Source organism: Candoia aspera, chromosome 2, assembly GCF_035149785.1.
Source record: "Candoia aspera isolate rCanAsp1 chromosome 2, rCanAsp1.hap2, whole genome shotgun sequence".
In the NCBI taxonomy this organism is placed as follows: domain Eukaryota; kingdom Metazoa; phylum Chordata; class Lepidosauria; order Squamata; family Boidae; genus Candoia; species Candoia aspera.
In genome coordinates this window covers 5,890,039-6,010,292 of record NC_086154.1, presented here as the reverse complement: position 1 = coordinate 6,010,292, position 120,254 = coordinate 5,890,039, and the positions used below count along the sequence as shown (strand labels likewise).

General features: G+C 44.4%; 7 protein-coding genes across 10 annotated transcripts; all 7 read left to right on the top strand.

Annotated features, from left to right (window-relative positions):
- Positions 1-10,365: 10,365 nt before the first annotated feature.
- On the top strand, positions 10,366-23,088 carry LOC134489771 (uncharacterized). Its single transcript, XM_063292635.1, has 5 exons — positions 10,366-10,902; positions 10,986-11,459; positions 11,782-11,922; positions 12,752-12,878; positions 22,912-23,088. Exons 1-5 carry the CDS (start codon positions 10,366-10,368, stop codon positions 23,013-23,015), a joined length of 1,383 nt encoding a protein of 460 aa, XP_063148705.1. The 3' UTR covers positions 23,016-23,088.
- LOC134491947 (zinc finger protein 883-like) lies at positions 14,246-18,578 on the top strand. Of its 2 annotated transcripts, none has more exons than XR_010067379.1 (2): positions 14,246-14,429; positions 16,369-16,399. XR_010067379.1 is itself a non-coding variant. In XM_063296038.1 (2 exons), exon 2 carries the CDS (start codon positions 16,620-16,622, stop codon positions 18,516-18,518), a length of 1,899 nt encoding a protein of 632 aa, XP_063152108.1. In that variant the 5' UTR covers positions 14,246-14,429; positions 16,567-16,619; the 3' UTR covers positions 18,519-18,578. The 2 variants fall into 2 exon arrangements, 1 of the variants encoding a protein (XP_063152108.1); XM_063296038.1 differs by lacking the exon at positions 16,369-16,399 and adding an exon at positions 16,567-18,578.
- On the top strand, positions 23,028-32,952 carry LOC134489770 (zinc finger protein 883-like). The gene is made up of 3 exons (XM_063292634.1): positions 23,028-23,426; positions 24,774-24,900; positions 30,425-32,952. The coding sequence occupies exons 1-3, from the start codon at positions 23,028-23,030 to the stop codon at positions 32,122-32,124; spliced, it is 2,226 nt and encodes a 741-aa protein (XP_063148704.1). The 3' UTR covers positions 32,125-32,952.
- A 3,114-nt stretch (positions 32,953-36,066) lies between these two features.
- LOC134489769 (zinc finger protein 263-like) lies at positions 36,067-36,934 on the top strand. The gene is made up of 2 exons (XM_063292633.1): positions 36,067-36,477; positions 36,800-36,934. The coding sequence occupies exons 1-2, from the start codon at positions 36,067-36,069 to the stop codon at positions 36,932-36,934; spliced, it is 546 nt and encodes a 181-aa protein (XP_063148703.1).
- A 158-nt stretch (positions 36,935-37,092) lies between these two features.
- On the top strand, positions 37,093-46,530 carry LOC134491949 (zinc finger protein 883-like). The gene is made up of 3 exons (XM_063296041.1): positions 37,093-37,169; positions 38,204-38,330; positions 42,727-46,530. The coding sequence occupies exons 1-3, from the start codon at positions 37,101-37,103 to the stop codon at positions 44,424-44,426; spliced, it is 1,896 nt and encodes a 631-aa protein (XP_063152111.1). The 5' UTR covers positions 37,093-37,100; the 3' UTR covers positions 44,427-46,530.
- A 3,183-nt stretch (positions 46,531-49,713) lies between these two features.
- On the top strand, positions 49,714-82,044 carry LOC134492030 (zinc finger protein 493-like). The gene is given in 7 exon segments (XM_063296153.1): positions 49,714-50,022; positions 50,345-50,471; positions 50,630-50,703; positions 61,237-61,363; positions 64,522-65,797; positions 76,712-76,715; positions 79,853-82,044. Coding segments are annotated over 7 exon segments (3,462 nt in total). The 5' UTR covers positions 49,714-49,917; the 3' UTR covers positions 81,602-82,044.
- A 5,651-nt stretch (positions 82,045-87,695) lies between these two features.
- LOC134491932 (zinc finger protein 420-like) lies at positions 87,696-113,684 on the top strand. 3 transcript variants are annotated; one of them, XM_063296018.1, is made up of 4 exons: positions 87,696-87,760; positions 90,360-90,492; positions 94,804-96,789; positions 111,801-113,684. In XM_063296018.1, exons 1-4 carry the CDS (start codon positions 87,710-87,712, stop codon positions 113,441-113,443), a joined length of 3,813 nt encoding a protein of 1,270 aa, XP_063152088.1. In that variant the 5' UTR covers positions 87,696-87,709; the 3' UTR covers positions 113,444-113,684. The 3 variants fall into 3 exon arrangements, with proteins under 3 accessions (XP_063152088.1, XP_063152086.1, XP_063152087.1); XM_063296017.1 differs by lacking the exons at positions 87,696-87,760; positions 90,360-90,492; positions 94,804-96,789 and adding exons at positions 104,430-104,542; positions 104,692-104,759; positions 107,858-107,984 and having other exon boundaries at positions 111,243-113,684; XM_063296016.1 differs by lacking the exon at positions 111,801-113,684 and having other exon boundaries at positions 90,360-90,486; positions 94,804-100,208.
- The last annotated feature ends 6,570 nt before the right edge of the window (positions 113,685-120,254 follow it).

Here is a 120,254-nt window from a genome sequence, read left to right as displayed (position 1 = left end):
ATGGAAAGAGCCCAAAGAGGAATGCTGTTAAATAGCATGGAGTTGCAATGATGGTGTCAGGAATGTTCAGGCTGAAAATGAGCTAAGTTTCACAAGGAATAATATTCAGAAAAAGGACTAATAAAAGAAAACAACCCATCAGAATACCCAGTGCTCTGTGGATTTGGCCAAAAGAAGGAAAAACAGGACTACATTTTTATTTTTCCTCAGTCTTCTTCACCAAGGAAGTATGAGTCCCTCCCTACATTCTGAGACCCAACCTCAAGTATTTCCCCAACTTAAGACTTCCAGTGAGGATTTAGTCATCTTCGGAGGAGTGGAAATGGCACCACAGCATAGATTGGAGCCCAGAAGCTAGCTCTGGACACCAAACTTCCTCTGGATAAAGGAGGGAGCGTGAAATAACCCATTTGATCTCTGGACAACTGCTCCCTGTAAGTTACCTGCAAAAACGGAAGCATTTGCAGTTGGCTTGCAAGTTGAGTGGCTGGGAGGTGTGGGATTCTATCTACGTTCATGGCTGTGGTGCAGCCAATATGGACAGAGGAACCCGCCAATCCTCATTTCTTAATCATATTTGGATATAATAATTCTTCAGCCTAACAGATATATTCTTTTACAACAGATAAGTATTTCTCTTGGTGATTTTCATTTTTGGGGGGGATTTTGGTGGGGAATTGAATTACAAGGAGTTTAAACAATTGGTATTGGGAATTTATGCCCCAAATGAGGATAAAGGAACTTTTTATAAACAACTTAGGGAGTGACTAACAAGTGTTCCTTATGAAAACTGGTGTTTAATGGGAGATTGGAATGGAGTGATTTCTCCACAATTAGATAGAACTTCAGAGAAAGAATATTTAAATTAATCAAGGTAAATCACTAAAAGCTTTTTTTGATTTGATGGATAACTTAGGTCTAGTAGATACATGGAGAGAGAAAAATATTTATTTTCCAGAAAGACATAGATCTTTTCAAAAATAGATACGATTTGGACCTCAAAAAATTTGGCTACCAAGATCTCTAAAGTTGAGATTCTACCAAAGACTTTTTCTGATCATAATTCTGTGAGTTTGGTTTTTAAAAGGTAACCTATCTCTTCAAATGGAGATTAAATGAAATGTTATTACAGAAGGAGCTGATAGTGGAGGGTTACAAAAAGAAATTAACAGATTTTTTTTAAAACAAAGGCATGGATTTAAGAATGGGTTATGATACAAGTAAAGCTTTCATCAGAGATTATTTCATACAACATAATACTGAACTTAAAAAGAAGACTCGAGAAAATCAGGCTATTTTTGATGAGATGAAAATATGAAGAACTAGAGAAATCAGAAAACATTTCACATCAAATCAAACTTTCACAGCAACAATTATCTATTTTAAGAGTAATAGAAATGGAAATAAAGATGAACTATACAAGAGAAAGAAAAACTGATTTTGAAACTTCAAGAGGGAGATAACTGTATTAATGGGTGATGGGGCTATACAAAAAACGTTTTATCAGTATTATTTTAACTTGTACATGATATTTCTTTGGACAAAATAAAATACTCAGAAAGCAAAACAAAACTTACCAAGGCTCACAGAGAAGCAAAGACAGATTATGAATGGACCCATTACAATGAGGGAAGTTTCTGAAGCTATAAAAAAGATTAAACCAGGAAAAATACCAAGACCAGATGGATTACCAGGTTCTTATTACAAATGTTTTGAGGATGAACTTCTACAACTCCTCCAAAATACAATTAATTCTATATTACAGGGAAGAAAGATGCCAGAGACTTGAAAAGAGCCTAATATAGCATTAATACCTAAAGAGGAACAAGTCCTCTTAACAAGACATTATAGACTAGTATCATTATAGAATAATGACTACAAGTTGTTCGCAATGATTTTAGCAGACAGAATGAAAATAATTCGGCAAGAATTTAGTCCTGAAGATCAGTGTGGATTTTTACCCAAAAGACAGTTAAAAGACAATGTCAGAACAGTGTTGAACATAATAGAATGCTTGGAACAGCATAATGAAAAACAAGCTGCATTAATTTTATTAGATGCAGAGAAAGCTTTTGACAATTTAAATTTGCCTTTTATATTTGAAGTTCTGGAAGATAAGAATTTTGGAGAGAATTTTATAAAATGGGTAAAATTGATTTACACCTCACAAAGCACAAATTATTGTTAATGGAGGTCTAACAAAACCCTGTGTGATAGAAAAAGGAACAAGACAAGGTTGCCCATTATCCCCTCTTCTGCTTATTCTGGTTCTTAAAGTTTTGAATAGAGATAGAAGGCAAGATGAGAGGATAACAGGTGTAAAAATTAAAGAAGAATCTTACAAGTTGAGAGTTTTTGCAGATGATTTGGTGCTGGTTTTGGAAGATCCTTTAAAGGGGATTGAATTATTAATGAGAAAACTAAAAGAATTTGTTGCATTAGCTAGCTTTAAGATTAATAAAGAGAAGACAAAGATTTTAGCAAAAAATACGAAGGTGCAAAATCAAAGAACTGATGAACAAAATGGGTTTCAAGATTGAGAAAAAGGTAAAACATTTGGGTGTTAATTTGACAAATACGAATTATATATAGATGGAAAACAAGAACAGAAAGTGACAAAGGGCATCCTTGTCTTGTTCCTTTTTGTATATGACATGATTCAATTAACTCATTCACAATCATGCTTGCCTTTTGAGGTGTATAAATTGACTTAATTCCTTGGATAAGATGTTCTCCAAAGTCCATAATTTCCAGGACTTTAAACATAAAACTACAGTTCAGATTATTGAAGGCTTTTTCTGTATCTAAGAAGATAAGAGCCACCTGACATTCATTGTGATATTTTTGTTTTTGTTTATTCGTTCATTTACTTCCAACTCTTCATGACTTCATGGACGAGCTATTCTATAATGTCCAAAACAACTCTTAACATTGTCTTTTAACTGTCTTTTAGCTAAAAATCCACATTGATGATGATGAGTAAGTTGTAGAATTTTCTTCATTCTTTCAGCCAGTACTGAAGCAAATATTTTATACTCATCATTCAGCAATGAAATTGGTCTATAATTCTTAATTAAGGAAGGATCTTGACCTTCCTTTGGTAAGAGTGCAATATTAGCTTCTCTCCATGAATCTGGCATTGCAGAACCTAACAAAATAGAATTTTCACTTTTATAGTTATTTCTATTTTCTCGCTGTTCTATATTTTCTATTTTGTTTAGTCGCTTCCAACTCTTCGTGACTTCATGGACCAGCCCACGCCAGAGCTTCCTGTCGGTCGTCGACACCCCCAGCTCCCCCAGGGACAAGTCCGTCACCTCTAGAATATCATCCATCCATCTTGCCTTTGGTCGGCCCCTCTTCCTTTTGCCTTCCACTCTCCCTAGCATCAGCATCTTCTCCAGGGTGTCCTGTCTTCTCATTATGTGGCCAAAGTATTTCAGTTTTGCCTTTAATATCATTCCCTCAAGTGAGCAGTCTGGCTTTATTTCCTGGAGGATGGACTGGTTTGATCTTCTTGCAGTCCAAGGCACTCTCAGAATTTTCCTCCAACACCACAGTACAAAAGCATCGATCTTCCTTCTCTCAGCCTTCCTTATGGTCCAGCTCTCGCAGCCATATGTTACTACGGGGAACACCATTGCTTTAACTATGCGGGCCTTTGTTGTCAGTGTGATGTCTCTGCTCTTAACTATTTTATCGAGATTTGTCATTGCTCTTCTCCCAAGGATTAAGCGTCTTCTGATTTCCTGACTGCAGTCAGCATCTGCAGTAATCTTTGCACCTAGGAATACAAAGTCTTTCACTGCTTCTACATTTTCTCCCTCTATTTGCCAGTTATCAATCAAGCTGGTTGCCATAATCTTGCTTTTTTTGAGGTTTAGCTGCAAGCCAGCTTTCGCACTTCCTTCTTTCACCTTCATCATAAGGCTCCTCAGTTCCTCTTCACTTTCAGTCATCAAAGTGGTATCATCTGCATATCTGAGATTGTTAATGTTTCTTCCAGAGATTTTAACTCCAGCCTTGGATTCCTCAAGGCCAGCTTGTCGCATGATGTGTTCTGCATACAAGTTGAATAGGTAGGGTGAGAGTATACAGCCCTGCCGTACTCCTTTCCCAATCTTAAACCAGTCCGTTGTTCCATGGTCTGTTCTTACTGTTGCTACTTGGTCGTTATACAGATTCTTCAGGAGGCATACAAGATGACTTGGTGTCCCCATACCACTAAGAACTTGCCACAATTTGTTATGGTCCACACAGTCAAAGGCTTTAGAATAGTCAATAAAACGGAAATAGATGTTTTTCTGAAACTCCCTGGCTTTTTCCATTATCCAGCGGATATTGGCAATTTGGTCTCTAGTTCCTCTGCCTTTTCTAAAGCCAGCTTGTACATCTGGCTATTCTCGCTCCATGAACTGCTGAAGTCTACCTTGACGGATCTTGAGCATTACCTTACTGGCATGTGAAATGAGTGCCACTGTTTGATAGTTTGAACATTCTTTAGTGTTTCCCTTTTTTGGTATGGGGATATAAGTTGATTTTTTCCAATCTGATGGCCATTCTTGTGTTTTCCAAATTTGCTGGCATATAGCATGCATTACCTTGACAGCATCATCTTGTAAGATTTTGAACAGTTCAGCTGGGATGCCATCTCCTGCTGCCTTCTTATTAGCAATGCTTCTTAAGGCCCACTCAACCTCACTCTTCAGGATGTCTGACTCTAGCTCACTGACCACACCGTCAAAGCTATCCCCGATATTGTTATCCTTCCTATACAGGTCTTCTGTATATTCTTGCCACCTTTTCTTGATCTCTTCTTCTATTGTTAGGTCCTTGCCATCTTTGTTTTTGATCATACCCATTTTGGCCTGGAATTTACCTCCGATGTTTCTAATTTTCTGGAAGAGGTCTCTTGTCCTTCCTATTCTATTGTCTTCTTCCACTTCCGCGCATTGCTTGTTTAAAAATAATTCCTTATCTCTTCTGGCTAACCTCTGGAATTTTGCATTTAATTGGGCATATCTCCCCCTATCACTGTTGCCTTTTGCTTTCCTTCTTTCTTGGGCTACTTCTAGTGTCTCAGCAGACAGCCATTTTGCCTTCTTGCTTTTCTCTTTCTTTGGGATGTATTTTGTTGTCGCCTCCTGAACAATGCTGCCAACTTCTGTCCAGAGTTCTTCCGGGACCTTATCTACTAAGTCCAGTCCCTTAAATCTATTCTTCACCTCCACTGCATATTCCTTAGGAATATTAGTGAGCTCATATCTAGCTGATCTGTGGGTCTTCCCTAATCTCTTTAGTCTGATCCTAAATTGTGCAAGAAGAAGTTCGTGATCTGAACTACAGTCAGCTCCAGGTCTTGTTTTTACTGACTGTAGAGATGTCCGCCACCTTTGGCTGCAAAGGATGTAGTCAATCTGATTTCGGTGTTGTCCATCTGGTGAAGTCCATGTATAAAGCCGTCTCTTAGGTTGTTGGAAGAGAGTGTTTGTTATGCAGAGTGAATTGTCTTGGCAAAATTCTATCAACCTATGTCCTGCTTCGTTTTGTTCTCCCAGGCAATACTTACCTGTAATTCCAGGTGTCATTTGACTGCCCACCTTAGCAATCCAGTCTCCCGTGATGAAAATAACATCTCTTTTAGGCGTGTTGTCCAGTAGGTGCTGCAGATCCTCATAGAACTGCTCTACTTCAGCTTCTTCAGCATTTGTGGTTGGGGTGTATATTTGGATCACTGTGATGTTAGATGGCTTGCCCTGAATTCGAATTGAGATCATTCTGTCATTTTTTGGATTGTATCCAAGCACTGCTTTACCCACTTGACTATTAATTATGAAGGCTACTCCATTTCTTCTGTGGTCCTCTTGTCCACAGTAGTAGATCTGGTGGTCATTTGATGTGAAGTGGCCCATTCCAGTCCATTTCAGTTCACTGACGCCCAAAATGTCTATCTTTAATCTGGACATCTCACCAATAACCACATCCAATTTGCCCTGGCTCATAGATCTTAACGTTCCAGGTTCCAATGGTGTGTTGATCCTTAGAACATCGGATTCGCCGTTCACCACCAGCACCGTCGGCTGCTTGCCATCCTTTCGGCTTTGAGCTAGCTGCGTCATCACGTCTGGGGCTAGTTGAACTCATCCTCTGTTCCTCCCCAGTAGCATTTTGACCATCTTCCGACCTGGGGGTCTCATCTTCCGATGGTATACCAACATATCTCTGGTTGTACTGATCCATTTAGTTTTCACGGCAAGAATACTGGGGCGGGTTGCCATTACCTTCCCCAGGGATCGCATTTAGTCTGACCTCTCTGTCATGACCTTCCCGTCTTGGGTGGCCCTTCACGGTTTAGCTCATGGCATCATTGAGGTGCTCAAGCTCCAGCACCACGACAAGGTAACAATCCTTTGCTGAAGATTTTGTATTTTAGCTACTGTGTATTTTGAAAATTAATAAAGTTTTTTTTTAAAAAAGACAAATATAAATTGGATGTTATTTCAAAATAATTACATTAAGACATGGAATGAAGTTTAAAAAACATGTTAAGATGGAAAAAAATTACAGTTGTCATTTCTGGGCACAATTTCTGTGATTAAGGTTAATGTTTTGCCTAGAATGTTATTTTTGTTTCAGAAAATACCTGTTTTGACAACTGATGTACCAATTAAACAAGGGCAGAAAGACATATCTAAATTTGTGTGGCAGGGGGAAAAAAACAATTAAATATAAGATGTTACAAGATGCTGAAGGAAGAGGAGGTTTGGATTTACTTGGTTTGAAATTATACTTTGCCGTTATTTAATTTGGATGAAAGAGTGGGTGATGCTGAGAAATAGAAGATTATTGGAGATAGAAAGACACAATTTGAGATTTGGATGGCATGGTTATTTATGGTATGATAAAGCTAAAGTTAATGTAGATTATAAAAATAATTTGTCAGACGTGCCATATTGAGAATATGAAATAGATACAAATCCAGGTTGTGTCCGAAAAAACCGTTCATCACAAGAAGCTTACTATAAAAGAGAAATGATACCTAAACATACATGGTTAACTTACAGTGACATATTAGAATTTTCCCAGGGAAAATTCAAAATAAAATCAAGAGAAAACTTGACATTAGAAGGATACATGCGTCAATAAAGTAGATAAAAGGACTTTTGGTTTTGAATATTGTGAAACTGAGTTTGGAACAGAATTATGTACAAATGATGAACAAGATATTGCTAAAATGTAAAACTTTTATTGAAATTTGAAACAGAAGAACAAGTGAAAGAAGGTATGATAAAATGGGCTAACAATTTTGGTTATAACACTACAAAGGGAACAATGGCCAAATATGTGGATGAAAGGACTGAAATTTACATTGTTGTAATCTAAAAGAGTATAAAGGTATTTTGCATTTATGCTGGAATTGGGAACAAGAGGGGACTTTTTATCATGCTTGGTGGACATGTAAAAAAGCTAAAAAAGATTGGATTCAAATACATAGATTAATTCAGAAGATTTTAAAGATTAATATACAACTGAAGCCAGAGATACTTCTTTTGGGACTGATGGACAAAAGTTGGAAAAAAACTCATGGAACTTTGTTCTTATATATGACAGCAGCAAGACTTTTATATGCACAACGGTGGAAAGATTCAACATTACCCACAATGGAAGAGTGGATGGTAAGGTTAAGGATGGAGCTTGCTGAGATGGCTAAGTTAACAGCCTTGATTAGAGAAAAGACATTGATGAAGTTTAATGCTGATTGGAAATCCCTTTTGGACTTTTGGTGAGAAACAGAAAAAAAAATGATATATGGGTTTGATGATTAACAAAAATAGGAGGTGATAGGAAAAATGAAAGTTACGTTGTAACCTAGAATAAGTGTTTAATCTAAATTTATAACTGTTGTAAAAGGAAATCAAAAGTCATTTCTCTATATTTCTTTTTTCTCTTTTTTTCCTGCACTTTTGGCTTCATTCCTTCCTATCTTAATTATTAGTGTGTTAGTTTTTATCTTTCTTGCTTAAAAATTTAATAACATTATTAAAAAAAAAGTATTTAGAATAGAATAGAATAGAATAGCTTAGCTTAGCTTAGCTTAGCTTTATTGGCCAAGTATGATTAGACATACAAGGAATTTGACTTCGGTGCAAGAGCTCTCTATATTTACATAACATCAAAAATAAAAAATAGTAAAGTAATAATGCTATTTACTGAAACTATACAATCAAGAAAGAAAAAAAATTGAAGGAAAATAATACTACGGCTATTAACTAACAGACGCTCATATTTAAAGGGAGAATTAAGGAACAATATACTGCATCTGTTGTCTAACATACGTTCACATTTAACAGAGCATTACCGGTCACATCTTAGCAGTCATGTCTTACCATACATTGTCAATCATTATATCAGGCTACATTAATTCGGAGTTCAACAGAGCAATGGCACGAGGAAAAAAAAACTTTCGATGTCTAGATATTTTGACATACAGTGCTCTGTAATGCCGTCGTGATGGTAGAAGTTGATGTCCAGGATGCGAAGGGTCTGCAGATTATCTTCTCCACCCTCCTTTTGACTGTTGCAGTATACAGGTCTTCTATAGAAGGCAGGTGGATTGCAATAATTCTTTCTGCAGACTTAACTATCCGCTGAAGTCTATATTTGTCCTGCTTGGTTGCGGTACCAAACCAGACAGTTATAGAAGAACAGATAACAATTTCCCAATTTAAGAGATTCAACCTGGGATTGTTGTATTGGAGGCCAATGAGGTTTATCAGAGAGCTCAAGTTAAGTCCTATGAAAACAGATTGAAGCTGGTGGAAATGTTTAGCCTTGTAAAAAAAAGTCAGCCAAGAGGGGCTAATATCCCTGTGGAAGCATTTGATGAGGCGTCCTATAGAAGAAAGGAAAGGCTTGTCCCTCAGTACAGAATAAGCGTGACAGAATCCACGCCACGTTACAAAAATGTTATGATAAAAGTGGTGAAACTGAAAATAGTAAGTACCTCAGCCAGCTCCTGCCCCCACCTTAATAAAAACAGGAACACAATTCCTCTTCTCCAAAAGCCTATCTTTAGCCAACTCCATAAAAGGTTTGTTTGTTTGTTTGTTCATTTTATATAGCTGCCCATCTCAGAACAGTGACTCTGGGCAGTGAACAATAAAAAAAAACCTACTAAAAGTTAAATATAACTACAAATACAGCCGAGAGATCTTAAAAGGTTTGCTACAGCCTTGCCCCTTAATTTAAGCAGAATATTTCAGATTTTTTTTTCTTTCCTATGGAGCATGCTGTTACTGGCGCTGTATCTTTTGTCAGTCAAAGATAAATTTCCCTCCTTTTCCCGCAACTCCGGATAGAGGTGAGTTGCTTCAGCTTAGTGTTGCGTTCCCTTCATTTTTCACAGATGTATAAAGGGGGCACATGGAAAGTGAATAGAATAGAATGAAACCACATTTTTGGAAACTTGAAACCACAAAGTGAAAAGGGAATGCACTGAACTAAGCGAAGTGAATTGGACCAGGGTGAGCCACTTCAAACTCAATGAAACTCTATTCAGAGCGTGAGACCATCCAAAGCTAGGCGGTGGCCCTGTTAGGAAGGATCCTGCTGAATCCACGCTCATCCACCACTCATTGAACGGCGGGGTTCCTTTGCCTGCCTTTCCCATCCAGTCAAAGCCACACTGCCGCCATCTCAGACGAGTGGCTGCTGCCCAGTTGTGGTTTGACGTTCCTCGCTCTGGCTTTGGGGGTCCCTCTCCTCCCCGATGTTCTGTGTTCCCTCATGCTCAGAGAGACGTGCTGGTCATCGCTTTCGTTCCTCAGAGGTGTTCTTCCCCCTTCAGACCAGGGCGCATCGGCTGTGGGCGGAAGGAGAGCTGCCATATTTAGCGGGCGGGAAAATAACCATGATTAGAAAGGTCCTGGGGCCTTGGGAGCTGCGAAGCCATCGGCACTTTCAAGATGGAGGCTGCTTCCCTGGACAAGGCAGCAGCGCCTCTTGGCGCAAGCAGGACCCTCCTGGCTGAGGGACCAGCGGAAGAGTCCCCACAACTCCTTATTTGGGGAAAAGGCTTTAGTTCTTCTGTGGGAGTAGAGGGAAGCTGTGGGGAGAGGCTGGAAAAGAGCGGAATTTCACGTCTCCCCTCAGCCTGACATCATCTTGTGTAGATTTCCTTACCTGGGATGCTTTTGAGTCCATGTATACGGACTAACACATTCTACACGCTATTAGTGAGTTGCAGCAATGCTGCGGAGATGCCATAGCCAATTTCTAGTCGAGGCGTTCTCTGTGAAGCTGAAAGTGTATTTGATTTTGGAAGTGGAAGTCCGGGGAAAAGCTTGTCTCTGGGGCAATGGCCACATGCAACCCCCGTCTCTGCTGGGAGAGCTGAAGGGACGGGCGGCTGCAGACACCCCTCGGGTAGCCCCGGGATCCCGCGGGGGAAGGCCGAGGAGGCTCCGGTTCGGTCGGCATCCCCACGTGAGGCAGGGTTTGGAGCCGGCCTTGGATCCCGCGGCTGCCGAAAGGCGCCTTCTGTGGCGGAATCCCGGCAGAATCGACCCAGTGGATCTGCGCACGTTGCGGCCCCGGCAGCTTCGTCCCTTCAGAGCGGGACGGAGCATGCGCAGAACAGCGTTGCCGGCAGTAGCCTCCTGCGGGAAAGGGGCGGAGGGAGGCGGCTGCCGGGACCAGGAGGGGAGGGGGCCGTGGGGGGGCCTCTCTAGGAAGAAGCGCTCTCTCGCCCGCCGCCCCCCGAGGCCCCCCGAGGCGGAGGGGGCGGGGCCGGGGGGGCGGGAGCGGAGAGCCGCGGGCGCGTTGCTGCTGCGCTTCCCGGAGCGAGGCCGGGAGGAGCGCGACCCCGCCTGCCCGGGAGGCCCCCTTTCCCGGGAAAGCCGGGCAGGGAGCCTGGAGGGTCCGCTCGTCCGCAGCGGCGCGGCTGGGCGTCCCGGTGAGATTTCGGGAGAGGCTGCTCGCCAAAGGCGGCCGGGAAGGAGAGGCGCCCAGCAGACGCCGCCGGGGAGGCCCGGCCCGGCCCGGCCCGCGAGATGGCCTCGCCGCGGCCCGGAGCGGGGGGAGCCGCAGGACGAGCCGCCCCCGCCGCCGCCGCGCCCGCGGAGGGAGCGGCGCTCTGGCCGGCAGCCGGGCGGGGGGGCCTCCCCGAGGAGCCCCTGGGCGGGGGGGCGCAGCGCTTCCGCCGGCTCCGCTACCGGGAGTGCCAGGGGCCGCGGGGCGTCTGCAGCCGCCTGCAGCAGCTGTGCCGGGAGTGGCTGAAGCCCGAGCGGCGCAGCAAGGCCCAGGTGGTGGACCTGGTGATCCTGGAGCAGTTCCTGGCCGTGCTGCCGGCGGAGATGGCGAGCTGGGTGCGGGAGTGCGGCGCGGAGAGCTGTTCCCAGGCGGTGGCCCTGGCCGAGGGCTTCCTGCTGAGCCAGGCGGAGGCGGAGCGAGGGCAGCGGGTGAGTGCGGGGATGGGGCCCCTGGAGGAGGGTCGCCCCTCCTTCGTTGACCCCTCGCCCGCCTCAAAAGCAGCCTCTAGCAATGGGGGAGCCTTCTGTTTCCCTCCCTTTTCAGCCACAGAGTTCTGTCAGCCCGTCCGGATTATTCCACAGGAGGACGGGGAATCCCAAGGGTATCTGCACCTCCGCTTGCCCCATCTTGGGGGGTTGGAAGGGGGTTGGATTTAAGATGGCCCAGCTTTGGAGGCAGAGGAGAATCCCCTCCTTCCAATGTTCGGTTGTTTTAACTTCTGTTCTTCTTTGGTCCTGGCTGTTATTGCAGATGCAGGAGCCGCTGAGGAAGGAGGTTGTGGTGCCTCCTGAAGGCAGGGAAGCTCTCCCTGGTCCCTCTTTGGAGCAGCTGTGGGGAAGGATCTCTGAGGAGGATCCAGCTCCTCTTTGTGATGGAGCAGCAACAGCTCAGGTAGGGAAGCTTGAGGAGAAGCAGCGTCTGGTTTTGTTGTGAGATTCAACACAACAACCTCTTGTTAAGGAGGTGAAGTGTGAGATCAGGACTCAGCAGCTTGGCCCTGCTTTGGAGGCAGTTGTTTGAGTGTGACATACAGAAGAGTCATACTGGGAAGTCGAATTCGTTCACGGAAACAGTTGAGTATTTAAGTTTCTTGTGGCTGCAGTAGGTTATCTACTTTATTTTGACTGGTTGTTTTGTTTTAAGTAATCAAAGAAGTGAAATTATAGCCAAATGAATAGCATTGCCATTATATTCTAATCAGCTTAAAAGTTACCCATGTCAGATATTGTTTTACTGCTTCAAAATGGCAGGTTCTGTAAAAAAAGGAAAGGAAAGGAAAGGAAGAAAGAAAAAAGAAAAACCTTTTTGGAAGGATTTAAAAGGGAAACCGTAGTTTTCATACAAAATGAGATCAGACAAAGTTGCTTAGATCTTTTAAGTCTTTCTCCAAGGTGAATTGTGCCAGGAAGAAATTCCTACCAGGCAGGTGGGACCGGGTGCTCCCCTGAGAACATCTAGGGCTCCATTTTGAATGAAGGAAAGTCTCTCAAAGATGGCTGCATTGTTAAACTCCAGCATGGATGCTCCAGTTCCAAGTTTGTGCACTTGTGAACATTTTCAAGCCTTAGTGAATCTTTGGAGAGGCAGCTGTAAAACCCAGTAGAATGTCATGTCAGAAAAGGAGTATTTTCTCTCTTGCAAAACTCACTTTTTGGATGTTGGAAATCTGGGAGAGAACTCTCTTGGACCTCTGTTGAGGAGCATTTCCTTTGACTTTCAGGGCTCGGTGTCCTTTGAGGAGGTGGCTGTGTATTTCACGGAGGAGGAGTGGGCGCTGCTGGATCCCAGCCAGAGAGCCTTACACGGGGAAGTCATGCTGGAGAATTCTAGGAATGTGGCCACTCTGGGTAAGGTCCCGCTTTGCTCTGGGCTGAGTTAATTGTGGAAAGTCTTTGTTATCCTAGCGGTGAGAAAGCACCTTCTAGCTAGAAGAAGGAAAGTCTGTTTTTGTTTTGTTTTTATTCTAACACTGAAGTAAGTAAGTTGTTAGATGCTTCACAGGGTCCTTTCTCAGCTGAGCTTTTATTCCCTGATCTGATTCTAGAGCAGATAAGCGAAACAGCTTTAGGCGAGGAAGATGCTGCCCTGTATCTCTCTGACGCCTGTTCCTTACAACCACCCAATTTCCTAGTTTGCGAAATAACCAGTGGCAGGTCTCCTACCGGCTGTTTGGTCAAAGGGCCCTCCTTCGGCTCTGGGTGAATCATGTGTTAACTCCCTGTAGGGCTGAGAACAAGTGGCATTTTTTTTTCCCCTGAGTGATTTAGCCCAAGATGGTTCTGTAGGCTACTGTTAAAGAAGATGCTGTCTGGAAACCTGGGATGATTTCAAGAACCTAAGTAGCACTGAATCCAGTTAGTACTTTAAAAAGTCACACAGCCACTGCACAAGCAAAGCAGTTCCATATTTTAACATTCCTGCGGCGATACCATACACATCGGCAGTTTAGCTGCTTCTCAGAATTCTCACAGCATTTACAGCTTCGTTTGATGAATATATATTTGTTTCAATTCCTCTCTCTGACATGTTCCTATCATTCTTCTACCAATCATGAAAATACTTCTTCCAGAATTCCCCCATTTCAATTTTGTTCCCCAAAATTTCATCTGTTTTCTTCTTAATTAGGCTCCCACTGCTGGGGCTAGCGAGCCAGTTTGGTCTAGCGGTTAAGGTGCTGGGCTAGAAACCAGGAGCCTGTGAGTTCTAGTCCCGCGGTAGGCATGAAAGCCGGCTGGGTGCCCCTGGGCCAGTCTCTCTCTCTCAGCCCAACTCGGTGCAGTGTAGACCAGCCTCCTCGTGGTGCACCCCGAGCAACGGGACTTGTCACGGCTAAATAGCGCACACATCTGGCTGCTGGACCTCATAAGGATTTCCCAGCAAGAAAAAAAGCAGCATGAATACCAAACTGCTATGCCATACGATTAAAAAAAACTGCTGGGGCTAGTTGCTGCCTTTTATAATTGGCTGAAATTCTGCAAAGTGGCAAGAATTTGCAAAAAGGCAGAGGAATTAGCGGGGTATGGATTGACCAAAAAGAGTTAATGAATCAATTTGAAGCGAGCAGAGATCGCATCAATACGTAATTCCAGAACATGCTCCTAGATTGTTATATGGATCGTAAATAAAAAAAGAATCACTAACAACAAGGAGGGACACCATGGAGGCAATAAGAAGAGATGAATGTATAAGGCAGATAAGCAGGATGGAAAAGAAATGTCCCCGGGAGGTGACTGCATTACATTCTCAAATTGAGACTTCATGGGTCAAAAATAATGGAACCCGGCCAGTGAATATATATAAACAAGTACAAAAGGAGAAAAAGGAGCTTAATATTTTAGAGACCAAGAAGATAACATCTCAACTTCGATTTTTAAAGCAATAATACTATGAATTGGACAGTAAGTACTCAAAACAGTTGGCAAACGAGCCAATTGCTCATTGACCAGTTGCTTCTCTTTTGTCTCCTGAATGTCTCTCTTAACTCTTCGAGGTAGACCAGACTAGGAGATGAAAGTCACCCAGGCTAATACAGGTTTTATAGTATAGTAACAGAATCTTTGGAATCTGAATGTACTTCTCCGCCCTGTCCCTTCCTTTATCTTCCTGAGAACTAGGGAGGATCTTGTCTGAGAGGTTTTCTCATGTTGCAGTTCTGCCCCCGACTCAGGTATATTTTATCTGATCGTTGTCTTGGGAGCAGCTCTTCCTCTTGTCTTTCAAGGTGGTTCCTTCTGCCCATTCCATCACCTCCCCCATCCGCCTTAGTCCCCCCTCCTATGTTCCCAGAGAAATCTGAGTCTGGGCTATGGGAATGAAGTGCAGATGAGCTGCTCCAATTTGCATGGGCTCCCTTGTGCTGCATTCCCAGGAGGCCAAAGGAAGGTGGGATATGGGCGAAGAGAGGCGGTAAAGTCATTTCACCTTACCATTCCTTCCTGCCTCAACCCTTCCAGCCTGCCATCTATTATCACACAATGTTGGGATAGTTCTTCCAAATTTTGAGGTGTGCTCTGCCTCAGCAGCTCATCTCTCAGTAGTTCAGCAAGCCCTTCTCTCACAAGTCAATCAGGGTCAGGTCATTCCATCCCACATCTCTTCCAAGTAATTTAAAATCCAAAATATGTATGTTTTTTATGCCCCCTTATTCCTGATGAGTCAATCTTTGTACGATCAAAGAGGGGAGTTTTTTTCTCAACCATCATATTCTCAGAGATTTATGTTTGAGGGTGATGTTTTCCTTAGGAGAGATAGACTAGCAGTTATAAGCTGTCCTTTTCGCTGTCTTTTGAAATGCCATGATGAATTTAGCATTCGCCGTAATAAAGGTCAAGGCATCAATTGGCATCAGTTCATACATTTTGTTCCTGATGTCCCCTTCCTCCTGATGATTCAGTCTTCAGGCAATCAAAGGGCAGTTTTATCACAAGGAAAAAAACAAATCTCTTATAAAAATATGTGGGGAATTTTTAAAAGCTTTTTTTTATCCCGCCTTTATTATTTTAATAAATAACTCAAGGCAGGGAACATACCTAACACTCCTTCCTCCTCCTATTTTCCCCACAACAACCCTGTGAGGTGAGTCGGGCTGAGAGAGAGAGTGACTGGCTCAAAGTCACCCAGCCGGCTTTCATGCCTATGACAGGACTAGAACTCTTAGTCTCCTGGTTTCTAGTCTGGTGCCTTACTGTCAGGGTCAGTCTCGCTTCGCAATAAGACACAGACTCACTTAATGGGTATTAAGGATTTCTGGTTTATTGGAATGGTGGCTGACAGAACGAAAAACGGGAACGGGGTGTGTGGTGTGGAGGTGCCCATTTTATACCCTCTTGCAGGGCCCCGGGCTCCTCCACCCTCTATTGTCCCAATCCCTCTTGATGGGATCCTTGATTGTTGCATGGGCGTTTTCCCGGTGTCTTCTCTTGTCCTCTCGATTCTGGTGTGTCCTCCAGGGCACCAGGTGCGGCTTATCTCTGCTCATCCGATGTCCTTCTTTTCAGATGTATATGGGTCCATGGGTGTGGGTGCTTTGGGTGCTTGTTTTAATCCCTGGTTTAATTATCTTCTTCCTCTATTCCTTGATGATCATGATCTACGTTGTGAGGCTCTTTGTGCCTTGCAACGAGGTCATGACACTTACCCACTAGACCAGACTGGTCTAAAGGAATGTAATATCTGAGGCAGAACCATAAATAAAGTGAATACTTGGTTTCTTCTAGGCATGCGAAGAGGAAACCAGCAAAATCTTGGATATAAAGAAGTAACGGGTGCACCATTTTTCTGTGATGAACATAATGACTAACTTCTTTTTTCTTTCTTTTTTCCCTTCCTTCAAATTAGCTTATTGGCAAGAGCATGAGAACTACAAGGAAAAAAAAAATTCCTCATGAAATTAAAGTGGGGAATACTCCAAAAGAACATGATGTCTCAGGCAGAACCATACATAAAATGAAAGCTATTTTCTTCTAGGCATACAAAAGAGAAACCAGGAAAAATCTTGGTTTTTACTTTTCTTTCTTTTTTCTTTCTTCAAACCAGGTTATGAGCAGGAACATGAGAACTACAAGGAGCCCAGCATAGCACTGTTACGGATGATCAAGGCTGAAGAAGGGATGCTTGGAAATCAAGGGGCACTTCAAAAGACTAAGAAAAGCTGCATAACGAGTGGAGAGAAGAAATCTCCTTCTGGTCACAAGGAAGTCCTTGAACTCCCAACCCAGCAAGTGCAGCAACAAGAAGGAAGTGGAGACTATTTTGGATGTGGCAAAACAGACAGAGAGAAACCTGATTTCAGTAAACTCTGTACAATTCAGACTAGAGAGGAAGAATATGAATATCAAGAGGATGGGGAAAGTATCAGTCCTGTCTCCTCTTTTGTTTTACATCACCAGTTGTATATCAGAGAGACACCATACACATTTATAAATTGTGGGGAAAATTTCAGTTTGAGAAGTCATCTTATTTCCCATAAAGAAGAGAAACCATATGAGTGTGGAAAGGGATTTAGTAAGAAAAAATTGCTTATTTTATCCCAAAAAAATCCTCCAAGGGAGAAACCCTATAAATGTCTGCACTGTGAAAAGACCTTCACTCAGAAAGGTAAACTTACCTTACATGAAAGGATCCATACAGGGGAGAAAATCTATAAATGTCTGGAGTGTGGAAAGACTTTCACTGAGAGACGTAAACTAATCATACATGAAAGGATCCATACAGGGGAGAAACCATATGCATGCCTGCTGTGTGGAAGAAGATTTAATCAGAGTGGTCAACTTACAAGACATCAACGAACCCACACAGGGGAGAAACCATATACATGCTTGCAGTGTGGAAAGAAGTTCAGTGGACGTTCAAACCTTATGATACATGTAAGAAGACACACAGAAGAGAAACCATATATATGTACAGAGTGCGGAAAGAGCTTCCGTGACAACAGTGTCCTTGTTTGCCATAAAAGGATCCACACAGGAGAAAAACCATACAAATGCCTGGAGTGCGGAAAGAACTTCAGTCAAAACAGTAGCCTTTTGCGACATAAAAGAATTCACACAGGAGAGAAACCGTATCAATGCCTGGAGTGTGGAAAAAACTTCCGTCAGAAAAGTAGCCTTTTGCAACATAAAAGAATGCACACAGGGGAGAAACCATATACATGCCCGGAATGTGGAAAGAGCTTCAATCAGAGCAGTCATTTTATTTGCCATAAAAGAATCCATACAGGAGAGAAGCCATATAAATGCACAGAGTGTGGAAAGAGCTTCAGTCACAATGGTAGCCTTTTGCAGCATAAAAGAATTCACACAGGAGAGAATCCATACAAATGCACAGAGTGTGGAAAAAGCTTCAGTAAGAACTATAAACTTTTGCAACATAAAAGAATTCACACAGGGGAGAAACCATATAAGTGCAAGGAATGTGGAAAGAGTTTCAATTGCAGCAGTTATTTTATTTGCCATAAAAGGATTCATACAGGGGAGAAACCATATAAATGCCTGGTCTGTGGAAAGGGTTTTAATAAAAGCAGTCATCTTACATCTCATAAAAGAAAGCACACGGGAGAGAAGCCATATAAATGCACAGAGTGTGGAAAGAGGTTTTCTTACAACTTTGTCCTGAGATACCATCAACGAACCCATACTGGGGAGAAACCATATACATGCCTGATGTGTGGAAAAAAGTTCAGTGGACATTCAAACCTTAGAATCCATGTAAGAATCCACACGGGGGAGAAACCGCATAAATGTATGGAGTGTGGGAAGAGCTTCCGTAAGGACAGTAACTTTATTTGCCATAAAAGGATCCACACAGGAGAAAAACCATACAAATGCACCGAGTGTGGAAAGAGCTTCACTCAGAATGCTAATCTTATCAAACATAGAAGAATTCACACGGGAGAGAGACCATACAAATGCACAGAGTGTGGGAAAAGCTTCAGCCAGAAAAATCACCTTTCGCAACATGAAAGAATCCATAGAAGAGAGAAACCATAACTTGAGAGCTTTCATCACAAGTGTTTTCTTCTCAAAAAGGGACCCACATGAGAAAAACAATAGAAATATGTGGACTGGAGTAACGTTCAGTTGGAAGAGTAGCCTTATCAGACCTAAAGGAGTCCATACGGGAGAACCATAAAAACAAGAAGTATGGAAATGGATTCAAAAAGGGGAACTGCCCTTATTTCCCACAAGAGGACTTATTTTGGGAGGAATGTATGGATTGCGGAGAAACTTTCAATATACTTTATTTAAGAAAAAATTTACAGGAGAAAACTCACATAAGGATAAATATATGTGAGTTCGAATAAGCTACATGGACTTTAAATGTGCAGTGTGTAGAAAGAGCGGATCCATTCAGGAGAAAAAATGTATCAAGGAATGAAGCCAAAAATCCATTTTAACAGGATCATCTTACATCCCAGAAAGGTTCCACTCAGGAGAGGAACTGTGTAAATGAGTGGAATATGGAAAGGGTAGTGATGGCTGAAACTTCTTCAATGTGGCCCTCTTTTTATTTCTTGAAAATGAATCATGATTGCCAAATCATGTCTCTCATTTGTTCACCTGTTATAAGGGAAGAGGTCCAACCAGGTAACTGCACCTGTAGGGAAATGGAGACAGGGAATTAGGTGTCCTTCCTACCACCACCCTTTCACTATAAACCAGTTTCCCCCTTCCACACCATCCCTCTGGGCTAAGCTAGGGTCCTCTTCTGGTTCTCTCTGGAATTCCATTTATGGGGTACTCTTGGCCATCTCCTCTAGCACTTCCAGGGTCCCCCTCCTCCTCCTTTCTGCTCTATTTCTGTTCCTGGGATTCTGCAGCCGTTTGGGAGACTGCTGGACTTGCTTGGCCACCTTCCCCCTTGGAACCTTCTCTTTGTTTCTGGAGCCCATCTGCAGGGGTGCTAAGTGCCCCTTCTCTGGCATGCCCAGGGCCACATGCCTTTCTGAGGTCTCCCTCCCCTTTTTCCTGGGGCTCCACAGCTTCCTGGATGACCTCTGGGCTTCTCTGGACCCTTTCCGCCTCCCCCGTGATACTCATGCTGGGCAGGGGTAAATCTGATTCTGCCTCTTCTGCCCCTCCTGGGGTCAGCTGGGTATTTACCAGTTCTGATGTCTGCACCAGGTGGACTTCTCTCCCCATCTTTTCCACTGGCTGCTTTCTGAGGATGGCTCTAGGCTTTTGCATAATTTGGGAAGCCCCCTTCCTCTTTTCCATCTCCACTGTCTTAGGGTCTTTCTCTCCATCTCTTCTCAGCTAGGTCCTCCTGAAGTAGCATAGCAACTGTACAGTTATGCATGACAGCAACCCCTGCCCCCATTCTCCCCATTGAATGGGTTTCTTGATCTGTCAGCTTCACTGTATGTCCCTGGGCCAGCTGATGCCTTTTGACCAGCAAGGAGTAGAATTTGAATGTGATGCATATAAAACAGGGGAAGGGCTTTGATTGTGCCATTGATTGTGGTTAATATTTTGATCTCCTGTAGATGTTCCTGATTAATACACTGGAGCTCAGCTTGACTTCCTCCATTTGGTTCTCAGCAGTATTACTGAACCGGCTTGATGGTTTTTATTATTTCTTTTCTTCCAGCCTGCAATGCTGAATGTCCAGGTGATACAAGCCCTGGTGGCCCAGCTTAGCTTCTGAAATCATTCTGGGTTGGTAACTGCTGTCACTTGTTGAGGCATAATTTTATTGTAAACCGCCCAGAGTCCCCCGTTTCAGGGGTGGGGGGGAGATGGGCAGTGATAGAGATTTGAATAATAAATAAGAGGTCTTAAACGTACACTCGAACACATTTTCTATGAGAAAAGGAAAAGTACTGGTAAAATGTGTTGGAGTTTCTGGAGGAGGAGAAAAGATTGAAAGACTCTCAAAGAGTAATGCTGTCAAATAGCATGGAGTTGCAGTGATGGTGTTCGAAATGTTCAGGGAATGTGAAAAGAATGAACCTAGGTAACTTGAACCCACAGTAAAGTAAAGAGGGAGCGCACTGAACTAAGTGAACAGGAAGGGCCACGTCAAGTGATTATGAGAAACTATTCGAGCGTGAGACCATCCAAAGCTAGGCGGTGGCCGTTAGGAAGGATCCTGCTGAATCCACGCTCATCCACCACTCATTGAACAGCGGGGTTCCTTTGCCTGCCTTTCCCATCCAGTCAAAGCCACACTGCCGCCATCTCAGACGAGTGGCTGCTGCCCAGTTGTGGTTTGACGTTCCTCGCTCTGGCTTTGGGGGTCCCTCTCCTCCCCGATGTTCTGTGTTCCCTCATGCTCAGAGAGACGTGCTGGTCATCGCTTTCGTTCCTCAGAGGTGTTCTTCCCCCTTCAGACCAGGGCGCATCGGCTGTGGGCGGAAGGAGAGCTGCCATATTTAGCGGGCGGGAAAATAACCATGATTAGAAAGGTCCTGGGGCCTTGGGAGCTGCGAAGCCATTGGCACTTTCAAGATGGAGGCTGCTTCCCTGGACAAGGCAGCAGCGCCTCTTGGCGCAAGCAGGACCCTCCTGGCTGAGGGACCAGCGGAAGAGTCCCCACAACTCCTTATTTGGGGAAAAGGCTTTAGTTCTTCTGTGGGAGTAGAGGGAAGCTGTGGGGAGAGGCTGGAAAAGAGCGGAATTTCACGTCTCCCCTCAGCCTGACATCATCTTGTGTAGATTTCCTTACCTGGGATGCTTTTGAGTCCATGTATACGGACTAACACATTCTACACGCTATTAGTGAGTTGCAGCAATGCTGCGGAGATGCCATAGCCAATTTCTAATCGAGGCGTTCTCTGTGAAGCTGAAAATGTATTTGATTTTGGAAGTGGAAGTCCGGGGAAAAGCTTGTCTCTGGGGCAATGGCCACATGCAACCCCCGTCTCTGCTGGGAGAGCTGAAGGGACGGGCGGCTGCAGACACCCCTCGGGTAGCCCCGGGATCCCGCGGGGGAAGGCCGAGGAGGCTCCGGTTCGGTCGGCATCCCCACGTGAGGCAGGGTTTGGAGCCGGCCTTGGATCCCGCGGCAGTCTGGAGTGCTTCTGGCAGGGCCATACGAAGACGCTCAGCCTGTGGAGCAGGGAACTCTGCTCCGGGGAAGCCGCGCATCTCCGCCGGGGCCTCCCAAGGCCGGAAGGGCCCCGCAGGTCTCTCAGTCTAGTCCCCGCGCGGGACAGGAACGCTCCGTCCGCCTGTCCAGCCTTGGATTCAGGACCCCCGCCGGGGGCCCCGCAGCAAAATAACTCTGGCGGTCAGGAAAACGCTCACTCGAGTCCCGCGTCTCACAACTTCCCACTTTCTCGGAAACAGAAAGACTGAAACAAAAAGGGAGGCGCGGAGGGGGAAGGGACACCGAGGCGGACCTGCGCCGGTCTGTCCTGGGACGCCTGGGAGCAGCAGCACCCTTGACCCACCCCCGGGAGGCTCGACAGCCCGGCCGTAGCTCCCACCCACCCCGGATCCCCTCCCAAGGCTGCTAGGAATCCTCTTCTCTTCAAATCCCTTGAAAGAGCTCCAGGATCCACCCAGCAGCTCGTTGCACACACTGCGGTCCCGGCAGCTTCCGCCCTACAGAGCGGGACGGAGCATGCGCAGAACAGCGTTGCCGGCAGTAGCCTCCTGCGGGAAAGGGGCGGAGGGAGGCGGCTGCCGAGACCAGGAGGAGAGGGGCCCGGGGGCCGCGTGGCCTCTCTAGGAAGAAGCGCTCTCTCGCCCGCCGCCCGAGGCCCCCCGAGGCGGAGGGGGCGGGGGAGGGGCCAGGGAGGGGCGGGAGCGGAGAGCCGCTGGTGAGTTGCCGCTGCGCTTCCCGGAGCTAGGCCGGGAGGAGCGCGACCCCGCCTGCCCGGGAGGCCCCCTTTCCCGGGAAAGCCGGGGAGGAGGAGGTGAGTGGGGGCGACCCAAGACGGGAAGAAAGTTCAAGTTTCCCAGGAGAGACCCTCCCTGGTTTCCTGGACTGTAAAGGCTGCGGTGGGGAGGGGAGCGGGGAATGTGTTTTCAGACTTGCAAGATTGATATCAGCCTGGAAACCAGGGAGGATCCCTTCTGGGACGCTTGTCCGGCCCAGATTCCTGCTGTGGGCTAAGCTGCCTTTCATCCACCCGTCCCTTCCCTTGGCTGTGCCTCTTCTCCATGTCCATGTACTATTACAGGTTGTCCACTGAGTGTGGAGTCTGGAGGTATGGAAGGCGAGGTACCGCTTGGTGGTTTGCATTTGGGTTGGTGGCCCTGGGCGGTGTGGCGAGCGAGCGGCCCTGTCATGGGAACTGATCAGGGGTTGCATCTCAGAGGCCTTTCCGTTGGTGTGGGATCGCTCAGCCTTTGCTTCAGCCTGTTCTTCCAGCGGGACTTAGAGGGGGAGCTGAAAGCCAATTCCTTTGCATGTTGAGTATCTGCTTGTCCACAGCGAAGTGGCTCAGCACCCTGGTGAGATTTCTGGAGAGGCTGTTCACCAAATGCAGCCAAGAAGGAAAGGAGCTGAATAGACGTTGTGGGGAAAGCTTGTCCTAACCAGCCCACGAAATGGACCTGCCATGGTCTGGAGAGGGTGGAGCAGCAGAAGGCCCCCCTGCCACTGAGCCTGAGGAGGGAGGGGAGTTCTGGCTCAGAGCCGGGCGGGAGACCCTCTCCGAGGAGCCCCTCAACTCAGAGGTTCAGCGCTTCCGCTGGTTACGTTACCAGGAGTGCCAGGGGCCGCGGGGGGTCTGCAGCAGCCTGCAGCAGCTTTGCCATGAGTGGCTGAAGCCCGAGCGGCACAGCAAGGCCCAGGTGGTGGACCTGGTGATCCTGGAGCAGTTCCTGGCCGTGCTGCCGGCGGAGATGGCGAGCTGGGTGCGGGAGTGCGGCGCGGAGAGCTGTTCCCAGGCGGTGGCCCTGGCCGAGGGCTTCCTGCTGAGCCAGGCGGAGGAGAGACGGCAGCGGGTAAGTGTGGGGATGGGACCCCGGGAGTATCCTGTGAGGAGGAACGTCCTTGTTTTATTAACCACCTTGCCTGCCTCAAGTGCAGTTTCTAACAATAGAAAAAATGTTGGTTTCCCTCCAATTTCAGTCACAGAGTTCTGTTTGCCCATCCAGATTATTCCACAGGAGGAAGGGAAATCCCAAGGGTATCTGCACCTGCGTCTTTGGATATAAGGTGGTCTAGCTTTGGAGGCAGAGAAAAATCCCCTCATTCCAACGTTCATTTGTTTTAACTTTTGTTCTTCTTGATCCTGGCTGTTATTTCAGATGCAGGATCCGTTGAGGAAGGTAATCTTAGTACCTCCTGAAGGCAGGGAAGGTCTCCCTGGTCCCTCTTTGGAGCAGTTTTTGGGAAGGACCTCTGAGGAGGATCCAACTCCTCTTTGTGATGGAGCAGCAACAGCTCAGGTAGGGAAGCTTCATCAGAAGCAGCGTCTGGTTTTGTTGTGAGATTCAACACAACAACCTCTTGTTAAGGAGGTGAAGTGTGAGATCAGGACTCAGCAGCTTGGTCCTGCTTTCAAGATGGTTGTTTAACTGCAACAAACATGTGATGGCTTGTGGGAATGATCTTGGGAGACAGGAGGAAGAGCCAAGGCCAGGGGAATGTTCGGATAAGAGGCAGCTTAGCCTGCCGAAGGAATGTTTCCACGGTAAACATGCCAGAAGGGACCCTCCCTAGTTTGTTGGACTGTAAAGGCCCCAGAGAAGAAATGTACCGTCAGACCTGTAAGATTCTGTTAATGTAACTTTACGGTAAAGTAGAATTAGTTCATCTGGGCGTGCTTCCTGTCTGGACTACCTTGCAAGGCTGACATCAATCATATGACAGGTATGGATATACTACATCAAAATGGCAGGTTTTGCAAAAAAAAGAAAAAAAACACTGGAAAGCTTTTTTTTTTTTTTTAAATGAAAGTTTTCAGACAAAAGATCAGACAAAGTTGCTTAGTTCTTTTAAATCTTTCTCCAAGGTGAATTGTGCCAGGAAGAAATTCCAACCAGGCAGGTGGGACAGGATGCCACTCCTCCCCTGAGCTCCTCTTTGGCTCCATTTTGGACCATGAAATGCATTCCAAGATGGCTGCATTGTTAAACTCCAACATGGATGCTGCAATTCCATCTTTGTGCACTTGTGAACGTTTTCCAGCCTTAGTGAATCTTTGGAGAGGCAGCTGTAAAACCCAGTAGAATGTCATGTCAGAAAAGGAGTATTTTCTCTCTTGCAAAACTCACTTTTTGGATGTTGGAAATCTGGGAGAGAACTCTCTTGGGCTTCTGTTGAGGAGCATTTCCTTTGACTTTCAGGGCTCGGTGTCCTTTGAAGAGGTGGCTGTGTATTTCACGGAGGAGGAGTGGGCGCTGCTGGATCCCAGCCAGAGAGCCTTACACGGGGAAGTCATGCTGGAGAATTCCAGGAATGTGGCCACTCTGGGTAAGGTCCCGCTTTGCTCTGGGTTGAGTTAATTGTGGAAAGTCTTTGTTATCCTAGCCGTGAGAAAGCATCTTCTAGCTAGAAGAAGGAAAGTCTGTTTTTGTTTTGTTTTTATTCTAACACCAAGTAAGTAAGTTGTTAGATGCTTCACAGGATCCTTTCTCAGCTGACCTTTTATTCTCTAATCTGATTCAAGAGCAGATAAGCGGAACAGCTTTAGGCGAGGAAGATGCTGCCCTGTATCTCTCTGATGCCTGTTCCTTACAACCACCCAGTTTCCTGGTTTGCCGAATAACCAGTGGCAGGTCTCCTACCGGCTGTTTGGTCAAAGGGCCCTCCTTTGGCTCTGGGTGAATCATGTGTTAACTCCCTGTAGGGCTGAGAGCAAGTGGCATTTTTTTCTCTCCAAAAGCCAACTCCTGTGTGATAAACCTTACACAACAAAGTTGAATTTAGGCACATAGTTGCTTCTTACTGAAATGGAACAGTTGTTGCTATTGTACAAGCCTCCCTGCTGCGTAGCCACCTCCCTGCCTGAGCTTCTTGACTCCGTGACCAGATTGGCGGTGGAGTTCCCCAGGCTTATGGTCTTGGAGGACTAACTTGCCTTCTCCGGGTGCAGGGTCAGAGGCAACCGGGGAGTTCATGGCCGCCACCACGACAGCCATGGGCCCATCCCAGGTCATCCAAGGCCTGACGCATAACAGTGGTCATATGCCTGACCTCCTTTCTGTCTGAGCAGTGGCAAGGTGATCTGGTTTCAGCAGAGATTTCAGTTTCTTCCCTGTCATGGTCAGACCATTCTTTGGTAACCCCTCAGTTCTCTGGCCTTACCCCCGCCGCAGGGAGGCTGGACCTCTTTGATCAGTCCGCCCCAGGCAAGTGATGGACCCAAAGGGGTTCCAGAAGGAGCTTGGGGTTCTTGTTGCCTGTTGCTTGGTCTCACCGAGGTCCTGGTGGCCACTTTGAAGGAGAGAGTGGTTGGTGTTTTTGACCAATTGTCCCTTAGTGGCCTCTCCTCTCCCAGGGATTCCAGACTTATGATTCCAGGTTCATGGAGGAGCTAAAGGAGATGAAACGGGAGAAGGGACACCTGGAGTGTCACTGGAGGGAGACAAGGAGCGAACCTGATCGAACACAAGTTAGAGCTGCTCTTAAGGCACATCTGACACCTCTGCTCCATGAACTGTATTGGCTACCAATATGCTTCCAGGTGCAATCCAAGGTTCTGGTGGTTACCTTTAAAGCCCTTTGTGGCTTTGGACCAGGCTGCTTACAGTCCATCTCTCCCTAATGGTTTCTACCTGTCCCAGATCCAGCACAAGGGGTCAGCTCCAGGTCCTGTTGGCTAAGGAGTGTCAGCTGGTGGGATCAGGAAGAAGGCCTTTTATTCCATGGCACCCGCCCTGTGGAATTTCATTCCACCTGAGATTAGGTCAGCCCTGACCCTTGGTTTGTGCCTTGGCCAGCAGCCCTGGAATTGTGATGTGTCTTGGCCTGTTGATGGTTATTTTATGATGTTCGGCTGCTGTGTGTTTTTATTTTATCTTACGTGTTTTATTTGATTTTACTTTATTTTAGCTGCCTAGAGTCACGTATGTGAGATGAGCAGCTTTATAAATCAAATAAAGAAAACAACATATTTAAATGAAGCATTATTTTCACTGCATCTCCAACAACGTAAATGCAAATGAGATCATTTTTAATATAGTATTTCTTGTTTTAAAGGATGTAGTCTAAAAATTTATTGAATTTTAAAAATTTTTTAAATGTCTCTTTTTTTCTTAAGTAAAACATGCAAACAGAAAAAAAGAAAGAAAAATAGATACGTATACATTCTTAAGGGATTTTGAAAAAAAAATTAAAAAGCAAAATAAATATTTAAAAATCTATGTATATTAAAAGGGCATTGTGGTTGCCCCTTCTTTTTCCCACTGCTATTAATAAATTTATAGTTAACTTTGGGCACTATTCCTCATTTTTGCTTGGAACATTTTAATTATATTATTTTTATTTTTAAAAAGTTTCGCTCTTTCTTCAAAAAACATATTCTGAGTGTCTTAGCTTGCCTTGCTATATGATATATTTTATATACTGGAATCACTTCTGCTTGAATTTGATTAGACTTCTGCTGTGAAGTATGCAGTCAGTGTTTTTCCATTGATGCTTATTCTTCCCTTATTTTTATTTATTTATTTATTTATCAAATTTGTCACTGCCCATCTCCTCCCACCAGAGGGACTCTGGGCAGTTTATAACAAAATACTGAGTAAAACAATAAATATATAAAATACATTATAAAATTATATATTATTAATAATATAAATAAAAATAAAGTCCAGATGGCTATATCTCATTCAATCTTCACGTGGAAGGGCTGCTTCAAGGCACTAGCCAACCCCAGGCATGACTCCCCTCCTCCCTGCCCCAGGCCAGCTGGCAGAGCCAGGTCTTCAAGTTTCTCCAAAAGGCCAGGAGCGATGGGGCCAATCTCACCTCCGGGAGCAAGATGTTCCAAAGGGCGGGCGCTGCTGCAGAGAAGGCCCGCCTCCTGGACCCCGCCAGATGGAGTTCTCTTACTGACGGGGTCCTCAGCATGCCCTCTCTGCAAGATCGGGTGGGGCGGGTAGATGTAACGGGGAAGAGGCGGTCCCTGAGGTAGCCTGGCCCCATGCCATGTAGGGCTTTAAAGGTGATAACCAACACCTTGAATTGGACCCGGAAGCAAACTGGTACCCAGTGCAGCTCGCGTAGCAAAGGCGTTATATGCGCCCTTCTAGGGGCGCCACAAATAGCCCGCGCGGCTGCATTTTGGACCAGCTGAAGCTTCCAGATACTCTTCAAGGGTAGCCCCATGTAGAGCGCATTGCAGCAGTCAATATGGGAGATAACAAGGGCATGAGTGACCGTTCGAAGGGCTTCCCGATCCAGGAAGGGGCATAACTGGCACACAACACAAAGCTGCGCAAAGGCCCTCCTGGCCACAGCTTCCACCTGCTCTTCGAGCAGGAGCCGTGAGTCCAAGGGGACCCCCAAGTTACGCACCGAGTCTGTCTGGGGCAGTGCAACCCCATCCAGAACCAGAGATGTTAATGTTCCGGATATAGAAGAACCATTAACCCACAGCCACTCGATCTTACCAAGGTTCAGCTGAAGTCTGTTGTTCCCCCCCCACAGCCTCCAGGCACTTGGAGAGGGCAGTCACAGCATCACTTACTTCACCTGGGATGGAGATATACAGTTAGGGGAGGAGAGAGAACCAAGCCCTACGGCACCCCACAATGGAGGGGTCGAGGGTTGGATCTCTCTGTTAGTAGATTGCTAGGAAAGCCTTTGGCCCAGGAGAGATCAGAAAAGTCACACACCAGGCATTTCTATAAAAATAATTTTATTTACAGAAAACAAACATATTTAAAGGCTCTCAGTGAGAGCTGCTTAACTCTCTACATGCCTGCACAGAAGGGAAACTGAAACTAAAACAAGTCCAGGCAAGTTCTTCTCCCCAGGTGCAAAAATTAACATCCGAAAAGAGGACAATTAAATTCAACCTCTTAACCGGGCCAAAATGATTAGTTACCATAGTAACCTTAATCTGTAGTAGAAAACTTATTAACACTCTTCCCCGCATCACCAACAACTGGGACCAGCCCTGGAGGAAGGGGATGAACCAGTGGAAAACCACGCCGCCCACCCCCAACTCCTTGAGCCGGCCCAAAAGGATACCATGGTCGATGGTATGAAAAGCTGCTGAGAGATCAAGAAGAGCAAGGATGGATGCACTACACCCATCCCGCTCCCACCAGAGATCATCCATAAGTGCGACCAATGCTGTTTCCGTCCCATATCCGGGCCTGAATCCTGAGTGAAAGGCGTCTAGATAATCCGTTTCATCCAGAACCCTCTAGAACTGTAATGCCACCACTTTCTCAACCACTTTCCCCAAAAAGGGGAGGTGGGAGACTGGACGAAAATTATCCAGCACGGTAGGGTCCAGCGATGGTTTCTTGAGGAGGGGCTGTACCAACGCCTCCTTAAAGACAAAAGGAAACAACCCCTCCCTCAAGGATGCATTAACCATCACCTGGGCCCATCCACATGTCACCTCCCGAGCAGCTTTCACCATCCAGGAGGGACATGGGTCTAGCTGGCACGTGGTGGCGTTTACTGTTTGGAGGATCCTGTCCACTTCCTCGAGTCCAACAGGATCAAACTGTTCCCAGATAACTAGGTAAGTCCACTCCCTTGCTATCTCCACAGACCATGCCTCACGCTTGGAGTCTAGCATAGAGCGGATCCAAGCGATTTTATCTTGCAGATGCTCTGAAAACTCCTGCATGGCCCTGTAGGTGGGTCACTAGGCTCACCGTCCCCAAAATGGATTGAGTGATTTTAAACAGGGCTGTCAGGCAGCATTCTGCAGACGCGATAAGGGCGGAGAAGTATTGGCGCTTTGCCCCTCTTATCGCCACCAGGTAGGCCTTAATAGCAGCTCTAACTAGTGTTCGGTCGGATTCGGTCTTTGACTTCCTCCAGTGGTGCTCTAGACGTCTCTTAATTGCCTCTTCAGAACCCTCAGCCCCTCCGTGAACCACGGGGAGTTTCGGGTTCAGTGGGGTAAGAGAGGTCGCACAAGCGCGATCCTGTCCAAAGCCCTGGCTGCTTCCTTATTCCAGGCAGCAGCCAGTGCCTCCGCTGGAGCATGCAGCAGATCCTCGGGTATAACCCCTAGCTCCCTCTGAAACCCTACTGGGTCCATCAGTCGCTGGGGGCAGACAAATCGAATGGGTCCAGCCTCCCTGCAGAGTGGGGCGGCATAGGAGAATCTCAGGGCCACCAGGGTGTGGTCTGACCATGACAATGGGGACAGCTGTAACTCTCCCCTCAGATCATGTTGCCACTGCTCTGACAAGAAAACCAAATCTGGGATGAGACCACTGTCTCGAGTTGGGTCCTGAATAATCTGGGACAGGCCCATGGCTGCCATGGTAGCTTATAGTCCCCCAATCTTCTATTGGCAACATATATCTTAATAAGTTATCGTACCTTTTATTATGTTCTCTGGGATCATATCTAACTAAAATATTGGTGGCTTTAATTCAAATTTTATTTTCACAATTTTATGATACAGTTTTTTCTTCATCCTGTCTCCATACCATATTTAAGTAGCAATTTGTAAATATGTCGTAATAAATTATCTTTATTTTGTATAAGTATTTCAAATTCTGTCATCTTTCTCAGAGTCCCTCCTTCTTCCTTAAGGTCATTTCCTACTTTTCTATTTTGTTGTTGATTCCCCCTTGCTACTGATGATTCAGTCTTTGGACAAAAAAAGAGCAGTTTTTTCAAAAGGAAAAAAAAAAAGAAATTCCTCATGAAATTAAAGTGGGGAATACTCCAAAAGGACATGATGTCTCAGGCAGAACCATACATAAAATGAAAGCTTAGTTTCTTCTAGGCATACAAAAGAGAAACCAGGAAAAATTTTGGTTTTTACTTTTCTTTCTTTTTTCTTTCTTCAAACCAGGATATCAGCAGGAACATGAGAACTACAAGGAGCCCAGCATAGCACTGTTACAGATGATCAAGGCTGAAGAAGGGATGCTTGGAAATCAAGGGGCACTTCAAAAGACTAAGAAAAGCTGCATAACGAGTGGAGAGAAGAAATCTCCTTCTGGTCACAAGGAAGTCCTTGAACTCCCAACCCAGCAAGTGCAGCAACAAGAAGAAAGTGGAGACTATTTTGGATGTGGCAAAACAGACAGAGAGAAATCTCTTTTCAGTAAATACTCTACAGCCCAGACTGAAGGGGAACAATATGAACATCAAGAGCATGGGAACAGTATCAATCCTACCTCCTCTCTTGTTTTATATCACCCATCATATATCGGAGAGACACCATATGCATTTATAAATAGTGGAGAAAACTTCACTTTGAGCAGTCATCTTATTTCCCATGGACAGGAGAAACCATATGAGCGTGGAAAGGGACTCAGTAAGAAGCAGTTGCTTATTTTACCCCCCCAAAATCCCCCAATGGAAAAACGATATAAGTGTCTGGAGTGTGGAAAGACCTTCACTCACAAATGTAAACTTACTGTACACGAACGGACCCACACAGGGGAGAAACCGTACATGTGCCTGGTGTGCGGAAGAAGGTTCAGTCAGACTGGACACCTTACGAGACATCAACGAACCCACACAGGGGAGAAACCATATACGTGCCTGCACTGTGGAAGGAAGTTCAGTGGAAGTTCAAACCTTGTGAAGCATGTAAGGAGCCACACGGGGGAGAAACCATATAAATGTACAGAGTGTGGAAAGAGCTTCAATCAGAGCAGTCATTTTATTCGCCATAAAAGGATCCACACAGGAGAAAAACCGTATCAGTGCCTGGAGTGTGGAAAGAGCTTTGGGCGGAACAGTAGCCTTTTGCAACATAAAAGAATTCACACAGGGGAGAAACCGTATCAATGCCTGATATGTGGAAAGAGTTTCAATGGGTCCTCAGATCTTATGTATCATAAAAGGATTCATACAGGGGAGAGACCATATAAATGTCTGGAGTGTGGAAAGCGATTCAGTAGGAGAAGTCTTCTTACTTCTCATAAAAGAAAGCACACAGGACAGAAACCATATATGTGCCTGGTGTGTGGAAGGAAATTCAGCCAGAGTGGTCATCTTACAAGACACAAAAGAACTCATACTGGGGAGAAACCATATACGTGCCTGAAGTGTGGAAGGAAGTTCAGTAGAAGATCGAGCCTTGTGATGCATTTAAGAATCCACACGGGGGAGAACCCATATAAATGTACGGAGTGTGGAAAGTGCTTCCGTCAGAGAACTACTTTTATTTACCATAGAAGGATCCACACAGGAGAAAAACCATACAAATGCCTGGAGTGTGGGAAGAACTTCAGACGGAACTGTCACCTTATGAAACATAAAAGAATTCACACAGGGGAGAAACCGTATCAATGCCCAGAGTATGGAAAGAACTTCAGTGTACGCTCGGATCTTACATATCATAGAAGGATTCATTCAGGGGAGAAACCATATAAGTGCTTGGAATGTGGAAAGAGCTTCAATTGCAGCAGTTACTTTATTTGCCATAAAAGGATCCACACAGGAGAAAAACCATACAAATGCACAGAGTGCGGACGGATCTTCAGCCAGAAAAATCACCTTTCGCAACATAAAAGAATCCACACAAGAGAAACACCATAGCTGGGGAGTTTTTGTCACAAGTGTTTTCTTCACATTAAGAGACCCACGTGAAAAACACCAGAAATATGTGGACTGTGGAGTAACATTCAGTTGGAAGAGGAATCTTATCAGACCTAAATGAATCCACATGGGAGAACCATAGAAGTGCTTGTAGTGTGGAAATGGGTTCAAGAGCGGCACTGCCCTTATTTCCCATAGGAGGTCCTATGAATGCGGAGAAACTTTCAATGCCAGCACTGGCCATTTTTTCCCAAGAAAGCACATAAATATGGGAGTTGGATGAGCTTCGTGGACGCTAAACTTGGCGGAGTGTAGAAAGAACTGATCCATTCAGGGGAAACAGTCTATTAAGAAACAGAGTGAAGAAACCATTTTAAGAAGACATGTCTTAAATACCAGAAAAGTTCCACTCAGGAGAGAAACCATATAAATGAGTGGAATGTGGAAAGGGTTTTTTTTTCCTCAAGTCTTCACCAAGGGAGTATGAGTTCCTCCCCACAATGTTAGACCAACCTTGAGTATTTTTCCCAATGTAAGAGATTCAATCTGGGACTGTTGTATTGGAGTCCAACAAGGGTTGTAAGGGAGCTCAAGTTAAGTCCCATGAAAACAGACTGAAGCAGGTGGGAATGTCTAGCTTCGTAAAAAAGTCAACCAAGGTGGATATAATATTCCTGTTGAAGCATTTGTTGAGGTGTCCCATAGGAGAAAGGAAAGGCTTGTCCCAGATTGTTCTGAAGTGCAGAATAAGCATGGCAGAATCCGGTTTAATGTTACAAAAATGTGGATAGTGGTGAAACTGTAAAACCATCTGTCGATCCCCCCTTTAATAAACACAGCAATACACTTCCTCCTCTCTAAAAGTCCGCTTTTTATGCAACTTTTTAAAAGGTTTGCTACAGTGCTTACCCTTTAGTCTAAGAATAAAATATTTGAGGTTTTTTCTTTCTAAGGAGCATACTAATTTCTCATGCTATATCTTTTGTTGCTAAAACTGTAGATGAATTTCCCTCTTATATTGTACAGTATGTCTAGATAGAAGTCAGTTGCTTCAAATTAGCGTTGTGTTTTATTATTTGAAGACATTTCAAGGTGGAACATGGAATGCGAAAAGATTGAACCTTAGAAACTTGAACCCAGAAAGTGAAGAGGGAGGGCACTGAACTAAGTGAACGGAATTGGACCAGGAAGGGCCGCTTCAGATCCAATCATGATGTGAAATAGTATTCAGAGCATGGAACCTTCTAAGGAAATGCAGCAGCCACGTTAGGAAGGATCCTGCTGACTCTGATTGTCCACAACTCATTAAACGACGGGGTTGGTTTGCCATCTCTTCCCATCCGGTCAAGGCCACGCTGTCACCACCTCAGATCGGTGGCTGCTGCCCAGTTGTAGTTTGACATTTCTTGGTCTGGCTGTGGGGGTTCCTCTGCTCCCTGACACTTGTAATCCTGGAGCATTGGGAACTGCGACGCCATCGGCACTTACAAGATGGAGCTGCTTCCCTGGACAAGGCAGCAGCATCTCTTGGCACAAGCAGGACCTTCCTGACCGAGGGACCAAAAGAAGAGCCCCCACAACTCCTTATTTGGGAAAAAAGCTTTAGTTCTTCTGTGGGAGTAGAGGGAAGCTGCTCAAGGGAGGCTGGAAAAAAGTGGGATTTCACATGTCCCCTCAGCCTGACATCTTCTCTTGTAGATTTCCCTATTGGAGATGCTTTTTGAGCAGTTCCGTGTATTTTTCTCTTTTGCCACTGAATTTTGGTTGTGTAACTACTCAAAAAATAAAACTTAAGTCTTCATTTATTTTCCATTACAATTACATATTCAAGAAGAAAAAAAATAGAGAAAAGGAAAATAACGTTCATACAAATACAGCTATGAAATAATGTAGAACACGTAGGGGAAAAGAGAAAATCCCAGTATTAATGATAAAATACAGGTGGACAGCTAAGAAGTCTTGAATAACCTGCAGATCCAGTATTGTATGGCTAATATATTCCCTATATGGCTAACACATTCTACATGCTATTAGTGAGTTGCAGCAATGCTGTGGAGATGTGATTAGAAAGGTCCTGGGGCCTTGGGAGCTGCGATGCCATCGGCATTTTCAAGATGGAGGCTGCTTCCCTGGACAAGGCAGCAGCGTCTCTTGGCGCTGAGGGACCAGTGGAAGAGTCCCCACAACTCCTTATTTGGGGAAAAAGCTTTAGTTCTTCTGTGGGAGTAGAGGGAAGCTGTGGGGAGAGGCTGGAAAAGAGCGGAATTTCACGTCTCCCCTCAGCCTGACATCATCTTGTGTAGATTTCCTTACCTGGGATGCTTTTGAGTCCATGACACTGAATTAAGCAGTTCCTTGTATTTATTGCTTCTGCCACTGAATTTTTGAGACCTAAGTACTCCAGTTAAAAAATGAAAGTTCAGTTTCATTTATTTCTCCATTACAATTGCATATTCAAAGAAAAAAGGAAAATGTTGATATGAATACAGCTATAAAATAATGTAGAATATATAGGGGAAAAGAGGAGAAAATCCCAATATCAGTGATAAAATACAGGTGGACAGCTAAGAAGTCTTGAATAACCTGCAGATCCAGTACCGTATGGCTAATATATTCCCTATATGGCTAATACATTCTACACGCTAGTAGTGAGTTGCAGCAATGCTGCGGAGATGCCATAGCCAATTTCTAGTCGAGGTGTTCTCTGTGAAGCTGAAAATGTATTTGATTATCACAACGGTGTTCCTACATGGAAGTCCTGGGAAACGCTTGAATCTGGGGCAGTGACCTCGTGCACCCCCCGTCTCTGCTGGGAGAGCTGAAGGGACGGGCGGCTGCAGACACCCCTCGGGTAGCCCCGGGATCCCGCGGGGGAAGGCCGAGGAGGCTCCGGTTCGGTCGGCATCCCCACGTGAGGCAGGGTTTGGAGCCGGCCTTGGATCCCGCGGCAGTCTGGAGCGCTTCTGGCAGGGCCATACGAAGACGCTCAGCCTGTGGAGCAGGGAACTCTGCTCCGGGGAAGCCGCGCATCTCCGCCGGGGCCTCCCAAGGCCGGAAGGGCCCCGCAGGTCTCTCAGTCCAGTCCCCGCGCGGGGCAGGAACGCTCCGTCCGCCTGTCCAGCCTCGGATTCAGGACGCCCGCCGGGGGCCCCGCAGCAAAATAACTCTGGCGGTCAGGAAAACGCTCACTCGAGTCCCGCGTCTCACAACTTCCCACTTTCTCGGAAACAGAAAGACTGAAACAAAAAGGGAGGCGCGGAGGGGGAAGGGACACCGAGGCGGACCTGCGCCGGTCTGTCCTGGGACGCCTGGGAGCAGCAGCACCCTTGACCCACCCCCGGGAGGCTCGACAGCCCGGCCGTAGCTCCCACCCACCCCGGATCCCCTCCCAAGGCTGCTAGGAATCCTCTTCTCTTCAAATCCATTGAAGGAGCTCCAGGATCCGCCCAGCAGCTTGTTGCACACACTGCGGTCCCGGCAGCTTCCGCCCTACAGAGCGGGACGGAGCATGCGCAGAACAGCGTTGCCGGCAGTAGCCTCCTGCGGGAAAGGGGCGGAGGGAGGCGGCTGCCGAGACCAGGAGGAGAGGGGCCCGGGGGCCGCGTGGCCTCTCTAGGAAGAAGCGCTCTCTCGCCCGCCGCCCGAGGCCCCCCGAGGCGGAGGGGGCGGGGCCGCGGGCGCGTTGCTGCTGCGCTTCCCGGAGCGAGGCCGGGAGAAGCGCGACCCCGCCTGCCCGGGAGGCCCCCTTTCCCGGGAAAGCCGGGCAGGGAGCCTGGAGGGTCCGCTCGTCCGCAGCGGCGCGGCTCGGCGTCCCGGTGAGATTTCGGGAGAGGCTGCTCGCCAAAGGCGGCCGGGAAGGAGAGGCGCCCAGCAGACGCCGCCGGGGAGGCTCGGCTCGGCTCGGCCCGGCCCGGCCCGGCCCAGCCCAGCCCAGCCCGCGAGATGGCCTCGCCGCGGCCCGGAGCGGGGGGAGCCGCAGGACGAGCCCCCGCCCCCGCCGCCGCCGCGCCCGCGGAGGGAGCGGCGCTCTGGCGGGCAGCCGGGCGGGGGGGCCTCCCCGAGGAGCCCCTGGGCGGGGGGGCGCAGCGCTTCCGCCGGCTCCGCTACCGGGAGTGCCAGGGGCCGCGGGGCGTCTGCAGCCGCCTGCAGCAGCTGTGCCGGGAGTGGCTGAAGCCCGAGCGGCGCAGCAAGGCCCAGGTGGTGGACCTGGTGATCCTGGAGCAGTTCCTGGCCGTGCTGCCGGCGGAGATGGCGAGCTGGGTGCGGGAGTGCGGCGCGGAGAGCTGTTCGCAGGCGGTGGCCCTGGCCGAGGGCTTCCTGCTGAGCCAGGCGGAGGCGGAGCGAGGGCAGCGGGTGAGTGCGGGGCCGGGGCCCCTGGAGGAGGGCCGTCCGTCCTTCGTTGACCCCTCGCCCGCCTCAAAAGCAGCCTCTAGCAATGGGGGAGCCTTCTGTTTCCCTCCCTTTTCAGCCACATATTTCTGTCTGCCCGTCCGGATTATTCCACAGGAGGACGGGGAATCCCAAGGGTATCTGCACCTCCGCTTGCCCCATCTTGGGGGGTTGGAAGGGGGTTGGATTTAAGATGGCCCAGCTTTGGAGGCAGAGGAGAATCCCCTCCTTCCAATGTTCAGTTGTTTTAACTTCTGTTCTTCTTTGGTCCTGGCTGTTATTGCAGATGCAGGAGCCGCTGAGGAAGGAGGTTGTGGTGCCTCCTGAAGGCAGGGAAGCTCTCCCTGGTCCCTCTTTGGAGCAGCTGTGGGGAGGAGGATCTGAGGAGGATCCAGCTGGGGTCCCGCTGCCACGTAAGTGAAGGTTGGTTCTGAGGCAGTGAAGCCTGAGGTGCTTTCATTCCTGAGCTGCTTCTACACAGAATTCTGGGCTGGCATTAATTGACCGGGCTTCCCCCTAGCTGACTCACCGAGCTTCCAAATTTTGTTTGTCCATCTGCTTTTATCTCAATCACAGGAAAGCAAAGGATGTTGATGGAAATCGCTGAGGCATCTCTTTGTGGTGGAACGTCAACAGCTGCTGTTCCTCCAGCTCTGGTAGGGAATGTTCGTCAGAGCAGGAAACATTTTGGGTGGGCACGTTCGTTTTTGTCATGAGGTTCAATCCAGAGCTCGTTAAGGAGGTCAAGTGTCGGGATGCAAATTTAGCTTGGTTCTGTTTTCGAGATGGTTGTTTAAGCACAGCCTACAGAAGAGTCAGCCCTCCGAGGTAGATCAAACTTGAAACCAATGACATGGAAGCTAATACTACTTTCATTATTTGATTACTGTAACAGCGTCTTGGTAGTCTGAGTCCACTTCCCCCCTCCCTCCCTCCCTCCCTCCCTCCCTTTATGTTCATGAGAACTAGGAAATGTCATGCCTGAGACACTTTCTCAAATTACATTTCTGCCCCGGACTCAGATTTCTTTTATATGACTGTTGTCGTGGTAATGGTTCTTCCTCCTGGTGCTCAAGGTCATTTGTTTGTCTCATGGCAGTCATACTGAGATACTGATTTCATTTATGGAAACAGCTGAGTTTTTAAGTTTCTTGTGCCTGCGATAGGTTGCAGTAATTTATTTAAAATAAATCCTGTGCTAGCTGAAGCATGTGCAAAACTAGGAATTAGCTATCAAGAAATGAAAGAAAGGAGCTGTTTTCAATGTATTAAGTTTTATTGAAACATTAGTAGGACAACTCGCAACCAGTTAAAAAAAATCAGAGCAGGTAAATTATGGCAATAAGAATAGCATTAGCATTTAAACCTATGTCCAAGCAGATCCAGTTAAAAGTTACCTATGTGAGGTATGGATTTATTACATCAAAATGGCAGCTTGTGCAAAAAATGAAAGTTTTCATACAAAAGGAGATGTGATAAAGTGGCTTATGTTTTCAAAGTTTTTCCCTGAGATGAATTGCGGTAAGAAGAAATTCTAACCAAGCATCTTGGGTCTTTGGAGAGGCAGCTATAAAACCTGGTAGTACCTCATGTCAGAAAAGGAGCATTTTCTTTCTTGCAAAACTCACTTTTAAGATGTTGGAAATCTGGGAGAGAACTTCCATTGAGGAGCATTTCCTTTGACTTTCAGGGCTCGGTGTCCTTTGAGGAGGTGGCTGTGTATTTCACAAAGGAGGAATGGGCACTGCTGGATCCCAGCCAGAGAGCCTTACATGGGGAAGTCATGCTGGAGAATTCTAGGAATGTGGCCACTCTGGGTAAGGGCCCGCTTTGCTCTGGGTTGAGTTAATTGTGGAAAGTTATTGAGTGCTCAGAAAGCACATTCTACCTAGACAAAGGACATTCTGGGACTTTTTGTTTTTTTTTCCTAAGACCAAAGTAAATAAATGGAGAAGTTGGTAGATGCTTCACAGGATCCTTTCTCATTTGAACCTTTGAGGAAGTTCTTTAGCGAAGATGACAGCTTCTCTCTGGTCTGATTCAAGAGGAGATAACCTGAACAGCTTTAGGTGAGGAAGATACTGGTATGTCTCTGATGTCTGTTCCTTGCAACCGTCCTATTTCCTAGGTTGCCTAATAACCAGTGGCAATTCCACTTAGTGGCTGTTTGGACAAAGGGTCCTCATTTGGCTCTGAGTAAATCATGTGTAACCGCCCTGTGGAGATGAGAACAAGTGCCATTTTTTCCCTGAGCAAAATAGTAGTACAGGTAGTCTTCACTTAAGGACCATTCATTCAGTGACCGTTCGAAATTACAACAGCACTGAAAAAATGGACTTATGACCTCTGCCTGAAATTATGATGTTGCAGCACCCCCACAGTCACGTGATCAAAATTCAGGAGCTTGGCAGCCTGCCTGCATTTACAAATGTGGGGGCCCTTCAGCTCCCCCCACAGCTATCTCCCCATTTTGGAACGCTGCACCCTGCCTTGCAGGGCAGCAAGCCCAGCCATGTGGTGCAAGGCAACCCATCCTTGTCCCAGCCGTGTGGCAGGAGGCCACCATAGCAAACTCCAGCCTCCCCAGCCTGTATTCCTTCACTCAGCTGCCTCCTCTCCCAGTTCCCCACACTGACCTTTTGCCTTTTTCACCCGGCCACCGTGGGCGAAGCAGAACGCCTGGCTGCCTTTGCTGAGTCCTTTTCAGACCCAGCTTCTCTGGCAAACGTTTCTTCCACATGGCTTCCTTCAGAACGCTGTGTTTGGAAGCTTACGCTACCTTCTCAGTACCTTTGGAGAGCTCTTTGGAAAGCTCCGAGCTCTCCAAGGCTCTGAGAAGATAGCTATGGTGGCCTCCCACTGCTTGGCTGGGATGGGATGGGTGGCCTTGCACCGTGTGCCTGGGCTTGCCACCCCGGAAGGCAGGGTGCAGGGCTCCCAAAAGGGCAGAGATGGAGGGAGATAGGCCAGGGGGAGTTGAAGGCAGTGTTTGCGGCTGGGAAGAGCCAAGCCTGGAATGGTTTGGATTGGGATGGTTGCTCAGGCTAACAATGGGTAAAATTCACTTAACAATGGCAAGGGGAACTGCTAGGATTGCTGTTGCTAAGCGATGCCATCTCGCTTTAGAACCACATGGCTTAGCGAAGGAAAATCCCGGCTCTTATTACCGTCATTAAGTGAAGACTACCTGTATAGGCTATTGTGGATTCAGTCTGAACAAGGAGCCCAACACTGAAGAGAAGAGCCAAGCTTTATTGCAAGGATTGTTGAGTGCCCATTTGCTTTACAAGTAAGAGGGACTGTGAATAATAGTAAAGTGAAGATATTTCTAGAAGTTGAGGGCCACAAGATGGGAAATCCTAGGGATCTGATTGGCCAGTTTGGGAAAGCTAGGCAGGTCCTTGTCAGTGTACCTGGGGTTACAGGTGGTCCTTGTTTACTGACCGCAGTTGGGATCAGCTACTCGGTTATTAAGTGAAGTGGTCACTAAGTGAAACACTATGTAACCACAACTGTGCTTATGATTTTACTTCTGTTTTCCTTTGCTTTACAACATTAGAAGGATACGGCCCCAAAAAGCTAGGTGAGCCAAAACAGCAGGGAAGGTTTCTGGAACTGGACTTAGCAGGAAGCTGGATAAAAGAGCAAATATCACAGCTGTTTTTCCCTACATCCCATCCTTTGATGTTCTTACCCTGGCACTGGGATAATTACAGGTAGTCCTTGCTTAACAACCACAATTGAGACCAGAATTTTAGTTGCTAAGTGAAGTGGTCATTAAGCAAATCTGACCCAATTTTACAACCTTTTTGTGGTGGTCATTAAGTGAACCATGTGGTCGTTAAGCAAATCATGCCAGTCCCCATTGTTACCACGGGATGCTGCAATGGTCTTAAACATGAACCGGTTGCCCAAATCATGATCATGTGACTGTGGGGATGCTGTGACAGTTGTTAAGTGTGAGCATCAGTCATAAGTTGTTTTTTTTCCAGCACCATCCTAAGTCTGAACCATCACTAAATGAATGGTCATTAAGTGAGGACTACCTGTAGCAAGAAGAGAATTATTGTTTGTATTTACATTCATTGGAAAGGAAGGGATTACAAGAGAATAAGCAGGCACACAATGAGGAATACACATTGAAGGAATGCTGGCTGTTTGCCTAGAGGAGGCGAAAAAGCCTTGACCATAAAATTGATTAGGGTCTTGTCAGTGTTAGGCAGCAGCTGCAAGCCAGCCTCTAATCATTAAAATTAAGGTCACAGAGCTGAGCTTGTTGACTTGAGGTTAGCACTTTTTCAAGATGTGCTGCCCTGTGGAAAAAAGCAAGTCAGGTAGAGGAAGCTTGTTTAGGCAATGTCTCCACTCAGACGGGAGGTGTTGGGGGGGGGGGGCAGAAAAAAAATGTGGTGACTGACTAGTGGTGAATATGTGACTGGAGAAACTGAGATGCTGCGAAGATCGTAAATGCAGGCATTGGTCACAAAGCTACTTTTTCATCACCCTCATAACTCTGAATGGTCGCTGTCTGAGGCAGTTGCTAAACGAGGATTACCTGTAGTTCTGTAAAGGTCATCAATGCGGGCATTGGTCACAAAGCTACTTTTTCATCACCACCATAACTGTTTCTGCTTGATTGTTTGTCTGGTGTTTATCCCTGCTTATCTGGGTGTTGGCTGCTGGAGAGAATGTGTTCTGGGTTTTTTGTTTCCTTCTTAGCTTTTTGTTGTCTCTCTTGAATGGTGTGTAAATATGGTTTATTTCTATGTGTCTGTTGATGGCTGAATAACAATCAAGCAGAACAAGCAGTACTCCAATCAAGGAAGTACCAAAGAGAAAACCTCACTCCCACCAACACTGGCACGGCAAGCTACAGTATAGAAAAAGGGAGCAAACCCCACACTCACTAGCACTGATGATGTTACCTAGTTGGGTAATGAAACATCTGCAAGCAAACAACCAAGCTCAGAGAGCACCAAGGACTCCACAGGTCAACCCTGAGCTACAGATATTCTCTTCCATGGAAAAAAATCTTATTCTTGGTTTACCCTCTAATACTGTTGTTGTCCCTCCCTTGATCCTTACCAGCATTTGGGTGGGAATATGCATCAGCTTTTCCCCAAGTGCCTGAAGCCTTTTGGTAGCCAACAAGATTTGCAGGGGTCCTTTCCACTTTGACTGGAGGAGGTTCTTTTCATCTGAAGACTTGAGGTAGATCTGGTCCCAAGTCTTGAGGTGGCTGCAAAGTTGGTCTGGAGCTGGTGTCAAGTTATGGACTGTTGTAATTTTTATGACTTTTGCTAAAACCTATGGTTGCAAATAAATGTATATACAAGTACTAACAAAATTGCTCCTTTTAGTATCCTGAATGTCTCTCAATGCAGCGCATGTAGTTGATGAGATGCAGGCAAGAATAAGTTGGCTTCCAGGTAGTCTCTGTCTCTCTTAGAAAAGAGCGGGCATGCCTGGATTGAAACTCAGTTTTGGTTCTTCTTGTGGCATAGTGGCAGAATGGTGGCAAACACTGAAGAGGATTGCCCTTCTCAGTAGCAGGGAATGCAGCACATGAGGGGTGAGGAACTAAGGCTGGTAACCAACTTTATTCTGAGTCTTACTTAAATGCATTTTATCACAGGATCATCACGTCAGAAGGGACCTTGAAGTTCTTCTAATCCACCCCTGTCCAGTTCTTATCCTTGCCAGGAAAAATCAATTTCAATTTGTACTTTGGCCATCATAGTCTCAGAGATTTCTTTATGTTTGAGGGTGACATTCACTTTAGGAGAGATAAGCTAGCGATTATAAGGTATCCTTTTCCCTGTCATTTGAAATGCCCTGATGAATTTAGGCCGGGTGTATCACTGTATGATGTAGGGCGTTCCCAAAACTGCATTTGCTATAATAAACATGAAGGCATTGATTGAAGAGCTCCGCAATTCCTTCATACATTTTGTTCTTGATGCCCCTTGCTCCTGATTATTCAGTCTTCAAATAACAAAGGAGTAGTTTTTTTACCATAAAAAAACAAACCTCAAAAATAAGTGGGGAATAGACAAAAAGAAAATCACCTCAGGGGCAGTACCATAAATAAAATGGAAGCTTCGTTTCTTTTAGGCATACAAAGAGGAACCCAGCAAAATCTTGGATATGCAAAAATAACAGATACAGCATTTTCTGTGATTAATTAACTTTTTTTCTTTTTTTTCAAACCAGGTTATGAGCAGGAACATGAGAACTACAAGGAGCCCAGCATAGCACTATTACGGATGATCAAGGCTGAAGAAGGGATGCTTGGAAATCAAGGGGCACTTCAAAAGACTAAGAAAAGCTGCATAACGAGTGGAGAGAAGAAATCTCCTTCTGGTCACAAGGAAGTCCTTGAACTCCCAACCCAGCAAGTGCAGCAACTAGAAGAAAGTGGAGACTATTTTGGATGTGGCAAAACAGACAGAGAGAAATCTGTTTTCAGTAAATACTCTACAGCCCAGACTGAAGGGGAACAATATGAACATCAAGAGCATGGGCACAGTATCAATCCTACCTCCTCTCTTGTTTTATATCACCCATCGTATATCGGAGAGACACCATATGCATTTATAAATGGTGGGGAAAACTTCACTTTGAGCAGTCATCTTATTTCCCATGGACAGGAGAAACCATATGAGCGTGGAAAGGGACTCAGTAAGAAGCAGTTGCTTATTTTACCCCCCCAAAATCCCCCAATAGAAAAACGATATAAGTGTCTGGAGTGTGGAAAGACCTTCACTCACAAATGTAAACTTACTGTACACGAACGGACCCACACAGGGGAGAAACCATACATGTGCCTGGTGTGCGGAAGAAGGTTCAGTCAGACTGGACACCTTACGAGACATCAACGAACCCACACAGGGGAGAAACCATATACGTGCCTGCACTGTGGAAGGAAGTTCAGTGGAAGTTCAAACCTTGTGAAGCATGTAAGGAGCCACACGGGGGAGAAACCATATAAATGTACAGAGTGTGGAAAGAGCTTCAGTCGGAAGACTACCTTTATTTACCATAAAAGGATCCACACAGGAGAAAAACCATATCAGTGCCTGGAGTGTGGAAAGAGCTTTGGGCGGAACAGTAGCCTTTTGCAACATAAAAGAATTCACACAGGGGAGAAACCGTATCAATGCCTGATATGTGGAAAGAGTTTCAATGGGTCCTCAGATCTTATGTATCATAAAAGGATTCATACAGGGGAGAGACCATATAAATGTCTAGAGTGTGGAAAGCGATTCAGTAGGAGAAGTCGTCTAACTTCTCATAAAAGAAAGCACACAGGACAGAAACCATATATGTGCCTGGTGTGTGGAAGGAAATTCAGCCAGAGTGGTCATCTTACAAGACACAAAAGAACTCATACTGGGGAGAAACCATATACGTGCCTGAAGTGTGGAAGGAAGTTCAGTGGTAGATCAAGCCTTGTGATGCATTTAAGAATCCACACGGGGGAGAAACCATATAAATGTATGGAGTGTGGAAAGTGCTTCCGTCAGAGAACTACTTTTATTTGCCATAGAAGGATCCACACAGGAGAAAAACCATACAAATGCCTGGAGTGTGGGAAGAACTTCAGACGGAACTGTCACCTTATGAAACATAAAAGAATTCACACAGGGGAGAAACCGTATCAATGCCCAGAGTGTGGAAAGAACTTCAGTGTACGCTCGGATCTTACATATCATAGAAGGATTCATTCAGGGGAGAAACCATATAAGTGTTTGGAATGTGGAAAGAGCTTCAATTGCAGCAGTTACTTTATTTGCCATAAAAGGATCCACACAGGAGAAAAACCATACAAATGCACAGAGTGCGGACGGATCTTCAGCCAGAAAAATCACCTTTCGCAACATAAAAGAATCCACACAAGAGAAACACCATAGCTGGGGAGTTTTTGTCACAAGTGTTTTCTTCACATTAAGAGACCCACATGAAAAACACCAGAAATATGTGGACTGTGGAGTAACATTCAGTTGGAAGAGGAATCTTATCAGACCTAAATGAATCCACATGGGAGAACCATAAAAATGCTTGTAGTGTGAAAATGGGTTCAAGAGCGGCACTGCCTTTATTTCCCATAGGAGGTCCTATGAATGCGGAGAAACTTTCAATGCCAGCACTGGCCATTTTTTCCCAAGAAAGCACATAAATATGGGAGTTGGATGAGCTTCGTGGACGCTAAACTTGGTGGAGTGTAGAAAGAACTGATCCATTCAGGGGAAACAGTATATTAAGAAACAGAGTGAAGAAACCATTTTAAGAAGACATGTCTTAAATACCAGAAAAGTTCCACTCAGGAGAGAAACCATATAAATGAGTGGAATGTGGAAAGGGTTTTTTTTTCCTCAAGTCTTCACCAAGGGAGTATGAGTTCCTCCCCACAATGTTAGACCAACCTTGAGTATTTTTCCCAATGTAAGAGATTCAATCTGGGACTGTTGTATTGGAGTCCAACAAGGGTTGTAAGGGAGCTCAAGTTAAGTCCCATGAAAACAGACTGAAGCAGGTGGGAATGTTTAGAAGTCAACCAAGGTGGATATAATATTCCTGCTGAAGCATTTGTTGAGGTGTCCCATAGGAGAAAGGAAAGGCTTGTCCCAGATTGTCCTGAAGTGCAGAATAAGCATGGCAGAATCCGGTTTAATGTTACAAAAATGTTGTTACGATAGTGGTGAAAGTGTCAAACGCTCAATAAGAACTTTGTCACCTTGCTCCTTTGTCAACTTTACTCTTTATCTTAGTTTTGGAAGTCCTGAATAGAAACATTAGACAAGATGATCAAATAACAGGTTTGAAGATAAGGAAGTCTTCAAACTGAGGGCCTTTGCGGATGATTTAGTTTTAATATTACAAGACCCTTTGAATATTGTTGAACATTTGATGAAGAAATTAAAGGAATTTGGGTCATTAGCTGGACTTAAAGTAAATAAAGAAAAAACAAAGATGTTGACCAGGAATATGACTACACACAGTCAAGAAATGTTGATGGGTAATAATGGTTTTAAAATGGAAAAAAAGGTCAGATATTTGAGGGGGACATCAAATACGAATTGTATGTTTCAGAATAACTATGTTAAATTGTGGAGTGATGTTAAGGACAAATTATGGGAAAAATTACAACTGTCGATTTGTTGGATATCTGTGATTAAGATGAATGTTTTATCTATACTGTTGTTTTTGTTCCAGACAATACCAATTTTGAGAACAGATTTACTGTTTAAACAATGGCAGAAAGATATATCTAAGTTCATTTGGCAAGCGAAGAAACCAAGACTCAAGTATAGATTGTTACAAGATGCCAAAGAACGAGGAGGTCTAGGTTTGCCTGATTTGAAATTCTATTTTGTTGCCTGCTGTTTGCTATGGATGAAGGATTGGGTGACTTTGAAGGACAAGAAATTATTGGAATTAGAAGGACATGATTTCTAATATGGGTGGCACGCCTACTTGTGGCATGATAAAGTTAAAGTTAATAAAGATTTTAAAAATCATTCTGTTAGGTGTGCCACACTGAGGGTTTGGAATAAATAGAAACCAATATTGTCTCCTAATGTATTTATATGGTTGTCCCCTCAATAAGCCTTTTTTTTAGGAGAGAGATGGCAGGCAAACCAAGCTGGTTGAGATATGAAGATTTGTTGAATTTTGATACCTAAACTTAAAACAAAGGAACGACTAGATTTGGAAGGTCATATTTGTCACTGGTTTAATTTCGCACCTTTGTCAGAACGGTTTAATTTGGATAAGGTATATAATTTTGCTAATGAAAAAACACAGTTTGAAATGGAACTTTGTACAAACTATGAGCATCTTATTAAGAAAATGTATAAAATGTTGCAATTGAATTTAGAAGATGAATATGTTAAACATTGCATGATTAAATGGGCTAAGAATTTGCGGGTTAAACCGCTGAGCTGCCGATCGGAAGGTCGGCGGTTTGAAACCGCGCGGCGGGGTGAGCTCCCGTTGCTAGTCCCAGCTCCTGCTCACCTAGCAGTTCGAAAACATGCAAATGTGAGTAGATCAATAGGTACCGCTTCGGCAGGCAGGTAACGGCGTTCCGTGTCGTCATGCTGGCCACATGACCCGGAAGTGTCTACGGACAACGCCGGCTCTAACGGCTTAGAAACGGAGATGAGCACCGCCCCCTAGAGTCGGACACGACTGGACTTTACGTCAAGGGAAACCTTTACCTTTACCTATGCTTGAACAATGGGAGAATATGTGGAACAAAGGTATGAAATTTACTTTGAATTATAATTTGAAAGAGAATATTTACAAAATGATGTACCATTGGTTGTAAACTCCCAATAAGCTGTCCAAAATGTATAATGGGTTATCGAATGTTCGTTGGAAATGTTTACAGGGTGAAGGAACTTTCTATCATTTATGGTGGACTTGTGGAAAAGCTAAGAATTCTGGAATCAAATATGTATTTTTATTCAAAAGATTCTCAAAGTGGACTTACAACTGAAACTGGAGCGGTTTCTCTTGGGTTTGATGGACCGACAGTTTGAGAAGCAACATGGAACTCTGTTCTTATATATGGTAACAGCAGCAGGACTCTTATATGCTCAAAGATGGAAGGATGCACAAATTCCCCCAATGGAGGATTGGATGATTAAGTTAATGGAACTGGTGCAATTGGCTAAACTGACAGCATTGATAAGAGAAAATACTGTAACTGGATGTGTTTCTATTTGGAAGCCGCTTTTGGACTATTTGCTTGTAACACAAAAAAACGAACTTTTGATTTTGGGTTTTGATGATTACAAATCATCCAATTTTGATTTTAGAGAAATAATGTTACTAAATGTTTCAATTAATGGCAAGAGATTAACTTTTATTTACTTTTATATCTGTGTTGGAGAAGGTCATAAGCCACCTGTCTTACATGTTTTTCTGTCTATTCTTGCACTTTTAGTTTCTCTTGTTTCTTTTTTAGACTTGTATTCCATCTGTTCTATATTTTGTGTTTTAATTATATCTTGAAAATTAATAAAGCTCTATAAAAAAACGTAAGAGCCTCTGCAACCCCCCTTTAATAAACACAGCAATACACTTCCTCCTCTCTAAAAGTCCACTTTTTATGCAACTTTTTAAAAGGTTTGCTAGTGCTTACCCTTTAGTTTAAGCATAAAATATTTGAGGTTTTTTCTTTCTAAGGAGCATACTAATTTCTCATGCTATATCTTTTGTTGCTAAAACTCTAGATGAATTTCCCTCTTATATTGTACAGTATGTCTAGATAGAAGTCAGTTGCTTCAAATTAGCGTTTCATTTGAAGACATTTCAAGGTGGAACATGGAATGCGAAAAGATTGAACCTTAGAAACTTGAACCCAGAAAGTGAAGAGGGAGGGCACTGAACTAAGTGAACGGAATTGGACCAGGAAGGGCCGCTTCAGATCCGATCATGATGTGAAATACTATTCAGAGCATGGAACCATCTAAGGAAATGCAGCGGCCACGTTAGGAAGGATCCTGCTGACTCTGATTGTCCACAACTCATTAAACGACGGGGTTGGTTTGCCATCTCTTCCCATCCGGTCAAGGCCACGCTGTCACCACCTCAGATCGGTGGCTGCTGCCCAGTTGTAGTTTGACATTTCTTGGTCTGGCTGTGGGGGTTCCTCTGCTCCCTGACACCTGTAATCCTGGAGCATTGGGAACTGCGACGCCATCGGCACTTACAAGGTGGAGCTGCTTCCCTGGACAAGGCAGCAGCATCTCTTGGCACAAGCAGGACCTTCCTGACCGAGGGACCAAAAGAAGAGTCCCCACAACTCCTTATTTGGGGAAAAAGCTTTAGTTCTTCTGTGGGAGTAGAGGGAAGCTGCTCAAGGGAGGCTGGAAAAAAGTGGGATTTCACATCTCCCCTCAGCCTGACATCATCTTTTGTAGATTTCCCTATTGGAGATGCTTTTTGAGCAGTTCCATGTATTTCTCTCTTTTGCCACTGAATTTTGGTTGTGTAACTACTCAAAAAATGAAGACTTTTCATTTATTTTCCATTACAATTACATATTCAAGAAGAAAAATAGAGAAAAGGAAAATAACGTTCATACAAATACAGCTATGAAATAATGTAGAACACGTCGGGGAAAAGAGAAAATCTCAATATTAATGATAAAATACAGGTGGACAGCTAAAAAGTCTGGAATAACCTGCAGATCCAGTACCGTATGGCTAATATATTCCCTATATGGCTAACACATTCTACACGCTAGTAGTGAGTTGCAATAATGCTGCGGAGATGCCATAGCCAATTTCTAGTCGAGGCGTTCTCTGTGAAGCTGAAAATGTATTTGATTTTGGAAGTAGAAGTCCGGGGAAAAGCTTGTCTCTGGGGCAATGGCCACATGCAACCCCCGTCTCTGCTGGGAGAGCTGAAGGGACGGGCGGCTGCAGACACCCCTCGGGTAGCCCCGGGATCCCGCGGGGGAAGGCCGAGGAGGCTCCGGTTCGGTCGGCATCCCCACGTGAGGCAGGGTTTGGAGCCGGCCTTGGATCCCGCGGCTGCCGAAAGGCGCCTTCTGTGGCGGAATCACGGCAGAATCGACCCAGTGGATCTGCGCACGTTGCGATCCCAGCAGCTTCGTCCCTTCAGAGCGGGACGGAGCATGCGCAGAACAGCTTTGCCGGCAGTAGCCTCCTGCGGGAAAGGGGCGGAGGGAGGCTGCTGCCGGGACCAGGAGGGGAGGGGGCCGTGGGGGGGCCTCTCTAGGAAGAAGCGCTCTCTCGCCCGCCGCCCGAGGCCCCCCGAGGCGGAGGGGGCGGGGCCAGGGGGCGGGAGCGGAGAGCCGCGGGCGCGTTGCTGCTGCGCTTCCCGGACCGAGGCCGGGAGGAGCGCGACCCCGCCTGCCCGGGAGGCCCCCTTTCCCGGGAAAGCCGGGCAGGGAGCCTGGAGGGTCCGCTCGTCCGCAGCGGCGCGGCTCGGCGTCCCGGTGAGATTTCGGGAGAGGCTGCTCGCCAAAGGCGGGCGGGAAGGAGAGGCGCCCAGCAGACGCCGCCGGGGAGGCTCGGCTCGGCTCGGCCCGGCCCGGCTCGGCCCGGCCCGGCCCGCGAGATGGCCTCGCCGCGGCCCGGAGCGGGGGGAGCCGCAGGACGAGCCCCCGCCGCCGCCGCCGCCGCGCCCGCGGAGGGAGCGGCGCTCTGGCCGGCAGCCGGGCGGGGGGGCCTCCCCGAGGAGCCCCTGGGCGGGGGGGCGCAGCGCTTCCGCCGGCTCCGCTACCGGGAGTGCCAGGGGCCGCGGGGCGTCTGCAGCCGCCTGCAGCAGCTGTGCCGGGAGTGGCTGAAGCCCGAGCGGCGCAGCAAGGCCCAGGTGGTGGACCTGGTGATCCTGGAGCAGTTCCTGGCCGTGCTGCCGGCGGAGATGGCGAGCTGGGTGCGGGAGTGCGGCGCGGAGAGCTGTTCGCAGGCGGTGGCCCTGGCCGAGGGCTTCCTGCTGAGCCAGGCGGAGGCGGAGCGAGGGCAGCGGGTGAGTGCGGGGCCGGGGCCCCTGGAGGAGGGCCGTCCCTCCTTCGTTGACCCCTCGCCCGCCTCGAAAGCAGCTTCTAGCAATGGGGGAGCCTTCTGTTTCCCTCCCTTTTCAGCCACAGAGTTCTGTCTGCCCGTCCGGACTATTCCACAGGAGGAAGGGGAATCCCAAGGGTATCTGCACCTCCACTTGCCCCATCTTGGGGGGTTGGAAGGGGGTTGGATTTAAGATGGCCCAGCTTTGGAGGCAGAGGAGAATCCCCTCCTTCCAATGTTCGGTTGTTTTAACTTCTGTTCTTCTTTGGTCCTGGCTGTTATTGCAGATGCAGGAGCCGCTGAGGAAGGAGGTTGTGGTGCCTCCTGAAGGCAGGGAAGCTCTCCCTGGTCCCTCTTTGGAGCAGCTGTGGGGAAGGATCTCTGAGGAGGATCCAGCTGGGGTCCCGCTGCCACGTAAGTGAAGGTTGGTTCTGAGGCAGTGAAGCCTGAGGTGCTTTCATTCCTGTGCTGCTTCTACACAGAATTCTGGGCTGGCATTAATTGACCGGGCTTCCCTTAGCTGACTCAGCCAGCTTGCATACATTTTCTCCCTTTCTTTCCTTTTATCTCAGCCACAGGCAATGGAAGGCTGTTGATGGCAATTGCTGAAATACCTCCTCTTTGTGGTGGAGCAGCAACAGCTCAGGTAGGGGAGCTTCATTAGAGAAGGGAACAATTTGGGGTATTTAAGTTTCTTCTGCCTGCAGTAGATTACAGTACTTAATTTAAAATATTAAAATACCTAGAAGTGAATTAAAACTCGTCTTTCCAATTATATTGAATGTTACAGGACTGAGTTGAAGCAGTTAAAACAATGAAATATATAACAGTAGAAATACTCTTAGCATTAAATGTATAAGGAAACACATCAGATTAGAAATTACTAATGTAAAATACTTCAGCAAAGGATCGTTACCTTGTCGTGGTGCTGGAGCTTGAGCACCTCAATGATGCCATGAGCTAAACCGTGAAGGGCCACCCAAGACGGGAAGGTCATGACAGAGAGGTCAGACTAAATGCGATCCCTGGGGAAGGTAATGGCAACCCACCTCAGTATTCTTGCCGTGAAAACTAAATGGATCAGTACAACCAGAGATATGTCGGTATACCATCGGAAGATGAGACCCCCAGGTCGGAAGATGGTCAAAATGCTATTGGGGAGGAACAGAGGATGGGTTCAACTAGCCCCAGACATGATGACGCAGCTAGCTCAAAGCCGGAAGGACGGCTAGCGGCCGACGGTGGTGAGCGGCGAATCCGATGTTCTAAGGATCAACACACCATTAGAACCTGGAATGTAAGATCTATGAGCCAGGGCAAATTGGATGTGGTTATTGGTGAGATGTCAAGATTAAAGATAGACATTCTGGGCGTCAGTGGACTGGAATGGGCCACTTCACATCAAATGACCACCAGATCTACTACTGTGGACAAGAGGACCACAGAAGAAATGGAGTAGCCTTCATAATTAATAGTCAAGTGGGTAAAGCAGTGCTTGGATACAATCCAAAAAATGATAGAATGATCTCAATTCGAATTCAGGGCAAGCCATCTAACATCACAGTGATCGAAATATACGCCCCAACCACAAATGCTGAAGAAGCTGAAGTAGAGCAGTTCTATGAGGATCTGCAGCACCTACTGGACAGCACGCCTAAAAGAGATGTTATTTTCATCACGGGAGACTGGAATGCTAAGGTGGGCAGTCAAATGACACCTGGAATTACAGGTAAGCATGGCCTGGGAGAACAAAACGAAGCAGGACATAGGCTGATAGAATTTTGCCAAGACAACTCACTCTGCATAACAAACACTCTCTTCCAACAACCTAAGAGACGGCTTTATACATGGACTTCACCGGATGGACAACACCGAAATCAGATTGACTACATCCTTTGCAGCCAAAGGTGGCAGTCATCTATACAGTCGGTAAAAACAAGACCTGGAGCTGACTGTAGTACTGATCATGAACTTCTTCTTGCACAATTTAGGATCAGACTAAAGAGATTAGGGAAGACCCACAGATCAGCTAGATATGAGCTCACTAATATTCCTAAGGAATATGCAGTGGAGGTGAAGAATAGATTTAAGGGACTGGATTTAGTAGATAGGGTCCCAGAAGAACTCTGGACAGAAGTTCGCAACATTGTTCAGGAGGAGGCAACAAAATACATCCCAAAGAAAGAAAAAACCAAGAAGGCAAAATGGCTGTCTGCTGAGACACTAGAAGTAGCCCAAGAAAGAAGGAAAGCAAAAGGCAACAGCGATAGGGGGAGATATGCCCAACTAAATGCAAAATTCCAGAGGTTAGCCAGAAGAGATAAGGAATTATTTTTAAACAAGCAATGCATGGAAGTGGAAGAAGACAATAGAATACGAAGGACAAGAGGCCTCTTCCAGAAAATTAGAAACATTGGAGGTAAATTCCAGGCAAAAATGGGTATGATCAAAAACAAAGATGGCAAGGACCTAACAGAAGAAGAAGAGATCAAGAAAAGGTGGCAAGAATATACAGAACACCTGTATAGGAAGGGTAACAATATCAGGGATAGCTTTGATGGTGTGGTCAGTGAGCTAGAGCGAAATATCATGAAGAGTGAGGTTGAATAGGCCTTAAGAAGCATTGCTAATTACAAGGCAGAAGGAGATGACGGCATGTATTTCTAGGTGCAAAGATTACTGCAGACGCTGACTGCAGTCAGGAAATCAGATGATGTTTAAAATAGTTAAGAGCAGAGACATCACGCTGACAACAAAGGTTGCATTGCTAATAACAAGGCAGCAGGAGACGACGGCATCCCAGCTGAACTGTTCAAAATCTTGCAAGATGATGCTGTCAAGGCAATGCATGCTATATGCCAGCAAATTTGGAAAACACAAGAATGGCCATCAGATTGGAAAAAATCAACTTATATCCCCAAACCAAAAAAGGGAAACACTAAAGAAGGTTCCAACTATCGAACAGTGGCACTCATTTCACATGCCAATAAGGTAATGCTCAAGATCCTGCAAGGTAGACTTCAGCAATTCATGGAGCGAGAATTGCCAGATGTACAAGCTGGGTTTAGAAAAGGCAGAGGAACTAGGGACCAAATTGCCAATATCCGATGGACAATGGAAAAAACCAGGGAGTTTCAGAAAAACATCGATTTCTGTTTTATTGACTATTCTAAAGCCTTTGACTGTGTGGACCATAACAAATTGTGGCAAGTTCTTAGTGGTATGGGAATACCAAGTCATCTTGTATGCCTCCTGAAGAATCTGTATAACAACCAAGTAGCAACAGTAAGAACAGACCACGGAACAACGGACTGGTTTAAGATTGGGAAAGGAGTACGGCAGGGCTGTATACTCTCACCCTACCTATTCAACTTGTATGAAGAACACATCATGCGACAAGCTGGGCTTGAGGAATCCAAGGCTGGAGTTAAAATCTCTGGAAGAAACATTAACAATCTCAGATATGCAGATGATACCACTTTGATGGCTGAAAGCAAAGAGGGACTGAGGAGCCTTATGATGAAGGTGAAAGAAGGAAGTGCAAAAGCTGGCTTGCAGCTAAACCTGAAAAAAACCAAGATTATGGCAACCAGCTTGATTGATAACTGGCAAATAGAGGGAGAAAATGTAGAAGCAGTGAAAGACTTTGTATTCCTAGGTGCAAAGATTACTGCCGATGCTGACTGCAGTCAGGAAATCAGAAGACGCTTAATCCTTGGGAGAAGAGCAATGACAAATCTTGATAAAATAGTTAAGAGCAGAGACATCACACTGATAACAAAGGTCCACATAGTTAAAGCAATGGTGTTCCCTGTAGTAACATATGGCTGCGAGAGCTGGACCATAAGGAAGGCTGAGAGAAGGAAGATAGATGCTTTTGAACTGTGGTGTTAAGAGGAAAATTCTGAGAGTGCCTTGGACTGCAAGAAGATCAAACCAGTCCATACTGCAGGAAATAAAGTCAGACTTCACTTGAGGGAATGATATTAAAGGCAAAACTGAAATACTTTGGCCACATAATGAGAAGACAGGACACCCTGGAGAAGATGCTGATGCTGTGGAGAGTGGAAGGCAAAAGGAAGAGGGGCCAACCAAGTGCAAGGTGGATGGATGATATTCTAGAGGTGATGGATTCGTCCCTGGGGGAGCTGGGGGTGTTGACGACCGACAGGAAGCTCTGGCGTGGGCTGGTCCATGAAGTCACGAAGAGTCGGAAGCGACTAAACGAATAAACAACAACAACAAATGTAAAATATGGGTTTACTACATAAAAATGGCTGCTGCAAAAAACAAATTGGGGAAAGAGTCAAAAAAAGAAATGAAAACTTTCAGACAGAAAGGGATCTGACACATCTTTCTCCAAGATGAATTGTTCCGGGACAAAATTGCAACCAGACAGGTCTGAGTCATATCCTCACCAGACAGGTTAGGTGAGGTTTTACATATACTGTGGCTGACAAATTTGTACCCCAAGCACTTTTTTCCACACATGGCTTGTCTGAAAGTGGAGGGAACATCGTACTACGCAGGTGGACAGCGTGCTACTGCTTCCCTAAGTACTTCTGCAGCACCATTTTGGACCAGGGAAAGGCTCTCCAAGGTGGCTGCATTGTTAAACTCTAACCTGGATGTTCAAATTCCACCTTTGTGTGCTTGTCAACATTTGCCAGCCATAGTGAGTCTTTGGAGAGGCAGGTATAAAATCTGGTACAGGTAATCCTCAGGTTATGATGGCAATTGGGAGCGAAATTCCTGTTGCTAAGCAATGGAGTTGTAAAGTGTGATGTCATGTAACCACTTCACTTAGCGACAGCAGTCCCGGCAATCCTGCTTGCCAGCATAACCTAGAGACCAAGCTGGTCATGAAAAGGATCTTACATGTCATGAGTACTGATGGCAAGCAGGAGGGGGCCTCTATCCAGGGGGGGGAAACGCATGCGTAGTACTGAGGAGTTAAGCAGCCATTCAAAGAGACACAGATCAGGCCCGCCTTAACTTTTGGGGTTTATCTGTCTGGGTTTTTCCCACGCTTCTTCAGTTTGTTAGGATTTTCTGTCTAATGTAGCAGTAATAAATTACTAGTGACCTATTCCTTGTCTCAGCATGGTTCCTGGCTGTTAGGACATCAATCCTAACAAACTGACTACTCCCATTGAAAGAGGGAGGAACAAAAAAAAAAAGGAAGAGACATTTGGGAAAATGTCTTCGGAAAACCATGAAATTCGGCAGGCCATCCAACAACTGGCAGCAGCATTGCAACAACATCAACAACAAGTAGATCTCCAGATCAACACATTACAAGCAGCCATGCTACAGCAGTTACAACAACCAGCTCCGATTAACCCACAACTGGTGCCAGCAGCAGCAGCAGCAGCTCCGCCAGTAGTCTTGAGATCCCAGGGCAGTCTACCAGAGAGGTTTGGAGGAGAAGCAGGACAGTTGAGAACCTTTCTCACACAGTGCACAATGTTTTTCGACAGCAGACCGGCAGAGTTTCCCACAGACAGAACCAGAGTCACCTTCATTTTAAGTCTGCTAAAGGGCCTAGCAGCCAAATGGGCTATTCCCATGGTGGAGAACAACGACCCAATTCTCAACAACTACCAGAATTTTCTGGCAGGGTCCCGAGCACACTTTGACGACCCGATCAGAGAGGTCACTGCCAGCCGGGAAATTTGGAAGCTCAAGCAAGGCAACAAGAGAGTGGAAATCTACATTGCTGATTTCAAGCTGTTAGCAGGAGATCTGGACTGGAATGAGAGTGCCTTGAAAGACCAATTCAAACAGCGGCTGGATGAAGAAATTAAAAATGAATTAGTGCGCCAGGGAACACCAGCTACCCTAGAAGGTTTATATCAACCGTCTGTGGTTGTAGACGCCAGGCTAGAAGAGCTCAGACAGATGCAGCCAGGGAGAAACGGGCCTCGGAGCGCTTCCAGGATTTCCAGCTTTCTCCGCAGCATCTCCTTACTCAGGACCAGAGGAGCCGATGCAGATCGGGGTGAGCAGGAGGCTTATTTCCGAGGCTGAGAGACAGAGAAGGAGAGAGAGAGCCCTCTGTTTTTACTGCGGAGTCCAGGGGCACTTGGTGAGAGAAGCCAAGCAAATTCCGTAAGAGCCCCAGGGCAAGCAGCAGAACCAAGAGCCACCTCCACTTCAACTTCCAACCAGGGAAACTCCGTCAGTCTCCCTCCACAGAGCTCAGCAGGGAGACCATCAATCAATTAAGAAGGGCTCATTCCGAGGATTCCAGGCAATCCTTTTACTACTTACCAGTAATAATGCATGTAAACCCAGAGCACAAGGTCAAGCTAGAGGCCCTCGTGGATTCCGGAGCTTCCACCAATTTTATTGATGTACAGACTGTACAAGTCCTCAACATCCCGACCATAGAATTGCCACGTTCCATAGAAGTTGAGACCATTGACGGCCAGCCCCTCAAGGCAGGGCCAATTAGAAGGTTCACAGAACCTTTGGAACTAACAACGGGAGACCACACTGAGTGGATCCAACTTTATGTTACTGCATCACTTAATGTGCCTGTAGTCCTGGGCACACCTTGGCTGAAGATCCACAACCCGTTGTTGAACTGGACTACGGGAGCAATCTCCTTCCCAGCTAAGGAATGCCAACACCACAAGATTCAAGCCACTCTCCTCTCTCCAGCAACCAATGCAGCCACGGAAGCAGGGGGGGGTCCAGTTGCCAGCCAAGTATGCAGATTTCGCAGACGCTTTCAGCGAACAAGAGGCCACAGCACTACCCCATCATAGGGACTGTGATTGCACCATTGAGTTGATACCAGGAGCCAAGATTCCAGCAAGGAAACAATATCCCATGTCCCCCAAATAACTAGCCACCTTAAAGGATTACTTGGATTCTAATCCCCAAAAGGGGTTCATCCGACCATCTACTTCCCCAGCGACTGCTCCTACCTTCTTCGTACCAAAGAAGCCTGACCCATTGGCACCGGCAAACCAGGAGACACCCATGAGAGTGGTACATGATTTCAGTTCCCTCAATAAACTCACGATAAAAGAAAATTATCCCCTCCCGCTAATATCTGATCTGCTGGATCGCTTACAGAAAGCACACATTTTTACTAGGTTGGACCTCAGGAATGCATACAATCTGATCCGGATGAAAGAGGGGCATGAATATCTGACTGCCTTCGATACCAGGTTTGGTAAATTTGAGTACCTTGTTTTGCCCTTTGGCTTGTCTAATGCAGGAGCCATATTTTCCCGATTTATGAATCAAATTTTCTCTGATTTACTAGATAAGTATCTGGTCATTTATCTAGATGACATATTAATATTCTCTTGAGGATGCTACAACTCACGTAACCCATGTACGTAATGTCTTACAAAGACAGAGAGAACAAGCTGTTCGCCAAGCTAGAGAAGCGTGCTTTCGATTTAACTGAATTACATTTCCTGGGCTATAAAATATCAACAGAAGGCATATCCATGGATCCTTCTAAGGTCCAGGCAATTCTCTCTCGGCAACCCCCCCGAAATGTGAAAGAGGTACAAAGATTTCTACGGTTTTGCAATTTTTACAGGAGATTCATAAATTTAGTGACAGGGCTAAACCCCTCACACAGCTTTTGAAGAAAGGGTCAAAATTCATTTGGGGGGAGAGAGAGCAAGCAGCCTTCCAAGAATTTAAGCAACTCTTTGCATCCCAGCCGCTTTTAAAGCACCCTGATCCCACGAAGCAATTCATAATGCATTCAGATGCTTCCAATATTGCCATTGGTGCTGTTTTATTGCAATATACAAACAAAACCAAGAATACATTGTTCCCTTGTGCATTTTTCTCCCGCATGTTCTCACCAGCAGAGAGAAACTATGATGTTTTTAACAAGGAGTTGCTAGTAATTAAAGCAGCATTTCAAGAGTGGAGGCACTGGCTAGAAGGTGCAACCTTTCCTGTGAAAGTTTGCACCGATCACAAGAATTTACAGCTTCTACAAAACAGCAGATCCCTCACCCCACGCCAAATCAGATGGAGCCAGTTTTTCTCCCGTTTCAATTTTGTTATTTCTTATGTTCCCGGGGCGCAGAACTGTTTGGCAGATGCCCTGTCTCGATCCATTCAGGCAACCCCCGCTACTCACCAGGAGGTACAGGCAACTATATTACAACCTCACAACTTTGATCAGTCTATGAGGGGGAACCAGACAGAGATTTTAGCAGCAGGCAGACAAGCAGAGGACCTATTTACAAGAGTCAGAGCTCAGCAGCAACAGGACCCGTATGCCAGGGCCAGGATGGATGACCTCCAGAGGGTCCCGCAAGATACTGCCTCCCCCTTTAATGTGGAGGCAGGAATCCTCTGGCATAGCGGGCGATTATACTTTCCCCCCTCCTTTAGGGAAGGAGTACTGAGACTTTGCCATGACCATCAAACGGCAGGCCACGGAGGTGTTTTCAAAACTCTCCATAGAGCTCTGAGAGACTACTGGTGGCCTAAGATGACTGCAGACATAAAGGGCTACATGGCTTCTTGTCATACCTGTAGACGAGCCAAGCCTCTCCCAGGGAAGCCCACAGGACTCTTGAAACCCCTACCCACCCCTAGTAGGCCTTGGGATACAATCTCCATGGATTTCATCACTGATTTACCCCCGGTCCAGGGGCTGACTTCCATACTAGTGGTGGTGGACCTTTTCACAAAAATGGCACATTTTATTCCGTGCAAGGGCCTCCCATCTGCGCAAGCCACAGCGCAGTTGTTCATGGACCATGTTTTTAGGTATAGAGGCATGGTAAATCACTTGGTGAGTGACAGAGGCCCTCAGTTCACTTCCAGGTTCTGGAGGGTGCTTTTCCAGTCATTAGGGGTCCAGATCCACCTATCATCATCACATCATCCAGCTAGCAACGGGCAAGCTGAGAAAATTAACCAATGGTTACAGCAGTATCTCAGGTGTTACACCACTTATCAGCAAGACAATTGGCCAGCCTTGCTCCCCATGGCAGAATTTGCTTATAACAACTCTGTGCAATCCTCTACCAAGGTGTCTCCTTTCCAAGCACTCTACGGGGTTAACCCTCGGGTGTTGCCCACCTCCTCCCAGCAGGGAACTGTTCCAGCCGCGGCTGATTTTCTTAAAGAGCAACAAGCCACACAGTTGTTAAAGGAGCAGCTGAACAGGGCAAAGAGTGCTTACAAGAGAGCTGCAGATGCTCAGAGACAAGAGGGGCCAGTGATTGTGGTAGGAGACAAAGTGTGGCTCTCTACCAAGTTTTTGGCTTCTACCAGACCCTCCAAGAAGTTGGACTCTAAGTTTGTGGGCCCTTTCACTGTGGTACAGCAGATAAATCCAATGGCTTATCGCTTAAAGCTGCCGGCATCCATGAAAATCCATCCAGTCTTTCACAGAGCCTTGCTAGCCAAAGACCCTCCCCCAAGTACCTTACGATCGCAACTGCCCCCCCCTCCAGTAATTGTGGAGGGGGAGGAGGAATATGAAGTTGAGGAAATTCTGGACTCTAGGAGGAGGGGAAGGGGCATCCAATATTTCATACACTGGAAAGGGTACCCTGAGGAAGAGCGCACGGAGAATGCCAGAGATGTGCATGCACCAGCGCTGGTTCATCGATTCCATCAGCTTTTCCCTCACAAACCCAAGCCTCGCACTCTAGCAGAGATTCCTCACTTGACTGAGCAAGCAGAGGAATCCCAAGCAGAGGAGTTCTTAAGTTGGCAACCTCCACCTCCGCCTGAGGCTCTGAGGCCAGAGACAGAGGAGGAGGGAGAGCTGCAGCCCTCCACCTTGGGCATGCATTTCCCAAGGGGGAGGGGGGATGACTCTTCTAATTATCTAGCTATTTTGCAGCAGCCACCTGGGCCAGAAGCGTTATCTGACCTGGAGAGCAGCACTGATTCGTCCTTGGAGGAGTTTTCCTTTGAAGAATTTCCCTCTATCCAGGGGGGAAAACGCATGCGTAGTACTGAGGAGTTAAGCAGCCATTCAAAGAGACACAGATCGGACCCGCCTTAACCTATGGGGTTTATCTGTCTGGGTTTTTCCCACGCTTCTTCAGTTTGTTAGGATTTTCTGTCTAATGTAGCAGTAATAAAGTACTAGAGATCTATTCCTTGTCTCAGCGTGGTTCCTGGCTGTTAGGACATTACGTGACCGAAATCCTAGGCAAGCATGCTGGCGAGTGAGAGCTGTGGGTGGCTGAGGGCCACGGGTGGGCTGGCAGGGAACACGCAGGGGGTGGGCAGGCAGGCACTGTCGAGTGTGGGTGGGCTGGTGGGTGTCGGGGGCAGGTGCTACAGAGAATGGGCAGGCCAGCATGAGCTGCTACAGAGCGCAGACCAGCATGGGGGTGCTGCAGAGTCATAGCAAGCTTCCTCGGGAGAAAAAGCAGTGGAAGCGACTTGCAATCTTCCCTGCTGGCTTCTTCATTGACTTTATTTCTGGGAAGCCAGCAGGGAAGGTCACAAATGGCATTCACATGGCTGTGGCTCACTGTGACATTGTAATTACAAGCTGGACACCCGAGCACCCAGATCGTGATTGTGTGACCGCGGGGACAGTGCAATGGCCAGAGGTCTGAGGACTGGTCATACAGGTAGTCCTCACTTAATTCGTTTAGTGATGGTTTGGACTTAACGGTGCTGAAAAAACGACCTACAAGCAGCCCTCTCATGACCATCGCAGCGCCCACGCAGTCACGTGATCACAATTTGGGCACTTGGCAACTGGTTCGCATTTATGGCCATCACAGCATCCCATGGTTATGCGATTGCCATTTTTTACCTTTCTGGCAAGCAAAATCAATGGGAAACCGCATGATTCATTTAATAACCATGTAGCTCACTTAATGCCCATGGTGATTCGCTTAATGACCACTGCAAAAGGTAGGATTCGCTTAATGACAGCTTCACTTAGTTACTGAAACTCTGGTTCCTATTGTGGGTGTTAAGTGAGGACTACCTGCAAGTCCCCCTCCTTCAGCGCTATTGTAACTCTGAACAGTCACTGAATGAGTGGTTGTAACCTGAGGATTACCTGTAGTTTATCATATCGGAAAAGGAGCATTTTCTCTTTTGCAAAACTCTGCATTTAAGACCTGGGAGAGAGCTTCTTGGGACTTCTGTTGAGAAATGTACCTTTGACTTTTATAAATGTTTTATAAATGTTTCCTTTGACTCTTAGGGCTTGGTATCCTTTGAGGAGGTGGCTGTGTATTTCACAGAGGAGGAGTGGACATTGCTGGACCCCAGCCAGAGAGCCTTACACAGGGAAGTCATGCTGGAGAATTCTAGGAATGTGGCCACTCTGGGTAAGGACCTGCTTTGCTCTGGGTTTGGTTAATTGTGGAAAGCTTTCTGTTGTCCTATGCACTCAGAAAGCACTTTTTCTCTAGAGGAAGGACATTCTTTCTCATTTTGTTTTGGTTTGTTTTTATATCATCCTGAATAAATAAATGAAACACAGCAAAGTATTACATAGAATATAAGGATAGAATAGAGTGGGAAGGAGGAAAACCAGGGCTGAGCACAGCATTCCACTATAGTTGACCTAATAAAGCATTTAATTGATCCTCTGTGAACTTTATTTTTTATTTTATATCCCACCTTTATTATTTTTATAAATAACTCAAGGCAGCAAACATATCTAATACTCCTTCTTCCTCTTATTTTCCCCACAACAACAACCCTGTGGGGTGAGTTGGGCTGAGAGAGGGTGACTGGCCCAAGGTCACCCAGCCTCCTTTCATGCCTAAGGCAGGACTAGAACTCTCAGTCTCCTGGTTTCTAGCCCAGAGCCTTAACCACTAGAAAGTCTCTGAGGGTTGTGGGGGAGGGTGTAGTTGGTGGAAATAATGGTAGGGTGGAGAAAGGAGCTATAAGGGAGAAAAAAGGATAGTTAATCATAAAATAAAGCCTCCCCTTATTTTTATTTGAAGAATGTTTAATGATACGATAGTCTGGAATTTACTGTTGATATTTTATTTTTATGTTAATTGGTATTATTGGTAAGCAAGACTGGAGCAGCAAAAATATATGACAAAGGGTGAATAATGTAGGACGGTTTTATATAAATGTTAGGGGTTCAGGGATGTGATAAAAAGAGCTAGAATACAGCTGGTTTTTGAGATGTTTAAACATGAAAGTTAGACTCAAGGAGAAATATTTTGGTAGATCATTTTGGGGAGGGTCTAATAAGTAGTAACTGTTCTATTTTAAGCTAATACAAACCTTATGGTAGAAAAAAATCTGATTTTAAAAGAAGACTTATTTTCCTGGAAGAGAAGTTTGATAATAAAATAATAACATTAGCTGATGTATATGTTCTAAATCAGAATCAAATTAGATTGATTCAAAAATTTCATTACTTTTTCATAAATCTGGCTAAGTGATTGGAAAAGGAGGAAAAAAGTGTGTAATATTTTATAGAGACCAAGAAGTTACCTCCCAAAGTTTATTGTAAAGCAAAAATAACTGAAAAGAATATGCTTTAAACAGTGAAGGAAAGAAGATATATTAAGGAAAAGAAGATAATATAGGTCACTTACAGAAGTATTTGTAAAAACTATATTTAATTATTTAAATAATTATACACCTCTGCAAACCCAACAGAAAAAATTAAATATTTCAATAAATTGAATCTTCCTCTGATTTGCAGCAGGTCTTATATGCACTTTTTTCATCCACAGCCTCATTCACATCATCATTCCATCAGTTATACCTCCTCCTGCTTCCCATTAGCATAACTCCTCACTCTTTTGTTATATCAATTCCTTTCAATCTGTTCTGAAGGAGCGGTTTCCGTATCCTCTACCTCCACTTTCTAAAAGGAATTGTATATAAGAGCCATATAAAGTGTAAAAAGCTAAATATATACATCAGAGACACAGAAGGCCTAAACTACATAAAAAGCGAGAATCTTAAAAAGGAATAGGAATATCAGAAGGGTATAGGGCAGCATCTGTATATATTGTATGTGAAAAAGTATATATTTAATAAGGCAAATCAGATGCATATTGAGCCTAGTTTATATTGTTGTGTCCCAAGCACAGACAGAATCACAATCTTGACACATTTGCAGCACCGCTGCACAGAATCTGATAATGCTAAATTTTATGGCAGGGTTAATATCTGAGAGCAACAGGGAGGTGAAAAATTGTCCTGTGCGTCCTACATATTTACATAGCAATATTAGGAAGAGACTGATGCAAATGTTTCTATAGTCCGAGCATTGGAGGAGCATGGGCTCTGTTGTTTCTCTATGTCCAGAGTCGGAGGGGCACTGCCGCTCCAAGTAGGGAGTCTTCCTTTATTGACCCTCAAGGACTGCTGAGGGGAAGGCATGCCATTTAGTGCCAGAGTGAAGGCCCTTCTGTGCTTAGGGACATCCTTCTGTGCCATGGGGGAGGAAGACGACTTGATGGATTCACTAGCAAGAAAGTTTGGGGCCCTGCGTAGGTCAGTTTGGTGTTCTATATCTGTTATGTGCTGTTTGAAAAGCATTTTGCTCTGATCATGAGCCACGTTATATAGAAGACCTGGGGAGCAGCCCAAGGATGACATTTTTAGTGGCCACTGCACGCTTCTACACAGATTGGAAGTCGTCATTCGTCATTAATCGGGCATGGCCGTGGGGAAAGAAAGATAATCTGACCAATGGTTGAATATGGGCCACCAGATTCTAGCTTCTACTTTCATGAAACCTGTCTCCAATCGCAAGGTGGCATTAGAGAGACAATTGAGGATTTGAAGAGATGATCTTAGAAATTTGGATTATGTGAAATTGGAGAAGGGACCCAGATGGGCAGTACTGAGGAGTACAAGGCAGTGATTGATGGCAAATTGGCCTTTTCTAAAGCAAGAGTTCTACAGATGCTCTGCAAGCAGTTTTTGTTCCAGCCAGTGCTGGAATTTCCATTGTAGATGCCTTGCATAGACTTGCTACTTGCGTTAAGGATGGTAATAGGTCTATAATTAGCAGGGTCACACTTTTTTCTCCTTTGCAATAACAATTGCAAGCCCACAGTCCTTGGGTGTCACTGGTGTTCATGTTGGCAGGTCTTCTATACCTTGACTAGGTAGACTATATAGCGTAAGGCATTCCTGAAATTGTATTTGGTATAATAAATGTGAAGGCATCGGTTGATGTCCACAATTCCTTCATATATTTTGTTCTAAATCCCCTCTTCCTCCTGATTATCCAGTCTTCAGGCAATCAAAGAGCAGTGTTTTATCACAAGGAAAAACAAAAATACCCCATAAGATTAAGTGGAGAATAATCCAAAAGTCGTTTGAATTTAGGCTAGGTTCATAATTATACATTGTAGGCATTCCTGAAACTATATCTGCTATAATAAATGTACAAAGAGGAATCCAACAAAATCTTGAATATGCAGAAATATTGGATGTAGCATTTTTTTGTAATGAACATCGTGATTAACTTTTTTCTCTTTTTTTTTCTTCAAATCAGGTTATGAGCAGGAGCATGAGAGTTACAAGGAGCCCAGCATAGTGCTATTACAAATTATGAAGCCTGAAGAAGGGATGTTTGGAAATCGGGGGGAATCACAAAGGCGTAAGAAAAGGTGCATAACAAATGGAGGGGTGAGATCTCCGTCTGGATCCAGTGAAGTCCATGACCTCCCAAACCAGCAAGTTCACCAAGGAGAAGAAAAGGGAAAATACTGCAGATGTGGCAAAACAGACAAAGAGACATCTGATTTCAGTAAACATTCTACAACTCAGAGTAAAGAGGAACAATATCAATATCAAGAACATGGCCAAAGTATCAGTCATATCTCTTCTCCTGCTTTACATCACCAATTGTACATCAAAGAGACACCACATGCATTTATAAATTGTGGGGAAAATTTCAGTTTGAGCGGTCATCTTATTTCCCATAAAGAGGAGAAACTGTATGAGTGTGGAAATGGTTTCAGTAAGAAGCAATTGCTTATTTTACCCCAAAAAGTTCTCCCAAGCAAGAAGCCATATAAATGTCTGCAGTGTGAAAAGACTTTCACTCAAAGAGGTAACCTTCTCATACATGAAAGGATCCACACAGGGGAGAAACCATATGTATGCTTGGTGTGTGGAAGAAGATTCACTAGGAGTGGTCACCTTACAAGACATAAAAGAATTCACACAGGGGAGAAACCCTATAAGTGCACTGAATGTGGAAAGACTTTTAGTCTGAGAGATAGTGTTATGAGACATAAACGCTTACATGCAAGAGAGAAACCATATAAATGCATGGAACGTGGAAAGAGCTTCACTTACAGCAGTCAACTTGCTTGCCATAAAAGCATTCATACAGGGGAGAAACCATATAAATGTCTGGAGTGTGGAAAGAGTTTCAATAAAAGTAGTTGCCTTACATACCATAAAAGAGTGCACACAGGAGAGAAACCATATAAATGCACAGAATGTGAAAAGAGCTTTAGTCAGAACAGTCACCTTACAAAACATAAACGAATCCACACAGGAGAAAAACCTTATAACTGCCTGGAGTGTGGTAAGAGTTTTACTTACAGCAGCCAACTTATTTACCATAGAAGGATTCATACAGGGGACAAACCATATAAATGTATGGAGTGTGGAAAAAGTTTTAGTGCAAGCTCACATCTTACATATCACAAAAGAGTGCACACAGGAGAGAAACCATATAAATGCACGGAGTGCGGAAAGAGCTTCAGTCAGAACAGTAACCTGATGAAACATAGACGAATCCATGCAGGAAAGAAACCGTCATAACTCATACAGGACCCACGTGGAAAAAACAAATATGTTGACTGTAGGAAGACGTATAGTCAAGAGTTTTATCCTTATGAAATGTAAAGCAATCTATGAAGTAGAATCATAAAAATGCCTGGGGTATGGAAATGTTTCAAACAGAGCACTGCCCTAACTTTTCATAAATGGATCTGTTATAGGAGATAACTCTATAAATACTTGGGGAGTATGCAGAAAGTTCAAATTCCCACACTTATTCATGAAAGAAAACACAAGAAAAAAAATGACAAAAGTACGTGAAAGGTGAATCATCTTCCTAGCATTTTCCCGCTATTGTGGGGTCTGCTTTTCAAATCCTGAAATGCCACTTTGCCCAATCCGCATTCTCAGGGCACAGACCCTCAATTTGCATGTCCTTATTGATGGTGTCTTGCCATCTCTGTTTTGGTCACCCATGTGGCTGCCAGCCATCAATTTTACGATGGTAAACTATTTTGGCGACAGTGGAAGGTTCTGCTCTAAGGACATGTCCATACCAATGAAATTGACTTACTTTCATCATCTCTGACACGCCTAGTTGTTGGATGGCATCATTTGTGGCATGATCGAGCAGGGATATGCCCGATATCCAACGGAGCACACACATTTCCATAACATGGAGGCAGCTCTCTATACCCTTTGTTGCTGCCCAACACTCGGTTCTATACAGTGCCACAGGGCGAGTGATCGACTTACAGATCTTAGATTTGAGACAGGTTGGTATTTGTCACAAAGCACACCGGTGAGTTCTTACCAGCATAACCAGGCCACATTCACCCTCGCTCGAACATCACCACTGATGCTGTCACCTTGGAGATGGGAGCCAAGGTACCAAAAGATATCCACTTTTAAGATTTCTCAATTTATTTGAAGCATCCCATGGGTGGTTCCAGTCTCTAGGTACTCAGTTTTCTTTATGTTCAGGTGGAGTCCAAAATGGCTGAGGCGGTCATTCCATGCCTGTACTTGCCACTGCAGCTCATTCCTAGTAGTAGAAGCCAGCTTGACTTCATCAGCGTAGAGTATGGTCCAGGGTGCATTTCGCTGCAGGTCTTGTGTAATGGTATCCATGACTAATATAAATAGGAGTGGTGACAGCATGGAGCCTTGTTGTACTCCAACCATCACCATAAAACTGTCAGGCCAGCTGAGCATCGCACATGGCTACTAGTGTTCTTGTATAGCATTTTGACCCAGTCGATGACTAATTTAGGCACCCCGTGATCATGAAGGGTATACCAAATCGGTGTGGAACATGGTCAAAAGCCTTTTCCAAGCCCAGGAATGCCATATGCAATGGTTGGGTCTTCTCTTGGTGTTTATAAGCTGGCGAGCTACAAAAATGGCATAGGTAGTCCCACATCCTTTGACGAAGCCACATTGATTGACAGTGAGTTGGGCAATGTTGCAAATGCGCTGGTCCAATTTTTTTCCCAAGATCTTCATAGTAGGGGACAAGAGGCAAATTGGGTGGTAATTGGCACAGTCAGCTGGGTCACCATGTTTTTAAATATGGGGAGGGGACTGTTACACTTGACCAATCAGTTGGTACACAGCCATTACTCGTTATGGCATTAAAGAACTTGGTCAGCCAATGTATCCCTGTATCACAGAATTCCTGCAATTTCCAGAAATCTGCAGGTAGATCATCAAGTCCTGGGGCCTTCATGTTTTTCATACTATCTACTGCATTAATGACTTCCGTAGTAATAATGGGCAAAATTGGTCCATAGGTTGGTGTGCCCACCGGAATCGGTGGGTGTGGGAATTCAGTATTGGATATCTTGTTAAAATGATCATGCCAAAGATTGCAGAATTTCCTGCTTGCCCTGAAGTCTTCTGCAATCCTTGTCCTTTATGCACATATAGTGCTCAATGTCTTGGGCAGCCTTCTTTTGTGCTTTGGCCAGGCAGTAGATGTCCTTCTCCCCTTCTCATTTCCAGACGATCGTATAGGTCTTGGTAGTGTTCCGTCTTGGCTTTGTCAACAGCCCTCTAAGTTTCTCCTTTGGCAGCCACATAATACTAATTTTTCTCAGTCTTATCTGTCTGCCATTTCTTAAAAGTTCTCTTATTCTCTTGCGCTTGTTTGGTCCACAGCCACGCTTGCTTGTCAATATGTCAGCGGCCTGGTTGCATGACGCTGAGGATTTCTCTGGCGATGGTGGCAACAGAGTCACAGAATGCCGTCCATGTGGTGTCACTCGAGGTGGTATTAATAGGTGGAAATCTGATTTTCCTGATCATTGCTTCTTTAAGGTTCTGTAACTTCCACCATTTGATCTTCTCAAATGAAAGGTGAATGAAGAGGGATATAACAGCACTGTTGAAGTAGGTGATCAGATCAAATAATAGATGTCGCACAGAAAAAGGGAAATATTTGACCTCTGTTGACCTAGAGGGGCAGAGTTGGGTTGAAAGGAAGGTGGTAAATATCATGAATAACTACCTTAGCTGACTCACTCTTAAAGTAGGAATAACTTCCTCCTCCCCAAATGTCCACTTTTCTGCAGCTCTCTAAAAAGTTGGCTAGAATGCTTTTTCCCTTGATTCAAGAAGAATAAAATATTTGGGTATTTTATGCTTAGGAGCACACTACTTTCTTGTACTATATTTGTTGCTAGAACTGGGGATGAATTTCATTCTCTTTTTTTATCCTGCATCTCCAGATAGAGGTGAGTTGCTTCAAATTAGTGTTGTGTTTTCTTCATTTTTCAAAGACATTTAAAGGTGGAATATGAAATGAAGAATGAATCTAGGAAACTTGAAACCACAAAGTGAACAGGGAGCACTGTGGTTTATTTTGGACTTGCTCCCTCAGATGAACCTCTTTTATTCTTAATTTCTCCACCATTGTCCACTTTCTGGGGTAATTTTTTCTGGAGTCTGACTCCTTTGTCTTTCCACTTAAAGACTTTTTTTTAGCAACATTTGTGTTCTTTCTCTTTCAATGGCTTTATTTTTGTTTGCCATCATTTGCCATTCAGTCAAAGCCATGCTGTCAGCTGATGTGATATACTGTGTTGAGGTTTTGTTTTATGCCTGTTTTATATTCTATTGTATATTCCTTGTGAGCCATCAAGAGACCTGTGATTGTAGCATGATATAAGTTTGATTAAAAAATAAAAGGTCTTTATTTATTTATTTATTTATTTATTTATTATTTATCAAATTTTATCACCACCCATCTCCCCCCACAAGGAGGGACTCTTGGCAGTGTTAGAATAGAGACTGAGTCAGAGGATGAATGGGACAGCTGGGAAAAACAACTAAGTCAAGCCGAGGAAAAAACTGAAGAAGACTTACAATTAAAGAAAAGCCTTGAGTGGGAAGAAGCAGAACAGCTGAAGGAGCCAGGAAGTGAATCGGGTTTGCCACCACCCATCAGTGCTCGAGAGCAGCGTGCGGCAAGGAGGGCTGAGCAATGAGAAGCCTGATTGGCTCCTACGCAAAAATGGCGGGAAAGCCGAAGATATAAAGAGTGCCAGAAGCCAAAGCCAGTTGTCAGAGACAACCGTTCCTCTCTTCAGCCTCACGATTTCTCCTCAGCGTGTTCAGAGCTGTCTTTGAATTCAGAAAGCAGCCTTGATAACCCCGATCTTCCTGTAGAGCCTGTCATTCTTCCGCCTGCCTCTCCATTTGTCTTGGCTCCTAATTCCGCATTTCCTTAAGGACTTAATTACCTCAGCAGTCACTGCCGTTTCTCTGCCTTAGAACACTTTGTGCAGTGGGGCTTCACCTGTCAGCCTCTGACATCATCATTCAATTGTCAGCTCCTGAATTCAGCCCTGTTGTAATTATATCTATACCTTTTGCCCCAGCATCGTATACTTACCTTTGATTCCTTCGAAAAGCCACTGTCACCGCCTCACCTTAGTCTATCTCAGTTCTCCAGTTCTACCATCGATTCATCTTGTTAAATACTCAGATCACCAGATTCCTCTACCTCAGCTTCTGTGTTAAATCTACTCCCTCGGAACCACCCTGTTTAACGCCTCAGAGTCAACGGCTTCTACAATCTTCAACCAATTGGTAAAATAGTACAGTGCAAACAATCCATTTACTCCTCAATTGTATTCTGTCTGTTGCCTATGACTTTCTTTGTTTATACCTTGATTTTAAGGATCAATTTTCCTCAGAGTTAATTACCTTGTACGTAGAATCCATTCTTTTCCTATTCAGAATTCCATAGTGAATTCAGTTTCAAAAATTTAAATAATAAATTTCTGTTAATTATTATTAGACCTTCCACTGAGATAAAATTAGCTTAATAAAGAATTGTTATTAATTAATTCAGAGTCTATTGACTAAACAGGACAGGCAGTTAGATACACATAATTTTAGTCTGCAATGTGGAAAGCGAAGAGGGACAGGCTCTCCCCCATTGCTCTCATGCTGCTAAGCAAGATAGAATGTCCTGTTGGATTTCTGTCTTGCTCGGCTTTCAACTCAGCTGCCCTTTAGAAAAAATGGGCTACCTGGAGAAGTGTTTCGTTGGTGTTGTTTGGGGGCAGGCAGGAAGTCAGCTTTTATGCATGTGCACATGGGAAGACAAAAGACTTGCGTTGGAGAGGGAAGGATAGCTAGTTGCCTCCTGCATGGATCACTTTCAGACCCCAGTGACAATGATGTATAACCAGGGAGGGGAAGAACAGCATCAAGGCAGAGCAGATGGGATGGCTGAACCCAATTGTGAAAACCCCACTCTAAACGCCACCCTTCAGAGATTACGTTGACCCTGACCCTGTTGGCCTTTTGCAAGGCTGCAAAGACCTGGTTATGGGCCTGGGCCCCCAAGTGTATTAAGGGCCCCATTTCTTGGCTATATTAACATATATGGCAATAGTTTTATGTGGCAACGATATATATTTATTTTGTATCGTTTTATGTTTTTATGATTGTATGCTGCCCAGAGTCACTTGTTGAGATGGGTGGCTATAGAAATCAAATAAATAAATACATAAAATAAAGGAGTAGGAAAAAGCTAAGAGCTGCATTCTGTATGTTTTTAACTCTATTGTCTGATGAGCACTACCTCCTATAGAGACCTAATTCTTGTTTATATAAATTGGCATCTTTTTATATCATTGTGGCTCCCACCTTTCTGGCAGATCAGTATTCTCTTGTGATCTGCCTAGAACTTAATATCTTTTCATGAAATTTTGTTTATTGAAAATCCTTTTTAAATGGCTGTTTTAAGCAACTCTTTATCTACAATAGAATGGGCTGCATCAATAGAGGTATAATGTCAAGATCACAGGAAGTGTTAGTACCACTATGCTGCACTGGTCCACTCACACCTGGAATATTGTCTCCAGTTCTAGTTGCCACAATACAGGAGCTGAAAAGTGTGCAGAAAAGAATGACGAAGATGATAAAGCTAAATCATATGAGGAGTGATTAAGGGAGCTTGCTACATTTTGCCTAAAGAAAAGAAGGCTAAGGCTAAAGATAGCAGTCTTCCAGTACATGAAGTAATGTCAAGAAAGAGAGTGTGGTTATATTATCCAGAGCACCAGAAGGCAAGACAAGAATCTGGGTGGCAGCTTTATAGTGAGAGATCCAAACTTGAAATAAGAAGGAATTTCCTAACTCAGAGAACTATTAAGCAATGGAACAGCCTGCCTCTTGAAGTGCTCCGTTACTGGAAACGTTCAGGGATTGGAAAAGAGAAGATTGGACAACTGTTGTCTGAAATGGTCTGAGGACTCTTGCACTGGGCAGTGGGTTGGACTAGAGGACCTTCCAACCTTATGGTTCTATGCCTGTTTCAAATCACCCCACAGCATTTCAATGCGATTTAGATCTGGGCTTTGACTTGGCCATTCCAGAACTCTCCGTTTCTCTTTTTTTTTTTTCCCAGCCATTCCTTGGTGGATTTGCTGGAATGTTCAGGGTCATTGTTACAAGGTCCACTTTTGGTTGAGTTCCAGTCTTTTGACAGATGATCTTACATTATGCTCAAGCACCCACTGGTACAATGAAGATTTCTTAGTGGATTCTATGATGGTGAGATGTTACACAGATGGTATATAATTCCATCTAGGATTACCAATATGGATAAAGCATATAACCACAAATTTTGGAAATATGGTAACAAAGAAGGTATATTTTATCACATGTAGTGGTCATGCAAAAATAAAAATTCAAAAGTATTGGAAATACATTTTAAAAATCCAAAAAATTGGAAAAAATTTGAACTAAAAACAGAAATATTTCCATTAATTCCAGAAAATGTAAATGACTAATACAATTTACTAAGATATATGATGACTGCATGAAGAACAAACCTAGCACAGCACTGAAAAAGAGATACCTTGCCTATAACATCAGGCTGGGTGACTAAAAGTGGAGAACATGCTGCAATGGCAAAACTGACAGTATATATCCACAATAGAAAGTTAACTAGGAATGGCTCCCTTATATACAATACTAGAAAATGCGTGACCTGTTAGGTCATCATTTCAGAGAGATTTCCGTACCTAAACAGAGAAACAGAATGACCATGAGCTGGCAAAAAAGCAGTGGTAGCAAGAATGACTTCTGACTTCCTGCCAACTTCCCCATTGAGTTTCCTTGTGGGAAGCTGGCAGAGCGCCTCGGATATCTTCCTTCCCTACTTCCCCCTTCTTTTCCTCCCTCCCTTCTACACCTTTTGCACACCCCCTCACTCCCTCCTCCACCCAGCAGCAGCCAATTACCTGCCTGCTAGCCTTGCAACTTCCTGCTGGCTTTGATTGAGTTTAAACTTCCTGGTGGCTTCCCCATTGACTTGTGGGAAGCTGTCAGGGAGCATTGGAAATGATCACATGACTGCAGCTGACTGCAGCAGTGCGGCTGCACTGAAGCAGCAGCAGTGTGGCTGCACTGAAGCAGCCACAACTTCCCCAAATAACACTCCCACTGGAGTAATGGGTCTTGGCATTCTGTAAGTTAGCCTATTTGAAGTACCTTGGTTCAAAAATTGTTGCCCTCTGATGCACTCTTTCACCTAATTGAAGGTTACAAACAATCAAACAGACATGAGAGTTTTAGTAGTATATAGATATCACAAAGCAAGGCAGATGCAAATTTCAAATATCTAAAGAGTGGTTAGTAATTGGGGAATGGAATGGGAGGAGAGGATGTCAATTACCATTGAAAGGTAATTTACTTTTCATTATGTTTTTTAAACATTTAAATGTAGCAATCTTTTATTCTAGCTTGCTGTTTTATTTTTTCTGTATTTCTGTATTTGTTTTTTTCTACTTTCTTTGTGTTTCAATATTTTAACAAAAATATGAATTATATAAAAAAATGTATAGCAGGATTCCCTTCAGAAGTCTAAAATGCTTGGAAAAGCTTAATGAAAAAGAGGAAGGGGATTGCCAGCAACAAGGTGGAGGGATTCAGTTATGACAGCAATAAATGCTCCACTAAAAGATTGCCCATACACACGTGTTACCGGCTACAGGTTTCACTCTCCCACACCATAGCTTCCATCGCCCTCCCTGGATCCCCTCCCAAGACTGCTTGGAATCCTCTCCTCTTCAAACCCTTTGAAAGAGCTCCAGAATCCACCCAGGAACTGCACACATTCAGGTCCCCGCAGCTTCCTCCCTTCAGAGCGGGACAGACGGAGCATGCCCGGGACAGCTTTGCCGGCGGCCCTGCAGTCGTAAATTTTGCAGAGGGATTCTGTTGTCTCTGCCTCAACTTGGATAAAGGCCAGCTTTGTTTTGCCTTAAACACCAAACTTACATGATTCTATTGGTTTGGCAGAGCATCTCAGATAAGCCTAGTTTCACTTTGTTAACCCAACCTAGCCGTGGGGGTTTATTGAACATAGTTTGTGTCTTTAACAGATCTAAGACTGAATTCCCAATTCTGGCAAGCTAGAATGAAACAATGCACATTTTAGTTCATAAATTGTTGCTTAGGGTAATTGTCATCTACTCCATAAGCCATCATTTAAAAAAATAGCAGCTTAGTGGAGAGTATGAACTTAGTCACATCTCCTTCCCAGCCATCTTTAATTACAATGTTTCACAGGGTTAGTGATGACACTGATTAGCTAGTGTTAGACAACACAGTATGGTCTGATGTTTTAACAAACTATGTAAGAATTAGATAATTCTATTACATTCTCAGGAGCCAAAGAAACCATGAAAAAAATCACACATAGAAACTGGAATATAGTAGGAGAAAGCAGAGGCGGCTCTAAACGAGCTGCCACAATCATTTCCACAGCTCCCAGTGGTCAGTAGCAGTTCTTAAACATTGGGGTGGGATTTCATAGGATAATCATACAAAGATTAATGACCCAAACCATGGTTCTTGCTCACAGTCAGGATATACAGGACATCATAACCCATTTAACACACATAAAACTCTGTGGTAGCTGATCACTGTTTGTGCTAGAGATAAAAATAGTTTACCACTAATTATCCTAGAATCAGCCTTTTCCACCTCACAACGATGGAATTTAAGTGGACTTCGAGACAAACTGTTAACCTTAAATGATAGTCACTAATACAATAACTTTCAGCCAATTTCCTCGTATTCAGGATGTGATCATAAGACACTTTCTGCTGCCCCAAGAAAGCTGCGTCGGGGAACAGCATCATAAAATCCTAGGGTTGGAAGGGGCCATGGAGGCCTCCTAGTCCAATCCCTGCCCAGGACAGGAATTCTCAGTCCTCCGAGAAAAATCCGGCCTTGATTTCAAAACCTCTACCGAGGGAACCCAACGATTTCAGGCAACACGCTCTTTCACTGACATTGACGGCCAGGAAAATCCTCAATATTTTCCCATGTCGCACACCTTTCCATTTTCTCGAAAAGAAAAAGATGGAAACAAGAGAGACGAGGGTGTGTGTGTGTGTGTGTGTGTGTGTGTGTGGCATAACTAGAAGGACCTGCAACCGTCCTAGAACGCATGGGAGCAGCAGCACTACTGGGACCCGTCCCCAGGACGTGCGACAGCCCGACCATAGCTCCCACCCCGCTCCCTGGATCCCCTCCCAAGACTGCTTGGAATCCTCTCCTCCAGAATCCACCCAGGAGCTGCACTCACACAGGTCCCGGCAGCTTCCTCCCTTCAGAGCGAGACGGACGGAGCCCGGGACAGCTTTGCCAGCAGTTGCTTGTGGCGGAGGGAGGCGGCTGCCGGGACCAGGAGGGGAGGGGGCCGTGGGGGGGGCCTCTCTAGGAAGAAGCGCTCTCTCGCCCGCCGCCCGAGGCCCCCCGAGGCGGAGGGGGCGGGGCCAGGGGGGCGGGAGCGGAGAGCCGCGGGCGCGTTGCTGCTGCGCTTCCCGGAGCGAGGCCGGGAGAAGCGCGACCCCGCCTGCCCGGGAGGAGTCCTTTCCCGGGAAAGCCGGGCAGGGAGCCTGAAGGGTCCGCTCGTCCGCAGCGACGCGGCTCGGCGTCCCGGTGAGATTTCGGGAGAGGCTGCTCGCCAAAGGCGGCCGGGAAGGAGAGGCGCCCAGCAGACGCCGCCGGGGAGGCTCGGCTCGGCTCGGCCCGCGAGATGGCCTCGCCGCGGCCCGGAGCGGGGGGAGCCGCAGGACGAGCCCCCGCCGCCGCCGCCGCCGCGCCCGCGGAGGGAACGGCGCTCTGGCCGGCAGCCGGGCGGGGGGGCCTCCCCGAGGAGCCCCTGGGCGGGGGGGCGCAGCGCTTCCGCCGGCTCCGCTACCGGGAGTGCCAGGGGCCGCGGGGCGTCTGCAGCCGCCTGCAGCAGCTGTGCCGGGAGTGGCTGAAGCCCGAGCGGCGCAGCAAGGCCCAGGTGGTGGACCTGGTGATCCTGGAGCAGTTCCTGGCCGTGCTGCCGGCGGAGATGGCGAGCTGGGTGCGGGAGTGCGGCGCGGAGAGCTGTTCGCAGGCGGTGGCCCTGGCCGAGGGCTTCCTGCTGAGCCAGGCGGAGGCGGAGCGAGGGCAGCGGGTGAGTGCGGGGCCGGGGCCCCTGGAGGAGGGCCGTCCGTCCTTCGTTGACCCCTCGCCCGCCTCGAAAGCAGCTTCTAGCAATAGGGGAGCCTTCTGTTTCCCTCCCTTTTCAGCCACATATTTCTGTCAGCCCGTCCGGATTATTCCACAGGAGGAAGGGGAATCCCAAGGGTATCTGCACCTCCACCCGTGGGTATAAGATGGTCCAGCTTTGGAGGCAGAGGAGAATCCCCTCCTTCCAATGTTCGGTTGTTTTAACTTCTGTTCTTCTTTGGTCCTGGCTGTTATTGCAGATGCAGGAGCCACTGAGGAAGGAGGTTGTGGTGCCTCCTGAAGGCAGGGAAGCTCTCCCTGGTCCCTCTTTGGAGCAGCTGTGGGGAAGGATCTCTGAGGAGGATCCAGCTGGGGTCCCGCTGCCACGTAAGTGAAGGTTGGTTCTGAGGCAGTGAAGCCTGAGGTGCTTTCATTCCTGTGCTGCTTCTACACAGAATTCTGGGCTGGCATTAATTGACCGGGCTTCCCTTAGCTGACTCAGCCAGCTTGCAGACATTTTCTCCCTTTCTTTCCTTTTATCTCAGCCACAGGCAATGGAAGGCTGTTGATGGCAATTGCTGAAATACCTCCTCTTTGTGGTGGAGCTGCAACAGCTCAGGTAGGGGAGCTTCACCGGGGCAGGAGAACGTTTGGGGGCCCAGTTTTGTCACGAGATTTAATGCAGAGCCCATTAAGGAGGTCAAGTCTCGATCAGGGTTCGGCTTAGTCCTGCTTTCAAGATGGTTGTTTAAACAGAAACTACCGAAAACCAATTTGGAAAAATCAAATTCATTGATGTAAACTGTTGTTAAATTCCTTGTTGTTAAATTCCTTGTTACAGGACCTTATTTTAAAATAAATCCCTCACTGTCTGAGGGATGTGCAAGAAGAGGTGTTAGAAGTTCAAGATGAATTGTGCCAGGAAGACATTCCAGCTATGTAGTTGAGTCATTTCCCCACCAGGCCTAAGGTGCGCCCATGTGCGTACGCATGGTACTCATCAAACCCCCAGACGTAGCAAAAAGCCAAGTGCATACAAAACTAAGTAACCCCAAACTCATAACTGTAAATGTGACATCATGACACTCGGGGGTTGTGAGAAGTCTTGCACAAGCTTGCCACCTGGGATTACCTGCAGCAGCGAGGCTCGCTCAGCATGGACGTGGTGTGGATCGGGCAGTTGCTCCTGGGGGAGGTGTCTTTTGCCCAGACCAGAGGCAGGTCCATGATTATAGTTAACTGTATTTTTAAAAAATCTATTTTGAAGTTATTAATAATTGAAGTTTTAGTAAGATCAGAATACATTCAGGGAAGAAGAAAAGTATGAGGGAAAAAGTGGAGTTGAGCTATCTAGATGCTTTCTGTATATGTCCTAACAGTGAGAATCACGCTGAGACGAGGAGTAGGTCTCTAGTGTTTATTACTGCTACATAAACAGAATCCTAACAAACTGAATAAGCGTGGGAAAAACCCAGACATATAAACCCCAAAAGCTAAGGCGGGCCTGATCTGTGTCTCTTTGAATGGCTGCTTAATTCCTCAGTACTACGCATGCGTTTTCCACCCTGGATGGGAGCCCCTTCCTGCTCGCCATCATTACTCATGACAGTATAACTGCCGTTAGTTCAGGTGACTCAGTTGTTATGTGAAGTGGTCACTAAGTGAAAATGACCGTGACTGTGCTTACAATTCTACTTCAGCTTTCCTTTGCTTTACCGCATTAGAAGAATATGAGCCCAAACAGCTGGGTGAGCCCAAATGGTGGGAAAGATTTTTGGAACTTGGCTCATGAGGAAGCCAGGTAAAAGGGCAAATCTTATAGCCCTTTTCCCCCCACTCCCCCACCCTTTGGAATGCTCACCCTGGCACTGGGATAATTAGGAAGAAGGGAATTAATGTTTGTATTCACATTCATTGGAGACGAAGGGATTACAAGAGAGTAAGTAGGCACTCAGTGGGTAATACACACTGAAAGGAATGCACCAGCTGTTTGCATAGCATGCTGGTGGGTGCCAGAGGCTTAGGAGGCAAGCTAAAGCCTTTACTGTGAAGCTGATTAGGGTCTTGTCAGTGTCAGGCAGCAGCACTAGTGTTTCAGTCAACAATTAAGGTCAGGGAGGCAGACAAAACAGCTCAGAAAGAGATAACTTCTTTAGGCAATCTCTCTGCACTGTTGTGGGGGGGGGAAGGGTCAGGCACAGGACAACGCATACTCACTGACTTTAATGGCGAACGCATGACTCACAGAGACCTGCAAAGGTCACAGATTCAAGCATTGGTCACACAGTTACGTTTTCATCTCGGTCGTAACTGAATTGTTGCTGTCCAAGGTGTCGTTAAATGAGAATTACTTGTATTACAGTATTCAAGTTTCTGTACTTTAAGAAATATATGTAATGCTTTTTTTTCTTAATTTTTTTTTCTTTCGTTACAATATCAGTACAATATAATATCAAATTAAAAGAACAATTTTAAATCTATGCAAAATATCAGTTGCAATTATCAGTTATCAGTGAGTCGCAAGTTTATATAATTTGATCTGTAAGCATGTATATGTGGGGCTAGCTTGGTGTTGTGGTTAAGGCGTCAGGCTAGAAACTGGGAGACCATGAGTCAGCTGGGTGGCTTTGGACCAGGCGCTATCTCTCCCAGCTCTCGGAAGAAGGCGAGGGAAACCACCTCTAAAATTGTTGCCAAGGAAACTGCAGGGGGCAGTTGCCCGGAATCGAAAACAACTTGAAGCCACAACTTTTAAATGAGTATGTGAGATGCTGTTACACTTTCTAGTTCCTAAACTTTAACTAATAAATATGTAAACATTTTAACATGTCGCTAACGCGTGTGTTTTCAATTTGTTCATATACTCGTATTGTGGTGGATGAATTTGTACTTGAGTTGGGAAGAGCTGCCCCAAGCAATTTTTTCCACACGTGGCTTGTCTGAAAGTAGAGGGAACATTGTGCTAGGCAGGTGGACAGGGTGCTACTGCTCCTTTGAGCACTTTTGCTGCACCATTTTGGACCAAGGGAAGGGTCCCCAAGGTGGCTGCATTGCTGTACCCTAAGCTGGATGTAAGAATTCCATCTTTGTGCACTTCTCTACAACATCTCAACCATAGCGACTCTTTGGAGAGGCAACTACAAAACCTGGTACCGTTTCATGTCAGAAAAGGAGGTTTCTTTCAGTTGCAAAGCTCTGGTTTTAGGATCTATGAAATATGGGAGAGAACTTGCAAGTCCTTCCTGGGACTTCCATTGAGGAACGTTTCCTTTGACTTTCAGGGCTCGGTGTCCTTTGAGGAGGTGGCTGTGTATTTCACGGAGGAGGAGTGGGCGCTGCTGGGCCCCAGCCAGAGAGCCTTACATGGGGACGTGATGATGGAGAATTTTATGAACGTGGCCACTCTGGGTAAGGGTCTGCTTTGCTCCAGGTTGAATTAATTGTGGAAAGCCTTTTGTTTTCCAAGTGCTGAGAAAGCACCTTCTATCATCTCAGAGGCAGAACCATAAATAAAAAAGGAAGCTTGATTTCTTCTAGGCATACAAAGAGGAACCCAGCAAAATCTTGGATATGCAAAAATAATGGATGCAGCATTTCTCTGTGATGAACCTAATTATTAACTTCTTTTTTTCCCTTCAGTTTATGGGCAGGAGCATGAGAATTACAAAGATCCCAACGTAGTGCTATTACAAATGCTCAAGTCTGAAAAGGGGATGCTTGGAAATCAAGGGGCGCTTCAAAAGAGTAGGAAAAGCTGCATGAGGAACAGAGAGAAGAAATCTCCTGGTCACAGTGAAGTCCATGACCTCCCAGCCCAGCAAGTTCACCAACAAGAAGAAAAGGGAAAATATCTTGGATGTGGCACAACAGACAAAGAGACATCTGATTTCAGTAAACATTCTACAACTCAGACTAAAGAGGAACCATATGAACATCAAGAACATGGGCAATGTCTCAGTCAAACCTCCTTTCTTACTTTATATCACCAGTTGTACATCAAAGAGACACCACATACATTTATAAATTGTGGGGAAAATTTCAGTTTGAGTAGTCATCTTATTTCCCATAAAGAAGAGAAACTGTATGAGTGTTGGAAGGGTTTCAGTAAGAGACATTTGCTTATTTTGCCCCCAAAAGTTTCCCCAAGAGAGAAACCCTATAAATGTACAGAATGTGGAAAGAGCTTCAATCAAGACAGTTACCTGAGGAAACATAAGAGAATTCACACAGGGGAGAAACCATATACATGTTTTAAATGTGGAAGGAAGTTCAGGGGAAGTGGTAGCTTTATTACGCATGTAAGAATTCACACAGGGGAGAAACCATATAAATGTTTGGAGTGCGGAAAGAGTTTCAGACAGAACAGTGTCCTTATTTGCCATAAAAGGATTCACACAGGAGAGAAACCATATGAGTGCACAGAGTGTGGAAAGCACTTCAGTCAGAACAGTAACTTTATCAAACATAAAAGAATTCACAGAGGGGAGAAACCTTGTAAGTGCACAGAGTGTGGAAGGAGGTTCAGTCAGAAAAGTCTACTTGTGCAACATAAAAGAACACACACAGGGGAGAAACCCTATACTGAATGTGGAAAGTTTATAACACATAAAAGGGTGCACACTGGAGAGAAACCTTATAAATGCTTGGAGTGTGGAAAGAGCTTCACTTGCAGCAGATACCTTACATACCATAAACGGATTCATACAGGGGAGAAACCATATAAATGCATGGAGTGTGGAAAGAGTTTCAATGCAAACTCACATCTTACAGATCATATAAGAGTGCACACAGGAGAAAAAACATATAAATGCACAGAGTGTGGAAAGAGCTTCAGTCGGAACAGTGTCCTTACTCGCCATAAAAGGATCCACACAGGAGAGAAACCATATGAATGCACAGACTGTGGAAAGAGCTTCAGTCAGAACAGTGTCCTTTCTTGCCACAAAAGGATCCACACAGGGGAGAAACCATATGCATGCACAGAGTGTGGAAAGAGCTTCATTCAGAAAAGTCTACTTGTGCAACATAAAAGAATTCACAGAGGGGAGAAACCCTGTAAATGCACAGAGTGTGGAAGGAGGTTCAGTCAGAAAAGCCTACTTGTGCAACATAAAAGAACACACACAGGGGAGAAACCCTATAAGTGCACAGAATGTGAAAAGAGGTTTAGTGTGAGATGTAGCTTTATGCGACATAAAAGGGTGCACACAGGAGAGAAACCCTATAAGTGTACAGAATGTGAAAAGCAATTTAGTGCAAGAGATAGCTTTATGAGACATAAAAGGGTGCACACCGGAGAGAAACCTTATAAATGCTTGGAGTGTGGAAAGAGCTTCACTTGCAGCAGATACCTTACATACCATAAACGGATTCATACAGGGGAGAAACCATATAAATGCCTGGAGTGTGGAAAGAGCTTCACTCGCAGCAGATACCTTACATACCATAAACGGATTCATACAGGGGAGAAACCATATAAATGCATGGAATGCGGAAAAAGTTTCAGTGGAAACACACATCTTACAGATCATATAAGAGTGCACACAGGAGAGAAACCATACGAATGCACAGAGTGTGGAAAGAGCTTCAGTCGGAAAAGTGTGCTTATTTGCCATAAAAGGATTCACACCGGAGAGAAACCATATGAATGCACAGAATGTGGAAAGAGCTTCAGTCAGAACAGTGTCCTCTTTTGCCATAAAAGGATCCACACAGGTGAGAAACCATATGAATGCACAGAGTGTGGAAAGAGCTTCTGTCAGAACAGTCACCTTATCAAACATAAACGAATCCACACAGGAGAGAAATCATAAAAAAGCAAGTGAACTGTAGATTCAGGGTCAGTTGGAAGAGTCCCTTTATAAGACAAAATGGAATCTATCTGGGAAAACTAAAGAAATGTCTGGAATGTGGAAATGGTTTCAAAAGGGGTCCTGCCCTTCCCAAAACAGGTCCATTGTGGGATACATTATAATTGCTGGGAATGCGGAGAAAGTTTGAATACCAGCAGTGGACTTTTTGTTCAAGAAACAGGAGGGAAAAAACCCCCTAACTGAATATGTGAGTTTGGATGAGCTACATAGATCCTAAAAAGTGGAGTGTGCAAATACTGTATATTATTGAACATGAAATGATCAATTTAGGTTAGAAAGTATATCAACCAATGGAGCAAAGAATAATAGGACTGCCATCTTACCAAACTGTATAAATGAGTGGAATGTGGAAAGGGTAGTGATGGCTGAAACTTCTTCAAGGTGACCTGATAAAGCACAGCTTGTTACTTGACAAGGAATCACAATCAGCGCAAAATAATATCTCTGATTTGTTCATCTAACAAGTGAAGGCGTATTTCGAGTAGACTTCCAGTGAGATGCACATAAGAGATGAGAAGCTAGAGCTGAACTTGACCGTCATGACTTCCTCCATCCAGTCATTACTGGCAGCTTTATAGAGCTGGCTTGACGTTTTTTCTGACTGTTTTTTCTTTCAACCTACAACACTAATATTCCAGGTAATCCAAGTCTTGGTGGCCTTGCTTAGCTTCTGAAATCAGCCTAGGTTGATAGCTGCTGTAATTTATTGAGGCCTAAGATTACCTGAATATACACTCACAAGCAATTCCTATGAGAAAAGAAAGATGGTGGTAAAGGAAATTTGTGAAATGGAATCACTGAAACGATATGTGAAACAGGAGAAAAGAGGGAGAGATCCCCAAAGAAGAGTACAATAGTCAAATAGTCTGGAGTTACAGAGATGGTGTCAGGAATATTCAAAATGAGCTGAGGTTTGCAATGGATGTTCAGAAAAAGGACCTATTTGATTGAGTTCTAAATGAAAGCTGAAAAATCATCAGTGTGTCAGGTGCGTAATGTATCGGGTGCTTTGGAAATTCAGTTGGGCCCTTACAGATGATTCTTTCCTCTTGAAAGTGTACAAAATCCATCTTTGAAGCTTCGCACTGCATTTCCTAATGTGTGCTGTTCTGTGAAGTCGGTTTATTTACAACTGAAACACCTGCCTCGAATTAGGTTTTTCCTTACTGGCTTAAGCTACTTTTTTCCCCAGCTGGTTTGGCTTCCCTAATCTTGGTCAACTATTTTAAGTCTGCCTGGAGCCAGACGCTTCACGAGAAATTAAAATCTTTTGGCTTTTCATGGTCTGGAATCTCCCTGGTGGGCCATGAGCATCTTTTGGCCAATCTCAAGCAGCATGCTGTTGATGTGGAGATGCAAATGGACATGTCAGGTTTTGCTACAAAGGTTTTTGAGTTGGCGGATTCGACCTTGGGGGACCTGGGGGTGGCGACAACCGACAGGAAGCTCTGGCGTGGGCTGATCCATGAAGTCACGGAGAGTTAGAAGTGACTGAACAAATAAACAACACAACTCATTTATTCTACCCTGCTAGGGACTTCAGCTGCAGAACAGTCCCCAAATTCTGAATGGCTTTATCCTTGGCCAGGTCTAATGCCCTCTCAAGAACTGTTACTGAGGGGAGAACGTGAAACATCCCATCCAAGCTGCGACTGCCCATGACATGGAGGAGCAGTTGAAATGCTGGATCATGTGTGATGTTCTGTTCTTTCTACGTTGATGCTCACCAGGAGTAATTGCTAGAGATCCCCCTTAATAATGCAGAGAACCAGCCATTGCAATGTGTCCTTTTTAGCTCTTTAAGTTATTATTTTATAAATTATTCTATTTTATATCATAGTATAGTTCTGAGAGTTAAAATATTAAATACATTTTATTGTAAATTTCAGTTATATGATTTTGTATTTCATATTAGTTATTTTTATTTATCTTCAGTTACTATACTATATTGATTTGATTATGTGCCATCAAGTCATTTTCAACTCCTAGCGACCAGATTGATAGATTTTCTCCATGACAATCTGTCTCTATCTTGTTCTTTCAAGTCTCCCAACCGCGTACTCATCGCTAAAGTAACTGAGTCCATCCACCTTGCTGCTGGTCATCCTCTTCTCTTTTCTTCCGCCTTTTCCAGCATTACAGCCTTTCCCAGAGAGCTGGGTTGTTGCATGATGTATCTGAAGTAGGGTAACTTGAGCCTGGTCATTTGTGTCTTGAGTGGGAACTCTGGATTGATTTGTTCAATAATCCATCGGTTTGTTTTCTTTGCTATCATGGCATTCATCAGCATAGCGCAGGTTATTGATGTTTTTTTCTCCGATATTCTTGTACTCATCTTCCAATCCAGCTTTCCTTAATAATTTTTCAGCATATAGGTTGAATAAATGAGGGGAGAGTATGCAGCCTTGTCCCATTCCTTTGGCGACCTGGAGCCAGTCTGTTTTGCCAAGTTCTGTCCATACTGTGGCTGACCTGTATATACGTTCCTCATGAGGACAATGAGATGTTCTGGGATCCCAATTTCTCTGAGCACTTTCCACAGCTTGACGTAATTGACACAATGAAAGGCTTTTCTGTAATTGAAGAACAACATACTTTTTGGTATTCTTTGGCTTTTTCAATGATTGAAAATGCATCAGAAATAATGTGTCATGTTCCTCCACCTTTTCTATAGCCACCTTGAACATCTGGCATCTTTTTTTCCATGTAGGGTTCCAATCTGCATTGGATGATCCTAAGCATTATTTTGCTAGTGTACTGTACAATAGTTTGCACACACTAATTTTTTTTTTTGGTGCTGGAATGTAAATTGACCTCTTCCAATCAGTTGTCCACTGTGGTGGTCTCCAGATGTGCTGTCATAGCTTCGTTAGAGCTTAACTGATTCTTCTGTTGCTTGCCTTATTCCAGTGGGTATTGCATCAGTTCCTGTAGCCTTCCTACTTGGTATAATGACTATACTAGTGTTACTGAAATTACAAAAATCTCTATTCACTTTTGTTTTTAAAATCTTAAATTTACAGTCTTAATGGCATTGGTATTATGATTTTGTAGTTTCTGCTAGTGATCTGAATTTTAGTCAGTTCATCTATAGGTTAGACCAGGGTTTCTCAGCCAGGCTTCTATGGAATCCTAAGGTTCCATGAGAGGTCACTAGTGGTTCCCTGAGAGGTCAGGATTTATTAAAAAAATTATTTCAAATGCCTCGTGTGTGGAAAAAGGTTCAGTCAGAGCAGTCACCTTAGGAGATATAAAAGAACCCACACTGGGGAGAAGCCCTATCAGTGCACAGAATGTGAAAAAAACTTTAGTTTTTGTGGTAGTTTTATAGTGCATAAGATGTGGCTAGATTAAAGTCTTTGAGACATCTAGTTGATATTGCCTTCAACTAGACGTCCCGAAACTGCAAAGACAGAATTACAGTAGGAACATGAAACAGAACATGGGAAAGCTCAACACAGTGGAAGATGAATTGAAACCTCTACAAATTGACATCTTAGGCATAAGTAAATTGAGATGGGCTGGGATTGAGATCATACTGTTTATTATTCTGGACGTGAAAAACAGAAGGAACAGTGTTGCTTTTCTAGTTAGGAAGGGTATAGCAAGAACAGTACTTGGCTACAATGCAATCAATCACCAAATAATAACAATTAGACTTCTAGTCCAACCCCTGCCCAGGACAGGAATCCTCACTCATCCAAGACACATGGCTGTCCAACCTTGATTCTGAAACCTCCAGCGAGGGAGCCCGACTTCAGGTAGCATGCTCTTTCACTGACTTTGACAGCCAGGAAAATCCTCAGTCTTATCCTGCGTCTCATAATTTTCCATTTTCTCGAAAACAAAAAAAAGGAAGCAACAAGCGTGGTGTGGGGGGGAATAACTAGGAGGACCCGCAACTGTTTGTCCTTGAACTCCTGGGAGCAGCAGCATTACTGGGACCCGTCCCCAGGAGGTTCGACAGTCCGACCACAACACCCCCCTCCCTAGATCACCTCCCAAGACTGTTGGAATCCTTTCCACGTCAAATCCCTTGAAAGACCTCCAGCAATCACAGCAGCTTCCTCCCCTCAGAATGGAACGGAGCATGCGCGAGAGAGCTTTGCCAGCTGTTGGCTCCTGCTGGAAAGAAGCGGAGGTGGTAGTGACCTCCTGGGACCTTTAAAAGGGGGGCGGGGGCCGGCGCGTGGCCTCTCTAGAAAGAAGCACTCTCTCGCCCGCCGGTCCGAGGTCCCTGGAGGCGGAGAGGAGAGGAGAGGGGCGGAGCTGGGCGGGAACGGAGAGCCGCGGGTGAGTTGCCGCTGCGCTTCCCAGAGCGAGACCGGGAGGAGCGCGACCCCGCCTGCCCGGGAGGCCCCCTTTCCCGGGAAAGCCGAGGAGGAGGTGGGGGGGGGGGCGTCCCCAAGACAGGGGGAAAGCCCCGCGCGGGCAGGGCGAGGCGCCGCCCGGCCGGTCCCGCTTCGCTCCCTCCGCCTGGAGAGCCCCGCTGGGTCTCCTCGGCGCCGGCGCGATCCGGGGAGCTTGGAAAGCGCCTTCCCCGCCCGCTTGCCCAACAGGGCGCCTCCCGCGGTGGCCTGTCCCGGCCCTCCCGGCCTCTCTCTCTTCGGGGTTGGAAGGGCGCTTCTGTGCTGTGGCCTGGGAGGAGCGACTGGGGCTGGCCGTGGGATCGAGTCCGTCCGCTGGTGAGGGAGCCGGAGGAGCGGAAGGCGAAGCAGCGCTGAGTGGTTTGCATTTGGGTTGGTGGCCCTGGGCGGCATGGCGAGCGGGCGGCCCTATCATGGGAACTGATCAAGGGTTGCTTCTCAGAGGCCTTTCCATTGCTGTGGGATCGCTCAGCCTTTGCTTCACCCTGTCCTTCCAGCAGGGCTTAGTGGGGAAGCTGGAAGCCAATTCCTTTGCATGTTGAGTATCTGCTTGTCCACAGCGAGGCGGCTCAGCGTTGGGAGGCTCTTTGCCAAATGCGGCCAAGAAGGAGAGGAGCTGAATAGACGCCACCGGGGAGGCTTGTCCTGACTGGCCCACAAGATGGACTTGCCACTGACTCAAGGAGGAGGAGCAGCAGAAGGCCCCCCTGCCACTGAGCCCGAAGAGGGAGGGGTGCTGTGGTCTGGAGCCGGGCAGGAGGGCTTCCCTGAGGAGCCCCTCAACTCAGAGGTTCAGCGCTTCCGCAGGTTTTGCTACCAGGAGTCCCAGGGGCCCCGGAAAGTTTGCAGCCGCCTGCAGCAGCTGTGCCGGGAGTGGCTGAAGCCAGAAAGGAGGACCAAAGCTCAGGTGGTGGACCTGGTGATCCTGGAGCAGTTCCTGGCCGTGCTGCCGGCGGAGATGGCGAGCTGGGTGCGGGAGTGCGGCGCAGAGAGCTGTTCCCAGGCGGTGGCCCTGGCCGAGGGCTTCCTGCTGAGCCAGGCGGAGGCGGAGCGAGGGCAGCGGGTGAGTGCGGGGCCGGGGCCCCTGGAGGAGGCCCGTCCCTCCTTCGTTGACCCCTCGCCCGCCTCGAAAGCAGCTTCTAGCAATGGGGGAGCCTTCTGTTTCCCTCCCTTTTCAGCCACATATTTCTGTCTGCCCGTCCGGATTATTCCACAGGAGGACGGGGAATCCCAAGGGTATCTGCACCTCCACTTGCCCCATCTTGGGGGGTTGGAAGGGGGTTGGATTTAAGATGGCCCAGCTTTGGAGGCAGAGGAGAATCCCCTCCTTCCAATGTTCAGTTGTTTTAACTTCTGTTCTTCTTTGGTCCTGGCTGTTATTGCAGATGCAGGAGCCGCTGAGGAAGGAGGTTGTGGTGCCTCCTGAAGGCAGGGAAGCTCTCCCTGGTCCCTCTTTGGAGCAGCTGTGGGGAAGGATCTCTGAGGAGGATCCAGCTGGGGTCCCGCTGCCACGTAAGTGAAGGTTGGTTCTGAGGCAGTGAAGCCTGAGGTGCTTTCATTCCTGTGCTGCTTCTACACAGAATTCTGGGCTGGCATTAATTGATAGTGCTTCCCTTAGCTGACTCACTCAGCTTGCAAACATTTTCTCTCTTTCTTTCCTTTTATCTCAGCCACAGGCAATGGAAGACTGTTAATGGAAACTGCTGAAACATCTTCTCTTTGTGGTGGAGCTGCAACAGCTCAGGTAGGGGAGCTTCATCAAAAGAGGGAAACCTTTGTGGGTGCTGGTTTCTAACGAGATTCAGTGCAGAGTCTGTTAAGGCAATCACATGTTGGATCTGGAATTGGCTTGGTCCCACTTTCAAGATGGTTGTTTAACCACAATCTACAGAACAGTATTCTTGAGAAATCTAATTCATTCATGGAAACAGTTGAGTGTTTAAGTTTCTTGTTCCTGCAGTAGTTTACAGTACTTTATTTTAAAATAAATCCTTTGCTGTCTAAGGCATGTGCACGAAGAAGAATTAGCTAGCATGAAATGAAAGCAACGAGCCATTTTTAATTTATACACTTTTATTACATTAGTAGGATTAATTAACATAATGTGTTAATAAACCAAAACAATTAAATTACAATAAGAATCGATTAGCATTAAACATATACATGAGTACATCAGATATATGTATACACACACGCACACATGCATACATACATACAGTCAGGACCAGAAATACTGGAACAAGGATAACGGTTTTGGCGTTTGGCCTCTGTACACCACCACAATGAAGGTGAAAGGAAACACACCCAGATGGGAGCGAAGTCGGGACTTTCAGCTGTCATTCAAGGGGTTTGACAAAAGTGGGGCACTAACCATTCAGGAAGTACAGGCAGTGGCATACACACACACACACCATTGGCAGCTCATAAGTAATGGAGCAAACCAACATCATTACAGACATAAGGATCGCCTTTAATACCTGGATGGCAATCCTTTGCAGTCAGTGACTGCCTGAAGTCTGGAACCCATGGACATGACCAAATGCTGAGTTTTCTCCCTTGAGATGCTTTGCCAGGCCTTTACTGCAGCTGCCTTCAGCTGCTGCGTGTTTGTGGGTCTTTCTGCCTTCAGTCTTGTCTTCAGTAAGTGAAAAGCATGCTCTGTTGGGCTGAGATCAGGTGACTGACTTGGCCATTGAAGAACATCCTGCTTCTTTGCCTTGAGAAACTCTTGGGTAGCTTTTGCTGTATGTTTTGGGTCATTATCCATCTGCAATATGAAGCGGCGTCCTATCAGTTTGGCAGCATGTGGCTCAATCTGAGCAGAAAGTATAGCCCTGTATGCTTCAGAATTCATCCTGCTGCTTTTATCAGCAGTCAGGTCATCAATAAACACCAGTGACCCAGTTCCATTGGCAGCCATACATGCCCATGCCATAACACTGCCTCCACCACGTTGACAGATGATGTGGTATGCTTTGGATCATGAGCTGTTCCTTTCCTTCTCCATACTTTTCTCTTCACATCATTCTGGTGCAAGTTAATTTTGGTTTCATCAGTCCAAAGAATCTTATTCCAGAACCGGACAGGCTTTTTTAGGTATTTGCTGGCGAAGTCTAATCTGGCCTTTCTGTTCTTGAGCGTTACCAGTGGTTTGCACCTTGTTGTGAAGCCTCTGTATTTACATTCATAAAGCCGTCTCTTGACTGTAGATGTTGACAGTGACATGCCTACCTCCTCAAGAGTGTTCTTGACCTGGCTAGATGTTGTGAAAGGGTTCTTCTTCACTGTGAACAGAATTCTGCGGTCATCCACTTTAATTGTTTTCCATGGTCTTCCAGGCTTTTGCTGTTGCTGAGCTTGCCAGTTCCTTCTTTTTCAGGATGTTCCAAACTATTGTATTGGCCACTCCCAGTATTTTTGCTATCTCTCTGATGGGTTTATTTTGTTTTCTCAAGCCTAATGATGGCCTCCTTCACTCGCATGGACACCTCTTTGGACCTCATGTTGAGAGTTCCAGTGAACAGCTACCAAATGCAAATGTAACACTCAGAACCACCTCCAGCCTTTTCTCTGTTTGATTGGTCATGGGGTACCCAGGAAACAGGCCACACCTGGCCGTGAAGCTGCTTGTCAGCCATTCATTCCATTACTTATGAGCCACCAATGATGGGTGTGTGTGTATGCCACTGGCTGTACTTCCTGAATGGTTAGTGCCCCACTTTTGTCAAATGCCTTGAATGACAGCTGGAAGTCCTGACTTTGCTCCCATCTGGGTGTGTTTCCTTTCAACTTAAATGTGGTGGTGTACAGAGGCCAAATGCCAAAACAGTTATCTTTGTTCCAATATTTCTGGTCCTGACTGTACTGTATATGTGTGTGTGTGTATGTGTATGTATGTGTATATGTGTGTGTGTGTATGAGATGACTGCTTCTGCAAAAAGAATATCTTAGAAAGGGTATAAAAAAATGAAAGTTTTCATACAGAAGCGTATCAGACAAATTCACTTAATTCTGAAGATGAATTGTGTCATGAAGAAATTCCAATCATGTAGGTGGAACACCGCTGACCTGAGCACTTCTATGGCTCCATTTTCGACCAAGGAAAGGATCTCCAAGAGGCTGCATTGTTAAATTCCAACCTAGATGTCCAGTTCCATCTGTGTGCACTTGTAAACATTTCCAAGGTGTAGGGTACCTTTGGTGAGGCAGCTATAAACCCCGGTAGTATATCATTACCAAAGAAGAGCATTTTTTCTTTTGCAAAACTTTGCTTTTAAGATATACGAAATCTGGGAGAGAACTTCCTGGGACCTCTGTTCAGGAACATTTCCTTTGACTTTCAGGGCTTGGTGTCCTTTGAGGAAGTGGCTGTGCATTTCACGGAGGAGGAGTGGGCTCTGCTGGATTCCAGCCAGAGAGCCTTACATGGGGAAGTGATGATGGAGAATTCTAGGAATGTGGCTACTCTGGGTAAGGGTAAGGGCCCGCTTTGCTCTGCATTGAATTGATTGTGGAAAGTATTTTGTTGTCATAAAACAGCACCTGCCTAGAATAAGAACACTAATATATTTATATTTATATTTATATTATATTATATTATATTATATTATTATTTATTTTTTGAAAGTCCTGAGTAAGTGAAGAATTTGGTAGATGACTCACAGGATTGTTTCTCATTTAAGCTTCTGAGGAAGTTCTTTAGTGAAGATGACAGTTTCTCTCTAACCTGATCAAGAGCAGATAAACTGAACAGCTTTAAGTGAGGAAGATACTGCCCGGTATGTCTCTGATGTCTGTTCCTTGCAACCACCCTATTTCCTCGGTTGCCTAATAACCAGTGGCAGTTCTCTTCCTGGCTGCTGGTCAAAGGGCCCTCTTTTGGCTCTGGGTAAATCAGGTGTTAACTCCCTGTAGGACTGAGAACAAGTGGCATTTTTTCCCTGAGTGCTTCAGCCCAAGACAGTTCTTTAGACAGTTGTTAAAAAAGATGCTGTTTTGAAACCTGGGATGATTTCAAGAAGCTACGTAGCTTTGAATCCAGTTAGTACTTAAAAGATGTCACACAGCTATGTGTAAACAAATTCATATTTTAACATTCCTGCAGTGATACCATACGCATCGGCAGTTTAGCATCTTTTCAGCATTCTCATACATTTAAGGCTTCCTTTCATCAATTTATAACAACCTTTCTCAACGTTTTGACCCCGGAGGAACTCTTGAAATATTTTTCAGGCCTTGGGGAACCTGTGCACATTCAGGCTCAAATATAGGCCAGAAGTTACAAAATTATTATATTTGTTTCATGGGTAGACCTGTATATATGCATTAACAGCGTTCTTAAACTAAAAATAAAGAATGAAGCTTACTTTAATATGAAGTTGTCTGAATTTAAAATAATTTTTAAATCGTGATTTCCCAGGGAACCCCTAGTGACCTCTTGTGGAACTCTAGGGTTCTACAGAACCCTGGTTAAGAAACCCTGATTTATAGCATTCAGTTCAATTCCCCTCTTTGACATATCATTATCATTCTTCTACCAGTCTCTAAAATACTTCTTCCAGAATCCCCGTTTCAGTTTTATTCTTAATTCACACTGCTGGAGCTAGCCAGTGGTGAAAATGGCCCATTGAGGCAATTGGTCTCCTGCTGAGCCAGCTTCTTTGATAATTTTTGCCATTGATAATTGGCTGAAATTCTGTAAAGTGGCTAGATCTGAGAGAAAAAGAGGTCTAAGAAAGGGAATTTGCAAAAAGGTAGAGGAATGGTAGTTTGCATGGATGAACTGAAAGAAGTTGATGTGGCACCTCAGTTTAATAACACAGTTATTGTTCAAGCAAATCAATGAGAAAGCTGACAGGAGGTCAGAAGTTGCGGTCATGTGAGGTCCTTGCCTTACAACCACATTGTCCTCACTTAACGGCCACAGCTGGAACTACCATTGCTAAGTGGCGTGGCCATGTGATGTTTCGCTGAATAACATTTTGCTTAGTGATGGAAATTCCAGCCCCAATTAGAGTCATTAGGTGAGGACTACCTGTACTGGGTCTTGGAGGATTTTGTAAGACGTCTGGAGTCGTCTTGAGTGGGCAGCCATAGCAAATCAAATAAATGCTGCAAATCAGAATCAAATTGGTGACAACCTAAGTGTTTAAGGAATTGCAGAGTTAATGCAAAGGCATAGGTTTCTTGGTATTTGGGAACTGTGAACCTTTAAGAAAAGGCATTACATATTATATAGGTAGGCATCAATCTAAATCAAGAATATATTATATTTGGGTTTCAAAAAGATATTCAGATCAATTTGCAGCAAGGAGAAATTGCACCAATATGTTATTCTGGACTGTGCTTTTGACATTTTAATTCTAGATTTTATATAATTCACAAATGAAAAAAATAATCACTAACAACAAGGAGGGACACCATGAAGGCAAAAAAAAAGAGATGGTGTTAGCTAAATAAGCAGAATCAAAAAGAAATATACCCAAAAGGTGAATGCATTATATATACCGAAAATAAGAATTCATGGATAAAATATATTAGAACAGGATCAGCAGATATACATATACTTGAAAGGGAGACCAACTTGGAGACCAAGATGCCATCCAACTTTTATTTTTAAAGCAATAATATTATGAATTTGACAATAAGAACACAAAACAATTCCCAAATGAGCTTTAAAGAATGAAGGAAAAAAGATACATTAAAGAAAAGAAGATAATATAGGTCACTTTGTTACTATGACTAAAAGTATTTGTAAAAAGGATCTAGAATTCTTTAGAGTTATACACCTCTGCAAGCACAACAGAAAAAAATATTTCAATAAATTGAATCTTCCTCTGATTTTGCGGCAGGCTCTTATGTGTACTTTTTTTCATTCACAGCCTCATTCATATCATTCCATCAGTTATACTTCCTCCTGCTTCCCATTAGCATAACTCCTCACACTATTTTGCAATAAAAGTGGGGATTGGCCCCATCTCTACTGGCCTTTTATAAGGTCTTGAAAACCTGGCTTTGTGCTTGAGCCTTGGGCCCTGGGTAGGGATTAGAGACCGTCTCATGGTTGTATGGATGAGCCTTTCTCAACTTTTTGACCCTGGAGGAACCCTTAAAATATTTTTCAGGCCTCAGAGAATCCCTGCACATTTAGGTCAGATAGAGGCCAGAAGTTACAAATTACTATATTCGTTTCATGTCTAGGCCTGTAGATATGCATTAACAGTGTTCTTAAATACTGAAAATAAAGAATGAAACTTACTTCTTTAATGTGAAGTTGCCCGAATTTGAAATAATTTTTAAAATAAATTGTGATCTCCCACGAAACCCCTAGTGACCTCTTGCAGAACCCTAGAGTTCCATGGAACCCTGGTTGAGAAACCCTGGGTTAGATCATGTCTGGTTGCTGTGTGTTTTTATTTTTATTTTTATTTTATGTTATGTATTTTGTGTTTTTATTTGTTTTATTGTAAGTTGCCTAGAGTCACGTAAAAGTGAGATAGGCTGCTATATAAATAAATAAATATAATTCCTCAGTCTGTTCTGAAGGAGCAGTTTTCGTATCCTCTTTCTTTACCTCCGTTTTCTAAAAGTAGTTGTATATTGTTGTTTATTCGTTTAGTCGCTTCTGACTCTTCATGACTTCATGGACCAGCCCACGCCAGAGCTTCCTGTCGGTCGTCAACACCCCCAGCTCCCCCAGGGACGAGTCCGTCACCTCTAGAATATCATCCGTCCATCTTGCCCTTGGTCGGCCCCTCTTCCTTTTGCCTTCCACTCTCCACAGCATCAGCATCTTCTCCAAGCTGTCCTGTCTTCTCATTATGTGGCCAAAGTATTTCAGGTTTGCCTTTAATATCATTCCCTCCAGTGAGCAGTCTGGCTTTATTTCCTGGAGGATGGACTGGTTTGATCTTCTTGCAGTCCAAGGCACTCTCAGAATTTTCCTCCAACACCACAGTTCAAAAGCATCTATCTTTCTTCTCTCAGCCTTCCTTATGGTCCAGCTCTCGCAGCCATATGTTACTACAGGGAACACCATTGCTTTAACTATGCGGACCTTTGTTGTCAGTGTGATGTCTCTGCTCTTAACTATTTTCTCGAGATTTGTCATTGCTCTTCTCCCAAGGATTAAGCGTCTTCTGATTTCCTGACTGCAGTCAGCATCTGCAGTAATCTTTGCACCTAGGAATACAAAGTCTTTCACTGCTTCTACATTTTCTCCCTCTATTTGCCAGTTATCAATCAAGCTGGTTGCCATAATCTTGGTTTTTTTGAGGTTTAGCTGCAAGCCAGCTTTTGCACTTTCTTCTTTCACCTTCATCATAAGGCTCCTCAGTTCCTCTTCACTTTCAGCCATCAAAGTGGTATCATCTGCATATCTGAGATTGTTAATGTTTCTTCCAGAGATTTTAACTCCAGCCTTGGATTCCTCAAGCCCAGCTTGTTGCATGATGTGTTCTGCATACAAGTTGAATAGGTAGGGTGAGAGTATACAGCCCTGTCGTACTCCTTTCCCATAATGGCCCCTTACTCCCGATTATTCAGTCTTTGGACAAACAAAGAGCAGATTTTCTTCACAAGGAAAAAACAGAAATACCTCATAAAATTAAGTAGCAAATAGTCCAAAAGAATATCAGAGGCACTACCATAAATAAAATAGAAGTGTGGTTTCTTCTAGGTATACAAGAGGTACTCAGTGAAACCTTGGATATGCAGTAATATAACAGTTGCAGCATTTTTCTTTGATGAATGTAGTGATTAACTTTTTCTTTTCTTTTTTCAAACCAGCTTATAGGCACGAGCATGAGAATTACAAGGAGCCCAGTGTAATGCTATTACAAATTATCAAGTCTGAAGAAGGGATGCTTGGAAATCAAAAGACATCACAAAGGAGTAAGAAAAGTTGCATAATGAATGGAGGGATGAACTCTTCTCCTGGATATAATGAACTCCATGACTTCCCAACTCTGCTAGTTCACCAACTAGAAGAAAAAGGAAAATATATTGGATGTGGTGAAAGAGACAAAGAGACATCTGATTTCACTAAACATTGTACAACCCAGACTAAAGAGGAACAATACGAATATCAAGAGGATGGGCGTATCAGTCATACCTCCTCTCTTAATTTACATCACCAATCATATCTCAAAGAGACACCATATACATTTATAAATTGTGGAGAAAGTTTCAATTTGAGCACTCATCTTATTTCTCATAAAAATGAAAAACGGTATGAGTATGAAGAGGGTTCCAGTAAGAAAAAGTTGCTTATTTTACCTGCAGATACTCCCCCAAGGGAGAAACCATATAAATGCCTGCAGTGTGGAAAGGCCTTCACTCAGAGATGTAAACTTATTATACATGAAAGGATCCACACAGGGGAGAAACCATATGTATGCCTAGTATGTGGAAAGACCTTCACTCAGAGATGTAAACTAATCATACATGAAAGGATCCATACAGGGGAGAAACCATATGTATGCCTGGTGTGTGGAAGAAGATTCAATCAGAGTGGTCACCTTACAAGACATAAAAGAACCCACACTGGGGAGAAACCATATGCATGCCTGAAGTGTGGAAGGAAGTTCAGTGAAAGTTCAAGCCTTGTGATGCATGTAAGAAGCCACACAGGGGAGAAACCATATATGTGTACAGAATGTGGAAAGAGCTTCCGTCAGAACAGTGTCTTTGTTTGCCATAAAAGGGTCCACACTGGAGAAAAACCATACAAATGCCTGGAGTGTGGAAAGAGCTTCAGTCAGAATAGTAGCCTTTTGAAACATAAAAGAATTCACACAGGGGAAAAACCATATCAGTGCCTGGAGTGTGGAAAGAGCTTCAGTGTACGTTCGGATCTTACATATCATAGAAAAATGCACACGGGGGAGAAATCATATAAGTGTTTGGAATGTGGAAAGAGCTTCAATTGCAGCCGTTATTTTATTCGCCATAAAAAGATCCACACGGGAGACAAACCATACAAATGCACAGAGTGCGGAAAGAGCTTCAGTCAGAACAGTCACCTAATCAAACATAAAAGAATTCACACGGGGGAGAAGCCGTATCAATGCCTGGAGTGTGGAAAGAGTTTTAGTGCAGCCTTGCACCTTACATATCATAGAAGAATGCATACAGGGGAAAAACCATATAAGTGCCAGGAATGTGGAAAGAGCTTCAACTGCAGCAGTTATTTTATTTGCCATAAAAGGATTCACACAGGAGAGAAACCGTATAAATGCCTGGAGTGTGGAAAGAGATTCAATAGGAGTAGTCATCTTGCTTATCATAAAAGGATGCATACAGGAGAGAAACCATATAAATGCACAGAGTGTGGAAAGAGCTTTTCATATAACAATGGTCTTAGATATCATCAAAGAATCCACACTGGGGAGAAACCATATACATGCTTGAAGTGTGGAAGGAAGTTCAGTGCAAGTGCAAACCTTATGATGCATATAAGAATCCACACCGGGGAGAAACCATATAAATGTACAGAGTGTGGAAAGAGCTTCCGTCAGAACAGTGTCTTTATTTGCCATAAAAGGATCCACACTGGAGAAAAACCATACAAATGCACGGAGTGTGGAAAGAATTTCCGTCAGAACAGTAACCTTATCATACATAAAATAATTCACACAGGAGAGAAACCATACAAATGCACAGAGTGTGGAAAGAGTTTCAGTCACAAAAGTCACCTCACGAGACATAAAAAAATACACACAGGAGAGAAACCCTGTAAGTGCACAGATTGTGGAAAGAGCTTCAGTCGGAATAGTCACCTTATGAAACATAAAGGAATCCACACAAGAGAGAAACCATAACTTGGAAGCTTTCATCACAAGTGTTTTCTTCTCATAAAGGGACCTACAAGGGAAAAACAATAGAAATATGTGGACTGAGAGTAAAGTTCAGTTGCAAGAGTAGCATTATCAAACCTAAAGGAATCCATATGGGAGAACCATAAAAACGCCTGAAGTGTGGAAATAAATTCAAAAGGAGCACTGCATTTATTTCTCATAAGAGGTCCTATTGTTGGGGGAAATGCCTGGATTGCATAGAAACTCTGAATACCAAGACTGGCTGATTATTATTATTATTATTATTATTATTATTATTATTATTATTATTAAAAAAACAGGAGAAAATATGTGAGTTTGGATGAGCTACATGAGCTCTAAATGTGCGATGTGTAGAAAGACGATATCCGTTCATTATAAAAAGTATATCCAGGAATGGAGCAAAGATACTGTTTTAATAAGAACTGTCGTCTTATGTCTCAGAGAGGTTCCACTTGGGAGAGGAACTTTGTAAATGAGTGGAACATAGAAAGGGTAGTGATGGCTGAAATTTAAGGTGGCCCTGACAAAGAACAGCGTCCATTTGTTACTTGAAAAAGAATCTTAACCATTGCCAAGTAGTATTTCTGATCTGTTAACCCAGCATGTGAAGCCATATTTCTTTGAATGTGACGCACATAAAAGAGGTGAAGGGTTTTGATCATGCTGCGTGGATACCATTTTGATCCTCTACAGGTACCCCTTGAGCTGAGCTTGACTTCTTACAACTTTCTCTATTCGGTTGTTCTCAACATTATTACCAACCAATTTGAAATTTTTTAATGATTTTTTTTTCTTCCAGCCTGCAGTGTTAATGTTTCAGGTGATCCAAGTCTTGTGGCCCAGCTTAGCTTCCGAGATCAGCCTGGCTTGGTAACTGCTATCACTTGTTGAAGCATAAGAGGTCCTAAATATACACTTACAAACATTTTCTATGAGAAAAGGAAAAGTATTGGTAAGAAAATGTGTTGAATATCTGAAAGAGGAGAAAAGATTCAAAGAGCCCCAAAGAGGAGGTGGAGGAGTTATTTTTGTTATGGTTGGTTGCATAGTCAGTCAGATGCTTAGATTTGGCATTTTTATCTACCTATCGAGTCCTTCCCAAGAACCTAGGACAGGCAGATATTGTTGTTTGATGGTGTTAAAGGTATCGTTGCAGGATGTAAGCTGTTCCAAGTAAAGCTGCCCTTTGCAATTGATTGATGGTGATTTTGTCAGTGCCGGTGGTGTTCATGTGCTCCAGATGTTTTGGAATTGCACCCAAGGTACCTATTACTATTGGTACTATCTTTGCCACAGTCGTTCTATTTGTAGGTTTTTGTTTTTGTAGTTTTCTCCAGTTCTTTCTCTTCTGTTGTCTCCGGGTATTGCAATGTCCACTATCCAGACTTCTTTGTCTTTCTTATCAACAATTGTTAAGTCTGGGGTGTTGTGTGCCAGATACTTCTCTGTTTGAATTCTAAAGTCCCAGAGCACTTTGGCTCCTTTGTTTTCTATTACTTTGCCTACTTTGTGCTGCCACCAGTTCTTGCTTGCAGGCAACCGGTATTTCTTGCAGGTTTATTATTATTATTTAATTAATCCTCTGTGAACTTTATTTTATTTTTTTATTTTCTATCCTGCCTTTATAATCTGTAACTCAAGGTGGCGAACAGACCTAATATTCCTTCCTCCTATTTCCTCCACAACAACAACCCTGTGAGGTGGGTTGGGCTGCAAGAGAGAGACTGGCCCATGGTCACCCAGCTGGCTTTCATGCCTAAGGCAGGACTACAACTCTCAGTCTCCTGGTTTCTAGCCCGTTGCTTTAACCACTAGACCACTTTTATATTTGGACACCTCAAGACAGCAAACATACCCAATACTCTGTCTCCTATTTTATCCACAACAATTCTGTGAGGAGGGTTGGGCCGAGAGAGGGTGATTGGCCCAAAGTCACCCAAATGTTCAGGCTGAAAATAACCTAAAGTTGGCAAAGTATATTCAGAAAAAATACTTATAAAGGAAAATAACCCATCAGTGTGCCAGGTGTTCTATGGATTTGGCCAAAAAAACGATAACTGAATTTTTATTTTGCCTCAGTCGTTTTCACCAAGGAAGTATGAGTCCATCCCCACACTGTTAGACCAAACCTCAAGTATTTCCCCAATTTAAGAGATTCAACCTGGGACTGTTGTATTGGAGGCCAACAGGGTTTATCAGAGAGCTCAAGATAAATTCCATGAAAACAGATTGAAGCAGGTGGGAATATTTAATCTTGTAAAAAAGTCAACTAAGAGGGATATAAAAGCCCTGACGAAGCATTTGATGACGTGTCCCATAGAAGAAAGGAAAGGCTTGTCACAGATTGTCCCACATTACAGAATAAGTGTGGCAGAATCTGGTTGAAAAATAAAAAATGTCATTATGATAATAGAGGTGAAACTGTCAAATAATAATTCCTCAAAAACAGGAACACACTTCCTCTTCTCTAAAAGCCCACTATTAGCCAACTCTGTAAAAAGGTTGTTATAGCCTTGTCTCTTAATTTAAGAAGAATAAAATATTCGGGATTTTTTTCCCTTTCCTAAGGAGCACACTATTTTCTCCTGCTGTATCTTTTGTCAGTAAAAGTGTAGATGAATTTCCCTGTTTTTTTATTCTGCATCTCCAGATAGAGGTGAGTTGCTTCAAATTAGTATTGTGTTTTTCCCCATTTTTCAAAGATGTGTAAAGGTGGAACATGGAATGTGAAAAGAATGAAACCACATTCTTAGAAACTTGAAACAGAATGAAGAGGGAGTACACTGAACTAAGCAAACTGAATTGGACCAGGAAGGGCCACTTCAAATCCAATGATCATGTGAAATACTATTCAGAGCATGAAACCATCCAAAGCAATGGAGTGGGCACAATACTCAGAAAGGACTTTGCTGACTCTGTGCTTGTCCATAATTCATTAAACAAGATCCATCATTGTTTCCCAGCCAGCAAAAGCCACACAGTCAGCACCTCAGATACACGGCTGCTGCCCAGTGTTGCTTTGACATTCCTTGGTTTGCCTTTGGGAGTTCCTCTGCTCCTGAACTTTTTATGTTCCCTCACACTCTGAGAAGTGTGCTAGTCATTACTCTTTCATTGCCTGACTGCATTCCTCAGAGGTGTTCTCCCCTCTTCAGACCAAGTACCATTTGCTGTGGGAGGAAGGAGAGCTGCCCCTGTTTTGCAGGAAGGAAAGTAGCCATGATTGAAAAGCTCAAACAGGATCTTCCTGACTGAGGCAGGGATGTCTCTTGTGTATCATAAGGAGAGTCCCCACAAGTTCTTCCTCTTTGGTTTCATTCTCTAGGAGTAGGGATAAGGTGCTGGGAGGGTGGGGAGAGGCTGGGGAAAAAATGGGGAAAAAAATCTCTCTGCCTGATGTCTTCTTGTGTAGATTTATCTATTGGAGATTCTTTTTAGTCCTTGTGTATTGAGCATTTCCTTGTATTTATCTCCTTTGCCAATGATTGCTTTATATGTAAGTACTTCAAGTTAAAAAAAATAAAAGCTGTATCGTTATTTGTTTATTCCTATTATAATTTCAAAGGAAAAAAGATACAGATTTAAAACAATATAGAAAATATAGTAAAAAGGAGGAAGGGGGGAAAAAAACAGTATGAGCAGTAAAATACAGGTTGATAACTAAGAAGTCTTGAATAACCAGCAGATCTAAAGTATATGTCTAATAAATTCTAATAGACCATTAATGACTTAAGGTACTTTTCGTAGTCAACTTCTAGTCAAGACATGTATGTATGTATGTATGTATTTTCTATCCTGCCTTCATTGTTTTTATAAATAACTCAAGGCAGCAAACATACTTAATACTCCTTGCTCTTCCTATTTTCCCCACAACAGCAACCCTGTGAGGTGAGATGGGCTGAGAGAGAAGGACTGGCCCAAGGTCACCCAGCTGGCTTTCATGCCTAAGGCGGGACTAGAACTCTCTGTCTCCTGATTTCTAGCCTGTTGCCTTAACCACTAGACCAAACTGGCTCTATTAAACTAAAAATACTTAATTAGCAGAATGGTGTTCCTATGGGGAAGTCCTATAAAAACCAGTACAGGGGGCAATGATATATAACATCTGTCTCTCTGCTTGGACAACTTAAGGGAAGATGGCTGTAGATACCATTTGGATAGGCTAAGGATGTAGTGGGAAAAGCAAAAGGAAGCTCCAGATGAGTCACCATGGTCATTTCCAGAGGTCCTGGTGGTCAGTAGCAGGTCTGGTGTCTGGGTAGAGCAGAAGGCAGCTTTACCCTCCAGAGAGCTCAGAAAAGGTGTTTGACAACCTTCTATGATAGGACTATTGAGTTAACCTCTCTGTCTGGGTTCACTCAGTGAAAATGAACCAGTTGCATTGTCCTTGGTCCAACTTGGGACTGAGGAGAGACTCAGTGGTGGTGATCTCAAACCCACAACTGAGAGTCCAGCCAGATCTTTAAGGCCCAGAGTCTCCTGGTACTGCAGTGACCACTCAAGAAACCATGGGTTCAGTCTGGCTGTGACTTATACTAACTGTGGCTTAGCAGAATGTGTGACCCCAGGCTACATGGTTCATATGGAGCAGCTACTGATTTTCCCCAAGAAAAAAGAAGTGGCTTGGAAGATCTACTCTGAATACAGAGGAGATGGAGAGGGCAGCTGTCTTGTGCCCGTCTCCTGATTCAGAGCTCCTATCCAGAGGCATCTGCAGGGCCGCTGTGAGTCCAAGGAGTCCAGTATTTGGTTACACACATCCTCCTTCCCCGTTTTGGAAATAGAACCGCTTTTGCCCTTCTCTAGTCCTCTGGTTTATACTTGCTCTCCATGATTTCTCGAGGGTCACAGCAGAGTTAAAACTTTATTTAAAAGACAGGTTTTTGAAGAGAGGCTGGATGAACCATGATATGATAAAGAGATAAAGTAGATATTAAGGTCTGTGAAGTGTGAACCTCTTGGCTTTTGCAAGTTATTTTCTCAGAAATACTTGGCAGGGAGCTTTTTTCTGAGCCTGCTCCTCAGTGAAGAGCCCAGCTTCCATACCATCCTGGCCCTCATGTTGAAACTGCTACTGCTGATCAAACGTCCAAGTGCAGTGGTTTTACTGCCATCCCCATTTGAGGCAGATGTTAGAGCAAGTGTTTGATCCTGTGCTTTCCAGGAACAGTTTGGGGCAAAGTGCGATAGGCCAAGCTTTATACCAATTATTAAATAAACTATGGCTTAGCACTGTGGGAATTTTATTCAGCTTCTCTGCATCTTTATTATTCCAGTGAAAGTAAACACTTGAGTTGTTTATTCATTCAGTTGCTTCCGACTCTTCGTGACTTCATGGACCAGCCCACGCCAGAGCTTCCTGTCAGTCGTTAACACCTCCAGCTCCCCCAGGGAAGAGTCTGTCACCTCTAGAATATCATCCATCCACCCTGCCCTTGGTCGGCCCCTCTTCCTTTTGCCCTCCACTCTCCCTAGCATCAGCATCTTCTCCAGGATGTCCTGTCTTTTCATTATGTGGCCAAAGTATTTCAGGTTTGCCTTTAATATTCCCTCAAGTGAGCAGTCTGGCTTGATTTCCTGGAGGATGGACTGGTTTGATCTTCTTGCAGTCCAAGGCACTCTCAGAATTTTCCTCTTAACACCACAGTTCCAAAGCATCTATCTTCCTTCTCTCAGCCTTCCTTATGGCCCAGCTCTCGCAGCCATATGTTACTACTGGGAAAGGAAAAAAGGAGCCATTGGCTTAAATGAGCCCTAAATGGGTCTTTTCCTCTCCGCTGCATGTTTGACAGAAAGAAGAGATGAAAACGCTCTGGGATCTCTTGAACGATCCCCAGGAAGAACTGGGGAATCCACAAAGTTGATGGTTGCACACATTGCGGTTCCAGGAGCTTCCTCTCTTCAAAGTGGGACGGAGCATGCGCGAGAAAGCTTTGCCAGCTGTTGCCTCCTGCGGAAAAGAGGGAGGAGGAGGAGGAAACCGGGGACCTTTTAAAGGGGGGGCGGGGGCCGGCCGGCGCGCTGCCTCTCTAGGAAGAAGCGCTCTCTCGCCCGCCGCCCGAGGCCCCGGGAGTGGGAGGGGAGCCGCGGGTGAGTTGCCGCTGTGCTTCCCGGAGCGAGACCGGGAGAAGCGCGACCCCGCCTGCCCGGGAGGCCCCCTTTCCCGGGAAAGCCGGGGAGGAGGTGAGTAGTGGCGTCCCCAAGACGGGGAAGCCACGCGCGGGCAGGGCGAGGTGCCGCCCGGCCGGTCCCGCTCCGCTCGCCTGGAGATCCCCGCTGGGTCTCCTCGGCGCCGGCCGCGATCCGGGGAGCTTGGAAAGCGCCTTCCCCGCCCTCTTGCCCAAGAGGGCGCCTCCCGCGGTGGCGTCTCCCATCTTCTCTCTCTTCGGCGTCTCGGGGTCGGAAGGGCGCTTCTGTACTGGGGCCTGGGAGGAGCGGCTGGGGCTGGCCGTGGGATCGAGTCCGTCCGCTGGGTGAGGGGGCCGGAGGAGCGGAAGGCGAGGCAGCGCTGGGTGGTTTGCCTTGGGTTGGTGGCCCTGGGCGGCATGGTGAGCGGGCGACCCTATCATGGGAACTGATCAGGGATTGCATCTCAGAGGCCTTTCCATCGCTGTGGGATCGCTCAGCCTTTGCTTCAGCCTGTCCTTCCAGCCTAACGTAGAGCGGGAGTTGGAAGCCAATTCCTTTGCATGTTGAGAATCTGCTTGTCCACAGCGAGGCGGCTCAGCGTTGAGAGGCTCTTTGCCAAATGCGGCCAAGAAGGAGAGGAGCTGAATAGACGCCACCGGGGAGGCTTGTCCTGACTGGCCCACAAGATGGACTTGCCACTGACTCAAGGAGGTGGAGCAGCAGAAGGCCCCCCTGCCACTGAGCCCGAAGAGGGAGGGGCGCTGTGGCCTGGAGCCGGGCAGGAGGGCCTCCCTGAGGAGCCCCTCAACTCAGAGGTTCAGCGCTTCCGCAGGTTTTGCTACCAGGAGTCCCAGGGGCCCCGGAAAGTTTGCAGCCGCCTGCAGCAGCTGTGCCGGGAGTGGCTGAAGCCAGAAAGGAGCACCAAAGCTCAGGTGGTGGACCTGGTGATCCTGGAGCAGTTCCTGGCTGTGCTGCCGGCGGAGATGGCGAGCTGGGTGCGGGAGTGCGGCGCGGAGAGCTGTTCCCAGGCGGTGGCCCTGGCCGAGGGCTTCCTGCTGAGCCAGGCGGAGGAGGAGCGAGGGCAGCGGGTGAGTGCGGGGCCGGGGCCCCTGGAGGACCCTGAGAGGAGAACCGTCCTTGCTTTCTTAACCGCTTTGCCCGCCTCAAATGCAGCTTCTAGCAATAGGGGAGTGGTTGGTTTCCCTCCCTTTTCAGCCACAGAGTTCTGTCTGCCCGTCCAGATTATTCCACAGGAGGAAGGGGAATCCCAAGGGTATTTGCACCTCCACTTGCCCCATCTTGGGGGGTTGGAAGGGGGTTGGATTTAAGAAGGTCCAGCTTTGGAGGCAGAGAAGAATCCCCTCCTTCCAATGTTCAGTTGTTTTAACTTCTGTTCTTCTTTGGTCCTGGCTGTTATTTAAGATGCAGGAGCCGCTGAGGAAGGAGGTTGTGGTACCTCCTGAAGGCAGGGAAGCTCTCCCTGGTCCCTCTTTGGAGCAGCTGTGGGGAAGGATCTCTGAGGAGGATCCAGCTGGGGTCCCGCTGCCACGTAAGTGAAGGTTGGTTCTGAGGCAGTGAAGCCTGAGGTGCTTTCATTCCTGTGCTGCTTCTACACAGAATTCTGGGCTGGCATTAATTGATAGTGCTTTCCTTAGCTGACTCAGCCAGCTTCCAAATATTCTGTGACCATCTCCTTTTAACATCACAGGCAATGGAAGGCTGTTGATGGAAACTGCTGAAACATCTCCTTTTTGTGGTGGAGCAGCAACAGCTCAGGTAAGGGAGCTTCATCAGGGCAGGGAAAAATGGGGAGGGGGCATTTTTTTCATGAGATTCAATGCAGAGCTTGTTAAGGAGGTCAAGTGTTGAGATCAGGATTCAGCTTGGTCCCACTTTCAAGATGGTTCTTTAAGCACAACCTAAAGAAGACTAATATTGAGAAGTCTAATTCATTTGGACTTCCGGTGGTGGACTGAACAGGTGCGCCCACGGGCTTAGTGGGCAAAACTGACAACATGGCGGTTTTTTTGGGCTCAGGCAGGTTTTTCCTGAAGCCCAGGAGTGTTTTTCCAGAAAAAAGAAAACACCTGGAATCACCTCATCTGTCCTCTGGACAGCTGCTTGCAGCCAGAAGATTGCAAACAGAATTCGTGTTTGATTGGTAAGAGCCACTGGGAGGCTGGGACATCACCATTTCCAAGTCGCGCTGTAGCCTTAAAGGGACACTAAGACTGGCCACCCCATTTCTAAAGCACCCAATTTATGTTTCTTTTAAGTACGTGTACTCTAAGAGAGGCTTTCTACAGCAAGGAGAAACAGGTTCTCTTGGTGCTTACCTTTATTTTTGGGATCAATTTTTTTAAAAAAATGCTTTTCAAGTTTTGTTTTCCATCCAAATATTAAGGAGGATTGAGAGTAAATAATTGTCTCCCTGTTATTTTTGTACTAAATTTGAAGAAATTAGCATTTTCCTACACATTGAATCGGCTGTTTTGAACTTTTAGTTTTCTGCTTCTACTTTCCCTGGGGAACTGTCTGCATACCTCACTTTTGCTTATGTAAACACATTTCTGAATTCTTTCATATCTTCGATTTTCACTGGTTAGGGTCCTGGGGGCACTGTAATCTACTGCATGAGACATGGAGGGTTTTAAACAGACTTTCTCTGACTTCCAACAAGATTTTAAACAGATTCTTTCTGATTCCTATCAAGTTTTTGTGCAAGACATTCAGGACATTGTGGAAAACATGAGATCTTAAAATGTGTCATCTGGTTGGGGATGTCAAGGATGAAACTGAGGAATTTAACAGTGACAGAAATGTCTCTTCTAAGAGTGAGATTGGGGCTTCTGTTGAAATGCTTGATGAAGATCGGATAGTTGAGTTGATTAAAGCAAGAGATCGAGTTGCAAGCCATAAGTGAAATAGATCTTCTGATGGATTGCCATGGAAAAGAAGGGGTCATTATGTATGGGAGGTCTCCTGAAGAGAAGTCGGAGTTTTTGAGGGGGGCAGTTGGGCTGTTTGGGTTTTTTAAGAAAAAAGCTCTGTGTGCATTGTGGGGATCTGTAAATGCTCTGGTTTATTTTGAAGTGGGGTAAGGGTTTAAGAATATTTATCTGGATTGCTTTTAGGGTTTGGCTGATTTCGTTTATCTTTAATGACTTGGATTAAGATTATTAAGGTATACAGTAATAAAAATAATAAATGTCTGGTTTTGGTTTAATATGGTTAAATTATTAAAATTGTATTAAGTACAATGGCAGACAATTTTATATGTTTTTTAGTTTGATCTTTATTACAGTAGACAGGAATGTATGGAATAGTAGTAGGAAGGAAATAATTAAAGAAATGTCATCTTTGGGGAGTTGATTAGGAGGTGTATATTTTTTTCTTTTCTTTGAATATAAGGGGAAGGAGCAACTATATTTAGTGATTTGTATAATGTGCCAATGGAATGATTTATAGAAATAATGTGATTTTGGTTTAATATAGAGTAAGGGATTGATTATGGAAAACTGTTGTATATCCTTGCTGTTAAAAGTCGGAAATCACCTCTTTTTATAATTTTGAAAAATTTTCTCTTGTGTTTCTACACATCTTTAGTTTTTTCTTTTTTTTTCTTTGTCGTTTTTTGTTTTTCTGTAGCTTTTATCTTTGCTTGAAACTTAATAAAATTCTTATTAAAAAAAAGCTAATTCATTCATGGAAATGGTGAGTATTTAAATATCTTGTGCCTGCAGTAGGTTACACTACTTTCTTTTAAATTAAATCCTCAGGCATGTGGACAAAGAATAGTCACGTAGCTAGAAGTGAATTAAAACTCATTTTTCCAATTACGTTGGATTTTTACAGGACTGCTTCCAACCAGTTGGAAACAATCAAAGCAGTTTATAACAATAAGAATAGTGTTAGCATTAAACATATATGGAAACACATCAGATTAGAAATTAATGTGAAATATGTATTTACTACATAAAAATGGCTGTTGCTGCAAAAATTTTGGGGAGGAAGAGTCTAAAAACAAAATGAAAACTTTCACACAGAAAGGGATCTGACAAAGTCACCTAGGTCTTCCAAGTCTTTTTCCAAGATGAATTGTGCCAGGAAGAAATTGCAACCAGACAGGTCTGAGTCATATCCTCATCAGACAGGTTAGGTGAGGTGTTATTGTTGCCCAGGGAACCTCTGTGACACCATTTTGGACCAGGGGAAGGCTCTCCAAGGTTGCTGTATTGCTGAACTCTAACCTGATGTTGTGATTCCATCTTTGTTCACTTGGCAAAATTTGCCAGCTATAGACCCACCCAATCATGCAGAGAGGGCATGCTACGGACCCTGTCGGTAAGGGAATTCCACTTGGCGGGGTCCAGGAGGTGGGCTTTCTCTGCAGTGGTGCCCGCCCTCTGAAACATTCTGCCCCCGGAGGTGAGACAGGCCCCTTGCTCCCGGCCTTCCAGAAGAATTTGAAGACCTGGTTCTGCCGCCTTGCCTGGGATGGGAAGTGCAATAGTTCTTCCTGTGGTTGGCTGGCGCCGTAGTGACCTCCCTATTGAACGAGATCTTACTGCTCCTTGGCTTTTATATCTATTTATTCTTTAGTTATTGATTGTATTGTAATTTATGTGTTTATTGTTTTAACTGTTAATTTTATTGTAAACCGCCCAGAGTTTCCCTTTTTGGGGAGATGGGCAGTGATAGAAATTTGAAAAATAAATAAATAAATAGTCTGTGGAGAGGCGGCTATAAAACCTGTAGTTACCATATCAGAAAAGAAGCATTTTTTCTTTTGCAAAACTCTGCTTTTAAGGTCTGGAAAATCTGGGAGAGAACTTCCTGGACTTCCGTTGAGGAACATTTCCTTTGACTTTCAGGGCTCATTATCCTTTGAGGAGGTGGCTGTGTATTTCACAGAGGAGGAGTGGACATTGCTGGACCCCAGCCAGAGAGCCTTACACAGGGAAGTCATGCTGGAGAATTCTAGGAATGTGGCCACTCTGGGTAAGGACCTGCTTTGCTCTGGGTTTGGTTAATTGTGGAAAGCCTTCTGTTGTCCTATGCACTCAGAAAGCACTTTTTCTCTAGAGGAAGGACATTCTTTCTCATTTTGTTTTGGTTTGTTTTTATATCATCCTGAATAAATAAATGAAACACAGCAAAGTATTACATAGAATATAAGGATAGAATAGAGTGGGAAGGAGGAAAACCAGGGCTGAGCACAGCATTCCACTATAGTTGACCTAATAAAGCATTTAATTGATCCTCTGTGAACTTTATTTTTTATTTTATATCCCACCTTTATTATTTTTATAAATAACTCAAGGCAGCAAACATATCTAATACTCCTTCTTCCTCTTATTTTCCCCACAACAACAACCCTGTGGGGTGGGTTGGGCTGAGAGAGGGTGACTGGCCCAAGATCACCCAGCCTCCTTTCATGCCTAAGGCAGGACTAGAACTCTCAGTCTCCTGGTTTCTAGCCCGGAGCCTTAACCACTAGAAAGTCTCTGAGGGTTGTGGGGGAGGGTGTAGTTGGTGGAAATAATGGTAGGGTGGAGAAAGAAGCTATAAGGGAGAAAAAAGGATAGTTAATCATAAAATAAAGCCTCCCCTTATTTTTATTTGAAGAATGTTTAATGATACGATAGTCTGGAATTTACTGTTGATGTAAAAAAAGACTGGAGCAGCAAAAATATCATATGACAAAGGGTGAATAATGTAGGACAGTTTTATTTAAATGTTAGGGGTTCAGGGATGTGATAAAAAGAGCTAGAATACAGCTGGTTTTTTAGATGTTTTAAACATGAAAGTTAGACTCAAGGAGAAATAATTTGGTAGATCATTTTGGGGAGGGTCTAATAAGTAGTAACTGTTCTATTTTAAGCTAATACAAGCCTTATGGTAGGAAAAAATCTGATTTTAAAAGAAGACTTATTTTCCTGGAAGAGAAGTTTGATAATAAAATGATAACATTAGCTGATGTATATGTTCTAAATCAGAATCAAATTAGATTTATGAAAAACTAATGAAATTTTTGAATCAGTCTGCTTTAAATAGTGAAGGAAAGAAGATAGGTCACTTAGTTACTACAACTAAAAGTATTTCTAAAAACTATAATTATTTAAAGAATTATACAGCTCTGCAAACACAACAGAAAAAATTAAATATTTCAATAAATTGAATCTTCCTCTGGTTTTGCAGCAGGTCTTATATGCACTTTTTTCATCCACAGCTTCATTCACATCATCATTCCATCAGTTATACCTCCTCCTGCTTCCCATTAGCATAACTCCTCACTCTTTTGTTACATCAATTCCTTTCAATCTGTTCTGAAGGAGCGGTTTCCGTATCCTCTTTCTTTACCTCCACTTTCTAAAAGGAGTTGTATATAAGAGCCATATAAAGTGTAAAAAGCTAAATATATACGTCAGAGACGTAGAAGGCCTAAACTACATAAAAAGCAAGAATCTAAAAAGGAATGGGAGTGTCAGAAGGGTATAGGGCAGCATCTGTATATATTGTATGTGAAAAAGTATATCTGTATTTAATAAGGCAAACCAGGTGCACACTGAGCCTAGCTTATAGTGTTGAGTCCCAAACAGAGCCAGAAGTCACAATCTTGACACATTTGCGGGACTGCTGCAAAGAACCTGATAGTGCTAAATTTTATGGCAGGGTTAATATCTGAGAGCAACAGGGAGGTGAAAAATTGTCCTGTGCGTCCTACATATTTACATAGCAATATTAGGAAGAGACTGATGCAAATGTTTCTATAGTCCGAGCATTGGAGGAGCATGGGCTCTGTTGTTTCTCTACGTCCAGAGTTGGAGGGGCACTGCCGCTCCAAGTAGGGAGTCTTCCTTTATTGACCCTCAAGGACTGCTGAGGGGAAGGCATGCCATTTAATGCTAGAGTGAAGGCCCTTCTGTGCTTAGGGGCATCCAACTTAATTAGGTGTGCCATGGGGGAGGAAGAAGACTTGATGGATTCACTAGCAAGGAAGTTTGGGGCCCTGCATAGGTCAGATTGGTGTTCTGTATCTGTTATGTGCTGTCTGAAAAGTGCTTTGCTCTGATCATGAGCCACGTTATATAGAAGACCTGGGGAGTAGCCCAAGGATGACATTTTTAATGGCCACTGCATGCTTCTACACAGATTGGAAGTCATCATTTGTCATTAATTGGGCATGGCCATGGGGAAAGAAAGATAATCTGACCCAATGGTTGAATATGGGCCACCAGATTCTAGCTTCCACTTTCATGAAACCTGCCTCCAATTGTAAGGTGGCATTAGAGAGACAATTGAGGGTTTGAAGAGGTGCTGTTAAGAAATTTGGATTATGTGAACTGGGAGAAGAGATTCAGCAGGGCACCACAGAGATGCTGTGTTGATGGCTGGGCTTCAAATAACCTGAGACCTGTGGGTATATAATAGCAACCTCTTGTCTTCAGGTATTTAAGGATGACAGATGAACGCTTTGCATTTTCAGCAATGTGGTCCCCATGGGCCGAATGACAGACTATAGCAAAGTATCTGAAACAGAAAACAGGTTCAATCTTGTGGCGATCTATGCTCCGGGAAGAGTTATTGGGCTTTTTTGCAAATGCTGTGACTTTAGTTTTCTGATAATTGAGTTCCAGCCAATTTTCCTTGCAATATTGGGCTAGGGCTCAGTGTTCTTTTAAGACCAAAAGGAATAATTAAAAACATTGCAGCATTGTCTCCATAGAGCAGAACAGAAATTTGTCTTCTACCACGTTTTGAGGAGTGAATGTGTACCTTGTTTGCCTTTTTATATATAGGGACAACAATTGCAAGCCCACAGTCCTTGGGTGTCACTGGTGTTCATGTTGGCAGGTCTTCTATATCTTGACTAGGTAGACTATATAGCGTAAGGCATTCCTGAAATTGTATTTTGTATAATAAATGTGAAGGCATCAGTTGATGTTCTTAATCCCCTCTTCCTCCTGATTATCCAGTCTTCAGGCAACCAAAGAGCAGTGTTTTATCACAAGGAAAAAACAAAAATATCCCATAAGATTAAGTGGAGAATAATCCAAAAGTCATTTGTAATGCCCTGATGAATTTAGGCTAGGTTCATAATTATACACTGTAGGCATTCCTGAAACTATATCTGCTATAATAAATATACAAAGAGGAGTCCAACAAAATCTTGAATATGCAGAAATATTGGATGTAGCATTTTTTTGTAATGAACATCACGATTAACTTTTTTCTTTTTTCTGTTCTTCAAATCAGGTTATGAGCAGGAGCATGAGAGTTACAAGGAGCCCAGCATAGTGCTATTACAAATTATGAAGCCTGAAGAAGGGATGCTTGGAAATCAAGGAGAATCACAAAGGTGTAAGAAAAGGTGCATAACTAATGGAGGGGTGAGAAGCCCTTCTGGATACAGTGAAGTCCATGACCTCCCAACCCAGCAAGTTCACCGAGAAGAAAAGGGAAAATATCTCAGTTGTGGCAAAACAGACAAAGAGACAACTGATCTCAGTAAACATTCTACAACCCAGACTAAAGAGGAACAATATGAATATCAGAAACATGGGCAAAGTATCAATCATACCTCCTCTCTTGCTTTTCATCAAAAATTATATATGAAACAGAAACCATGTACGTTTATAAACTGTGGGAAGAATTTCAGTTTGAGCAGTCACCTTATTTCTGCTAAAGAAGAGAAAACGTATGAGTGTGGAAAGGGTTTTGATAAGAAACAGTTGCTTATTTTATCCCCAAAAATTCCCACAAGGGAGAAACCACATAAATGTCTTCAGTGTGGAAAGAGCTTCACTCAGAGAGGTAACCTTCTCATACATGAAAGGATCCACACAGGGGAGAAACCATATGTATGCTTGGTGTGTGGAAGAAGATTCAGTAAGAGTGGTCACCTTACAAGACATAAAAGAATTCACACAGGAGAGAAACCCTATAAGTGCACAGAATGTGGAAAGAGCTTTAGTGGGAGTGGAAGTTTGATGGTACATAAAAGGCTTCATACTGGAGAGAAACCGTATAAATGCCTGGAGTGTGGAAAGAGCTTCACTCAGAACAGTCACCTTATGAAACATAAAAGAATTCACACAGGGGAGAAGCCATATCAATGCCTGGAGTGTGGAAAGAGTTTCAATGCAAGTTGGCATCTTACATATCATAGAAGAATGCATACAGGGGAAAAACCATATAAGTGCCAGGAATGTGGAAAGAGCTTCAATTGCAGCAGTTATTTTATTTGCCATAAAAGGATTCATACAGGGGAGAAACCATATAAATGCCTGGTCTGTGGAAAGGGTTTCAATAAAAGCAGTCGTCTTACATCTCATAAAAGAATGCACACAGGAGAAAAACCATATAAATGCACAGAGTGTGGAAAGAGTTTTTGTTACAGCAGTGACCTTACATGCCATGAAAGAATCCACACTGGGGAAAAACCATACACGTGCCTGATATGTGGAAGAAACTTCAGGGTAAGTGGAAGCCTTATGAAGCATGTTAGAATCCACACTGGGGAAAAACCATATAAATGTACAGAGTGTGGGAAAAGCTTCAGTTGGAACAGTGTCCTAATTTGTCATAAAAGGATCCACACAGGAGAGAAACCATACAAATGCACAGAGTGTGGAAAGAGCTTCAATCAGAACAGTCACCTTATGAAACATAAAAGAATTCATAGAGGGGAGAAACCTTGTAAGTGTACGGAGTGTGGAAAGAGCTTCAGTCAGAACAGTAACCTTATGCAACATAAAAGAATTCACACAGGAGAAAAACCCTGTAAATGCACAGAGTGTGGAAAGAGCTTCACTCAGTACAGTCACCTTGTGAAACATAAAAGAATTCACACAGGAGAGAAACTGTATAAGTGCACTGAATGTGGAAAGAGCTTTAGTCTGAGAGGTAGTTTTATGAGGCATAAACGCTTACATGCAAGAGAGAAACCATATAAATGCACAGAATGTGGAAAGAGCTTCACTTACAGCAGTCAACTTGCTTGCCATAAAAGGATTCATACAGGGGAGAAACCATATAAATGTCTGGAGTGTGGAAAGAATTTCAATAAAAGTAGTTGCCTTACATACCATAAAAGAGTGCACACAGGAGAGAAACCGTATAAGTGCACAGAATGTGAAAAGAGTTTTAGCCAGAACAGTCACCTTATGAAACATAAACGAATCCATACAGGTGAAAAACCATATAATTGCCTGGAGTGTGGAAAGAGCTTCACTTATAGCAGCCAACTTATTTACCATAAAAGGATTCATACAGGGGAGAAACCGTATAAATGCATGGAGTGTGGAAAAAGTTTCAATGCAAGCTCACATCTTACATATCATAAAAGAGTACACACAGGAGAGAAACCATATGAATGCACAGAGTGCGGAAAGAGCTTCAGTCAGAACAGTAACTTGATGAAACATAAACGAATACACGCAGGAGAGAAACTGTAACTTTCCTATCTCTTATAATGGACCCACATGGGAAAAACAAGAAAAATATGTTGACTGTAGGAAGACGCACACAAGTGTGTCTGAGGTCACTTTACATCCTTATGAAATGTAAAAGAATTTATATAGGAGAATCATAAAAATGCCTGGGGTATGGAAATGTTCCAAAAGTAGCACTGCCCTAACTTTTCATAAATAGATCTGTTTTAGGATATAACCTTATAAATGCCTGGAGTATGCAGAAGGTTTGAATTTCCACAGCACCCTTACTCATGCAAGAAAACACCAGAGAAAACTGTGACAAAAATAGAGTTTGGATTAGGTATGTATATTTTAAATATGCAGAGTGTGCAAAAAGGTTGTTATACATAAAATGATCCAGTTAAATAAGGAAGCGTATCAATGAATGGAATGAAGAAAGAGTTTTAATAGGACTGTCTTCTTACATCCCTGAGAGGATCCAATCAGGAGAAAAACTGCAAAAGTGTGGAACATGGAAAGAGTAGTGAGTGGTTGAAACTTCTTCAATGTAGCCCTGACAAAAAACAGCCTTTTATTATTTGAAAATGAATCATAATCATTACAAATAATAACTTGTTCACGTGATACATAAAGTCATATTGTGAGTAGACTTTGTATGTGACACATAAGAGAAGCTGGAGCTGAGCTTGGCCCCTCATGATTTCCTCCATCCAGTTGCTCAGCAGTATGACAAAACTGGCTTGATTTTTTTGTTTTTGTTTTTTCTTTCATCCTGCACCCCTAATATTCCAGGTGATATTCAAGACCTGGTGGCCCTGCTTAGCTTCTGAGATCAGCCTAGATTGGTAGGTTGCTGTCACATGAGGAACTTGTCACTTGACCTAAATGTACAGCTTCAAACTTCCTATGGAAAAAGAAGAGAGTCAACGAACTTTTTTGAATCGTGGAAAGATATGCAAAGGAGGAGAAAAGAGGGAAATGTGCTGAAAATAAGTTGAGGTTGGCAAAGGATATTCAGAAAAAGGGCTTATAAAAGTTAAAAAAAAATCAGTATTCTAAGTGCACTATAGATTTGGCAGAAATAAGAAAAATTTGAACTAAACTTTTATTTTTGCTCAGTCTTCTTCACCAAGGAAGTGTGAGTTCCTCCCTGTATTAGTTAGACCCAACCTCAAGATTTTTTTCCAGATTTAAGAAAGATTCAATGTTGTAGTTGGGGCCAAAGAGAGATTTTAGAGAACTAATGTTAAGCCTCATAGATTGAAACAGGTGGGATTGTTTAGCCTTGTGACATAAATATGTGAAAAGTGAATGAAGAGGGATATAACAGCACTGTTGAAGTAGGTGATCAGATCAGGTCAAATAATAGATGTTGCACAGAAGAAGGGAAATATTTGACATCTGTTGACCTAGAGGGGCAGAGTTGGGTTGAAAGGAAGGTGGTAAATATCATTAATAACTACCTTAGCTGACTCACTCTTAAAGTAGGAATAACTTCCTCCTCCCCAAATGTCCACTTTTCTGCAGCTCTCTAAAAAGTTGGCTAGAATGCTTTTTCCCTTGATTCAAGAAGAATAAAATATTTGGGTATTTTATGCTTAGGAGCACACTACTTTCTTGTACTACATATTTGTTGCTAGAACTGTGGATGAATTTCATTCTCTTTTTTTATCCTGCATCTCCAGATAGAGGTGAGTTGCTTCAAGTTAGTGTTGTGTTTTCTTCATTTTTCAAAGATATTTAAAGGTGGAATATGAAATGTGAAAAGAATGAATCTAGGAAACTTGAAACCGCAAAGTGAACAGGGAGCTGAATTTGACCAGGATGGGCCACTTCAAATCCGATGATTATATGAAATACTGTTCAGGTCATGAGACCATCCGAAGCTGTGAGTTGACCACAATACAGGAAAAGGATCCTGCTGACTCTGTTCATCTGTAATTCATTAAGCAATGGGATCATATATTAGAATTACTGGCTATCCATTGAAATCCATTTTAAATCTGTGTTCTACAGGTGCAGTGCCTGAAGACATTGAAGACTTCTGTGGTAAATTACAAATGCTAATAAACACAGGATCTGGAAAGGTGTTAGGATACAGTATTTGGCTGCTTTCTGTCTTCCAGTCTGCTTTAAAAAAAAATACTGTGGTTTATCTTGGGCTTGCTCCCTCAGATGAACCTCTTTTATTCTTAATTTTTCCACCATTGTCCACTTTCTGGGGTAATTTTTTCTGGAGCCTGATTCCTTTGTCTTTCCACTTAAAGACTTGTTTTTAGCAATTTTTATGTTCTTTTTCTTTCATTGGCTTTATTTTTGTTTGCCGTCATTTGCCATCCAGCCAAAGCCATTCTGTCAGCACCTCAGATTGGTCTCTGCTGCCCAGTTGTGGTTTGACTTTTCTCAGTCTGGCATTGGGGGGTTCTTCTCCTCCCCGACTTTCTGTGTTCCCTCATGCTCTGAGAGATGTGCTAGTTGTCGCTCTTTGATTGCCTGAGTGCATTCCTCAGGTGTTCTTCCCTCTTCAAATCAAGTGCCATTTGCTGTTGGAGGAAGGAGAGCTGCCCATATTTAGCAGGAAGGAAAACAACCGTGATTGAAAAGCTCCTGGAGCTTTGGGAGCTGTGATGCCACCACCATTTACAAGGAGGAGGACTGCTATTCTGGATAAGGCAGCAGCATCTGACTCAAGCAGGACCTTGCTGACGGAGGCAGGGATGTCCCTCATGCACCAAAAGGAAGGTCCCCACAACTCCCTCTTTGGGGAAAGCTTTTGTTATTGAAACTTCAGGCTCTTCTTCAGGAGAAGAAAGAAATGCTGGGTGAGAGGCTGGAAGCAGGTGGAATTCATCATCTCCTTTCTGCCTAGGATTTAAGTTGGAATCTGGAGGCATCAGGATTTTTTAGGTAACAAATCAGCAAAGGGGTGACCTCAGTTCCAAGGTTCATCTATTCTGTAAAGTAGGGCTTTTCAAACTTTGTCAGGCCCCCAGAACCTGTCAGTGAAAAAATTTTTGGGACCCATGATCAAGAGGCAAAACGATAGTGATAGAAAACCAGATATCAAATGAAAAAATAAACTTTTTATTATAAATGCCAAATTAACATTTCCAATATATAAAAATAAAAATGACAATTAATTGGTATGTTAATGTTTACGCAAACAAATGTTTTGGATATTTTTCTTGTTACACAAAAATGAATGAAATGCTGTTCTCACAGAGTTCTGCATATTTTCTTTAGAAATACTCAGGACTTTTATTGTTCAGGTTGGGTTATGTGATTTCCAGATGTCTTCATAGTTTTGTAGAATTCAGCCTACTGTTACCAAATATTGATAATCATTCCCCAATCCCAAGGCACTTGAGGCATACATGTACTGCAGCTGAGCGGTGTAATCCTAACTTAATTAATTCCCACAGAGCTCAATGGGACTTACTCCTGAGTAGGTGGGCATAGGATACCAGTTTGACAATCAGACTTCTGGTGACATATTTGTATATCAGTCAGCCCAGCCACTTTGAGGCAGGAAAAGCAGCTGTTTGCCCCCCATTTTCAGGAGGTCAAGGTCAAAGCCCCAAAGCATATTTCAGTGTTAGGGCTGGCCCTCTGGAATGACCTCCTGTTGGAGATGTGTCTCTCTCTGACACTGTCCACCTTCCAGAAAAAGCTGAAGGCAGAGCTTTCCTGTGATGTACTGTTTTATGCCTGTTTTATACTCTATTGTATATTCTTTGTGAGCCATCAAGAAACCTGTAATTATAGCAGGGCGTAAGTTTGATTGCTGAACCCAATTGTAAAAACCCCACTCTAAAGCAATAGGAAAAAGCTAAGAGCTGCATTCTGTATGTTTTTAACTCTATTGTCTGATGAGCACTGCCTCCTATAGAGACTTAGTTCTTGTTTGTTTATATAAATTGGCATCTTTTTATATCATTGTGGCTCCCATCTTTTTAGGAGATCAGTATTCTCTTGTGATCTGCCTAGAACTTTGTATCTTTTCATGTAATTTTGTTTATTGGAAATCCTTCTTAAATTACTGTGTTTTAAGCAACTTTCTTTTTAACTACAATACAATAGGCTGCATCAATAGAGGTATAGTGTCAGCATCGCAGGAAGTGTTAGTACCACTATGCTGCACTTGTCAAATCACACCTGGAATATTGTCTCCAGTTCTAGTCATCACAATACAGAAAGGACACTAAGGAACTGAAAAGAGTGCAGAAAAGAATGACGAAGTGGTAAGGTCTTGGAGGCTAAATCCTACAAGGAGTGATTCAAGGAACTTGGTACATTTAGCCTAAAGAAAAGAAGAAGAAAGGTAGCAGTCTTCCAATACATGAAATGATGTCACAGGAAAAAAGGTGTGGTTTTGTTATCCAGAGCACCAGAGGGTAAGACAATCTGAGTGGAAGAGTGGTAGTGACAGACCCAAACTTGAAATAAGGAGGAATTTCCTAACTCACAGAACTGGGTGATGGAACAGCCTGCCTCTTGAGGTTGTGAGTGCTCTGTTACTGGAAATGTTCAGTGATTGGAAAAGAAAACATTGGAGAACCGTTTGTCTGGAATGGCCTGAGGACTCTTGCACTGGGCAGTGGGTTGGACTAGAGGACCTCCAAGGTCCCTTCCAACCCTATGATTCTATGATTTTGCACGTGATTGCTAAATGTTTACTTTTTTCTTTAAAAAATTACTTTTCACCTTTCTGACCTCACATACTAACATTAAACCATTCCCTATTGAAGGAAGGGAAGTACTAAAACAGCTGCTTCCAAATCATTTAAGAAGAAAAAAGTGTTTTGAGTTAGACCAAATGATGGTGCTGTTCCACTACAAACTTCTCATATACTGCTTGATTCAGGATTATATAGAGCTCTTAAGTTTGCCAAGGAAAAATGATGACAAAAGACTAAAGCTATGTTAGTTAATAGAATCTAAAGACAAGCAGTGTGGGAATTATGCCCTATTGCACCACTTATACAGAGTCATAAGCACAAGAGAAAAAAGATTTATGTAAAATACAGCAAATCAAAAATCTAAATGCAGATTCCAGGCTAAAAACACTTATTTCTATAGAAATAGCCTAAATCTTGGTCTGTCTACCATTCCTCAAAAGTTTTTCTTTACTCTTAGGGTGCCGTTTCTTCTGGCAGTGATGGAGCATTCGAGGCTGTTCTTACTTTGCTGGAGGGAAAAGAGTAATGTCTAAAAAGTTCCTCAAGTGTAGGGGTACAAATAGGACAGATGAGTTTTTTTTTTTTACAATGGGGACTAGGAGGCATGCCTTCTCTGCTGTAGCTCCTACCCTCTGGAACATCTTCCAGAGATAGGACAACTCCGATCCTGTTGGCCTTTCATAAGGTCTTGAAGATCTGGTTATGTGCCCAGGCCTAGGGCCCCAAGTGTGTTAAAGGCCCTGTTTCCTGGTTATAGAGATATTTATGGTTATAATTTTTCTCTCTCTCCCTCCACACACACACACACACTCACTCTCTCTCTCTCTCTCTCTGTGCGGATTAGGTTTTAACGGATTTTAGAATTGTTCGCTCTCTCTCTGTGTGAGGATTAGGTTTTAACTGATTTTAGAATTGTTCACTGCCCAGAGGTACTTATCAGGCAACTATATGGGAAACAAGTAAAACTGATATGACAGGAATTTTCATAAGACTTGTAGCGAATCAGAGGAAAGAACAGAACAGAGATCACAGTTGGGAGGAAAAAAAATTAGATTCATAACATTAGCCCAAGACATCAAGCACTGGTTAAATTAAGCACTGGTTAAATTAAATTCAACAACAATTAGACCTACTAGAAATGGAGGAACACCAAAAGAAGATAAAGAATGTCAAACAAAACCATTTCAAGACACAAACCAGGAAAACTTGGCGCAGTAAATTAGGAAGAAGGATGACAATAACAGTGATATAGAAAGGGAATATACACAGTTGGAAATAACAGAAGAACTTGCAGAATTCTTCAAGGAATTATATTCTAAACATAAAATTGATACAGAAAATCTGAAAACATACATTAAAGATTCAGAATCAAAGAATTTACTGAAGCACACAAATACTAAGCAAGCCTATAACAATTCAAGAGACCAAAGAAGCCATAAAAAAATAATAAATTTGGGAAGACACCAGGCCCAGATAGGCTGATGGTCTAATATTACAATTGTTATTCAAATTAATAACAAAATAGCAAAGACATGGCAAGAAGCATATACAGTTATGTGAAAAAGTACATCCCATGTAAAGTTTTTTCTTTTAAACATATGTAGACATAACAATTTTTTATCTTCAAACAGTATATAAAGATAAAGATGATGTAACTGAGCAAAAAAACTATGAAAAATTAACTTTGCAATCAAATTCAACAAAAAATTAATAGATATGCCATTTCCTTCTGTGGAAAAGGTAAGTACACCTTGGCTCTAATATCTGGTATGCCTCCTTGGGCAGAAACAACATCAAGCAACCTTGTAACTGTCTACAAGTCTGACATTGACTGGGAGGAATTTTCTCCCACTCCTCCATGTAGAATTTTTTCAGTTGTGTGATGTTTTAGGGGATCCTTGCATGCACAGCCTGCTTCAAATCACCCCACAGCATTTAGATCTGGGCTTTGACTTGGCCATTCCAGAACCCTCCATTTCTTTTTTTTTCTACCATTCTTTGGTGGATTTGCTCGAATGTTTGGGGTCATTGTTATGCTGCAAGGTCCACTTTTGGTTGAGTTTATGCTCAAGCACCCTCTGGTACAATGAAAATTTCTTAGTGGATTCTATGATGGTGAGATGCCTGGCCCCTGATGCAGCAAAGCACCCCCA

Bases quoted from the DNA above. Each gene is read 5' to 3' on its own strand.
- LOC134489771 (XM_063292635.1), top strand. From the start codon at position 10,366: ATGCAACCCCCGTCTCTGCTGGGAGAGCTGAAGGGACGGGCGGCTGCA. The intron at 11,923-12,751 runs GTAGGGAAGCTT...TTTGACTTTCAG, and splicing joins ATGGAGCAGCAACAGCTCAG to GGCTCGGTGTCCTTTGAGGA. The intron at 12,879-22,911 runs GTAAGGTCCCGC...GCTTGTCCACAG, and splicing joins TAGGAATGTGGCCACTCTGG to CGAAGTGGCTCAGCACCCTG.
- LOC134491947 (XM_063296038.1), top strand. From the start codon at position 16,620: ATGATCAAGGCTGAAGAAGGGATGCTTGGAAATCAAGGGGCACTTCAA.
- LOC134489770 (XM_063292634.1), top strand. From the start codon at position 23,028: ATGGACCTGCCATGGTCTGGAGAGGGTGGAGCAGCAGAAGGCCCCCCT. The intron at 23,427-24,773 runs GTAAGTGTGGGG...TTTGACTTTCAG, and splicing joins CGGAGGAGAGACGGCAGCGG to GGCTCGGTGTCCTTTGAAGA. The intron at 24,901-30,424 runs GTAAGGTCCCGC...TCTTCAAACCAG, and splicing joins CAGGAATGTGGCCACTCTGG to GATATCAGCAGGAACATGAG.
- LOC134489769 (XM_063292633.1), top strand. From the start codon at position 36,067: ATGGCCTCGCCGCGGCCCGGAGCGGGGGGAGCCGCAGGACGAGCCCCC. The intron at 36,478-36,799 runs GTGAGTGCGGGG...CTGTTATTGCAG, and splicing joins AGGCGGAGCGAGGGCAGCGG to ATGCAGGAGCCGCTGAGGAA.
- LOC134491949 (XM_063296041.1), top strand. From the start codon at position 37,101: ATGTTGATGGAAATCGCTGAGGCATCTCTTTGTGGTGGAACGTCAACA. The intron at 37,170-38,203 runs GTAGGGAATGTT...TTTGACTTTCAG, and splicing joins CTGCTGTTCCTCCAGCTCTG to GGCTCGGTGTCCTTTGAGGA. The intron at 38,331-42,726 runs GTAAGGGCCCGC...TTTTCAAACCAG, and splicing joins TAGGAATGTGGCCACTCTGG to GTTATGAGCAGGAACATGAG.
- LOC134491932 (XM_063296018.1), top strand. From the start codon at position 87,710: ATGGAAACTGCTGAAACATCTTCTCTTTGTGGTGGAGCTGCAACAGCT. The intron at 90,493-94,803 runs GTAAGGGCCCGC...TTTTCAAACCAG, and splicing joins TGTGGCTACTCTGGGTAAGG to CTTATAGGCACGAGCATGAG. The intron at 96,790-111,800 runs GTCACCTTATGA...TCACTCAGAGAG, and splicing joins AAAGAGCTTCAGTCGGAATA to GTAACCTTCTCATACATGAA.